This window comes from Pseudophryne corroboree, chromosome 6, assembly GCF_028390025.1.
Source record: "Pseudophryne corroboree isolate aPseCor3 chromosome 6, aPseCor3.hap2, whole genome shotgun sequence".
Lineage (NCBI taxonomy): Eukaryota > Metazoa > Chordata > Amphibia > Anura > Myobatrachidae > Pseudophryne > Pseudophryne corroboree.
Window position 1 is genome coordinate 346142341 of NC_086449.1, and position 144179 is coordinate 346286519.

General features: G+C 46.5%; 1 protein-coding gene across 3 annotated transcripts; it reads right to left on the reverse strand.

Moving 5' to 3' along the window:
- Positions 1 to 11600: 11600 nt before the first annotated feature.
- On the reverse strand, positions 11601 to 95544 carry CA12 (carbonic anhydrase 12). 3 transcript variants are annotated; one of them, XM_063926534.1, is made up of 11 exons: positions 95519 to 95544; positions 94879 to 94899; positions 72282 to 72325; positions 63118 to 63297; positions 62878 to 63020; positions 59194 to 59286; positions 52325 to 52388; positions 18134 to 18291; positions 17414 to 17540; positions 17248 to 17335; positions 11601 to 13120 (listed from the first exon to the last, which is right to left on the reverse strand). In XM_063926534.1, exons 1-11 carry the CDS (start codon positions 95527 to 95529, stop codon positions 13051 to 13053), a joined length of 999 nt encoding a protein of 332 aa, XP_063782604.1. In that variant the 5' UTR covers positions 95530 to 95544; the 3' UTR covers positions 11601 to 13050. The 3 variants fall into 3 exon arrangements, with proteins under 3 accessions (XP_063782604.1, XP_063782603.1, XP_063782605.1); XM_063926533.1 differs by lacking the exons at positions 72282 to 72325; positions 95519 to 95544 and adding an exon at positions 95273 to 95508; XM_063926535.1 differs by lacking the exons at positions 59194 to 59286; positions 72282 to 72325; positions 95519 to 95544 and adding an exon at positions 95273 to 95508.
- Between the last annotated feature and the right edge of the window lie 48635 nt (positions 95545 to 144179).

Genomic DNA, 144179 nt, shown 5'->3' on the forward strand with positions numbered 1-144179 from the left:
TTATTAATCCAGGTGTGAGGCGAGTGTGGAGAGGCCTTCAAAGTAATAGGTGTAAGAGGAGAGGAGACAGGTCTTATACAGACCTTGATTCCCAAACCTCCCCGGGTGATTCAGACCAACCCTCCACCAGCAGGCAGCCTTTTTTAAGGGATCGAGTGTACACCAGAAGTCGGTACAAGGGAGACAGAGGCCTTGCAGGAGAGGGGGGACAAAGCATCGAAAGAGGCCAAGAAAGAGTTTTTACAAAGGGCAACAGGAGGTAGTTGTATTTAATTTGTCGAGTCATATTCTTGAACCAGCAGAAATGGCAGTGTTGTCTAAGGGGTTGTCATTTGTACCCACATTTAAACACACAGCATTTGAATGGGAGACAGAATTATACCTTTTCTATAGGCAACTGCATTTAAGTGATTTCTTTGGTAAACAGGGCACTGATGTTTTACAGGAACGATCATTTAGATCAAAAAGTACCTTTGATCCTCAGAGTAATAATTGATACGTTTATCAGATTGGTCAAAAGAGATACATTACCTATTATTACTTCTATGAAAAAGAAACATCAAAATTTGAGTTCGCAGGAGGTTAAAGCGGTACAGGATTTACGTAATAATGACCAGATCATCATATGCCCTGCTGATAAGGATGGGGGGGTATTGTTCTCCTTGACCGAACTGATTACATTGAAGAAGTGATGTCACAGCTTAATGACACCATGTGTTACACGAAACTTACTTTTGATCCAACAAGAGCATATAAACGTGAGATTGATTCTATTATCTCCATGGGTGCCCTTAATGGTTGGATTGATGAGTCCATGGTTGGTTTTTTGACTCAAGACTTGCCGATAGTGCCTGTTCTGTAAATACTGCCTAAAGTGCATAAATTGTTGTGTAAACCCCCTGGTAGGCCCATCATTTCATCGAGGGGCTCGTTAAGTCTACCGTTATCACAATACATTGATGTGTACTTACAACCTGCTGTTCAGAGTACTCCCTTTTATTTAAGGGATTCAACAGATTTCATTAATAAACTGGAATCAATTGGGGCACCACCCGAAGGCTGTGTGCTGGTGACACTCGATGTATGTAGCCTCTACACCAATATAGGCCATAAGGAAGGTATGGATGCAATAAGAGCAAATATTTCCTCCAATACCAGCTACAGTGGCCCACCGAATGAATTTCTTATGCTTCTCACGGAGATTGTACTACATAAAAATTATTTTTTTGTTTAATAACGCATTTTATTTGCAATTACGCAGGACCGTGATGGGGTCAAATATGGCCCCATTATATGCAAATTTGTTTATGTACAACTATGAGGTAGCATATATTCACGGTGACCCTGTGTTTTCCAAATATGTGAAGTGTTACTGTTGTTTCATAGATGATCTCTTTTTAATTTGGACAGGAGTGAGAGGCTGCAATTATTTGTTACCAAGCTTAACAATATCGTAGGGTCCATCAGATTTACCAATACCAGCAGTCCTATCGCTATTTAATTTTTAGATGTAAATGCGAGCATCTTTGAGGGGAGGTTTGCCACAGAAATTTACCGCAAAGTGACAGACAAAAACACACTGTTAAAGTTCAACAGTTTCCACCCACAACCGTTGAAGAGGTGTTTGACCTATTCTCATCTGGTTAGGGCGGTTAGGACGACCTCTGATCCAGATAGACTGCCTGAAGCGTTGCATCTTATGCTAGAGAAATTCCTGCAGGGGGGTTATGGAAAAAATGAGGTAGATGATGCAATACACAGATGCCTCCAATTGGATAGAAAGGAACTTCTGGTCCCTAAAGAAAAATTAGGGGCAGCCGGAAGATTACTGCTATCTAGTACCTTGACTTCTTTTTTGTGATCTATGATATGAAATTCTGTTAATTAGGCTGGTTTATCTGATGGGCCCATTTTTCAATATTGTTTTAGTGTAGGTTTACGTATGATTTGTATATACTCCTGTATCCATTATGCAGATTCATGGTTAGCTTAGCCTTAATGAGACAGGATACTTGGCTGCACTATTCTGCTTATGAATTTGTTTATATTTATATGTATTAACACTGTAGTCTTAGTGGGTTTAGATTAGGTGATTGTGTTGTCCGCTTGCCGAATGGGGATTGTTGCATTCATATACTTGTGGATTGTTTACATTGGGATATGGTCCACCCTCCTGGTTGCGCCATTGGACAATTGTGAATAGTGGGCGTTGCTCAGTGACAACTATGAGGCGGAGACCGCTGGACCACGTTGCTGTCGACGTCAACAGCAGGATCGCCTCACTTCCGGGTGGCGCATCCTGCTGTATCGTCCCCTGTTGCATGGGTCTGCTATGTAAGTTCCGTTGACCGGAAGTGGCCACTTGTAAAGTCATGCACACCTGACTTGTTATTGTGTTACCTTGGCGCCAGGGGTAGCGTGGTGAATCCCTCTTTGGCATTGGACCAGATGATTCGGCATGGACCAGAGGGGGTTAATCAAAGCAGAATGTACAGGTGTTTGTAATTGTTTGCGCTCATTGTTTGTGTTTATATGTATGGTGTTTGGTTATGGTCAGTTACACTGCTGGCTTTTCCCTGGCAAAGGTGCTGCTGCACCGAAACAGCTGTTAGAGCTGCCGCTTGTCACTATGCATTGAGCTGCTAAATATCTTTTATTCCACCATTGCTGTGTACATCAATGCTTGCACAATGCACTTTTTTGAAAAATGAAAATTAAGTAAATTCAACTTTTTGCTGCCACTTTAGGTGTGCTGGTATATGTGGATTATTTTCACAGTTTTTATGCATGATTTTTTTTTTTCATCAATAGTTTTTATTGAAAACAAGTTTTCTTTTTGCAAGGGGAAGGGGTACAGAAAGAAAGAAGGAAGGGGGGGTTACAAAGCAGTGACGTGCGGTGAGGTCCGGGCCTGGGGAGGCACTGCAGCTAAACCCCCCCCGGAAAAAAAAGTGCAGTCCCCCCACACCACTAAAACCAGCACCAGGCAGAACCAGCCAGGGGGGATAATGCCATAGCAGGGGAGACACTCAGTGTGGGGTCCCCCTGCCATGCCATTAAACACCCCCCAAACCAGTCAGCCCAGGGCTGGAATTCCTCGGAAAGTGGGGCCCCAAAAAAATCTAAATGGGGTCCCCCCTCCCGAGCAACAACCAGCACTGGGCTGATAGCCCAGTGCTATGCCCCGCACCCCTGGTGGCGGTGGGTGCGGGGTTCATTGTATGCTAATACTGTTCTTTACAGGTGGCCTACAGATCCCAGCAAGCCTGCTCCAGCATGCTGGCACCTGGAGAACCACAAGTGCCAGCATGCCTGGACATAAAGGGCCCACTGGCACCTGTAGTCCACCTGCAAAGAATAGTAATATTGTTCTTTACAGGTGGCCTACAGGTCCCAGCAAGCCTGCCCCAGCATGCTGGCACTTGGAGAACCACAAGTGCCAGCATGCCCGGACATAAAGGGCCCGCTGGCACCTGTAGTCCACCTGTAAAGAAAATATTGGAAAAAAAACAAGACACATTCTTTAAAAAATCCTTTATTAAACTGGGTCTTCACCTGGGGGCGGCGGCCTTTAAGCTCTTTTGCATGGCCGCCGCCTTCCCAGGGCTTCCGGCGTCTTCACCTGGGGGGGCGCCACCTCCCAAGGGCTTCTGGGGTCTTCCTCCGGCGTCTTCACCTGGTGTGCGGCGGCTGCTAAGCTCTTTTGCATAGCCGCCGCACATCCAGGACTTCCACGACTTCTTCACCTGGGAGGCGGCGGCCTTTAAGCTCTTTTGCATGGCCGCCGCCTTCCAAGGACTTCCAGCATCTTCACCTGGTGGGCGGCGGCTGCTAAACTCTTTTGCATAGCCGCCGCCCATCCGGGACTTCCACGGCGTCTTCAGGAGCTCTTCTCCGCTCCTCCTCCGCAGTCGGACTGACAGCCGCTGCCTCGCGCTGACTTATATAAGTCAGCGGGAGGGGGCGGGGCGATGACGCGGCGAGCCATGATTGGCTCGCGGCGGCCATCTTGAATTTCAAAAATGACGCTGAGGCGCCATTTTTGAAATGGGTACCGCTTCCGCTGCCAAACTCTGCACAAGGGGTCTGGATGCCGCGTCCCACCGCCGCTCGCCTCTCTTCCGCCAGCACCTCCGCCGCCCGGCCCGCCGCATCTCCGCCGCCCGCACCTCCGCTGGTACCGACGCCCACACAGTGATTGACAGCGGATCCAGTGACGGATCCGCTGGCCAATCACTGTGCCTTCACTCACAGGGACGTGCTTTCATAGGTTGAAAGCACGTCCCTGTAGGAAAGCGGCACCACTAATGGTGCCGCTTTCCCATGTTATTTCAATGGGCTTTTCCTGCCCATTGCTAGGCCCCGCCCGCGCCCGCCCCCCGCTCCCCATACCTTTCCTAATCACTACGGGAGGCACCACGATCGGTGCCTCCTAAACTGATTTTCACATAGGTAAAATAATAAAGAAGATACTTATGTGTCATAAGTATCTTCTTTGTATTATTTTACTCATTAATGACAGGGGAGGCACTGCCTCCCCTGCCTCCACGTCCCTGGTACAAAGAACCAAGGGAACGGGATGTAAACATGCAAATATCAAAATTGTCAGAAGTCAAATATAACAATCCAATATAGATACAATAGGAAAAATACAAAGTCATCTTGGAAAACGATACAGATAAAGAAAAACATGGGTCAAACATGAAAACATATCAATAAACAGATAATCAATAATAGACACAGGGCTAGTAAGGCACAGCCGGTGCACAGAGCGGAAGTATAAGCCGAGTCAGTTAGGGGGAAGGCGAAACACCCCCTCCAGCAGTGACGTAGCCATTATGCATAATTTTTTGGAGGTATGTGTGTGTGTGCGTATATATATATATATATATATATATATAAGCATGAGGCTAGCAGCACTTACTTTCATTATTTCCAATGTACGGAATTTGCACAGCTCCAAAATGTTAAGACAAGAAAAAATTACAGCCAGCAACATTCCTTTTCAATAATTCATCATTTATCACCATCTGGTAAAAAGGATCCAAGTCAAAAGTACCATGAAGTGCAAAAAATAGTGCATAATATACAGGATACCATTATACTGTAGGAATATAGTAGCATGTTAATACTCATCCATGATGTATCAAATGGAGAAACAGACTGGGCATCCTGTCCAGGTGTCCGGTTCTATCTATATCTATATATATATAAAATATATGTTGGCACATTTCGATATAAATCTTGCAGATATATATACTAAAGTTCATGAAGGGAGTTTGTCAGCGCCAGAGACCACAGCATACTACCGGCACATGTTGTAACCTCAGAGTGCTCAAGTTACTGGAACCAGTGCTTCTGGGAGCATTCTACAAAATATGCCCTACTTGTTAAACTTTATAATGTGGTCGATAAGCCAGCAACGAAACAAAAGCTGATCAGTTTATTTAGTAACACAAATCCAAGGCTGTCTTTTTGAATGGACTTAATGGGTAGTTGCCCAATGACTCTAGGCTGATAAGCTAGGGGTACCAGATTTTTTAAAATCGGCCCTGTTGAACCGGAAATATCCAACTTCAAAGCAGTCGCCCCCATCCGAGTCTTTTAATTGCTCTTCCCAGCAAGATATTTTGGGTTCTATCCGACTTAGAGTTTTTCTCAGGTAATACTTCAAATGCTGGAACTCTTCCCTTTTGGTGGACACTGGCCACTTTTCTCTACTATGCCCAGAGTCAGAGATATCAGCCTTCCAGCTGCTGGTCCCTGCTCCAGCTCCACACGCATGGTATTCAGTTTTAGATTATCATTGGTGGATAGCTCTGACTCCTGAACTCTGATTCCCAAGTTCCCATTACCGCCTGAAATATTGGACTCTCTAGATTTTTATCCCATTGAAAGCCAATAAATCTATTTCCAGAAACTGGAGATATCTGAAGTCAGGCAAGCTGCCCTTCCACTGGAAAATGATGATTAAACCCACTCCACTATCCACCACTTCCCTGCGTATTAAACACCACCCTAGAAGTCATGTTCCCGGGGCCCATTCATTCAGCCTCAATGCCTCCTTCTACAGTTTTGTGTTCTCCCTCCCACCATCTGTGTAGTAAAGGAGAAATTACTGCTCCAGCTCCTACACGCTGAGCAGAAGGATAGAACACACCCTACTGCCTGTGGGACATCAAAGCTGCCGCTGATAGCACCCCCACCCCTGGAGGATGGGTAGGGGTTCCCAGTGCATTGTTTTGCCCAGGGGCCTACACTAATGTTAAGACGTCCCTGCACAAATCAATAATATGTATACAGATTAGCGATTTGGTTAAAACCACATGTAGAATTATTATTATGTTGAGGCATTTTCCCTATTTATTGGGCTTCAGACCTGTTAATTAGAATTTCTTAATCACTGCTATTTGCAACAATAGGAATTCACATTTGCTGGAATTTAGTACAAATCTCATGCAGGGAGAGGGAATCCGAAAGGAGCTCAACCCTGCAATGTATAAATAAGAGAAACTTCCCTTCCTCCTATATCGGGAGCTGGGGAATGCGTGGCTGCTATTGCTAGGGAGGGTTCCGGAGGAACCAGCTCGCTAATTTTTGCAAAATGGTAGCCCATAGACTACTATAGGGTAAAGGGTTCCGGTATGAATGGTCGACCATGTTATGGTCGACAGTCATTAGGTCGACATTGACATGGTCGACATGGACACATGCTCGACACATGAAAGGTCGACACATGAAAGGTCGACATGCTTTTTTTTTGTGTCTTTTTTGCGTAAAGTGACCGGGGACCCCAATTAGTGCACCGCGTCCCCTCGCATGGCTCGCTTCGCTCGCCATGCTTCGGGCATGGTGCCTTCGCTCCGCTACCGCTTCGCTCGGCACAGATTACAGTTCCAATCGTAGTCCACGTGGATCGTTAAGTATGGAAAAGTTCCCCAAAAGAAAAAGAAAAGTAAAAAAAACTCATGTCAACCTTTTCATGTGTCGACATTTCATGTGTCGACCATGTGTCCATGTCGACCATGTCCATGTCGACCAATAGTGGTCGACCTAATGACTGTCGACCATAACATGGTCGACCATCTGAACGGATACCAGGATAAAGCCATCTGGAAATGGTGTTAGCCATTCCTGAGCATGGTCCTGATAGGATAAGTAAATCTAACATCTTCTTAGCCCCTATAGAAAACTGGCTGTGGCTTCTGTTGGAAATTTAGGGACATTTGTGAGATCCTTAATATTTGCAAGTAACAGCCATTACAGAACGACTACTTGATAGATAAGCATAGGCCCCTTTATAGATTTTCTCAGACACCTGAATGTACCAGCCCAAACATTGGGGCAGATGTTTTAAGCCTGAAGAAGTGATAAAGCAGTGATAAGTGGAAGGTGATAACCCACCAGCCAAATCAGCTCCTAACGGTCATTTTTCAAACCCATAATGATTGGCTGGTGGGTTATCACCTTGCACTTATCACTGCTTTATCACTTCTCCAGGCTTAATACATCTTCCCCAGTGCCTCTAATTTTCAGATGATTTTACTAATTGATGCGGACAATCGACCTGTTACAAATGCTTCTTAACATAGAAATAAACTCTCTCAAACCTATGTTGACATAGATTAACTTTATTTTATAACCCAGTAACCTGCAGTCATGTAAATACATCCCAACATGTGGAGCGCGTGACCAAAAAGGGGGCATGCCCTATGGAAAAGGGTGTGTGGCTTTGTAGGAGAGCCAGGATCACAAGCCACCACCCCCCGTTTTCATCACTGAGGTGCCCCCAGTCCTTCTGCGTCCTGAGAATAGACACTGCTAAGCAGAGCAGCAAGTAACAGGAGCCTCCCAACTGCCCCCCCCCCCCCCCCCACTGCAGGCGGGTCGGTAAAAAAACAAAACACAACGGGACTGTCCCGTCAGAATTAAATTAAAGCACAGTTGTAGCCACTGACCACCAGGAACAGAGCATTATGGCAGTCCCTGCAGGCACAGAGCACAGGACCTCCAATGCCAATTGATGAAAAACAGGAAACTGTGCCCACTAGTGCAGAAACAAAAGGTTTATTAAATGTCATTAAGTGTTTGTTAAGTGGACTATAGACTATACTTAAGATTGCTGTCTGGCAGATATCCCACTAAGCTGGTCTACGCAATAAGAAACTCCCTATTCATTTAAACATTTGTATTTTCAGGACTTTTATTTTTACATTCCATAAATCTTTCACAACAAACAAGTCTTTGTAACTTGTGACAGAAAGGGATTTCTTAAATCCTTTTGTTTAGAATCAGCCATGCACAATAAAGGATTAAGTGGGAGCCTATATTATATATGAGACAGAAGTGGGAACCTTTCGTCAGGGGTCACAGTCCTAGTGGAAGACTTTCCACACCTCCCACTGCAAAAGGAACAGGTGGAGACAAGTCTATGGTGACTTTTCTATAATTAATCACTGACATCAGAATGTTCATGTGAAAGGTGGACATGGTCAGAATGTCACCATTAGGGTTAGGCTGTGGAACTGGAGGGTTAGGTTAGGCACTAGGGAAAGTTATGGCTGTCAGTTGGGACTGTTAGGTGCCTTAAGGACTGAGGAGTCTATTTACTAAGCCTTGGATGGAGATAAAGTAGACGGAGATAAAGTACCAGCCAATTGGCTCCTAACGGTCATTTTTCAAACATAGCCTGTGGCATGGCAGTTAGGAGCTAATTGGCTGGTACTTTATTTCCATCGACTTTATCTCCATCCAAGGTTTAGTAAATAGACCCTTGAGTTTGGAAACCACTGATGTACAGCATTGCTCACTGGTACCTCACATTTATTTTCTATTTTTTTACCTCTTTGAGAACTACAAAAAGCTGCTTGGAATGTGCCAAATGTCAGTCCTGAGAAAACCACCTTCTGTTTATAACTCTAATAAAACAGAGCAGCTATTCTGTATACAGTTACTGGTAAACTGTAAAATATTCTTAACTCAAGGTATGCATTTTTATTCATATAAAAGGAATCCAAAACAGGATACCTAGAGAGGGAGATGCATACCTACTCCCCGATTAGGGAGGCCAATCCCGGGCCTTTTTCCAATCACAGGTATCGGAATTGAACTGTCCTTCAAATTATGTATGTGGGGGAGGGTCTCATGGGGGTTCCAAGTTCAAAATAAAAATAAGAAACCTACTCACTAATGAGTAGAGGGGTCCACAAGGTCCAGAGGTAGCAGAAGGTGTCAGGCAGTGGGAGTCCCTTACTGCTCAGCTTGAGAAGGCAGCGTCTGAGCCAAACGCTCAGCACTGCCCAGGGGAGAGAGGCTGCCAGGGGGAGGGAGGCAAGTCTGCCAGGCTTCAGAAGGCAGCATCTGAGCCAAGTGCAAAGCGCTGCCGGGGGAAGGGAGGAGAGTCTGCGAGCTGACTGCTTAGCGCTGCCTGGAGGAAGGGAGGAGAGTCTGCCAGGCTTCAGAAGGCAGTGTCTGAGCCAAGTGCTCGGCGCTGCCCAGGGGAGAGGGGCTGCCAGGGGGAGGGAGGCTGGGAACTGCACATGCGCAATGTAATCATGTGGATCCCGAAATTTGAACCGCCAATCCTGGGATTCAAAACCCTGCGTTTTTTGGGCTATAATCCTGGGATCCCGCCGATCCCAGGAATGGCCCCCCTATCCCTGATTCTAGATGTGAAATTGTATTCAGATGTCACTAATTACTCACTTATTCATTTGACAATTTCTGGAAGCCTGACAGAAATTTAAACCATAGATAAAAGTGACCAGCCACAGAGCAGGAGCTCTATGGAGGACCAACAAAGAAACTGCCTAGAAGACACAGGTAGTAATTTGCTAACATAGACTGTGTACACACTAGTAAAATGTGCGCCCTATGCAATATTGTATACAATTTCCCGACATACAGATGGGGCCACACTAACTGTGGCTCAGTCTGTGCCGGTGCGCACCTGTCACAGTGGCTGGGCCAGTCGCGTGTCCGTGACGTGCACACGCCCCATTTGCTGTAATAGTATAGGCTCAGTGCACACCCGTAGCACGGCTAGGCGCCGGATCGTCTAGTCACGCCGGGAGTGCACGTCTGCGATGGAGCTGCTATAGATGAACGCGACTCCATCTGTACGATGTTGGGCATACACACTATACAAGGAAACAATAAGATAAGATGAAATGATCTCTTAAAGGGGCTGGAGTTTTTCAAAAGGGTGTGTACTTCTTTATAGGCTATATAAAACCCACCATTTTGCTCACTGCAGTTTTGCTCTGTGATTTGTTCAACACTCCACATATATAGTACTGTTTTTATTGATTAATTTATAGTTTTAATCTGTGGCTCTCCAGCTGCTGTGTAACTACACATTTCAGCATGCCATGCTACACTTTGACCATTCAATAATAGCAAAACGGACATGACATGCTGGGACTTGTAGTTTCACATCAGCACAGCAGCAGAGGCCAGGCCGGGCAGTACCATGTCAGTGCACAAATATACTGACACATATACATTGGTGGTCAGCAGAAAACACTTTCTAAAAACATTGTAAACACACCTGAGCAGGCGTTCAACTTGTGCCGATATGCTGCTGTTTGTGAAGATGCTGCTGCTCCAGAGCCATCCAGCTGCACAATATGGAGGAGGAGGGGCACGGTAAATTACAACACAGTAAAATCTTATGATTGGATGTACACACTAGTAAAAAACCACACAATATTGCATGATCAAGGCTGCATGCAGGTCAGATGTTGGATGTCCACGGGTGCATGCATCATATGACAAATTGTGTGAACACACTATGCGATATTGTATGCAATCATACAATTTCAGCAATATTGTATCCAATACCCGCAAATACTAAGGAACCCCTGAATGAATGAATGAATGAATGAATGAATGAATGAATGAATGAATGTATGTATGTATGTATGTATATATAGGGGACCACAGTAGATAGTGGAGCCCCGTCTCTGGATGTGAAAACTGGTAAATGCCAATAAAAAACACCAGACATTTTACAGCACAATTATAACTACAACTATAAGGTATTACAACTACGGGACTTGTATTTGTTGATACTAGGGAGTAATCTACAGCAGAAGAGTTCTTATTTTGACAAGTTTACCTATATATTAATGGCTTCAAACCTCTCCAATACAGTGTTAACTATACAGTATGCTGCTAATTTGATGTTGATGTAATTTGCACTTTGTGATACAATTTAAGCACTTGTATGTAGCATCTCCGTTTCCTAGTAGCAACATTACACAAGACATTTTGATACTTAGGAATTTTGTATTGTTTTGAACTATGCTTAAATAAATATAATTATTCTATTGAAAAGTACAGTATCTCCCTAACAATTCATTATGTGACCAACAGGTTTTATATCTTATGCTGAAGCCATGTGAGCGAGTAGTGGGATATCCTTTATTTTTTCTTAGAATTTGGTAAACAAAATAAACCTGCTACAAAACAGATTGCTTCAACTCCTAACTGTGCTCCCACCTAAAGTTTAAGTCATGTTAGAATATGTTTTGTATGGAAAAAAATGCATTACAATAATGAATATCCCTGATCATATGAAAATTAAATAGTCCAGTCCATTTTGGTTTTACAAGAAAAATATTTATTATAACACTTCATGTACATTTATAAAATCACTTTCAAACCATCAAGATTATATTAAAAACAGAACTACACACATATATAAGACAGAGGTAATTTCATGCAATACTGCTCTGTATGGTAAGTGATTGACATGTCCTGTTCACGATTGGAAAATTCAAGCCAGGAAAGCCTGGTGGCTCAGTACACAAGTAGGACACTTGTGGTTCAGGAACAGAAATACCCAGGGAATGAGCTGTATGAAGCTCTGTTCTAAATGTAAAATAGGTCGTGTTTTACGTGTAGGCCAAATCAGCACTGGAAAAAAAGCTGAAAAGTGGAAAAATCGGCGCAAGATGTTTAACTGTTGCACACGCCAAAGTTCAGTGTCAGGGATTGAAGTTATGGTCATCTACCATTACACAATTCTCCATAGCAGAAAAATCTATGTTACGTGAAATTTTTTTAAATTGCAACATTTTCCTTACAAAATATTGTTGCAATTGCTGACTATTCATATTTTGCTCCAGTAGTGTAAATCTGAATAGAGTCACAGCATTGGAATCCGTAGCTCTGAGAAATCAATAACTGATGCATGTTCCCTTAAGGGCTGATCTGACATAAACGGGGCAACTTGTCGGTTCAGTAATTCTCATTCATCGGAAAAATCTATACCTTTCAGGTTTTAAAAAGACACACACTTGGGTTTATTTAAAATTGAGTACTATCAACACAACTCTTACTAGAAATCGGTAGGAAACGACACAGACTTCACATTAAAAGGGTGATTTTCTATAATCAACTATAACATTCTGTAAAATACGACTTCGTAAGAGGCGCATTGGTCATTCCGTTGTCAATTATGAGATCTTGTAAGAATGACCTACAGTCTAACCCATGCTTGTTCAAGTAGGTGTCCACACGTGATAACATGCTAAACTGGGGGCAATCATGGAGCTTTCTGAAGAATGGATATAAAAAGGTAAAAATGGCGATAACCTTATCTTAGGCATCATGTTGACAAATCACCCATGAATGATTTGTAGATTAACAGTTAGGTAATCTATCCAGACATTGTTTAACGCAACCACATTAGCCAAGAACTCTGGGTGCTGTAGATTGGCATCATACTGTATGAGGGGATCTACACCCAGTGATAAATTACACAGAAGAATTTAGCAAGAACATTACAGTATAAAATGACTATTCAAGTAAAAATTTTTGTTGTTTTACATATGTAAAGGTCTCAAACATTTTCTGCATTGCAACACTAACCGCATATGGGGTACCAAATGTTCTTGTTCCTGCTCGGTTACCACCCTAAGGGTTCAGGAGCTCAAATTATGTATTGCAGGGGGGATTTGCTTAAATTGATTTAAAAACAAAATAATCTTGCAATGTGCAGAGCAAAATGTGTGCTCATATAAATCTTGTTAGAAGCTGGGGATATCATACTTTAGATGCGTTTTCCTCCATGGGCACAGCAGCAGTGTACAGAATGGCCTTGGTGGTCTTGCCCCTGCAGAAGAAGCAATGTTACAATTTAAAAACAAAGCAAAACCAACATAGTTCTCAGGCAGCATTGATGAAAAGTATTCAGCTACTCGCCTGCATTTACTTTATTACATCACTGAATCACAGGATTTTTAGACTTTACCACTCATCAACACAAAATACTGTCAAACAGTACTTGTACATGTAGAGTAATCTCACACTAATGATATTAGTAAGTATTTATCTCTTCTGCCAAGATTCACTGCAATAAACCCTGAAGCAATTGGTCTTCAGGTGACAACTGACTGAAGTCCACCTGCATACAATAAACTTTATTTTTTAAATAACAAAACAGAGATCTGTGAGAGGTCTCGAAAATGTAAAAATTGATGATATCTGTCAAATTCATAATCATTTCCAAAAAATGGTCTCAATTTATTTTTGGAAATACTTCCCTCCAAAACTGAGCCAATGTAGGAGAAAGACAATATGAAGGTTTATGTAGTAACGTCTTTCATAGCAGACATATAAGATACGGTCCATATGAGAAGAGGCCAGGCTTTAGGAGAGAGTAGAAAAAAAGAAAAACTATTCTATAGGAAGACAACACAAAATCGGAAACACATGGAATCTTGCTTAATGTTTTCCAACAAACATAGCAAGTGGAGGAAGATTTTATGGTATGGGGAGAGCAAGATGAAACTTTTTGCCTCAAAGCTAGGTGTCATATGGTGCAAGCTGAGCATTGCACATCATTTCAAGAACATTGGGGGTAATTCCAAGTTGATCGCAGAAGGAAATTTTTTAGCAGTTGGGCAAAACCATGTGCACTGCAGGGGAGGCAGATATAACATGTGCAGAGAGAGTCAGATTTGGGTGTGGTGTATTCAAACTGAAATTTAAATTGCAGTGTAAAAATAAAGCAGCCAGTATTTACCCTGCACAGAAACAAAATAACCCACCCAAATCTAACTCTCTCTGCAAATGTTATATCTGCCCCCTGCAGTGCACATGGTTTTGCCCAACTGCTAACTAACTTGCTGCTGCGATCAACTCAGAATTACCCCCATTATCCCTACTGTGAAATACGGTAGTGAAAACATACTGATGTGGGAATGCTAGTCTGATTTAGGAACTGAAAAAACTTGTCAAAACAGATGACATAAGACTCGGGATGATATTTATAGTACAGCAGAACAAAAAAAACAAACAAACAAACCATATATGACTTAAACATAAAAATTAATTTAAAATATATATTATATAGATATATAAAAACACCATTGTCCTTGGGCCAGTCTAAGTCCAGACCTCAATGGATGTCAGCGATGTACAGTGAGGTCAGTGGCTGGGGAGGCACACATTGGGGTGGTCTGAGTGTTTGGAGCCAGTCTCCCCCTCCTACATCCCTGTACTACACCCATGCAAACACAGATCATTTGCCACAATAGAAAAATGCTTAGGGAACCCCACAGATACATTACCACAAGCACCCCCCGAAACACACAGGACACTCACCCAGGTCACCACTGGGTTATATCCATGCTGGGGGTTAGTTGTGCTACAATAGGGAAGAGATCTTATACACTGTAAAAACACATTTTGTCAAACTTACATTTATTGGACCAACCAAAATAGTAAATCAACAAATATACATGGCCACCATCTTCATACACCCATCTTTCCAACCCTATGCCCAATATGAGAGTCTAATGTAATTTGCATATAGATCATTTCCACCAGAAGCAGTGCACCCTTAACCTAATGCTCATGCCCACAACATTCACATAGTCCTGGCTATAAAAACCTGCATCCTTTCCCTTACATACAGAATTCAGACTGGTGCCAGCCTCTTTTCCCCTTCTCTATATTTCACCATTCTTGCCATTGGTAGTCCATATTAGCAGGGATAAAACCATGATGGGAGTTGCAACAGAGAAACATTAGGTGCTTCTTTCTAATGAAATTAAAACTGGCTTCAGATGATGCAAGCACCATTCTTTCATGATGTGAAACTCAAACAGAGGGCAGACAGAGCACACACTTTCCTCCTCACTCTCCCTGTGCCAGTCCTGGCAGTCAGACCCCTTGCAGTGGATGAAGAGTCACACAGTGTACTGAAGCCCTAGACACCCACTGCTCCTACACCAGAGGGTGCAGTGCTCCCTGTACCTGTCTGAGCCCCTGGGTGGCTGCTGACCTGTCTGAGCCCCCTGGGTGGCTGCTGCTACTAGAGACTGAGGGATGCTGACACCTGCACTGGACCCTGGCCAGAAATGGCTGCTCACACTAGTAATGCTCTCACCTATGTATGTGACTGCAACTTGTTCCTCTTCCTCTGTGTCAGGTTCCCATCTCTGCCCACCCCTGCCACCACCAATGCCCGCAGCGCTGCTAAGCTCTGGAGTTCGGTCTCTTCATAGACTTCCAGTATTGGCCATCATACCTCATGTCACGCCCCGCCACTGTGAGGCATGCTTCCCATGGCTCTTTACTGTATTATTGGCCTATATATAGCCCCACCTGTCACAATTCTGGCATGATGATTCTCCAGATACGCCAATCTAAGAATCGCTGCCCGTGACACCTTACTGATTACCTTAGTGCCTGTGAAAAATCAATGTGGTTACTGCCACCAGCAGAAGCACCAGTCACTGCACCTGTCAGGCCAAGCGACTTTGAGGGACTATGCCCAGGGCAAGCTTCTGCTCTCAACCGCACACACAATAATTAATACTTAAAAAATTAGGCAACATGAGCCTCTCGCAGTTTTGGTGTGAACACACAGAATCCAGAACAAAAATTAAGATTTGTAATTCAAGTAAAAACATCAAAGCTTATAGTTACAGAAAAAGAACAGTTCCAAGAATATAATAGTGTAAATAGTCACATCAGTAAACACAATTTCAAGAAATAAAAATTAGGGGGGGGGGGGGGGGGGGGAGACAACGTTCCGTTCACCTGTAGAGTCAAATGCTGGTGGAGTGAGTTCTCTCTTCATATCCTGGACATTATAGGCCCCAGTCTCTCCCTGGATGCCACCTCAATGATAATGACAACTTTTGGTCTGTGCTTCTCATATTTAAACCTCCACGCTGCAGCTTCCCCTCCAGCCCCCACCTCCTTGGGATTCCTTTAACCCTCCCAAAATCAGAGTGGATTGAGTCTTAGCTTACACTCTGGGGTTTCTCAGCCAGTCTAGCAGGGCTGTTACTTTAATTTTTATGGCTTGCTTTAAAGCCCTGGACCTGCTTCTTGGACAAACAAATGGTTGTTATGGTACACCAGGCCATGAAGACCATTTCACACCTGGGTAGACAGTGTCTCTTCCCTGAACTGCAGGCTTGACCCCTGCTGTGTTTATTCACAGATTCCTGTCCCATACTCAAGATTCTAGGGCTGATTAGCATCTGTCTCTGGACTTCTGGTGGATATGAGCACATTCCCGCAGATCAATTAACTTTCTACTATTTGACATGCAAATACATTTAACTTGTACAATACATTAATACATCAGGCAATGTGAATAATACAATTGTTTAATCATGCCCAGTCCGATAAAAGCTTGGGCACTACACCGCCCCGCCCTACAGTCTGGCTGGCAGTGTCTGACTCTACAGGTGGTGAGGCTAAGCCGTTTCTGCCTCAACTCTCGTCTCTCTCTGCAATTCCTGGGAAAAGCTGCAGAGTTGTAACTATAAAAACCATCAGAATAATTACAAACAAAATGCTTATTAGTTATAATTATCGTCTTCGTTTTATTTTTAGCATTTTTATAGTCAAAATTCTACAGCCTATCAGGGAGTCTGACAGGAAAGGCAGAGACTGCACGTCCCTGACTCCTGAGATATCTTCCAAACCAATGCCTCTTCTTCAAGATGTTGCTATTGTCCAGATGTGTCAAAGTAGACTCACAGCTATAATTGCAGCTAAAGATGGTTCTAGAATCAAATCCAGGGGGTGAATAGCCTTCGAGTCTATTATGGTCTTAACTTATTTTCTTTACATTAGCTTGTGCTGATCAATGGCAAGAAATCCATGATGTAAGAAAGTAAATACGTAAATATGGCAAATGAGGTATATTATTATTTTATGAAAAAAAATAATAATTTGCCTTGATAACATTTTGACAGACCATTAAAAACCTCCTACCGTTTTCTCTTGCGAAGGAACCAACAGGTCACTGCAGTGAGGACTAGAACCCCGAGAAGAGAAGCCAATACAACTGTAAGAACGATGCCTACAAAAGACAGATAGTTACAGGAGCACACCAGAGTTTGCTACAGCTATTATTTACATTATTTTATTATGTACTTACCTTCTCTGAAAGAGACAGAAACCAGCCTGCCTCCTTCCTTCTGCAGGTGCCTGTAGTTGTCAGTCATCTCTAAGGGCGCAGAACTGTTCCATTCCGTGCAATACAGGGCTGTCTCTAAGAAAGACAGCTACAAGACATACCATTTGTCAAACAGAGACAGGCTAATAGCTAAAAACAACAAAATTAACCGGCTATATAGTAGAGTGTTCAATAAAATTCTCAGACCTAAAGCAGCTTCTAAATATAGAATACACTCAAAAAGTACAGTAAACCCACTTACGGGACTAAATGTGTGCAGACCGAGGAAGATACAGATATGTAGATTAGGACTGTGTGGGCTGATTCAGACTGCAACTTTTTGCTGATGCCGCTAAAAATCCCTTCCCTGGTGTACATGTGTGTCTCTGAATGGGCAAGGACTGAGACGCCCACTTTCAGCATGCTTATACATGGACACACAGGCTGTGTATGTGTATGCAGTGGCGAATGAGTTTGTGATGGCTCCAGTGGGCATCTCATCTTTTCTATGTGGCAGCTTCACTTGATAAGATTAGCACTTCCGAATCCTTAAAAATCGCAATTGCGAAATGAAATTACGTACAAACATAAATTAGGCACAAAATTTGTCAGCATCAGTTACCCAGATGTTTAGGGCTAAATACAATCTTACAATACTTGTGTATATGATGGAAACTTAATCCTATGGTTGAATCACATTACCTGCTCCTCTGAAATGAAAACAGGATTCCTGAACACAGACCATAAGACGCTGGGATAGCATGGTGGGGTGGTAAGAGAACCTTCATAGCGATAATATGAATCCAGGCTCTTAGGAACAAGATCTTGGACATTAAACCCTGGAATCTGAGTCTGCTGACCTGTATGGTAATCAACAAAATGTCAAATGGTGCCATCAAGCATACCAGCGGTATCTAATGAACATGGTGAAAGGCAGTTCATTTTGATATTTGGTTCACTATTTCTTACTGAGTGCTCTGTATCTGGCAATTCATTACTTCTCTTTCTTATATTGGACTACCTGTTCTACCCGTTCTTCGCACAACAGTTTCTGATTTTCACGGTTGTAAATATAAATGGAGTGTTAAAAATTTTGTAAATCCATAGAGCTGTAAATTTGAGATTTCTTAACGTATGTAAATATTAATCCATGGTTCTTGGCGTTACCTGAGGAGCACCCGTAGCAGTGACAGGACCATTTTTTTAGTTTATTAAATTCTACACACTGGAGGTGCAATCCAAATTTTGATCCGATTGTCCGTTTGGTAGTTATTGTTCACGCAACGCAAGCCACGCATCGGTAATGACATAATTATGTCAACCCCCTTTTCATCCCCTTAGGGGAGGTTTTTTAAAGTCTAATTATCTAGTTTTCCTATTTCCCACATGCAGAATACCTATGTTAAATTTTATCTTTCTAACGTATCGGAAAGTAAGAGAATTAGTGATGAGTAAGTCAGTGAGCGAGTAAGGGCTTTCACAAAAAAATATTATATATAGAGCTTTTCAACTGTGACTTTTTATAATTGTCATGCTAAGTTGCCAAGTGGACAGCAAGGAGGAATCAAATTACACACAGCTCGCCACTCATCCCCTAATTATAGGTAATGGGACTTGTTGCTCCACCTCTTTTGCTGTGAATTATTCTATGTATCAGTAAACTTGTCTATGGGTTAGCAGGACCCTTAGCAATGCCACTAGAGGGTTTGAGTGCAATGTTCAGCTAAGATGGTTCAATGGCCTACTTCAGATATTTATGCAAACCCAATGATTTGTGTCCATCTCCTCACAGGACCCATTTGGGAGCAAGGTGGGGGGCGCCAAGATCAGGATGTGCATCGTAGCTAAGGTCAGGAAGTCTGCCTTGGAAGGAGCTGCAACCAGAGTAATGGTCGATTATCTCGCAAATGATCCAATGCTATGAGTAAGGATGCAGAACTCACACCTGGAATGCCGGCAAGAGGCGTCTTTTCCCCTCAGATGCCTCCTGTGGCATTAGCATACTTTCACATCACTTCTATTCTTCTGCTCCAGGGGCCCCCTCCTCTCTGACTGTGCACAGGATTTAATACTTGCCTCTCCGGAGTCCCCCGCGCTGCCGTCCTTCTCCGCGGCAGCGGCAATAGAGTCTGAGAACAGACTCTATTGTGCATGCGCAAACCTCCGGGAACATGGCGCGGCGGCCATTTTCCCTAAGAATTTGCTAATGCACAAAACTCTGGAAAAATGGCCACCATGCCGTCTTTCTGGAGTTTTCAGCAGACGCAATAGAGTTTGTTCCCCCCAGTGTTCAAACTCTATTGCGCTGCCGAAAAGGGATGGATCCGACGGGGGACTTCAGAGAGGTAAGTATTAAGCAAATGGGTGCAGTGTGTGCGGGGTGGGCCCCCCTGGACCTGGGGGCCCGTGTGCCTCGCACACACGCACCCATTATAGAAACACCAATGGCAGTTTAACAGGTACTATACACCCAGGACAGCAACGAGTCAGCCAATATGCTGTTTTAGGAGAATAAAAGGCAGTTTCTTTCCTTCCCTTCTCTACAATTAGAAGAATTGTTCTGCGAGGAGTGAACCAAACTTAAGTGCAAGTTTCAGATTACACAGAGGTTACAAAGCCTTTTGTACTTCAGTGCCAGTTTTAGGGTCTGCGGTCTCTGCTTGAAGCAAAGCTTCCGATTAATGGGGGTGATTCAGAGTCGATCTCAGCAGAAAATTTGTTAGCAGTTGGGCAAAACCATGAGCACTGCAGGTGGGGCAAATGTAACATTTGCAGAGAGAGTTAGATTTGGGTGGGTTATTTTGTCTCTGTGCAGGGTAAATACTGGCTGCTTTATTTTTACACTGCAATTTGGATTTCAGTTTGAACACACCCCACCCAAATCTAACTCTTTCTGCACATGTTACATCTGCCCCCCCCCCCCTGCAGTGCACATGGTTTTGCCCAACTGCTAACAAATTTGCTGCTGCTATCAACTCTAAGGTGGTCATTCAGAGTTGTTCGCTCGCTAGCTGCTTTTAGCAGCATTGCAAACGCTAGGCCGCCGCCCTCTGGGATTGTATCTTAGCTTAGCAGAATAGCGAACGAAAGATTAGCAGAATTGCTACTAAGATATTTTCTTGCAGTTTCTGAGTAGCTACAGACCTACTCCTAGATTGCGATCAGCTGGGTCCGTTTAGTTCCTGGTTTGACGTCACAAACACACCCTGCGTTCGGCCAGCCACTCCCCCATTTCTCCAGACACTCCCGCGTTTTTCCCTGACACGCCTGCGTTTTTTAGCACACTCCCGGAAAACACTCAGTTACCACCCAGAAACGCCCCTTTCCTGTCAATCACTCACCAATCAGCAGTGCGACTGAACAGCGCCGCACAAACAGCAAAACTGCTAAGTTTTTAGTAAAATGCGTACCATGCGCATTTAGCAACAAATTGCAGCATAGCGAAAATCGGCAACGAGCGAACAACTCGGAAAAACCACCTAAATTAGGCCCAATGTTTACAAACCAACAGTGGTTCAGAGTCACCTTCTGTAACTGTTGCAGAGAAACCGATTAAGATTCAGTCAGGGAATGCAATCACTGTGGTATTTATCAACCATTCATTGGGTACAGGATCAGAATAGAATTCAATTATTCTCTGCAACTCCAGCTAGCTTCAGAGAACTGCACTGCTCTTTCCCGTTATCAGTCCTTATTCTCAGATACCATGTTACTGTGAAAAGTTTTCTGTTTACCATGTATGGCGCTACATACACTTTCTTGCTCCTTATAAATACAAAATAAATAAATACAAGGTGGAGCAATTCTGTGCAAGATTTTTTTGCCATCATAGAATTGTCCAGTGATTTATCGGTTCCCCCCAGTGGTGATGCTATCATGCATCCTATAAAAGTAAAACAGGAAGATGTCCTGTTGAAGTTAGTACTACTGTACTAGCCTGACCAAGATGGTACAAGGGCTTTCTTAAGTTATCTATACAGTAGGTTTGTTTTGGCGTTTTTTTTTTTTACGTTAAGAAAGAATTTGTTGATTTAGGAACGGTTTTACCATAAAAAATTAGAAGTCTACTTTGGTGAACAATCACTATAGGGCATAGTTGCCTGCCCTCCCTCATTCTGCAGGAGACTCCCTGAAGTAGCAGCAATCTCCCTGTCTCCCTGAATAGTCCAGCAATCTCCCTGATTGCACCTTACCCACAATATGTAGCTGTTACATTCTTGGGGGGGAAGGGGGTAACAATAAATCAGTGATATATCCATTCAAATGGGCTCATCAGTGCCATTTCCCTGTATTGGGTATAAGGCACAATGATCCCTATGGCTACATGCATTTTCAATAAGGTTTTTCATGGCCACTTGCAGTATATGTGTATACAGTATACTAACTTTGGGGCTCATTTATGTTTGGATGTAAGCAATTTTTATGACACGCCTCTCAGATGTAGCAGTACATGTCCGCGCTGATAGGTGTTACTTTCACAATCTCCCTGAAATTTTTTTTTCAAAAGTAGACAAGTATGCTATAGGGTGTGGAAGACTTATGTCACTTTGGGGTCAATGTACTAAGCTTTAGAGAAAGATGAAGTGGACAAAGATAAAAGTACCAATCAGATTTTAACTGCCATGTTACAGGCTGTGTTTAAAAGAAATTACAGTTAGGTGCTGTTTGGTACTTTATCTCCATTCACTTTTTCTCACTCTAAAGGGGGGTACTCACGGAGCGATCGCTGCTTAAAATTTAAGCAATCTGACTAGATTGCTTAGATTTTAAGCAGCGATCTCTCCGTGTGTACCCCTCACAGCGATAGCGATGCGCAGCCCCGCGCATCGCTATCGCTGGTGCTAGATTGGCCTGCATGCAGGCCAGTCTAGCAGGTCGCTCACTTCACCCGCTGGGTGAAATGAGCTCTGCTCCCCCCACTCGCTCAGCACACATTGCGCTGTGCTGAGCGGGGGGAGAGATGTGTGCTGAGCGGTTCACTCAGCACACATCTCTCCCTAGATCTGCCCGTGAATACGGGCCTTAAGGCTTAGTACATAGACCCCTTTGTGTTAAGGGGAGTACCCTTGGAGAGACCCGTGCTTAAATTCTAAGCAATCTGACTAGATTGCTTAAAAATTAAGCACGGCTCTTTCCGTGTGTATGCCCATGCATGCCAAATCTAGTTAGATCGCTCATTTCATCGCTCTGTGTGCTGAGCGGTCTGTGCTAGATCGCTCAGCACACATCTCCCCCGTGTGTACAGGGCTTTAGAGGAGGACCTTTCCAACTATTTCTTTCCAGTTAGCTCACTTTCAGTACTACTGTTTTATTTGCAGGATTGCTTAGATAACAGATTAAAATGAAGTTCCATAAAGTTTCAGTATCCTGTTTTCTTACAGAAGAGGGCACTTATTCTGGTAGTGAAGATTTTCCATCCTGAGCTGGCCTTGCCCCCTGAGCATATGTCATCATGTCAATGTGGCAGGAGCACCAGCACCAGAAAGGAGAGCACTGTCCAGAAAGTTCCAAGGATGCTTCAGGAGCCTGTTTAGGCTGCAGGGTTTGTGCCCAGAACATTCTCTACTGATTGCAAGGTGCCATTCCAGGTGCTCTACAAGCCAAATGCCTCCTTGTTATGCCACCGACACCAATTGGTTTACTGCCGATTGCAAAGATCCAATTGGTCTCCCCTATCGAATGCACAGATAGCAATTTTTTTCCCCTGGAGCAGCAGGCAAGCTTTTCCCCATCACCATTGTTCCCCCTTCTCCGACTGGCTCACTATGTCATAGAGTAGAGACCTCCATCAAAGGGGCAAATCAGTTCTTTCCTGCCATTGAGCCTCAGCACAAATGGCACCATCAAGGGAGACAACAAATGGTTAACCCTCTGATAGCCATCCAGGGGCAGATTAACACTTGTGGGTGTCATGGGGATACTTGCCACCCTATTCTCACCAAATTTAGGGTCAAACTGACTGTCGGGGGGGACGGGGGGGGGACCCGGGGCAAAAGCCCCCTTTCTTAATCTGGCCCTATAGCCATCCCTAATGTGTAAAGGTCTCTATCTTCCACACAATCAGCACACTTCTCTCCAGTACAGTATCTCAATTATCTGATTGGTCAAGAGGATCCTTTCAGTGGCAGCTGGCGCTGTCAGATCATCAGCTGCTGCATCATCTTCACCAATACCCAAGTCCAGCTTGATCTTTCTGTAGACGCTGTTAGCATGCGTCTCAGGGTTCTCCAGGCTGAAGCCAGATGACAACAGGGCAGTTTCAAACTGCAGAATCACCAGTTCCTTAACAGACTTATAGTTTGTAAGCATCGGCTTTTTGCCGCAGTTTTTCAATGATGGAATGATCGGTATTGATTTCTAGATGCTTCTTTGCAGCCATGTAGCCAGGGGCGGATTGGTATGCCGGGACTCCAGGCCACTTCCTGTTTGATCGGCCCCGTTGTGCCCACCCTGGCCTGCACCGGGTTTTCGCCGCGAAGGGGATCGCCATCTCAACCGCCGCCGAACGCCACACCAGACCTCCCCCATTCCCGGGGTCCAGGTGCCGCTCCTCGATCCCCAGCCATTTCTGCTTCTGGCTGCAGGGGGGAGAAGGAGGAGCCCAGGGACTCCCATCAAACGTCACTTCCTGGGGCTGGGAGGTGACCGACCCCACAGAGACCCCCCGCAATCCTTCTCACAGTTATCGCACGGGGTCTCTGTCACCGTATTACGATGTTAATCGCATATGTTAGTACATATGTGATTAGCATCGCTGCGCTGGGCGGCAATGTATTTTAATACATCCCGCCCTGATGCAGCAGCTCTGTGGCTAGCTGGGGCTGGGCAGCACAACACTTCCTCATACTCTGCAAGCCCCGCGGTGCTATCATGATGTGAGAGGCAGGAAAAGCCCATGTGAGAAACAGAACAGAGGAGATGCATTAAAGCAAGGAGAGAGAGAGAGAGAGAGAGAGAGAGAGAGAGAGAGAGAGAGAGAGAGAGAGAGAGAGAAAGAAAGAAAGAAAGAAAGAAAGAAAGAAAGAGTGAGGAGAGAGTGAACATGGAATCTGGGCATGAGAGGATGTAAAAGAGTAAGGCACCTGAGACAGTAAGGCATCGCTGTCTGTGAGGCGGGAACCTGCCGCCGTCAGGGAGGCGGGAACCTGCCGCCGTCAGGGAGGCGGGAACCTGCCACCGTCAGTGAGGCGGTAATGGCTCTGTGAATAATGCTGGTGTTTAGTTAAAGATGGTCATGTGGCAGTTGGAAGCAGTAAAAGTGTACAGTTATGCTGGAATCTTTGCGGTCATAAGGAAATAATGCAATCATGTGATCTATGGTGCCCAATCATGTTAGTGAGTTTTATGTTATATTATTACTATTATACTATACCTTTTGGATTTTGTGCGTATGGACAGGCCCGGCGCTACCCTCTCAGCAAAGGGATGCAGTGCAGGTAGGTGCCAGGGAGGAGGACAGGCAGCGGCGCCGGCAGCTTAAAGCCTCTTCTCCCCCTGATGCAACAGTGACTAACTGATCGGATGAAGGTGGGTGGAGCTACATGGGTGAAAGGGGTGGGGCTACACAGGGCCAGAAAACTGCAGTACCACAGAGGACAGGCTGCTCCAGATCCTGCCAGTCTGATAAGGAGGGAGGGGGAGAGGGAGAGGGAGAAAGGGGGAGAGGGAGAGGGAGGGAGGGGGACAGGAAGGGGGAGGGGGAGAGACAGAGACAGAGAATTTATGTATGCGTGTGTGGGGGGCGGCAAAATGTGAATAAACTGCACTTCAGGGGGCGTTATTTGTAAGCTGCGCTACTACTGTGGGTGTTACGTGTAAGCTGCGCCACTACTGGGGGTGTTACGTGTAAGCTGCGCCACTACTGGGGCAATATGTGGAAGCTGTGATACAACTGGAGCGCTATGTGTAGGCACCGCCACTACCGGGGGTGTTTTAAATGGGAGTACTATTATGTGGCCATGTCCCTTCCTTGTGAGAACACATCCTTTTATGGACAAGCGCTGTCCCTTTGTAAAGTATGGAAGGGCGCAAATTTATAGTTTGCAGGGGGACGCCGAACACCCTAGCACTGGCCCTGTGTATGGATATAGAGATAGATAGATATCTGTTTGTTCACTCATGACCCTGCACCCAATTGTATATAAGAAACCGAGGGGGTCATTCCGAGACATGCGGGGGAACACTTTTGTACTTGAAGAGTAACTCCCGGCCAGCACAGCTCCTGCGGCTGGCCGAGAGCTACTCGTCGCTGCCCTGGGTTGCAGCGGCTGTGTGAGACATCACACAGCCACTGCGGCCCATGCCTGCGTTGGCTGGACCGTGCCCCGAAAATGGTGCCGTGCCACGCCCTCCCGCCTCTGCGCTGGCGCAGTTTCCGACCTGATCGCTGCGAACAACTGCAGCGTGCAATCGGGTCCGAATGATCCCCTGAGTGTGACTAATAATAATAATAATATAAATATATATATATATATATATATATATATAGTCAAAGTCAGAAAAATATCATGATGCACACTGCCATATTTGCACCTCATATGTGTCCCCGCTGCGCGTGCGTGCGCATACTCGCTGTTATGTGCACCCGCAGGTGCACGGTATGCGCATTTACGGTAGAGTTTATGTGCGCCTAGCGTGCGACTCAATCGTTACATATTTTCACCATATAATGTATTTTGTAGATTATGGTCCCTTTGATAGAATCTGAAAGTTTAGTTAATGTAGCATGTTCATAGACAAAGAGATCCCTCTTTGTTTGATACGAAGGGTCAGACAAGGGTTATACAGTGGTGTTTAGTATCCATCGGAAGAGTATTTAATTAGCAATATTCCGGTGTTGGTTTGAAGCGGATTACTCGCTCGTGCGAATAGTTATGGACATAAGAAGTTTATGGACTTTTACTATTATTTGCACTTTATTATCCATGCGGCGGGAAACCTAGTTTCCCACCCACCTGAGCAGTTGGAAATAGTCACAGTATGAATCAACCTATGACCTTTTGTTATAATGCGAAGACGAATTCCTGTGTCCAATGAACAATAAGAATATAGGGACCATTGTACAGTATTATGTGTAGGGTATAAAAGGACAAGCCGACCTGATCCAGCTCTCTATTCTCTTCAACGGTTCTCATTGCTGATAAATCGGGAGCTGGATATCCAGAGGCGCATGCGATTGTTTCCCTTGAGGGTAAGTTTTCTCCGCAATCATATTGTCTTTCTTGTTATTGTGAGCCATATCTCTCTCTCTCTCTCTCTTCTCCCTTTTCTCTCTCGTTTCTCTTATATTGTTATTGTACTGCTATTGTATTTCATGTGTAGTTATCTGGTTAGGTAGTCTATGTTATATTGGTAGTGTATGACTTGTATTGTATTATTCTTTTTGAACGTTCATTCATTTCCTTAAAAGGCGTTAGACCCTTAGACTGGTATTGTGTGTGTGTTCATTACATTGCAGTGGGTAATAGGAGTGTCTCTATCGCTCAAACAGCTTTAGTGTAAACCATCTTACACTGTGTTGCATTTTCACCTTATCATTGCACAAGGGTTTACAGTATAAGTACATTGTTTATGGTATAGTTATAAAGGTTTAACATTGTGAGCGTCTGCGCCGCTGGTGATCTCTTCGTGGTCCCGAGCGTCCGCTACGCTAATAGCGTATCATTACGTTAGTCGGCAGCCTATAGCGTGCCTGCCTGTGATCTCTTGGCCGTAAGCGAACGTGACGCTCGAGCGTCTCGACTACGGCTAAGCGATTGTTACGCAACGCGCGTACCCTTAAGGTATACCATACGCCAATAGCGTACTGTGTTCTTCCACCTTTTAGAGGGTTTTATGTAAGATAAATATTTAGCTTTATCAATTGGCGGCTCGTCCGTCCTTCACATATCTGCACTAGGTAATTTCAGCAGACATTATCCATCAACAAAGGGCGGGAGGTCATATTCCTCGTAGTGCTGTCTGGATAAGCGTCTGCTTCGCTTAGTAAAGGGTGCTGAAGGAATCCGGAACCGGAGGTAAGAACAACACGCTAGTGTCTTTTAAAACTGTTTATTTCTGTCTTGCGTACGCACGCACGCATGCACGCACGCATATATCTGCATTTCTTTTCATTCGTGTATTTTCATATCACTCTCCTGTTTGCCATTTCACAATTGTTAACGGGCTAAGAAAGATTTGTTGCTATCAGTAGTTAAAGAGTAAAAGTAATACATTAAGGGGTAATTTGTAAAGCACGCACACAGCTTTGCCTAAGATACAAGGAGAGACTTGTGTGGTGCTCGGTAGATGATCGAGGATCACCTACATTGATAAACGTGTTAATTGTGTTACGGGTGGATATCTGCTTTGCGTACACGTGTCTCTAACAAAAGGCTGAGACTCGCGCACGCAACCCAAAGGCCGACGCACGCAGCGTATATTACGCAACGGAGCGTCTGGGTACGCCCACGTAACTCAAATCACACGATAGTGTTATTTTAACAGGCGAAAAGGTGGCAACGCGATAAATAGCGCAAGTCAATTTTAGTGTCTGAAATTTAAATAGATCCTTCTCTAATTTACGACTCATCTGAAAAAAATTTCTGCGCAGAAATAGAAATAGAAACAAAAGTAAAGTGTACATGTGGTGAGTGAGTGTTTGCATATATAAGTTTCTACAATTTTTTGAGGTTGAACCACAAGAAGTCGAGTTCTCGTGAGGTACATACATGTAAGTGACGTGCATGGTGGCTAGGGAGGCATCCCTTGTTAAACATAAAATCTGAGCATTAGAGTATAGCAGACCAGGAGGTCTACTGTAGCACAGACCAGGAGGTCCAGAATTGACCAGGAGGTCCAGGTACAGCAGACAAGGAAGTCCGCTATAAATTAAAGAGCACAACCCAGGGGGTTGGTGCAGAACCCATATAGGCCATTAAAGCTCATGCTGAAGGAATTCGCAGCCGCAATTTTCGATTCCACTGGTCGCTCCGCACATAAGATTAGTTGCTTATGTGCAGACTGATTGTACCGCATGTAATTGTGTGCATTAGTTAGTAATTTGACCCAGTACCATTTGCGTACAAAAGGGGTCATAAACGCTATTTGTACATTCTAACGTGATTTGTGTAATTTTTTTATTTTAAGGGAAGTTCGCTGGTCACTCAGGAACTATCCAGCAACCAATAGTTACTGGAAAGAGTAAGTGCTCTGCGGATCACCCTCACATGTTCCAGTAAATAGAGGTTCAGGTCGCAGGGGCCCTGGGTCGAGTACGCCAGCACTAGGGCAGTGTGTACGTCATATTGGTCGGCGTGGGCGAGTGAGTGGGGTACTCGGTAAACCGCCACCGTTGGCCTATCTTGAACATTTTGGTTTTTGTAAGGGTTCGCTGAAAAAAGCAACACCTGCAAGTTATGGGGGCCAGCTGTTCAGGTAGGGGGCGATCAACCTCGGTTCGGGTTGATTCAGTAAACCGACCAATCGGGTCGACAAGGTATGTAATGTGTGAAAAATACGGTTCACACACAGAGGTTTTATGTGATGAATGGGAAAGAATGACTGTACATGACGGGGAGAAGTTCCCAAGAGTAGGCAGCTTTAGCCCAGATGTGTTACTAAATCTAAGGAGAAGGATATGTCTCATTAAATCAACAAAGAGACGGATCAAACATTATGATTATTTACAGTTATAGCAACAGGAGGGTGAAATACAGAGAGGATTGGCTCAGGCGGCGGGATCTAACCCTATCAAGAAACTGATAGCCACGGCACCGCCGCCACCATATATATCAGGAGAGAAATTGGTTGCGGAGAATGACGCATTAGGGTGTAACAAACAAACACTCAGCAACTGTATAAATGTTAAAGATAATGTTAATAAGTTAACTAATGCAAATATTAACCCGTGCAAGTTGTACCCTGTTTTAAACTTTCCCCAGGAGTGTGATCAAGAGGATGAATCGTCAACAATATCGGCACTCTCTCTAGCAGCCACCATATCAGAAACAGCAGTGGGCACGGCCCAACCCGTAAGATTAGTATCAAAGGCCCCTAGCGGAGGGACAGGTGAGGTTGTATCAACGGGTAAGTACGGCACCATACACTATGCTGAAACCATTTCACCACAAGCTGTAGAATCTATTCAGAAGGATGTTAGTAGACTTAATCCCGTTAGGGTAATAGCAGTGCCAAATGGGAAAACTGACACTACAGGAATCACTCCTGTCAGGAACATTGCCATGTACAGCCCGTTTTCCCGAATGGAATTAAGAACCATAGTGTCTGAATTCCCTGATCCTAGAAAAGATCTAGTTGCTAGTCAGAAATACATCAGAGATCTAGGGAACACTGTAGAGCCCAATAACAAAGACTGGCAGATATTGCTGAGGGCATGTTTACCCTCCAATGTCGACTCAGCTCAATTTTTAGCTGACTGTGGATTGGATCAGGATGTACCCCTTACGGATGTGTACAACCAAGACAATGTAAAAAGAATAAATTTACAATTAAAAGAGTATTTTCCAGCTGTAGTTAAATGGAACAAAATTTTCTCCATTAAACAAAAAGAGTCAGAGGCAGCTTCAGAATATTTTCACAGGGCATTACTAGAAATGGCTAAATACACAGGCATAGAAGACATTAAAACAAACATAAATCATAGAGAAGTAGCAGTATCTGTGCTAATGGATGGTTTAAAAGAAGCATTAAAGACAAGGGTACAGACCACGCAACCATGTTGGCGAGGTCTGTCGGTGGCTACTTTGAGAGAGGCAGCTGTTGATCACGATCGGAATATCACAAGACACAGGGAATTACAAGGTGATAAGTTAATGGCCGTAAGTATACAGGCCCTGACCACAAGGCAGCCTTTGTATAGATCACCAAACCCTGTGGGTAAGTCAAATGTGGTAACCTGTTATTCCTGTCATAGAGAGGGACACTTTGCATGAGACTGTAAATCGAGAAACACACAAAAGTCTTATCAACCCCCTAGACAACGACACGACACACGACATTGGGATCAGGGTCCGCAGAAACGGAGTTATGAGCCACATGCAGGGGAAACAAAAAGATACCCCCCGAACAGAGACTGGCAAGCCTCTGGTAGTTCCCAGTTAACTCCCTCTCAAGTAGTCGCTGCCAGCGGGATTCAGGGAGGTCACCATACCCAATAGGGGTGTGGCCACACCTGTAATCTGCAGCCAGTAAAATTGATTGCAAGTCTTGGAAGTGAACCCGAAATTGCAATTAATGTAGCTGGTAAATCATTAAACTTTCTTGTAGCTACGGGGGCGGCCAAATCAGTGATAAATTCGACAGTGGGCATGAGAACCACTGGTAAGACAATTCCAGCCATGGGAGTAACGGGAGTAGTCCAGCACTACCCTGTTAGCAAACCAGCCGAGGTTACAGTAGGGCCTTTGCACACCAAGCATTCCTTTTTGCTGGCTGTATCGGCACCGACTAATCTCCTGGGAAGAGATTTATTGTGTAAAATGGGGTGCGTCATTTATTGTACTCCTGAAGGTGTATTCTTAGACATACCTGAGAATAACGCTCAGGAAGTACGAGACATGTTAGACTCCCCATCAAAATTAATGTCACATACCGTTATGACAAATAGAACTCCATCCCAAGTAGAAGAAATGACATCCCAAATACCAGAGTCACTGTGGACTAAAGATGGACAAGACACTGGATTAATGGCAAACGTAGCTCCGGTAGTTGTGCAAGTAAAAGATGGTAGGATAGCTCCAAAAATCCCACAATACCCTCTGAAGCCAGAGGTGGAGTTAGGAGTATATCCCGTAATAGAGCGCTTGCTACAACAGGGCATTTTGGTAAGAACATCCAGCACTGCCAATAGTCCCATCTTCCCTGTGAAAAAGAGTGGGGGGAGGGGTTACAGGCTAGTGCAGGATCTAAGGGGGATTAACAAAATAGTTGAGAGTCAATTCCCCGTAGTGCCAAATCCAGCTGTCATCCTTATGCAGATCCCTCCCACTGCGAAATTTTTCACTGTTATTGACCTCTGCTCCGCCTTCTTTTCGGTACCCCTGCATCCTGACAGCCAATATTTGTTTGCATTTACATACAGAGGAGTCCAATACACATGGACTCGATTACCACAAGGTTTCATAGACAGTCCAAGCATATTTTCCCAGGCTTTGCATGATTGTTTACAGTCTTTCCAACCAGAGAGTGGATCAATATTGATACAGTACGTGGATGATTTACTACTGTGTTCAGATTCATTGGAAGCGTCCCTGAAGGATACGAAACAGCTCCTGTTTTATCTTTCAGACACAGGACACAAGGTTTCCAAAGACAAGTTGCAATTATGCCAGACTAAAGTAAAATATTTAAGACACTGTCTAACACAAGGACTGAGACACCTGACCGCTGATAGAATTCAAGCAATTAGAGACATGACTCTGCCACAAACCCAGCAACAGATCAGAACGTTTTTAGGAATGTGTGGGTATTGCCGTAACTGGATCCCAGGGTTTTCCATTCTAGCATTACCTTTGCAGGAGATGGTCTCGTCAAACAAACCTGATCGGATTTCGCATACAGACGAATCCGAGATGGCATTTGAGAGACTTAAACAGTGCCTAACGCAGGCGCCAGCATTAGGTATGCCAGACTATGGGAAACCCTTTGAGCTGTACGGAACAGAAAGTGCTGGTTGCGTGGCAGGCGTCCTAACCCAAAAGCACGGTGATGCCAGCAGGCCGGTAGCATACTACAGCGCTCAGCTAGATACGGTAGCGCGATCCCTCCCCACATGCTTGCGAAGCGTTGCTGCGATAGCATTGCTAGTAACGAAAAGCGAAGATGTAGTGCTAGGTCACAACCTCACAATTCATACACCACATGCAGTGTCAGCCTTGCTAAATTCGGCCCAAACCAGGCACGTCTCATCAGCGTGGTTTACAAGATGGGAATTGGCACTAATGGCCCCCGTAAACATCACCATAAGGAGATGCAGTGCATTAAATCCTGCAACATATCTCCCAGGTGTGCCTGGACAGGCACAAAGGGTGGAGGATGAGAGTGGTGGGGAAGGAGGATTTAATACAAAGGATGACACACATGATTGTATGGAATATTTGACCCAAAATTTCACGGCAAGGCCTGACATCAGTGACAACCCACTGGAAGATGTAGATCTTACTTTCTACACTGACGGTAGTTGTCACAGACAGTCAGACTCGGGAGACTTGTGTACTGGATACGCAGTCGTAGATGACCAAGGCACCATAGAAGCAGAACCGCTAGGCCCACCTCACTCAGCCCAGGTTGCTGAACTGGTTGCCCTAACCAGAGCATGTGAATTGGCTAAGGGAAAGTCAGCCAATATCTACACCGATTCTAGATACGCCTTCGGGGTAGTCCATGATTTCGGAGCCCTATGGCGCCTCAGAAATTTCATGACGGCAGCTGGTACACCGATACCGCATGCAGCTCACATCAAAAGGCTTCTAACAGCGATACAGGAACCCGACAGAGTGGCTGTTATCAAGTGTAATGCACACACATATAGCCAGGACCCAGTATCACTTGGTAACAGCCGAGCAGACGAAGCTGCTAAGTTAGCAGCTGGTACCCCCAGACAGACAGACACCACACAACTGATGGTATTTAATACCATCAACACACAGAAGTTGTGTGAAATGCAAAATTTGTGTTCCACACAGGAAAAGGCAGTCTGGAAGGCAAAAGGATATGGCCAGGAGTCCTCAGGACTCTGGACGGATGGACAAGGTAAACCAGTGGCCCCTAGAGCATATCTTCCATGTTTAGCTGAGGCAGCACACGGGCTGACTCATCTGGGCAAGGAGGGAATGTGTAAGTTGGTAAAGAGCATATTGGTGCGCCCCAGGATTTTCATCTCATGCAGGTAAGAGAGCAATGTCATGCCTTACCTGTTTGAGGAAGAATATCGGAAAGGCAATACCAACAGAACCATCTCATATCCCACCTACAGGCGGCCCTTTTCAGGTAATACAGATTGACTTTATTCAATTACCCCCTTGTCGAAATTTGAAATATGTACTTGTTTGTATAGATGTGTTCTCAAATTGGGTCGAAGCATTTCCGGCGGCCACAAATACCGCTATGTTTACTGCTAAGAAAATTGTGCAGGAATTTGTGTGTAGATATGGTATCCCTAGAATAATTGAAAGTGATAGGGGTACCCATTTTACAGGTGATGTCTTTCAAGGAATGTGTAAGTTGATGGGAATTGATAGTAAGCTGCACACTCCATATCGCCCCCAGGCGAGTGCGAAGGTGGAAAGAGTGAACAGCACTATTAAAAATAAATTAAGCAAAGTTATGGCAGAAACAGGATTGACATGGCCAGAAGCTTTACCCATTGTACTATACAGCATCAGAACCACTCCCAGGTCCCCTCTTAATCTGTCCCCCTTTGAAATCTTGTTTGGTCGACAACCACATGTTATGATTAACCCTCAGGATGATTTGAAGTGTAACAATGAAGTGACTGTAAAATACCTGGTTAACATGAGTAGACAGCTAAGGAATCAAAATGACAATCTGAAGTTAGTGATTCCTGATTTGCCAGATAGTAATTGTCATGACATTGAACCTGGGGATTATGTAATGATACGGAATTTTCTACGCTCAGGTTGCCTTATTGACAGATGGGAAGGACCATACCAAGTCTTATTGATTAGCACGACAGCATTGAAGGTTGCCGAGAGAGAGACTTGGGTTCATTCGTCCCATTGTAAGAAGGTTGCTGATCCAGAGAGGTCCCGTGATAAAGAACAGACGGTAGAGGAAGTGGTATCACTGGAGTGTCTGTTTCAGGAGGACTGAGGCGGCACCTGAGCTTTGAAAATCATAAGATCGGAAGCAGTTGTCGATCCCCTGTTCCCTTTTATTGTTTTTCTCCAACTTCCCATCCCACCTCCTTCAAGTATTTCTTTCCCCCTTCTCATTTTTCTCCATTTCCTCCTCTAAGATGGACTTGCCCCAAGAGACTGTGATCCGGATTTTCCCGTTGACCATGATGTTGACCAGAGCAGTCTGTTCCGGCGAGAGTACCATGGAGGTCGAGAGAGGTTCTGGAATGGGTTCTGATGACAAAGATGGAGGCGTAATTTTCCAAGAACAACATAATCAACAAGCAAAGGCGAGTATCAGAAAACGATCCGATAGCATTGACCATAGAAGGAATTGTGAAGGATTGTTAGCTGAAGAAAACTGTATCTGTAGGCATTGTGACAATATAATTGAGGATGGATGCATCAAGAGATGCCAATCCAGTTTTAATATCCATATGGACAGGCATCCATTGAGTGACTATCACTCCTTAGTGGGTAAAGTACTAAATCAGACAGACTGTTAGGTATGCTCTCAAGTACCTCAAGGCCATAGCAAATCAGGGCTAGTACCACTTCCTTTAACGATAGGGGAGGTACTTGAGTTAAGTGGTGGGAGGCCGGTGGACAAGAGGTTTAGTATCTCTAGTCCTCCTAGTTTAAAGCTCCACCAATACCATGTGGATAGGTCTTTAGTGTGCTATAACATTTCCAATCCCCGAAAGCCGGGAAATTGGGAAGTGTCATGGAATAACAAGACCATGACATTCTCACATAGAGCAGACGAATTGCCAACAGATACAGAGCTTATACGCCACATAGCCGGTAGTGGAAAATCTTTCCGATATAGGTATACCCTAGGAAGTAAGACCATGAAAGTTGGAGAGGTATCACCAGGATACTGTGCACATATCGTACAAACTGATACGTGTATTAAACAGATGGGAGAATTAGGGCTAGGAAATTTCATATGGAAAATGTGTAATATGGTTATGTCCTACTCCGTCCCATATGTTCTCCCCGATGATACATATTTCATATGTGGGAGGAAGGCGTATAAGTGGCTTACCCCAAACTCAGAAGGATTATGTTATATTGGAAAAGTACTGCCTGAGGTAATGACTGTACAGCATACAAAAATGAAAGATATTCACCGTGTTGCCCAAGCTCCTTATACTCATACTCATTACGAACACATCGTTAAACGTCATCTAATAGAAAGAACAGAGCATCCGGCCTCTGACATGATCCATGAATCCACCGGGATTCAGGTTCTACTCGCGTTAGACATCACTCGCACCGCCAGAGGAGTGTTGAATTATAAATACATATCAGCGCTTGCACATTTATTAGACAATATCACTGAAATGTATGACGACACTTTTAGGTATACCGGAAGGGAGCTTCAAGCTTATAAAACAGAACTGGTTCAGCATAGGATGGTTCTTAATTACCTCACAGCAGTAACAGGCGGATATTGTGTCACACTGGCAACGCAGTACGGCGTAAAATGCTGCACTTATATTACGAATAGCACAGAGGATCCGGTCGAGGTCATAGACCAAAAGATGGACGACATTCTCCAATTAAAATGGGAATTTCGCAGGAGACATAATCTCACCCTTGCTGCTGTGGGTAATGAGCTGACCGGTTGGGTGTCATGGTTGAACCCGCGAAATTGGTTCTCTGGTTTAGGAGAATGGGCTCAAGGAGTCATAATGGATGTAGGGAAGTTTCTTCTATGTATCCTAGATGTTGTCATATCGATTGGCTTGATATTTAGATGCGTTCAGGCTTTAACGAAGTGTAAACGAAGTACTAAGGTGATGAGTTTAAGGAGTGAGGACATTATAATTCCAATGGATTTGATTTATGACCCAACGATAGAGACAATGATGTGATGAAAATGCGATTCTGCGGTCCGTTTCTTTCACCTGTTTCTCGTTTATCTCCAAGGTAAAAAGACCCACTTGGAAGAGGAATTTGGCGATCCTGTATACAGACAACAGATGGATTAAAGAAGAAGTTTTGACAACCTTGTACACAGATAATTGATGAACTATGCCATAGACCCCCAGTTTCCCTAGAAATTTTAAATTTACGCTAGCCCAACACTTTTGTAAGTCTATGGACATTGACAAAGCTTTTTGCCCGCACTTTTTTGGCAAAAACCCAAAGAAGACTGCATTCAACAGACACCAGACAAGACTTCAACCGACAAATGTTCATTAACCTGACATAGAATACCACTGCATTTACCATAATTGTTTCTTATCTTCATCTCTACAACCTTCAGGTAAAGCACACACATAGTCGATAGGCAGTACCGGCGCAGATATCAGCATTCACATATTCCCCCATTCATGTATCATCAACTAAAATGTGCTCCCCCATTTTGTTGCAATCAAAAGCCGAAGAGAGCTCGGTAAAGTTTGACAGCCCATCCACAGACCCGTACCACGGGATAAGAAGGAATTCAAATGTATACTTCGCAATACCTCGAAGCTTGATTTAAAACACGTACGGCACGATGATACATGACCCCTCCAAACATGGATTCATACACACATGCTTCTGCTATCTCACTAGGTCATACCCGTTTCCTACCTTCTCCTCTCCTCCCCTACCCAACCATAGAAATATTAACACATGACATATATTTTTCTCGTTTTGAAATGTTTTAGAAAGTGGCAGTTATTGGTGACTGCCAAAGGGTGGACTGTTAAAGTCAGAAAAATATCATGATGCACACTGCCATATTTGCACCTCATATGTGTCCCCGCTGCGCGTGCGTACGCTCTCCCGTGCGTGCGCATACTCGCTGTTATGTGCACCCGCAGGCGCACGGTATGCGCATTTACGGTAGAGTTTATGTGCGCCTAGCGTGCGACTCAATCGTTACATATTTTCACCATATAATGTATTTTGTAGATTATGGTCCCTTTGATAGAATCTGAAAGTTTAGTTAATGTAGCATGTTCATAGACAAAGAGATCCCTCTTTGTTTGATACGAAGGGTCAGACAAGGGTTATACAGTGGTGTTTAGTATCCATCGGAAGAGTATTTAATTAGCAATATTCCGGTGTTGGTTTGAAGCGGATTACTCGCTCGTGCGAATAGTTATGGACATAAGAAGTTTATGGACTTTTACTATTATTTGCACTTTATTATCCATGCGGCGGGAAATCTAGTTTCCCACCCACCTGAGCAGTTGGAAATAGTCACAGCCCACCTGTATGAATCAACCTATGACCTTTTGTTATAATGCGAAGACGAATTCCTGTGTCCAATGAACAATAAGAATATAGGGACCATTGTACAGTATTATGTGTAGGGTATAAAAGGACAAGCGACCTGATCCAGCTCTCTATTCTCTTCAACGGTTCTCATTGCTGATAATCGGGAGCTGGATATCCAGAGGCGCATGCGATTGTTTCCCTTGAGCGTAAGTTTTCTCCGCAATCATATTGTCTTTCTTGTTATTGTGAGCCATATCTCTCTCTCTCTCTCTTCTCCCTTTTCTCTCTCGTTTCTCTTATATTGTTATTGTACTGCTATTGTATTTCATGTGTAGTTATCTGGTTAGGTAGTCTGTTATATTGGTAGTGTATGACTTGTATTGTATTATTCTTTTTGAACGTTCATTCATTTCCTTAAAAGGCGTTAGACCCTTAGACCGGTAATGTGTGTGTGTTCATTATATTGCAGTGGGTAATTGGAGCGTCTCTATCGCTCAAACAGCTTTAGTGTAAACCATCTTACACTGTGTTGCATTTTCACCTGATCATTGCACAAGGGTTTACAGTATAAGTACATTGTTTATGGTATAGTTATAAAGGTTTAACATTGTGAGCGTCTGCGCCGCTGGTGATCTCTTCGTGGTCCCGAGCGTCCGCTACGCTAATAGCGTATCATTACGTTAGTCGGCAGCCTATAGCGTGCCTGCCTGTGATCTCTTGGCCGTAAGCGAACGAGATGCTCGAGCGTCTCGACTACGGCTAAGCGATTGTTACGCAACGTGCGTACCCTTACGGTATACCATACGCCAATAGCGTACTGTGTTCCTCCACCTTTTAGAGGGTTTTATGTAAGATAAATATATTTAGCTTTATCAATATATATATATATATATATATTTATTTTAGAGATGAGCGGGTTCGGTTCTCCGAGATCTATTCTACTCAGTCTATTCTGAACACCTCACAATATTAGTTTTAGTCCTAAAATTTGCACCGAGGTCGCTGGATGACTAAGCTAAGCGACCCAAGTGGCCGACACAAACACCTGGCCCATCTAGGAGTGGCACTGCAGTGTCAGACAGGATGGCAGATTTAAAAAATAGTCCCCAAACAGCACATGATGCAATGAAAAAAAGAGGCGCAATGAGGTAGCCGTGTGACTAAGCTAAGCGACCCAAGTGGCCGACACAAACACCTGGCCCATCTAGGAGTGGCACTGCAGTTTTCTAGCGAGAGGATGAGTGCTTCCATCCTCATGTGAAGCTGAACCACTAGCCATGAACATAGGCCAGGGCCTCAGCCGTTCCTTGCCACTCCGTGTCGTAAATGGCATATTGGCAAGTTTACGCTTCTCCTCAGACGCTTTTAATTTAGATTTTTGGGTCATTTTACTGAACTTTAGTTTTTTGGATTTTACATGCTCTCTACTATGACATTGGGCATCGGCCTTGGCAGACGACGTTGATGGCATTTCATCGTCTCGGCCATGACTAGTGGCAGCAGCTTCAGCACGAGGTGGAAGTGAATCTTGATCTTACCCTATTTTACCCTCCACATTTTTGTTCTCCATTTTTTAATGTGTGGAATTATATGCCAGTATCAATAGCAATGGCCTACTACTATATATACTGCGCACAACTGAAATGTACCACAGGTATGGATGGATAGTATACTTGACGACACAGAGGTAGGTAGAGCAGTGGCCTACTGTACCGTACTGCTATATATTATATACTGGTGGTCAGCAAAATTATGCACTGTACTCCTACTATATACTACAATGCAGCACAGATATGGAGCGTTTTTCAGGCAGATAACATATAATACTGGTGGTCACTGGTCAGCAAAACTCTGCACTGTACTCCTCCTATATAATACTGCTGGTCCCCAGTCCCCACAATAAAGCAGTGTGAGCACAGATATATGCAGCACACTGAGCACAGATATGGAGCGTTTTTCAGGCAGAGAACGTATAATACTGGTGGTCACTGGTCAGCAAAACTCTGCACTGTACTCCTCCTATATAATACTGCTGGTCCCCAGTCCCACAATAAAGCAGTGTGAGCACAGATATATGCAGCACACCGAGAACAAATATGGAGCGTTTTTCAGGCAGAGAACGTATAATACTGGTGGTCACTGGTCAGCAAAACTCTGCACTGTACTCCTCCTATATAATACTGCTGGTCCCCAGTCCCCACAAAGCAGTGAGCACAGATATTTGCAGCCACCTGAATAAAACGGAGAGGACGCCAGCCACGTTCTCTCACTATCATTTCCAATGCACGAGTGAAAAATGGCGGCGACGCGCGGCTCCTTATATAGAATCCGGATCTCACGAGAATCCGACAGCGGGATGATGACGTTCGGGCGCGCTCGGGTTAACCGAGCAAGGCGGGAAGATTCGAATCTGCCTCGGAACCGTGTAAAATGGGTGACGTTCTGGGGGGTTCGGATTCCGACGAACCGAACCCGCTCATCACTAATATACACTATATAGTATTACAGTGCAGCATTTTGGTGACCAACAGTAAACATATATAGTACAGTACAGTAGGCCATTGCTATTGATATATTACTGGCATATAATTCCACACATTAAAAAATGGAGAACAAAAATGTGGAGGGTAAAATAGGGAAAGATCAAGATCCACTTCCACCTCGTGCTGAAGCTGCTGCCACTAGTCACAGGGCCGTCTTAACACAGCAATGCACTGGGCCCCCTGCCCATCATCCAGGGGTGGGGGGGGAGGGGGGGTGCTATCAGCGGTAGCTTTGATGTCCTGCGGGCGGTAGGGGGTGTTCTATCTTCCACTCAGCATGTAGGACCTGGAGCAGTAGTTTATGCTAATTACTCTTTTACTGCACAGATGGGGCTAAACTGTAGAAGGGGGCATTGGGCTGAATGAAGAAGCCCTGGTACATGACTTCCAGGGTAGTAGGGGGTGTTTAATACGTAGGAGAGGGGTGGACAGTGGAATAGGCTTAATATTTATCATTTTCCGGTGGGAGGGCAGCTTACTTAACTGCAGATATCTCAAGTTCCTAAAAATATATTTCTTAGCTTTGAATAGGATACAAAAAACTAGAAAGTCCCACCTTTCAGAAGGTTCTGGGGACTTGGGGGTCAGAATTCAGGAGCCAGAGCAATCCACCAACGAAAATCTAAAACTGCATACCAGGATTGTGGAGCTGGAGCAAGGGCCAGCTGCTTGAAGGCTGATATCTCTGGATCTGGGCATAGTAGTGACAAGCTGCCAGTGTCCACCAAAAGGGGAGAGTCGCAGCTTTCGGATTATACCCTCAGAAAAACGCTAAATCAGACAGAACTCGAGATATCTGACTGGGAAGAGCAATTAACAGGCTTGGATGGGGACCACTGCTTTCAAGTCGGCTATCTCCGGTTCCCCAAGGTCGATTTAAAAAAATCTGGTACCCCTGGAAAGAGGGGACCCTCAGCTATCAGCCCTTATACTCCTGGGGCCCTTGGGAAAGAGCCCATTGAACCCATATGAAAAGACGGCCCTGACTAGTCATGGCCGAGACGATGAAATGCCATCAACATCGTCTGCCAAGGCCGATGCCCAATGTCATAGTAGAGAGCATGTAAAATCCAAAAAACTAAAGTTCAGTAAAATGACCCAAAAAACTAAATTAAAAGCGTCTGAGGAGAAGCGTAAACTTGCCAATATGCCATTTAGGACACGGAGTGGCAAGGAACGGCTGAGGCCCTGGCCTATGTTCATGGCTAGTGGTTCAGCTTCACATGAGGATGGAAGCACTCATCCTCCCGCTAGAAAACTGAAAAAAAAGAGTTAAGATAACAAAAGCACAGCAAAGAACTGTGCGTTCTTCTAAATCACAAATCCCCAAGGAGAGTCCAATTGTGTCGGTTGCGATGCCTGACCTTCCCAACACTGGACGGGAAGAGGTGGTGCCTTCCACCATTTGCACGCCCCCTGCAAGTGCTGTAAGGAGCACCCGCAGTCCAGTTCCTGATAGTCAAATTGAAGATGTCACTGTTGAAGTACACCAGGATGAGGATATGGGTGCTGCTGGCGCTGAGGAGGAAATTGACAAGGAGGATTCTGATGGTGAGGTGGTTTGTTTAAGTCAGGCACCCAGGGAGACACCTGTAGTCCGTGGGATGAATATGGCCATTGACATGCCTGGTCAAATTAAAAAAAAAAAAAATCACCTCTTCAGTGTGGAATTATGTTAACAGAAATGCGGACAACAGGTGTCAAGCTGTGTGTTGCCTTTGTCAAGCTGTAATAAGTAGGGGTAAGGACGTTAACCACCTAGGAACATCCTCCCTTATACGTCACCTGGAGCGCATTCATCAGAAGTCATTGACAAGTTCAAAAACTTTGGGTGACAGCGGAAGCAGTCCACTGACAACTAAATCCCTTCCTCTTGTACCCAAGCTCCTGCAAACCACACCACCAACTCCCTCAGTGTCGATTTCCTCCTACTTAGACAGGAACGCCAATATTACTGCAGGCCACGTCACTGGCAGGTCTGACGAGTCCTCTCCTAACTGGGATTCCTCCGATGGATCCTTGAGTGTAACGCCTACTTCTGCTGGCGCTGCTGTTGTTGCTGCTGGGAGTCGATCGTCATCCCAGAGGGGAAGTCGGAAGACCACTTGTACAACTTCCAGTAAGCAATTGACTGTCCAACAGTCCTTTGCGAGGAAGATGAAATATCACAGCAGTCATCCTGCTGCAAAGCGGATTACTCAGGTCTTGGCAGCTGTGTTGGTGTTAAACGTGTGTCCGGTATCCACCGTTAATTCACAGGGAATTAGAGAATTGCTTCAGGTACTGTGTCCCCGGTACCAAATACCATCTAGGTTCCACTTCTCTAGGCAGGCGATACCGAGAATGTACACAGTCGTCAGAAAAAGAGTCACCAGTGTCCTAAAAAATGCAGTTGTACCCAATGTCCATTTAACCACGGACATGTGGACAAGAGGAGCAGGGCAGACTCAGGACTATATGACTGTGACAGCCCACTGGGTAGATGTATTGCCTTCCGCAGCAAGAACAGCAGCGGCGGCACCAGTAGCAGCATCTTGCAAACGCCAACTCGTTCCTAGGCAGGCTACGCTTTGTATCACCGCTTTCCAGAAGAGGCACACAGCTGACAACCTCTTACGGAAACTGAGGAACATCATCGCAGAATGGCTTACCCCAATTGGACTCTCCTGGGGATTTGTGACATCGGACAACGCCACCAATATTGTGCGTGCATTACATGTGGGCAAATCCCAGCATGTCCCATGTTTTGCACATACATTGAATTTGGTGGTGCAGAATTTTTAAAAAAACGACAGGGGCGTGCAAGAGATGCTGTCGGTGGCCCGAAGAATTGCGGGCCACTTTCGGCATTCAGCCACCGCGTGCCGAAGACTGGAGCACCAGCAAACACACCTGAACCTGCCCCGCCATCATCTGAAGCAAGAGGTGGTAACGAGGTGGAATTCAACCCTCTATATGCTTCAGAGGATGGAGGAGCAGCAAAAGGCCATTCAAGCCTATACATCTGCCTACGATATAGGCAAAGGAGGGGGAATACACCTGACTCAAGCGCAGTGGAGAATGATTTCAACGTTGTGCAAGGTTCTGCAACCCTTTGAACTTGCCACACGTGAAGTCAGTTCAGACACTGCCAGCCTGAGTCAGGTCATTCCCCTCATCAGGCTTTTGCAGAAGCAGCTGGAGAGATTGAAGGAGGAGCTAAAATGGAGCGATTCCGCTAGGCATGTGGGACTTGTGGATGGAGCCCTTAATTCGCTTAACCAGGATTCACGGGTGGTCAATCTGTTGAAATCAGAGCACTACATTTTGGCCACCGTGCTCGATCCTAGGTTTAAAGCCTACGTTGTATCTCTCTTTCCGGCAGACACAAGTCTGCACATGTTCAAAGACCTGCTGGTGAGACACTTGTCAAGTTAAGCGGAACGTGACCCGTCAACAGCTCCTCCTTCACATTCTCCCACAACTGGGGCTGCGAAGAAAAGGCTAAGAATTCCGAGCCCACTCGCTCCAGACTGTCAGGGCAGTCTGGAGTGAGTGCTGACATCTGGTCCGGACTGAAGGACCTGCCAACGATTACTGACATGTCGTCTACTGTCACTGCATATGATTCTGTCACCATTGAAAGAATGGTGGAGGATTATATGAGTGACCGCATCCAAGTAGGCACGTCAGACAGTCCGTACGTATACTGGCAGGAAAAAGGCAATTTGGAGGCCCTTGCACAAACTTGCTTTATTTTACCTAAGTTGCCCCCCCTCCAGTGTGTACTCCGAAAGAGTGTTTAGTGCAGCCCGTCACCTTGTCAGCAATTGGCGTACGAGGTTACTTCCAGAAAATGTGGAGAAGATGATGTTCATCAAAATGAATTATAATCAATTCCTCCGTGGAGACATTCACCAGCAATTGCCTCCAGAAAGTACACAGGGACCTGAGATGGTGGATTCCAGTGGGGATGAATTAATACTCTGAGGAGGGGGATGTACACAGTGAAAGGGGTGATGAATCGGACGATGAGGAGGAGGTGGACATCTTGCCTATGTAGAGCCAGTTTGTGCAAGGAGAGATTGATTGCTTCTTTTTTGGTGGGGGCCCAAACCAACCAGTCATTTCAGCCACAGTCGTGTGGCAGACCCTGTGGCTGAATTGATGGGTTTGTTAAAGTGTGCATGTCCTGTTTATACAACATAAGGGTGGGTCGGAGGGCCCAAGGACAATTCCATCTTGCACCTCTTTTTTTAAATTTATTAATCTCTGCATCATGTGATGTTTGGGGCTAAATTTTTTTTAAGTGCCATCCTGTCTGACACTGCAGTGCCAGTCCTAGATGGGCCAGGTGTTTGTGCCGCCCACTTGGGTCGCTTAGCTTAGTCATCCAACGACCTCGGTGCAAATTTTAGGACTAAAAATAATATTGTGAGGTGTGAGGTGTGAGGTGTTCAGAATAGACTGGAAATGAGTGTAAATTATGGTTATTGAGGTTAATAATACTATGGGATCAAAATGACCCCCAAATTATATAATTTAAGCTGTTTGTGAGTGGTTTTTTTGTTTTGTTTTTAAACACCCGAATCCAACAAAAAAATTTCAGGGAGGCTTTGCCAAAACCCGTCCGAATCCAAAACACGGCCGCGGAACCGAATCCAAAAATTTTCCGGTGCACATTATTATATATATATATATATATATATATATATATATATATATATATATATATATATATATATATATATATATATATATATATAAGAATTTACTTACCGATAATTCTATTTCTCATAGTCCGTAGTGGATGCTGGGGACTCCGTAAGGACCATGGGGAATAGCGGCTCCGCAGGAGACTGGGCACATCTAAAGAAAGCTTTAGGACTAACTGGTGTGCACTGGCTCCTCCCCCTATGACCCTCCTCCAAGCCTCAGTTAGGATACTGTGCCCGGACGAGCGTACACAATAAGGAAGGATTTTGAATCCCGGGTAAGACTCATACCAGCCACACCAATCACACCGTATAACTTGTGATCTGAACCCAGTTAACAGTATGATAACAGAGGAGCCTCTGAAAAGATGGCTCCCAACAATAATAACCCGATTTTTGTAACAATAACTATGTACAAGTATTGCAGACAATCCGCACTTGGGATGGGCGCCCAGCATCCACTACGGACTATGAGAAATAGAATTATCGGTAAGTAAATTCTTATTTTCTCTAACGTCCTAAGTGGATGCTGGGGACTCCGTCAGGACCATGGGGATTATACCAAAGCTCCCAAACGGGCGGGAGAGTGCGGATGACTCTGCAGCACCGAATGAGAGAACTCCAGGTCCTCCTCAGCCAGGGTATCAAATTTGTAGAATTTAGCAAACGTGTTTGCCCCTGACCAAGTAGCTGCTCGGCAAAGTTGTAAAGCCGAGACCCCTCGGGCAGTCGCCCAAGATGAGCCCACTTTCCTTGTGGAACGGGCTTTTACAGATTTAGCTGTGGAATGTGCAAGCTGAATTGTACTACAAATCCAACGAGCAATAGTCTGCTTAGAAGCAGGAGCACCCAGCTTGTTGGGTGCATACAGGATAAACAGCGAGTCAGATTTCCTGACTCCAGCCGTCCTGGAATATTTTCAGGGCCCTGACAACATCCAGCAACTTGGATTCCTCCAAGTCCCTAGTAGCCGCAGGCACCACAATAGGTTGGTTCAGGTGAAAACGCTGGAACCACCTTAGGGAGAAACTGAGGACGAGTCCTCAATTCCGCCCTGTCCGAATGGAAAATCAGATAAGGGCTTTTACAGGATAAAGCCGCCAATTCTGACACGCGCCTGGCCCAGGCCAGGGCCAACAGCATGACCACTTTCCATGTGAGATATTTTAACTCCACAGATTTAAGTGGTTCAAACCAATGTGACTTTTGGAACCCAAACTACATTGAGATCCCAAATTGCCACTGGAGGCACAAAAGGAGGCTGTATATGCAGTACCCCTTTTACAAACGTCTAAACTTCAGGGACTGAAGCTAGTTCTTTTTGGAAGAAAATTGACAGGGCCGAAATTTGAACCTTAATGGACCCCAATTTCAGGCCCATAGACACTCCTGTTTGCAGGAAATGTAGGAATCGACCCAGTTGAATTTCCTCCGTCGGGCCTTACTGGCCTCGCACTACGCAACATATTTTCGCCAATTGCGGTGATAATGTTTTTGCGGTTACATCCTTCCTGGCTTTAGATCAGGATATGGATGACTTCATCCGGAATGCCTTTTTTCCTTCAGGATCCGGTGTTCAACCAGCATGCCGTCAAACGCAGCCGCGGTAAGTCTTGGAACAGACAGGGTCCTTGCTGGAGCAGGTCCCTTCTTAGAGGTAGAGGCCACGGATCCTCCGTGAGCATCTCTTGAAGTTCCGGTCACCAAGTCCTTCTTGGCCAATCCGGAGCCACGAATATAGTGCTTTCTCATCTCCATCTTATCAATCTCAGTACCTTGGGTATGAGAGGCAGAGGAGGGAACACATACACTGACTGGTACACCCACGGTGTTACCAGAGCGTCTACAACTATTGCCTGAGGGTCTCTTGACCTGGCGCAATACCTGTCGAGTTTTTTAATCATGTGGACGACTTCTGGGTGAAGTCCCCACTCTCCCGGGTGGAGGTCGTGCTGAGGAAGTCTGCTTCCCAGTTGTCCACTCCCGGAATGAATACTGTTGACAGTGCTATCACATGATTTTCCGCCCAGCGAAGAATCCCTGCAGCTTCTGCCATTGCCCTCCTGCTTCTTGTGCCACCCTGTCTGTTTACGTGGGTGACTGCCATGATGTTGTCCGACTGGATCAACACCGGCTGACCTTGAAGCAGAGGTCTTGCTAAGCTTAGAGCATTGTAAATGGCCCTTAGCTTCAGGATATTTATGTGAAGTGATGTATCCAGGCTTGACCCTAAGCCCTGGATATTCCTTCCCTGTGTGACTGCTCCCCAGCCCCGCAGGCTGGCATCCGTGGTCACCAGGACCCAGTCCTGAATGCCGAATCTGCGGCCCTCTAGAAGATGAGCACTCTGCAACCACCACAGGATGGATACCCTTGTCCTTGGTGACAGGGGTTATCCGCTGATGCATCTGAAAATGCGACCCGGACCATTTGTCCAGTAGGTTCCACTGGAAAGTTCTTGCGTGGAATCTAACGAATGGGATTGCTTCGTAGGAAGCCACCATTTTTACCCAGAACCCTTGTGCATTGATGCACTGAGACTTGGTTCGGTTTTAGGAGGTTCCTGACTAGCTCGGATAACTCCCTGGCTTTCTCTTCCGGGAGAAACACCTTTTTTCTGGACTGTGTCCAGGAACATCCCTAGGAACAGAAGACAAGTCGTCGGAACCAGCTGCGATTTTGGAATATTGAGAATCCAATCGTGCTGCCGCAACACTACCTGAGATAGTGCTACACCGACTTCCAACTGTTCCCTGGATCTTACCCTTATCAGGGAATCGTCCAAGTAAGGGATAACTAAAATTTCCTTCCTTCGAAGGGATATCATTTCGGCCATTACCTTGGTAAAGACCCGGGGTGCCGTGGACCATCCCTACGGCAGCGTCTGAACTGATAGTGACAGTTCTGTACCATAACCTGAGGTACCCTTGGTGAGAAGGGTAAATTTTGACATGAAGGTAAGCATCCTTGATGTCCCGAGACATCATGTAGTCCCCTTCTTCCAGGTTCGCAATCACTGCTCTGAGTGACTCAATCTTGAATTTGAACCTCTGTATGTAAGTGTTCAAAGATTTTAGATTTTAGATTTAGATTTAGAATCGGTCTCACCGAGCCGTCTGGCTTCGGTACCACAATAGTGTGGAATAATACCCCGTTCCCTGTTGCAGGAGGGGTACCTTGATTATCACCTGCTGGGAATACAGCTTGTGAATGGCTTCCAAAACTGCCTCCCTGTCAGAGGGAGACGTCGGTAAAGCCGACTTTTGGAAACGGCGAGGGGGAGACGTCTCGAATTCCAATATGTACCCTTGAGATATTACCTGAAGGATCCAGGGGTCTACTTGCGAGTGAGCCCACTGCGCACTGAAATTCATTGAGAACGGGCCCCCACCGTGCCCGAGCTTGTAAGGCCCTAGCGTCATACTGAGGGCTTGGCAGAGGCGGGAAAGGGTTTCTGTTCCTGGGAACTGGCTAATCTCTTCAGCCTTTTTCCTCTCCCTCTGTCACGAGCAGAAAAGAGGAACCTTTTGTCCGCTTGCCAACAAAGGACTGCGCCTGATAATACGGCGTCTTATTTTGAGAGGCGACCTGGGGTACAAACGTGGATTTCCCAGTTGTTGCCGTGGCCACCAGGTCTAAAAGACCGACCCCAAATGTCCCTTTTCAAAGGCAATACTTCCAAATGCCGTTTGGAATCCGCATCACCTGACCATTTTACTGGTAGAATTGGACAACGCACTTATACTTGATGCCAGTCGGCAAATATTCCGCTGTGCATCATGCATATATAGAAATGCATCTTTTAAATGCTCTATAGGCAATAATATACTATCCTTATCTAGGATATCAATATTTCCAGTCAGGGAATCCGACCATGCCAACCCAGCACTGCACCTCCAGGCTGAGGCGATTGCTGGTCGCAGTATAACACCAGTATGTGTGTGAATACATTTTTGGATACCCTCCTGTTTTCTATCAGCAGGATCCTTAAGGGCGGCCATCTCATGAGAGGGTAGAGCCCTTGTTCTTACAAGCGTGTGAGCGCCTTATCCCCCCTAGGGGGTGTTTCCCAACGCACCCTAACCTCTGGCGGGAAAGGGTATACACCAATACTTTTTAAGAAATTATCAATTGTTATCGGGGGGAAACCCACGCATCATCACACACCTCATTTTATTTCTCAGATTCAGGAAAACTACAGGTAGTTTTTCCCTCACCGAACATAATACCCCTTTTTGGTGGTACTCGTATTATCAGAAATGTATAAAACATTTTCCATTGTCTCAATCATGTAACGTGTGGCCCTACTGGAAATCACGGTTGTCTCTTCACCGTCGACACAGGAGTCAGTATCCGTGTCGGCGTCTGTATCTGCCATCTGAGGTAACGGGCGCTTTAGAGCCCCTGACGGCCTATGAGACGTCTGGACAGGCACAAGCTGAGTAGCTGGCTGTCTCATGTCAACCACTGGTTTTTTTTTTTTTATACAGAGCTGACACTGTCACGTAATTTTCAACAGTACATCCACTCAGGTGTCGACCCCCTAGGTGGTGACATCACTGTTACAGACACTCTGCTTCGTCTCCACATCATTTTTCTCCTCATACATGTCGACACAAACGTACCGACACAGCACACACACAGGGAATGCTCTGATAGAGGACAGGACCCCACTAGCCCTTTGGGGAGACAGAGGGAGAGTATGCCAGCACACACCAGAGCGCTATATATATATATATATATATATATATATATATATATATATATATATATACAGGGATAACCTTATATAAGTGTTTTTCCCCTTATAGCTGCTGTATGTTTTAATACTGCGCCTAATTAGTGCCCCCCTCTCTTTTTTTTAACCCTTTCTGTAGTGTAGTGACTGCAGGGAAGAGCCAGGGAGCTTCCCTCCAACTGAGCTGTGAGGGAAAATGGCGCCAGTGTGCTGAGGAGATAGGCTCCGCCCCCTTTTCGGTGGCCTTATCTCCCGTTTTTCTGTATATTCTGGCAGGGGTTAAATGCATCCATATAGCCCAGGAGCTATATGTGATGTATTTTTTGCCATGTAAGGTATTTTTATCATGTTTTATTGCGTCTCAGGGCGCCCCCCCCAGCGCCCTGCACCCTCAGTGACCGGAGTATGAAGTGTGCTGAGAGCAATGGCGCACAGCTGCAGTGCTGTGCGCTACCTTATTGAAGACAGGAACGTCTTCTGCCGCCGATTTTTCCAGACCTCTTCGCTCTTCTGGCTCTGTAAGGGGGCCGGCGGCGCGTCTCCGGGACCCATCCAGGCTGGGCCTGTGATCGTCCCTCTGGAGCTAATGTCCAGTAGCCAAGAAGCCCAATCCACTCTGCACGCAGGTGAGTTCGCTTCTTCTCCCCTTAGTCCCTCGATGCAGTGAGCCTGTTGCCAGCAGGTCTCACTGAAAATAACAAACCTAAACTAAAACTTTCACTAAGAAGCTCAGGAGAGCCCCTAGTGTGCACCCTTCTCGTCGGGCACAGAAATCTAACTGAGGCTTGGAGGAGGGTCATAGGGGGAGGAGCCAGTGCACACCAGTTAGTCCTAAAGCTTTCTTTAGATGTGCCCAGTCTCCTGCGGAGCCGCTATTCCCCATGGTCCTTACGGAGTCCCCAGCATCCACTTAGGACGTTAGAGAAATATATATATATATATATATATATATATATATATATATATATATATATATATATATATATATATATATATATATATATATATATATATATACACACACATATACATACATACATATACACACACACACACAGATTATATAGATATGCATGTCCCTTACGTAGTACAGGGTAATTCAAAAGTCGCAGTACACCCTTTTGTTTCAAAAACTGTGCAGGAAATGGGAAAACGGAATACTCCAGTAAGGTATGAGTGAGGTGGGCTATCTTTTAGGGTATATACCGAACATGGGCGCCATCTTAAATCTAAGACCATTTTCTGCACAGTTTTTGAAACAAAAGGGTGTACTGCGACTTTTGAATTACCCTGAATATTTAAATAGCAAGCACCACTATGGCATGGTATACAGCATTATGGGCCTGATTCTGAGTCTGACCAGTGGCGATGTTGGATGCAGTAGAGAGATGTTTTCTGTTGGAGTTGCGCGGCAGATACTGTATATCTGATGGTGTTTGTACAGAGGTAACAGCCACAAAGAAGTGCCTAGAAAATGTGTTGGGCATTCCTGTGTTGTTACAGGGTGTTTGCTAATCAGATGCAGGTGTAGTGCAGTATGGAATTTTGCGGGCTTGTTGCTGAAAGTGGCTCAGTGCAGAGAGTCTGAATCGCTAACATTGGAGGCCACACTCAAATGGATGATTTGCACCTAGCAGAAGGTGCAACCGAAGGTGACAGGTTTGTAGTAGCATTAGCATGAAGTGGCAGACCCAACTGCAGCGAAGGATGAAAAGAAGGCCACGTCCGTTCCACCTCGACAGACCCCACCCTCCTCAACAAACCCCTGCCTTCATAAAGGCTGCTTCCAGAGTTTTCCCGGGCTAGTTTTCCATCCCAATCCACCCCTGCATGTAGCCCATTGTGGAGTTGTCCCGGGGAACTTGAGCTTTCATTTTCCTTTCAATGTTTGCAGTGCTGCTTGTTACAATGCAGCACAAGACATTAATAGTCTGTTAGACACCACAGCCTTATGACACCATTGCCAAATTTCTGAAGAAAGCATCTAGAACATGATGCAGACACCCACAAGGTAAGTAAATTCAATGGGTGCAGGGCATGCAGTGTGGGGCCTCTTGACTCAGGGCTATTTGCTCTGCACACCCATTACAGATACACCAGTTAAAACAACGTTAAGTCTGTTACACACTATGGGGTAAATTTACTATGGGGTTCGTTACACACTAAGGGGTAAGGTGGGAGCTTTTTAATTTTTTTAATTTTAATAACTTTGGATGTTGCCCATAGCAAACAATCAGATTCTAGCTATCTTCTAGAACAGGGATGGGGAACATTCGGCCCTCCAGCTGTTGTTGAACTACACATCCCAGCATGCCCTGCAACAGTTTTAGCATGGCCAAATAGCAAAACTGTTGCAAAGCATGCTGGAATGTGTAGTTCAATAACAGCTGCAAGGCCGAAGGTTCTCCATCCCTGTTCTAGAAGCAGCTAGATAGATAGCAACCAATCAGATTCTACTTGGTATCACCAGTTCTAAAAAAAAAAAAAAAAAACTTCCCGCCTTAGTAAATGTATCTCTATGTATATTTAAAGTTTAAACATGCTGTATAATTTGGGGGGGGGGGCTGCAATATGTACTGAATAGCTACTTTCAATATATGTATACAGCATGTTAACAATGGGGCATTTCAAATACTAATACACCTTGTGTTAGCTACAGGAGTTTTCCCACCCAGAATAGATTTGGATTGAACAAGAGTGAGAAGCACTAGCTACAGTAACTGCAATCATCATGAGGCATAACACCAGTATATAATGTTCAGCCCCCAGAATGTGGCAATCACATTGGTGAGTAATCCATGCTAAAGAGACATACCCACATACTGACACACACATTTACTTACCTTTGTATTTGATATTTGTCAGCTGAGAAAAGATTTTGTCATATGTAGGATTGAAAGAGCCAATCTGCATCAAAAAACAAGTAAAAAAGATTTTAGACCCATAGTATGAATTAGGATGGTGTTGAGTCATTGATGGTAAGAGCGAGCCCATCATTGTTATCCCATAAAACTTTAGCCATACAGCACTTGCCTATTCCCCATGAGTCTCCCAGTAGAAGCAGGGAAGAAGGAGTCTCTGATCACATGTACACGCAACTCACATGGACACCTCTCAGTGGGGTCTAAGACTTGGAGAGAGATAAAGTGGATGGAGATAAAGTAACAGCCAATCAGCACCTGTAATTTTTCAAAAACAGCCTGTAACATGAAAGGAGCTGATTGGCTGTTACTTTATATCCATCCACTCTCTCTCCAAGGCTTAGTACTAACCCGTCCCCAAATACAGATTATGTATTACACCAAACACACAGAAAAATTACTTCTTATTTAACATTTTGATTTAGAGAAAGTCACGCCTTGCCCATACAGGATTACATTGCTAAACAAAATATGGTATCATCTAGGATTCTTATTTGTAATATTATAATGATGCAATATTGACCAATAAAAACATTTCTTGAAGAGAAAGAAAAGTCCTGAGTTTTTATCATGTGTCTACATATGAGATATTCAGATAGAACTGACCCAAAATCCAAGGTTTCTTTTGTGAGACTCCAATGACCATCAGTGATAAGCGAGAACAAGTTATATTTCTCTGTATTTATTCTACCTGCCCATTGACTCACCATTACCACAGGTGTAGTATGTGTTGCCGGCGGTCGGGCTCCCTGCGGCCAGCATACCGGCGCTGGAATCCCGTCCGCCGGCATACCGACAGCTGGGCGAGCGCAAATTAGCCCCTTGCGGGCTCGCTGCGCTCGCCACGCTATCTAGTCTCCCTCCAGGGGGGTCGTGGACCCCCAAGAGGGAGAAAAGTTGTCGGTATGCCGGTGTGGAGATGTGCCCTGTGTCCCAGGGCACATCACTACAACAGTGTGCAGGGGATCTGTGTTCCCTGCAGAGCGCGAGGGTGGACAGCACTGGGGCAGTTTGTCTGTCCCCAGTGCTGGGTGTGCGGTGACGGGTGTCTGGTGCAGGGATCGGATGTTTCCCTGCACCAGGCTGTCGGCGGTGGCGAGTAGCGACGCGGCGGCGCTTTAAACTTGGTGCCGTTCTGGCCGCCAATCAGAAGCGCCGCCCGCGGCTTTTCGAATCCGGCGCAGTCCGCGAGCCAATCGCAAGGCGCCGGCCAATCAGAAGCAGGCGCGGCGAGCCAGTCGGCGCTCGCCGCGTCACAGGCCCCGCCCCCGGCATCTGACGTCAGACGCCTGGCGGGAGCCTAAGAGGTCGAGAAGCGCGCAGAGGAGCGCAAAAGAAGACGCCGGGCGGGAGCCGAGGAGAGAGAGGAGGCCGCGCCGAAGAGCGGCTAAGATCCCGGCGGCGCGAGGAAGAAGACGTCGCGGTGGAAGGTCCTGAGGCCGCGGAAGAGGCGAGGAGACGACCGGCTGCGGGAAGAAGATGTCCAGCGGCGGCTGGACGCGTCGAGGCGACGGCGGCGCCGCTGGCCAGGATGGGCCAGTGGCCGAAGATTGAAGAAGAGAGCACCGGAGAGGTCACCAGGGGTGGAAAGTAAGAGAGCTGACGAAGCTCCCCCCTGGTGCCTCTCCCAGCGGGTCAGGTAGGCCCTTCTCAGGTGCCCCTGTACCCGCTCCTCCCTAGACCACCGGGTGTTCGGGCATTAGGCCCGTGGGCAGAGTCAGGCCCTCCCGGTCTGCGGGCAATCAGTCGGGCCCTCCCGGCCCATGGGCACAGTCAGGCCCTTCCGGCCTGTGGGCACCTTTAGTCGGGCCCTCCAGGCCCATGGCCACGCGCAGTCGGGGTCCCCCCCCCCCCCGGCCCGTGGCCCTGCTAAAGATTTGGGGGTCACCATTTGGGTGGTTTGGGTATTAGGCCCAAGCTACCCCTCCAGCGCCAGTTAGGCGGGCATTAGGCCCGAGGGCAAGTACAGGCAATAGGCCTGCGGGGACAGTAGGGGGCATTAGGCCCTACTTCAGTTGGCGGTCGCTAGAGATATATAAAGGTGACGCTGGGTACTAGGCCCAGGTCACCCGAGTGACGAGTTAGGCGGGCGCTAGGCCCGTGGGTGAAGTCAGGCCTACGGCCTGTGCGCAGTCAAGGGGCTCTAGGCCCAGTGAATAAGTGTTCCCCCGAGGCGAAGAAAGGTGGCACTGGGCACTAGGCCCAGGCCACCCTGAGGTGTTTAGGTAGGCAGGTCCGCTTGACCCGAGCCCCATAGAAGGAAGTATACAGGAGGTGGGCAGGCTGTGTGGCGCCCACCCCCTTCCAGCGGTAGGTAGGGATTTAAAGGGACAGCACCGTGGGATCTTGTAATCCGATATTGTGATGTATGTTGTTACCGTGCAGGGCAAAGTGTCTGTTTGTTTTAAGTTTGTGCATAGTTGTGTTGCACCACCCACACGAGCTAGTTTGAGGGCTCTGTTTATGTAGCTAGTGTAGCGGACGCACACTAGGGTAGTTCTTGGCCCTGCACGGCTGTTTTCTCTTTACCTCCTTACAGGGACCTGTAAGTGGAGAAGATCGGAGTCCAAGACTTGTAACGGTGAGTAGCATCTGTGTGCGTTTGTCCCTTGTCTGTCCCCGAGCGCCGGAATCGGGATTGCTCACGGACGTGAGAATCCCCTTTATCACACTACGTGCGAGAGCGCAAGTGTGTGAAATCTGGGTGGCTGAGGCTTTGTGCCAGTGATGACCTTTCACCCAACCGGTGAAGGTCGCTGTCACCCCTGGGGTATCCCCTCTTCTGGTGGAAGAAGGGTTGATACCCCCCTTAAGGTAGACTATTTTCTCCTCCGCTCGTTCGTCTGTCAGCTCCGAGAGGGAATCGCCGTGTCCGGATCCGACTGAAGATTGCCAGGTCCGTTGAAGGTTCCGGTACCTGAAGGTGAGAGAGAGCGGCGCCTGGTGAGTACCGAAACTACACCTGCACGGCAGCAGGCACCACCACACGCACCGCCGCACCTCTTACACCGGCAGTCAGGGTTTCTGGCACTGGTATGGTGGTCGTCGGGAGCCCGGCCGCTGTCATCCTGAAGACCACCCCATTACCACACACCAAGACATACCAAGAGTACTGCCTTTGGAGGGGTGTGTTCAGTGTAGGACATTTCTGAATCCAATTAGTAAACAATTTTTTCATGTCTCAATGAAGCACCAGTTTTTTGTGCACGCTGTACATGCAATAATTATTTCTCCTTCATCTATGTATTGACATTGGAGCTTTGCTTACCTTCCGAAAGTTGAAGCTCCTTCACCTCTATACCCCGTTCGTGTTCTTTTTATTGCTGCCATTGGCAGTCCATTTTTTTTTCTAAACGTATTTTTGTAGACCTTTATTTTCACCAAAATCACAGTAGCTGGCAGCTGCGGGATTTATTATTTATTTATTACCAGTTAGTTATATAGCGCACACATATTCCGCAGCGCTTTACAGAGAATATTTGCCCATTCACATCAGTCCCTGCCCCAGTGGAACTAACAATATATATTCCCTACCATATGTACACACATTCACGCTAGGGTTCATTTTTGTTGAGAGCCAATTAACCTACCAGTATATTTGTGGGAGGAAACCAGAGTACCCGGAGGAAACCCACGCAAGTATGGGGAGAATATACAAACTCCGCACAGTTACGGCCATGGTGGAAATCAAACCCATGACCTCGGCCAGTACGGATGGTGTAATGGTTAGCATTACTGCCTCACAGCACTAAGTATCCCGCGTACTGCGGGATACTTACAACATTCTGAGGAGGTATCACAGACGGTATTGCCTCCTGCATACTCCCACTGTTTCAGCGGGAGCATGTCTCCCCCTCTCTCTATGGAGAATAAGTCTTTATGTCACAGTCAGCGCCCAGCACGATCACAGGAGCATCCGGTATCTGGTGCCAGGGTAGAGGGTTAAGAGTATACTGCCTGTAATATTAGTCCTGCACTAGACACATGGAGACAGTTGGCCATTCTTAATGACATCAGCCATCCCTTTATGTTTGGTCCAGATGGGAGGTGCTTAGGGATGGACATTGATATTTAGCAATGGTCAATTGTTTGCCACCAATGGAGGATGTCTGATGGTTCTCCTCCATCGATGGCAGACTTACTCTGATTGCCAGCCATGTCCCACTGCAGAGATGCAAGGCATTTGATGTTCATCGATATTCCTGACAATGATTTCATGCAGTTGATGTAAAGCAGTGGTTCTCAAGTACCCCCAACAGTTTATGTTTTCCAGGTCTCCTCACAGGATTGCAAGTGAAATAATTTGCTCCACCTGTGGGTCTTTTATAATGTGTCAGTAAGTAATAAATAAACCTGTTCAACTGCTAGGTGACCTGGAAAACATGAACTGTTGGGGGTACTTGAGGACAGAGGTTGAGAACCACTGATGTAAAGCACCAATAGCACCATCAATGGGGAAACCTTCGTTGTCAATCCCTAGAGGTACTATATATCAATCCAGCACTGCCTCCCTAGAAGCCATCCCAAATTGCAAGCCCGGCAAGAGAGAGAGCAGTTTCTTGCTTTCTAATCTCTCCATCTGAAAAGAGGATGAGGCAATTGGGTAGAGTGTCTGGGTAGTTCTTCCTGTGAATTATGCACAACAGCAGTCTTCTTTCTTCCTGCATTCTTTGATTATATCTGGAAACGCGAGAGCATCCAGGATTAAGATTGGAGGAGGGACATGGCAAAAGGTTTGTTTCTATCTCAAATGTCAAACCAAATTGCTCTAAGACCAATGGAATTTGAGGCAGTGGACTGATTGCTGCAATTTGCAGGCAAAACACTCCTCTGCTATTCCCACCGGAGGTAAATGTTCTCTCTCCCCAATACCAATTTTAGATCTCTTCCAATAGGGAACTGCTATAGGACTATGGGGGTCATTCCGACCCGATCGCTCGCTGCAGTTTGTCGCAGCGATCGGGTCGGGACTGCACATGCGCCGGCGTGCGGCAGCTGTCGGTGCCTAGCGATCGCCTCTGAGACAGAGGCGGTAGCTGGATGGGAGGGCGCTGAACGGCAGTGTTAAGCCGCCGTTCAGGGGGAGCGGTCCGGACAACGCAGGCATGGCCGGACAGTTGGGGGGTGGTCCGCAATGGCTGCGTGATGTCTAACGCAGCCGCTGCAGGCCGGGGAGCGACTAGTAGCTACTCTTGAAGTGCAAAGGCATCACCGCTGTGCGATGCCTTTGCACTTCTGCAGGGGGGGGGGGCGGCGCACTGACATGTGGGGCGGACTAGACCTGTGCTAGGCGTCCCCCCACGTCTGTGTGAATGATCGTAGCTGTGCTAAATTTAGCACAGCTATGATCAACTCGGAATGACCCCCTATGTCTGAAATCATCATAATATGTGCACGGAGGTAATGTTCCTATTTAATGACTGGGATCGCTGTGTAAAGCTGCCAATACATGTTAAGATTATCCGTACAACTAGCTAACCAATTGGTTGGTTGGAATGAAAATCTGCAAACGATAATCCAACATTTGATCCCAGAAGCCAGAAAACTGTCAAAAAAACGGTTAGTTAAAGCAAATGGATTCTGCTTCGAATAGTAAATGCAAAAATAAAGTAGAAGCAGACTGAAACGTGGGTGCTCTGAGGCAATACTAATGGGGGAGGAGATAGCAATTACTGTGAAGAGAGGCAATGGAGTCTGATGGCAAAGCAGAGAGGTATTCGGTACAGGTGACAAATGAGGGGCCATTAGTGAAACATAACGATCAGGTAATATGAATTATTTCCATGTTGCAATGTTGGATGGAACTGGATCGGCATGTGACTGGAAGGTGCAGATGTCTTGCAAGGGCAGAGAACTGCTGAGTGACATGAGTTATGTCTGGAGGTAGCAGGACTTACTTGGGGGAGAGTCAGAGCAATGTGAGCGTCAGCTGCCAGCATCTATGTAAGATTTGGTGTACATGTGTTTGGAGGTGGCATATGTCCATTGGAAATGTGAAATTATGATCTACTTGTGTTTATGGGATACAACACAGACAGCATTCAGGGGTCTAATAAAAGTATTTTGCAGAACATTTTTACTTGAAGTACAAATAGTGTATGATAATATCATGAAATGGAACACTGAATTTATAGAATGTAAGCTCTCACGAGCAGGGCCCTCTTCCCTCATGTGCTTATCCTTTTCTTACGTTAACCATCTTCAACTGCACCAAATCCTGTGGTTTTCTGCCACCCTGAAACTTATTTCAGTGTCATCTGCTGTGGTAGCTATGTTTATTGACCCTGTCCTGGTCCTTTATTGTCGTCATCTGTATAGGTGCATAGTGCATACACGGCGAGATTCGGGCTAACCCCGATTCTCACTATGCGTCAGGGGCTAGGTCGGCATCGCAAGCACATAATGAGTGTGCTTGCGATACGGACTATGTGCGATTTTGGCTAAGTGTCAATTTTGACTTTTATACTAGATAGTCAAAATTGACTTGCCTGCAGAGTCACAGTCACACTTTCACCTTGCGAATCGATCTGCACTAACTTTTTACGATTTTGACTATATAGGCAAAATGAAATATCTCACCGTGTGTACACACCATTAGTCGCTGTTTTCCTAGTTTAGTTATTTGTTTATGTACTCTGTAATTAGGTGCTGCGGACCCTTTGTTGCACCATATAAAATTAATAATAATACTAATAATAATGTAACTACAGTAGTTCTAACTCTTTAGGAACAGCTTACCCATAAAAATCAATGTATTCAGATCACTACAACAAGCGTGCACTGTGTCTCACCTCTATGAGAATTCCCAGCACAGCCAGACCGTCTGCAGTCTCCATTGCTACATTAATGTCTGCGTATTTCGAGTTATAATGCACAATATGCAGCTGGAAGAAATGGTATACGTTAGCGTACACTTGATCTCTGTCTGGGTAAATGTTTGCTTAATATAATTCAGTGGTAAAGTCATGAAAAAAAATTATGTTTTGATAACTTAGAAGATTTAGGAGGAATGATGCAGAGGAGTAATTAATATGTAATATACATATGACCTTACTTCAACTTGGATTTTTAAAACCACAGTATTAAAAAAACCCAACCCCACACACAGGCACTAAACACGTACAGTGGGTTCAGGAAATACCCCAACTGGAGCTCGCCTGATCAGCTAACCCTGTACTTTTGTAGTCTCTCCAGGCAGCGAGCATGGATACTCATTGGTGCTACTGGTCTATCAAATGAACCAGACATTTGAGAGTTCACATGTGGTCTGATGTTTTCAGAACCCCCTTTACTTTGTGTGATCAGGGGGGCATAGCAACCATTGAGTGTAATGTTATAAATATGAGCAAGAATAGGTTGATTCATGAACAGGACCACTTGAATCACAAATACTTTTTATCAGTATAACAGATCTTTTAAGAGTAATTATAAGTAAGTAACAAATACTACTTTTCCTTAAAATCATGGCTTAATCCTGTAAGCCACCTATACCTACTGAATACCAGAGATCTACAGATAAGGGTCAATCCTCTGATCCATCACTGGCTGTACTGTGCTGAATTACACAACTCAAGCCAAAACTTGTGCCGAATGCCCAGTTGTAGCTATTTTGCCTATTTAAACAACTGACTACCCACATAAAAATACACAGACATGAAGTAGACTCCTGCCATTTCCTCAATTTGGGCCTAATTACATTGATCCTCTGCTATATCAGAATACCCAAGTTTCTCATGCGACAGACTACATGTTCTAACTCTCTGACTGTGGCTCATCAGACGCTTTTCTGATGAACCTTTTGCTCCCCTGCCTGGTGCCCTGCAATGCATGTATTTTTACTAGGGATGAGCGGGTTCGGTTCCCTGAGAACCAAAGTTCCACCCCCCACCCCGAACTTCATGCTACGAGTTTGGATCCGAGCCAGGCTCTGGTTTTTCCGTCAGACTCAGAAACGAGAACGAGGCAAAACGTCATCATCCCGCTGTTGGATTCTCGCGGGTTTTGGATTCCATATAAGGACCATGCGTCGCCGCCATTCTCCAGTCCTGGAGAGTGTAGCGTGAGGATGTGTCTCATCAGTGTCTGTGCGGGAAAGTGATGTGGCGCGTGGGGTGGCGACCTGCTCTTTTGTGTCATTCCAGTTCTGTCTTGTGCTGCATCAGTCCAGTGGTGGTGTCTTGTGCTGCATCAGTCCAGTCACAGTGGTGGTGTTCTGTGCTACCATAAGTCCAGTGCTACTGTATAAGTCCAGTCCAGTGCAGTGGTGCTGTGTTGTGCTGCATCAGTCCAGTGGTGGTGTCCTGTGCTGCCATAAGTCCAGTGGTGCTGCTGTATAAGTCCAGTCCAGTGGTGGTGTCCCATGCTGCCATAAGTCCAGTGGTGCTGCCATATCAGTCCAGTCCAGGGGTACTGCCATATCAGTCCAGGGGTGCTGATGTATAAGTCCAAGGGTGCTGCCGCATAAGTCCAGTCCACTGTTTCTGCAGCATAAGTCCAGGGGCACTGCCGTATAAGTTCTTTGTGAGGAAGATGAAATATGACAGCAGTCATCCTGTTGCAAAGCGAATAACCGAGGCCTTGACAGCTATGTTGCTGTTAGACGTGCATCCGGTATCCACCATTAGTGCAATGGGATTTAGACAATTGATGGAGGTAGTGTGTCCCTGGTACCAAATCCCATCTAGATTCCACTTCACTAGGAAAGCGATTCCCTGACTGTACAGGGACATTAAGTAAAGGGTCCTCAGTGTCCTGAAAAATGCGGTTGTACCCAGTGTCCACTTAACCACGGACACGTGGACAAGTGGAGCAGGGCAAACTAAGGACTACATGACTGACAGCCCACTGGGTAGATGTATTGCCTTCCGCAGCAACAGCAGCGGGACCAGTAGCAGCATCTCACAAACGCCAGCTTGTTCCTAGGCAGGCTACGCTGTGTATCACCGGTTTCCGTAAGAGGCACACCGCTGACAACCTCTTACGGAGGGTGTGGATCATTAGATCGACACTGTCTAGGTCAACAATGTTTAGGTCGACCACTATAGGTCGACAGTCACTAGGTCGACAGGGTTGGAAGGTCGACAGGGTTGGAAGGTCGACAGGGTTTCTAGGTAGACATGCTAGGTCGACAGGTCAAAAGGTCGACGTGAGGTTTTTTTCATTTTGGTGTCGTTTTCTGCGTACAGTAACCAGAAAGCCGAATTAGTGCACAGTGTCCCCTTGCATGGCTCGCTTCGCTCTGTTCCGATTACCGTTCCTATCGTAGTCCACGTGGATCGTTAAGTATGAAAAAGTTAAAAAATATTTTTATTTTTTTTAAAAAGCCATGTCGACCTTTTCACCTGTCGACCTAGAAACCCTATCGACCTTACAACCCTGTCGACCTAGTGACTGTCGACCTAAACATTGTTGACTTAGACAGTGTCGATCTTCAGACCGGATCCCCTTACGGAAACTGAGGGACATCATTGCACAATGGCTTACCCCACTTAGACGCTCCTGGGGATTTGTGATATCGGACAACACCACCAATATTGTGCTGGGCAAATTCCAGCACGTCCTATGTTTTGCACATACATTTCATTTGGCGATGCAGAATTTTTTTTCTAAATGACAGGGGCATGCAGGAGATCCTGTCGGTGGCCCGAAAAATTAGGTGTTCAGAATAGACTGGAAATGAGCGTAAATTAATGTTATTGAGGTTAATAATCCCCTTTAGAATGTAAGCTCTCACGAGCAGGGCCCTCTTCCCTCGTGCTTATCCTTTCTTACTTTAATAATCTTCAACTGCACCAATTCCATCAGTCTTCTGCCACCTGATACTTATTCCAGTGTCATCTGCTGATGTAACGGTTTATTTACCCTGTACTTGTCCTATATTGTCATCAACTGTAAGTTGCTGTTTTCCTGTTCGATTATTTGTTTATGTATTCTGTAATTGGGCGCTGCGGAACTCTTGTGGCGCCATATAAATAAAAGGATAATAATAATAATAATAATAATAATAATAATAATAATAGTAGTAATAAAGTAGGATCAAAATTACCCCCAAAACCTGAGATTTTAGCCGTTTTTATGTTTTTTTCAAAAATCAACCAGATCCAAAACATGAAAAATGCCTGCCGCACATCTCTAATTCTTACTAGTATATCTGACTATACTCCATTACTGTTGGTGCTTGCAGATTTACAATAGTCTAGTGCTACCTGTGAGCGTTACTAGTGTGCACCATTCAATAGCACAGATTGTTTTTGTACAACTTCAGAAAACCAGCAACCTCATGCTTTGAGCACTAAATGTGTGGATGCATGTATGTATTTACTGAACTTGCTAAACCTATAAATACACTACAATTAAATGTATTCTCAAGGCGCGCACACCACACACACACACACACACACACACACACACACACACACACACACACACACACACACACACACTAAGGGTTAAGACCTATTTGGGGTATAGATTACCTCAGCTGCAAACCTCTTGCCCCCAATGCAGTGTTCTGACCCAGTGGGGCTGGCCAGGTTGCCCCAGTGAAAGTGTAGTTCTGAAGCTATATAGCGGAAAGGTGGGATCTCCATATACATACTCAGAAGTAGATTCACAGACACTAAGAAAGAAATAAAAAGCACACATATAGACACGTTTATTCCTGTACAGTCATTACTGACCACAGAGGAGGTGGGCAGAGTTCTTCATTTGTGTACCTGTATGGCCATTGTTGATTATAGTGAAGGAATCTGTGCTGGAAGCATTATATCCATACAGTCTGATGGGCTCCAGGGTGGAATCATACTGCAGTATGCTACGGTGGAAATCAAGTGGTGACTGGTATACACCGCCACAGAAGCTGTATTTTATTGGCCAGTTGCTCTCACCCTCATTACCTAGGAGAGAAGATTCAGAAGTTGAATTACTATTTTAAATGGCAATTAACAGTAACCTTGTACTTTCGGTATTCCCCCAATAATAATCAAGGTGGACAGGAATGTATTTATTCAGTGCAGTAATACAATGCATTCTCTAACCAAAACAAAGTTCTCCTTTGCACTTGGACAATTGTATATAAAATTGTTTTTGGGGTGTTTCACTGGACACTTGTAGAATCCTCTGCAGACCTAACTAAAATACTCTGTGTAGGTCTCTTTCCTGGTTAGTAATTGAAAAGAGTACTGTATTTGTAATTTCCAGATAGTGAAGGAGTAAGCTCTTTGTAACGACAATGACAAAGGCCTCAGTGTCCTATTGCAAGGTTCATTGTCAGTAACAGCAGAGCTAAACAAGCAATTCCTCTTTGTAACCGTAACTGCAGATGTGTAATTAATGGCAGGTTTCTGCTTTATCATCCTACCACACTGGTGCCAGATTAAGATCTAGTATCACTTCTAAAATACCAAACAAGTTACATTTTAAGGCAAGTGTAAAAACATACATGTGCATGGCTTGTTCACAAATTATTTATAGTGAATCAGATAAGAAGCAATGTAAAGTCAGCAGGCTTGTGTCCTGTACTAGGAAACGTCTTCAGACTTTTGGGGCCGGATGTAATGACGCCCAATCTGTGACATTTTTTTTTAAAGGGGCAATCACTTACAGGGCAAAACCCATGCCTTGTAAGCACTGCCGGATTAAGGGTGGTGGGGGCCCATAGGCAACAAAGTTGTGGGGCCCCCCCACTATGATACCCCTGAGCACCCCCCCCCCCACACTTCTGCATAATGGACCCTGTAGACGTGTCCAGCTCATCTTCAGTGTGTCAGACATGAGTGGCTGGGTTGAAGAAGAGATAGTGGAGGCAGCAGCACAGGGTGTCCGGCTGGTGGGCGGCTGTGGACTAGAGGCAGTGCCTTGGTATGTGACTGGCGCTGCTCCTCGCTCTGCAGCTACCAGAGTCTATGTGTATGGTGTAAGAGGCTGACAGTCCCCGCAGGAAGGATTCCCGGGAGCTGCCAGCAGGTAATTCAGGGGTAGCATAGAGGTGGTGAGCTGTGGGCACTCTCTACTTAGTCAGTGATAGCAAGAGCATGGAGAGGGTCTCTCAGGAAGTCACTGCAATATTCTTTGCTGTTAATGAACAGCTCAGCCGCCGAACAGAGACTCTTCCAATTCAAAGAGTAATGTGTGGGGGCCCCAGGACGAACTTCCCCTGTCGCTCCTGCTTTAATCTGGCCCTGCTTGTAAGTGATTACCCCTTTAAAAAAAAAAAAAAGTGAGATCAGCCGGCATCTCGCACCTCCGGCGATCTTGGGCATCATTACATCCGGCCCTTGATTACAAAACATTTTCTACAAATCAGTTAGGGCCAGATGTGCGAATTCTTGAAAAGTGATACATTGCACAGTGATAAAAGTATCAAACAACCAGCTCCTGTTATTTTTCAAACCCAGCCTGTAACATGGCAGTTAGGAGCTGATTAGCTTGTACTTTATCCCTATGCAATTTATCATTTTTCACGGCTTAGTACATCTCCGCAGGTCCGGATTAAGCCTTGGGGGTGCCCAGGGCGCTTAAGACAGGGGAGCCCCGATGGAAGGCGAGGGGATGTATATTAAATTGTGCATACAACCCAACATGTCCCATTCCTGGAGGGAAAAATGCTCTCTACCTGGACTTCCCACTTAATATATGATTGGCGTCACCTGTGTTGAACTATTTAATTGATAAGAAAGGTACTTCAACACAGGTAATTGCAATCATAAATTAAGAAGGAAGTCCAGATGGAGAACAATCTGGAATGGGTCATGGTGGGAGGTATAGATTGTGCATATTAAATTTAAACCAATTGTGTATATTAGTTTTAACTCATAGTTTAATAATGCCTGGGTACTGTTTATAGCTCCACCTAATTGAAAGAAGACTATTTTATAAACTTTTCTTGTAGTGGAACAAAGACAACTTAACCTTAAAATACATATAGAAAAATAAATGTTTTTCTTGTCGCAAGAATAGCAGCAGCAGCAGCCTCTGTACTACTTACACACTGGGACAGGACTCAGGAGTGCTCTCTGTGTGGGTCTCTCTCTAGACCCAAATGGTTTAGTTGCATAACAGTTTAAACAGGACTCAGACACCCAGGCAGGGAGAAGGAGAAGCTGGGATCCCTGTGTCACTTACAGCTCTCTCCATCGTCCTCTCTCCCCTCTGGTCAGAAATCTTTGTCGGTAGCTCAAGAAACATGATATTCCTGTGTCTCCGCCTGCATGCTGCTGGTTCTGCTGCTGCTGCTTAAGAGGGAAAGCTAGTGATGTCAGTGTGCTCTGGCCGGGGGGACCCCTGACAAAGGAGGCCCGGGGTACAGTATACCCTGCATCCCCCCCTTAATTTGGCTATGCATCCCCCTACCCCTAGATCCAATTGGTAACTGAAACAAGGTCCTGTAATCTGGATCTCTAAAAAACAACCATCATCCAATTTCTTGCAACATACCCTATAACAGGAACTACTCCTGATGAGCACCATACAACTATGCATCGGTTAGCACAGAAATTGTGTCCTAGTGAGTTCAATACTACTTGTGTTTCACCGGAACTTGCTCAATCCCAAGCATTTTTATTCAATAAGTCGGGGAATTCGACTTGTCGAATAGTACGTGAATCGGCGGTATAGCTGCCGATTCAAGTACTTTTGAGGGAAACGGGGCCAAATTAGACAGGATTTGGCCCCGTTTACGACCATCTCAGTCCGACATAACAAAATGTCGGATTGAGATGAGGGACTGTTGAGGAGAGGAGGAAGAGCAGCGCGGGAGGAGACGGTGGGGGCACAGGGGGGAGAGCAGCGCCGGAGGAGACGGGGAGAGCCAAGAGTGCAGGGCTACAGCAGCTGGCAGCGTAGCCGGAGGATGTCAGAGCCACTGCTCACTGCAGCGTCCACCCGGCTCCAGCAAGCAAGGTCCCGCTTGCTGGAGCCGGGTGGACGCTACAGTGAGCGGCGGCTGTGATATCCTCCGGCTACACTGCCAGCTGCTGTAGCGCTGCACTCCCGGTTCTCCCCAGTCTCTGCTCTCACCCTGTACCCGTGGCTCTCCAGTCTCCTCCGGCGCTGCTCTCACCCTGTGCCCCCACCGTCTCCTCAGGCGCTGCTCTCCCCCTCTGCCCCCACCGTCTCCTCCGGCGCTGCTCTCCCCCTCTGCCCGCATCTTAATTCGTCTTTTTTTAAAGTCGAATTGAGATTGCTTTGAATAGCCCAGGTCGGATCCATTCTGACAAATGGATCCAACTTCAATTGAATATACCCCTAAGTATCAATGATCACCCAACATATTCTTAAAGTCAGTTCCAATAATAGAGATACAGTATGGTCATTGTCACTCCAACCCCACCATTTCTTTCATACAATTGTCAATCAGTAAGAAAGAAAGGGGAGGAGACCCCAATAGTATGTTAACCAAGAAACAATTACACCCAGTGATTGATTACATAAATATAAACCTCGGAAACCAGATCTCCTTGCAAAAGATGCGAGTTACTGTGTATAACAAGTGATCTATAACAGAATTTCCGTTGTGTCCTTAACTGCGCAAGAGGCTGCCTGGCTACACCAACTCCCCGAACAAGTGTCTCCCCAAAACACTTCAATTTAACTAGAACACAATATGGATGGGCAGTGGTTGAGGCTAGGCGCCCCTGTACAACATGTCAGTCACTTAAAAATGGATTTATACATTCCTTTGCGGAGGACGTTCCTCAAGATTCTCTTTTGGTCAGTACGTTTTCACTCTCAGTACATGAAATAGAATGAGAACATATCATGTGTAGTAAAGTTAAGATTTAATACAACACATATACATAAACCGAAATGTTTCTAAAATAAAAATTCCATGAGTCCAGGTATAAGGTGCTACAGATGAAACAATTACCAGAGCAATTGGAGAACTGGGTCGAAACAGTCCTCAAACAAGCGTGTAATTAGATAGTCACCACAACGATCCTCCCGGGTAGGTAGTCAGGTGTACTTCTCTGGTAAAAGCAAGGCAGTCCACCCTTCACCGGAACACAGGATCCACAAGAACAGCCAACGCGTTTCAACCCAAACTGCTATGGGTCTTTACTACACATGATATGTTCTCATTCTATTTCATGTACTGAGAGTGAAAACGTACTGACCAAAAGAGAATCTTGAGGAACGTCCTCCGCAAAGGAATGTATAAATCCATTTTTAAGTGACTGACATGTTGTACAGGGGCGCCTAGCCTCAACCACTGCCCATCCATATTGTGTTCTACTGTGTATAACAAGGCAGTAGCTATGTACATATTGCACTTGCCTACTGTAATAATTCTAGAGTTTACAAAACAAACTTTTACAGGGAAGAAAAGTTACTTTTCTTGTAGATACTGTAAAATGTTTAGACTTCAACCGTTGCATTTATATATGATCAATACAGCATAGTATATAAAGAAAAAGAGCTCTACCTCGCCGCCCACTTCAGACTGTTGTGTATGCGCCTGGGTTACACCGGGAGAGAACAGTAGTATATGCACCTGGGTTACACCAAGAGAGAACAGTAGTATACGCAGGGCCGGATTAACAATGGGGCAGGTGGAGCTGCAGCTCCAGGCCCCCCATTGAAAATAGGCCCACAGGAGGAGACAGACAGCCCAGACAGGATACATGGAGGTGTGAGGTGTGTGTGTGGGGGTGTGAGGTGTGTATGTAGGGGTGTGAGGTGTGTGTGTGTGTGTGTATATATATGGGGGTGTGAGGTGTGTGTGTGCATCTGTATGGGGGTGAATGTGTTAATGGGCATTGGGATGTAGAAATTGTTGGGTTACAGAGTGCTAGGTGGGGGTGAAGTTAATGGGGGCTGTGTGAGCATAGTATGGGTGCCGCTGTGTGAGCGTAGCATGGGCGCTGCTCACAATCGGCTCTAGCTTTAGTATCTTCTTTGCGTAGCTATTAATAAGGTTAGGGCTCTCTTTTTATATGCAGTACTGTATATAGAGATGTCACATTTATGATATCGCTTATACCCCTTTCAGACCACCAGCTATGAACACGGGATATTGGCACATGAGCGCACATAACCCATGTTCAGGTGCAGTCAAGGGAAAAATAGAGGGTCGAGTATTTCAACCCTGGTAGCGAGCAGGATTGAACTTGTGTTCAACCCAGCTTGGTGTGTACGGGCAGCGCTTGGAGATCATATGATCTCCGAGTGCAGTCACCGCTCATGTCACCAACCTGGCAATATGCCAGGTTGCAGACAGCGGCAGCGGGGCGCCTGAGGCGGGTCGACTCAAGTTGTGTGAAAGGGGTATTCATGACCCATAATCTCTTTAGTAGAGAAGTTTCAAATTAATATAATCACTAAGCGCCATTTTTCCTATTTTGTTAGGTTAAAAAGTATGGTTTCTTTTTGTAGACTTTCATATTACACTGTTGATACAGATGTAGCCACGCTCATCCATACTGTAGCTCGGCCGCACGGGCACACAGGCCGCTCTGTGCTGTGGCTTAATACGCTGCTCATGTATTCCTATGGGCGCTTGTACTTAGACGCACACATGCGTCCTAGTCTTGGGCACACTTGATTGCCACAAATGTGCCAAGCTGCAGGATGGATGAGCGTGGCTACAGCTGTATAAGTAAAGTGTTAAGAAAGGCTCTTGATACAACCCATGATGCAGGCCACACCCCCACACCACTGGTCATGCCCCCCACATCACTAGTCACATCCCCTGTGGCAGCACACAATAGTCCTTTCAGAAATTTCAGCTCCAGGCCCATGTGAGCCTTAATCTGGCACTGAGTATACGCACCTGGGTTACACCAGAAGAGAACAGTAGATACAAATAATGACCCCAGTAGAGTGCAGTGCCAGATACACCGATAATGCCCCCACAGTGCTGCTTACCGCCACCGCTCCTGTGTCTGAGGCCTCTGCCTCTTACAGTCACCGCCGACGCCCAGGCTCTGCCGCCGCTCCCGCTGATACTGCTTCATCCGAGGGCCAGGGAGAAGAGCGCAGCGCACACGTGTCTCCTCCCCTCAGTCCAATCCTGTGTCACCGCCACCCGGAATCACCTGTTCCCGTGGCTGGGGAGGAGAGCACAGAGCACCTCTCCTCCATCAGTCTCTTGTAAGCCCCGCCCTCACGCAAGAGGGCGTGGCTAATACTCAGCAGGGCCTATCGGTGAGTTCACCGGCTCCCCGGTGGCCCAGTCCGAGCCTGAATAAAGGTGAAGGTTGCAATGTGCCTTAAATAGGCCATCTCTGCTCAAGCAGCTTACTAGAGCAGTCTAGCTGCATTAGACATTCCCTTTACTGTAGCCACTGACACAAATTATTCTCTGGATTATGGGGTATAATTATTGAACAGTGGATATTCAATGCCACAGATTCTCGGATACTTTGACCTTTGAATTTAAAATAATAGTTGCAAAAATCAGACTTGTTTTACATTCATTGTTATTGCAGTTTTAAATCTAGCAATTAAAATTGATGACAATTGGCAGCTTAGAAAACCCAGTATTTAGTAAATATATCCCTAGTGTGCTTGTCAAAGTTTCTTCTATCACGGATTGTGAACAATTCAGAAATGTTTACGTTTTGAGGAAAAAACAAACACACACACACACACACACACACACACACACACGGCATTCACTTAGCCCTAAAAAAACATTCTGGGAGGAAAAAACCTTGTGGTTTTCTTTGTTTTTTTGCTCCTGAAAACACACAGAATCCGTGGTAATGTTTCGTTACTGCCTCATCTAGTTTAAAAGCCCTCTTGCCGTTTCTGTTACAGCTGACAATATGACCATCTCCTTGGTCTCTCAACCCTGCTGCCTCTGCATCATTGTCGCTGCCCTTGACTGTCACTCCTAGTCCATTGCTCAGCTCAAACGCCTTCGAAACACTACCATAATTATGCCCACTTTTATTTCTATGGGGTGTACTCAGTTAGTGTCAGATCCTCTCCGACGGAGAGGATCCGACACTTCATTATTCAATTTGCAAGCATTTCCGTTTTTTTAAAGTTGAATCGGCATTGTTGAAACGGGACAAAAACCTGTCGGAAACGCCCGCAAATTCGATAAAATACATAGATCTGTGGCTAATCCACCGATCCACGCGTTTTCTGACAAGTTGGAAAAAAATGGCACTGGACTTGAATAGGTCGAATCCAAACTCAACCTAAAAAAGTCGGAAAGTGCAGTTTTTCCGACTGGTCTGAAATTGACAATAATTGAATAGCCCACAATATGTTACAAACCTCATTATTCATTTCTGTCATTATTGCCCGCCTTGACCATTGCAAATTACTACCTCGCCTCCCCCTCACCTGTCTTTCACCTCTACCATCCATGCTGAATGCTGCAGTAATCGTCTGATGGACCTTCCTCTCTCTCCACTTCTGCTGTGCCACTCTGAAAATATCTTTACTGGTTCCAGTATTCAAGCTTCTCAACCTTAAAGCTCTTACTAAAGGCAGCCATATACTGTGCAATTATTTACCTTGATCAGCTGAATATGATCAGGCCGACTGTACAATGTACAGTAAGGCTAGTACTAAGCTTTCACTCTGTTGGGCATGAGAAACCTTTCAGCATACCCGAAATATGCAATAATTGCCGTTTGGATCTGGCAGCAGATATATTCAGCGTCGGACACATAGACCAATTATCTGACAGTGTATGGAAATTGGGGTTTCTGCCTGAGGGCGAGTTTCATATATCACATTCCTCACCAGATACACTCCCTCTCACCCTGGCTCTGACCCACAACTCTCCTCCTCCTCCATGGTAACCACTTTATGGGGTGACTTTCAAAAGCCAACACTTCTCGTCGTGCTTAAGTAGGGAATATTAAATGGAAATATGACGTAAAGTAAAACACGCCATGGTTTCCTGCATAAACACGTAGAGAAGCAGTGGCTTGCTTAGTAAAATTTACCTCTAACTGACCGCGGCACCTCCTTTAAGCCACGCCGCCCATTCTGTAATGCCGCGATCACCGGCATTTAAACTGCAAGGAGTGTGGCTATGACAATGCAATTCAGCAATAATCGTGTCATCAACTGCCTGGACCACCCAATTTACTCACTAAGTGGGTGGCTGGGCAGGGAGACCTGAAGAATCAGGAGACTTGCCTGCTCTTCCGGGGGGGGGCGGGAGGGTCATCCGACTTTCGGGAGCCTCCTGGCCATGCCGGGAGAGTAGGCAACTATGATCTGCAGATATAATCTGACATTGGCTGTGCTACAGAGCCGACGCAATAGGTCTGTAAATGATGTCATTCAGACATATCGTTTGTATACGCCCACTAACACACTAGCGGTATATCGGCCGCTTGCTCAAATATATTGTCTAGTGTGTACCCAGCTTTAGGGGAGAATTCAATTCCAGGAGCATGCAAGAAACAGTACTGTTGCTGGCATTTAAAACACTGTGGCAACGGCAATGTGCACCCTTCGTCGGCAATTGAATCCCCCCCTTAGTCTACTTTGCTGGGTCAGTAATTATCCTACCCGTTTCCAAAGAAAAGAATTCAACACATGTATGCTTTGCCATTCTGACTGTCCAACATTGCTGTTTTTGTAACATCTTACAAATAAAACATAAGAAATGGGTTAAATTTTACCATTGAGATCTAATATTAGAACACTGTATTTAACATTTGAACTGCACTAGTATGAAATATTATAGATTGCATTGTGCACATTGTATGGTACACCCTTCACTAAAATGTATCTAAATTTTTGACCATTTTCTCAGCATATAGGTAGAAAATAACCCCCAAGGACGGGTAACCGGGTAATTGTTTATGGTGTTGGTCTAGCTGGGGAATTTCTCTGCAGACTTCCATTAATGCTACTCCAGAGTAAAATGTGTTTTTTTTTATTGCTATGTAGTCAATATTATGCTTACCACTTTCTTCAAAAAATACATCCTGCAACATCAGTATGGGTAACCTGCATGGAGGATGTTATTAAAGTTGGTAAACACAGGCAGACAGAATTTGTTTTTTTTTAAGACTTAATCTAAGTATACACCTGCTACAGCTATACATTTATTTTTCTTCCTTATGTCACATACATGCTAGCGTTTTCGCAGGAGTATAAAGTAAAAAACAAAAACACAGATGCATTTTTAGTATTTTGAGCTAGCTGCAGATTTTTTCGGGGTAAACATATGTGTATAGAAACAAAACCTGTTCTGAATACTGTAAAGGTAGTGCAGGATCAGTTATGGTTATTGAAGTCAGGCATTGTTTTTAAAAAAAAGTCGCTTCCCCTTCAAGATAACAGTCTGTGTAAATTATAACAGTCAATTCAAGGTTCTTTGTGTAGAATACATAAAAGTTTGCCATCATATGCTGGAGCATTTAATACATAACATGTTAGTGAATTTTATGACTCATGTCAAGTTCTTTATATAGTACAGTATGTGGGAGGGTCAGTTTATTACAGCAACTATTCGCTCAAAGTTAGATATATGAACACACTCTTGTTTTAAAACTAAACAAAGAAAACAGTATAGGCTACTTTAAAGTATATGGTGCTAGAATATGCACTTTTTTTTTTTTTTTAAAGCAACATTTTTATTGAAAAGAAGTCGAATATGCTGATACAAGTCAAACAGGAGATGATGACTCCAAATGAAATATCCAAAATCACATACAAGCCATCCCGTGGGGAATAACCAAATGTAACAACAACATGGGAGCACATCATCAATACATTGTATGTATGTAGATATATATATATATATATATATATATATATATATATATATATATATATATATATATATATATATATATCTGTCGACAACAATTTTTTACGTTTAGACAAAAAATAAGAGAAAAATAGGGGAGAAGAGACAAAGAAGAAGAGGAGAAGAGAGGAAGAAAGAAAGGGAAAGGGTGGATGGGAGAGAGGGAGATCATCATAGGAGAATACAAGGTAGAGGCAGGGCGCAGGAGGGGAGGCCTCCCAACTGTAAACTTTACCTCCTGGTAGAAGAGGGCATAGTATAGGTGAACCAAGGATCCCAGATCCTCCTAAATTTCTCTGACCTATCCCGTAAGGAGGCCGTGATTTTCTCCATCATGGAGATATGCCATATTTTGGCTATTAACATGCTCCTAGGGGGGGGGGGGGGGGGGGGGGTTTTCCAATTTTTAGCTATCACACATCTGGCAGCGTGTAGGATCTGGAGTACCAGGTTGCTCTCCTGGGAGTCTAGATTGGACAAAGGTAGGCCCAGAAGGGCAGACCAGGGACATAGCGTTACTTGCGAGGAGAAAATGGAGCTAATGAGGGTTTCCACCTGAGACCAGAACGTGCAAATTTTGGGGCATGACCACCAGATGTGCAAAAAGTCTCCAATTTGACCGCACCCACGCCAACACAATGGTGATGACCTAGGAAAAAACTTATGTAGTGTAGCAGGGACCCAATACCATCTAGTATAGACTTTATAGGAATTTTCCTTCACTAAGGAGGAAATTGAGGACTGAGCTACCTTTTGCCTAATAATTTCCCATGAGTCCTCTGCTGGGGGTGGGCCAAGGTCCTGTTCCCATTTACGCTCATGGGGAAGTATGTTCGCTGCCTTCAGAGAACGTAGTAAGCCATAAAGTATAGAAATAATACCCTGCCGCATGGGAGAATAAATACACAAACGTTCTAAGGGAGTAAGTTGACGTATGACTTGGGATTTTGAAAGGGAGCTTAAGAAAGAACGAATTTGTAAATACTCATAAGATACAGGTTGAGGGATATTATATTTGTCACGTAGGGACTGAAGGGAGCGCCAGGAGGAGCCCTCTATGAAATCAAACACCAGTCCCGGACGTGGGCTCAAATGGAACCACAGGTGGGACCGTAAGGTGGAGCCAGGGGGGAAATCCTGATTGTCCCAAATGGAAGTGATGGGCGAAGGGAAAGTGGATAAACCATAATGCCGAATGCAGAAACACCATAGGGAGCAGGTAAATTTAGTGGGAGGGGTGCACGCTTGCATTGTCCGGGTTGGTCTGGTCGGTGCAAGTAGGGAAACCAAAGTGGAGACCCCGGCCGCCAGACGCTCGATACGGATCCAGGGTAGATGGGGCGCTGGGGAAAACCAGGCGACAGCCTGGCTCAGGTGAGTTGCGTGGTAGTATTTACGAATGTCTGGCAGACCTCTGCCTCCAGATAGTGGATCACGTACCAAAGTGGAGGTCCTAATTCTAGGAGGCTTACCAGACCATATAAATTTTAGGAAGAGTTTCTGCATTCGGCCCAGGGCCTCAGCGGGGATGCGTACGGGAATTGTTTGAATCAGATATAAGAGCCTGGGTAGGATGTTCATCTTTACTGAGACTATCCGTCCGAACCAAGCTATAATCTGCTTGTCCCAGGCCCGAAGGTCCGACTCTATACACTTGAATAAAGCCGGGAAGTTCTCAGAGTATAGGGAGTCGTAGGAGTTCGTGATGAGCACGCCTAGGTATTTAATTTTCTTGGGGCGCCAAGCAAAATTAAAGTTAGCAGCTAGGAGAGATCTGGTGTCCTCACTGAGATGTAGAGGGAGGGCCTCCGATTTGGAATAGTTAATACGATATCCCGAATAATGAGAATATGATGATAGGGTTTTAAATAGATTGGGGATAGAAATATTAGGTGAAGACAGAGTTAACAGAACATCATCTGCAAATAATGACAATTTGAACTCCTCGTCGCCAACATTAATGCCCTTAATATCAGGGTTAGCCCTAATCATGCACGCCAATGGTTCGATGGTCATAGCAAAGATTAATGGAGACAGAGGGCACCCCTGTCGTGTACCGTTGTTGATGTGAAAGAGGGGAGAGTCCTTACCATTAACCCCAACTCTGGCAGAGGGGTTGGAGTAGAGTGCCTGAATACCCTGAAGTAGGCTTCCTCCCAGGCCGAACCTACGCAAAGTGGCGAACATGAATGGCCACAATATTTTATCAAAAGCCTTCTCCGCATCAAGCGAGAGAAGGACAGAGGGTAATTTAGCTTTATTGATAAGATGGACCAAATCAATGGTTCTACGGGTATTGTCTCTAGCTTGTCGGCCTGGGATGAAGCCCACCTGGTCAGCGTGTATCAAACGCGGAAGAACTGGGTTTAGTCTTAGGGCGAGAATTTTGGCAAAGAGTTTGATGTCATTATTTAGTAACGAGATGGGGCGGTAGCTAGCACAGGAATTGGGGTCTTTCCCAGGTTTATGAATTAAAACTATCCTTGCCTCTAGTGCCCGGGGTGACAGAGGATTACCTCTGAGGAAACCATTGAAGAGTCTACAGAGATGGGGTAATAGGATCCCTTTAAATTTCTTGTAATACATAATTGACATCCCGTCGGGGCCAGGGGCTTTACCAGATTTCTGAGTTTTAAGCGCATTATCTAACTCTTCCAAAGTTATCTCTGAGCTTAACTGAGAGACTGTCGTGCTACTCAGTGATGGTAGGTCACACTTATCTAAAAGGGATTCGATCCCCTCATGGAATCTCAGTGAAGACGACGAAGGGCCCGCCTCCGCGTTATACAATAGTTTATAGAATTCCTCGAATTCACCCAGGATGCGGTCAGGGTCATGTGTTAGTGTTCCCTGTTTGGTGTGAATAGATAAGATATTTTTTGAAGAGATCTGAGCCCTCAGTTTCCTGGCCAAAATTTTATCTGCTTTATCCCCTTTTTCGTAATAAATCTGGTTAAGGCGTCTAAGGCATTGTTCAGTCTTATGAGATAACAATATATTAAGTTCACCCCTGACTTTAAGTAGTTTATCTAAATCGGCCGGGTTTAGAGAAGATTTATGAACCTCCTCCAGATGGTGGAGTTGGTCAGAGAGTTCTGATATCTTTTGGGAGCGCTGTTTGGCGAGTCTGGCCGCAATTTGAATAAAATGGCCTCTAAGGACCGCTTTATGCGCCTCCCACAGGGTCATGTCTGATATATCAGGGGTTTGGTTTTCATTAAAGTAATCTTTCAAAGCCTGAGTGATTTGTTGCGGCACCTCGAACTGTTGAAGAAGGGCATCATTGGAGAAGGTGCGTGCCAGCCCAGACAAAGATAAGGATATTGGGGCATGGTCGGACCATGTGATTGGGTGGATACAGCATTTCTGGATTCGGGAGGTGAGGTCTCTACTTACCATGATCATATCAATTCTGGTGTATAGATTATGCACTGGGGAATAGAATGTGTAATCTTTAACTAAGGGGTCAACAACCCTCCAGGAATCGAATAGTAAGTGATTTTTAAGTAGGGACTGCAGGGCTCGGGAGTTGCGGGTATGTGTATGGGCCTGGGACGCTGGTAGGGAACTAGAGCGATCAAGGCTATGATGGAGTATAGTGTTGAAATCACCTGCCAATAAAATGTCGCCTTTCCTACACTGAGCGATTTTAGAGTCTAGAGAGGTGAAAAACGAGGCTTGATTAACATTGGGAGCGTAGATATTGACCAGGGTGATGGGGACATTATTAAGCTTGCCTACTATAATGAGGAACCTTCCGCGCTTGTCCCTAACAATTTTTTCTGATTGTAAGTGTAGATGGGCGGGGATCAATATGGCAACCCCTCTTTTCTTCTGGGAGTGGTCACAGGCATGTATGGCTACAGGATGGCGTCTAGAACGTAGTTCAGGGTGGGACGTTCCTTTGAAATGTGTCTCCTGGAGGAACACCAGATCTCCCCCTACTTGTTTCAAAAAGAGAAATAATTTGGTCCTCTTTTGGGGACTATTGAGACCCTTCACATTATAGGATATTACGTTAACAGACATAACCGTACAGGTAGAAGCAAAACTCTAATGGCCCTAAGGGCCCATTGATGATCTCCCTGGGGGTAGGGGGGGGAAGAAGAAAAGTGAGAGGTGGAGAAAGAGGAAGAACAAAGAAGGGTAGCAACATAAAGAACAATACAAAATGAAAAGCAATGAACATGTATAATATACCGAGCCAATGACCCATTGTACGCATTGTACGGGTCTAAATGTTTGAGCTCCCGTATGGGGTATTAAGGGAGAGGGGTTCTCCCCTATGCTCAATACTGACTATAATGGCTCGGTGGGGGGTATGGCTCCGAGTATCAAGGGGCCCACCGACCAATCAGATGGGGGGGGCGACCAGGGGGGTCACAACCTCAAATAAACTTAATAAACCATTTTTGAATCTTATGAACACAGAGAACATATGCTCAGTTATATGAACACAGTGGAACAAAGGAACCCGTAAACCTCTAAGCTAATATGCATAACAGTGGGAAATGACATGTAGTAACCCGAAATTGCAGCTGTGAAGAAATGTTCACGGAGGGTCGTGTCTCGCGGAAGTTTTTGTCGGGACTGTCAGCCACAGACGGCGGGGCGCCCGCTGTGGGAGAGGTGAGACTGGAGTGCGTTGAAGAGCTGGAGCTTCCCGCGGGGAGACAGGTTTATCCGACTCCGGGGGAGAGAGGTTAAGTCTCAAAAGAAGCCGGTGGGCCTCCTCCTTAGAACGTGCCAGCAGACTCTTCCCATCAAGTTGCACAATGAGAGCAAAGGGGAAACCCCATCTGTAACGGATTTGATTGTCCCTGAGGATTTGGGTGTACTCCCGCAAGTCGAAGCGCCTCTTAAGAGTGGTAGGGGATAAGTCCTGAAACACCATTAGCTTATGCGTGTCGAACAAACACAAGTCTCTATTCCGGGCCGCTGTTAGGATTTTTTCCTTGGTTTTAAAGTAGTGACACCGTAAGACTACGTCTCTTGGAGGGGACGAAGTCGGGGGTTTTTGGCGCAAGGCCCGGTGAGCCCTGTCCAGGAGGAACTGCTCGCGCGGGACGTCCGGGAGGAGGTGTTGGAAAAATCTGAGGAGGAAATCCTCCAATTGTGTTGGCTCCACCGACTCCGGTATGCATTTAATACGTAGGTTATTACGTCGTGCGCGATTATCTGCGTCTTCCTGTTGGTCGTGGAGCAGGTAAATATCTTCCTGCATAACGTGGACTGAATGTTCCAGTTCTTGTTGGAAGGAAATGACTTCATCAATTTTTTGTTCAGTATCGTTAGTACGGGCCCCGAGATCAGATATCTCCGCCTTGAGCCCCGAGATGGCGTTATGGATCTCCGAATGAAAAGCTTGTTTCAGTGATTTCATCTCCGCCAGGATAGAGGAAATGCCATCTTTCATGGAGGGGTCTGGGGCAGATGAGTCTTCCTCAGATTCCGAAACCGGGGCGGGAATAGGGACGGCCGGTACTTTAGTGGAACTGGATTTCATCTTAGAAATAAAGGAGGAGATTTCCGCAGAGGACGTATTTTTCTTGGACTTAGACTTAGACATGGTGTGTGACAGTCCCGGAGCTAGGAGAGGTCATAGGGCATAGCTGAGTAATAGCATAAATAGTTACTGATCCATCATGAGGTAGAAGTTGAGAATTCACAAGGAAAAGACCCCCGTGGTCGCACCCATAGGCATTCAGCAGCACATTTCTCTGCTAGATAGCAACATAGGAGACTGGAGTATAAAGTATAAAGCAGGTAGAGTTGCAGGGAGAGGTCAGGAGATGGCGCCCCCGGGCTTGTAAAAATGTAAAACAGAAAAATCCAGCACAGAAGGGAAGTATCAGGTAACTTCAGTAAATTATATGAAAATTTAATGCTGGGGGGGGGGGGGGGTGTTATAGCATATATAGGACCCCTATGTGGTGAGAGGATGGTACTCTTATTTGGCCTAGTTGCACCTTAAGGCAATGGGGGGGGGGGGCGAGAGAGCAGACGCCCCTATCCGTGCGGGTAGTCGAGCAGGGCTCCCCAGCGGCCGAGCGTGAATAATAATACCCCCGAGAAGGGTTATTTGAGCGCAGGCTTGGGGCTGAGGGCCAGACCCAGAGAGAGGTTGATGTGGGAGCTGTGGTGCTGCGGTGCTGTGTCTCCCTCCGGCACACAGCGCGGAGTGTCCAGCCGTGGGCGCCCGTTGGTGTCAGGCGCGGGCAACGGTGGGGGAGAGAGTGTGTTGGGGGATCAGCTCACCTCTGTGTACGGTGGAGGCCGCCGGGTCCCGAGTCCACAGCTCCGTCACCGGGACCGAGACCTAAAATGGCCGCCGCCTCCGGAGCGTCGTATCCCCGGCGTCTGCTCTCCGGCCTGTTCTCCGTTCCTCCGCAGCCTCCTCTGTCTCGCTGGTATGAGGGAGTGTGTGTCAGCTCCCAGGGGGTCCACGTCCGGGCACTTAATCGTACTTTGGGGACGGGGCTGAAGCTCCGTAAGGTCCGCCGCCAGAGGATCCGAAATTTAGGCCCCGGCTTTTGGGTGGAGGGTAGGCCGCAACCCGCAGGAGCCGGTAAACCGGCTCCCCGATTCCGCAGCACTACCCCACCACCGATGAGTGTTCCCTCTGTCAGGGGGAACACGTTTAGAAGGCTCTTCCCGGGCAGGGATTGGATTTTAGGGGCAAAAACTCCTTAATCTCAAGGGAGCTCACAGAATGTGCTGCCTATCAGTTCAGCCTCCAGGCCACGCCCCCTCAGAATATGCACTTTTTAGTGCATATTCTAGCAACCTGCACCTGTCACAACCACTGCAGTTCCTCTTTCTTGTCTGGGGTGTAATTTTTTGCTCTGGTGCTTCTTGCACACTCTGATCTGTATTTCAGCACCAGAGTGTGCTAGAAGCACGAGAGCAACGAGTGTCGTCCCAGGCAGGGAAAAGGAACTACACACGGTGTGACGGGCAGGGTGCTAGACTGAAGACTATTGGGCTGGATGTAATGCCGTCGAGTTGGCTGGAGGTGCGGGTTGCCTGCTGAACTTTGACATTTCTCTTACGTCCTAGAGGATGCTGGGGTCCACATTAGAACACATGGGGTATAGACAGTCCACCAGGGAGAAATTGGCACTTTAAGAGTTTGAGAGTGTGTGCTGCCTCCTCCCTCTATGCCCCACCTACCAGACTCAGTTTAGAAAATGTGCCCGGAGGAGCCGGTCACAGGTAGGGGAGCTCTACAGAGCTTTTCTAGTAATAAGTTATTTTAGAGTTTTTAATTTTACAGGGAGGCTGCTGGCAACAGCCTACATGCAGCATGGGACTAAGGAAAGGGGAAGGATGGAGAGAGGAGAGAGGAGAGAGGAGAGAGGAGAGAGGAGCAGGACGAGAGGAAGAGAGAGAGAGGAGAGAGGAGAGAGGAGAGAGGAGAGCGAGAGAGAGAGAGAGAGGAGAGAGGAGAGAGGACGAGAGGAGAGAGGAGAGAGGAGAGAGAGGAGAGAGAGAGAGGAGAGAGGAGGGAGAGAGGAGAGAGGAGAGAGGAGAGAGAGAGGAGAGAGGAGAGAGGAGAGAGGGAGGAGAGGAGAGAGGACGAGAGGAGAGAGGAGAGAGGAGAGAGAGGAGAGAGGAGAGAGGAGGAGAGAGAGAGAGAGAGGGTGAGAGGAGAGAGGAGAGAGAGGAGAGACGAGAGAGAGAGAGAGAGAGAGAGAGAGATGAGAGACGAGAGAGTCGAGAGAGAGGACAGACGAGAGAGAGAGAGATCGAGAGAGAGAGAGAGAGAGCGAGAGAGAGAGAGAGAGATGTCCACCCTGCGGGGTCTGAGCCACTTACTCTGCTGACAGGACACTGAGTCCTGAGGGGTTAGAACGCGTCCCTGCCACAGGTGGATCGCTCACACCCAGCCAGCATGCTGCCACCCCTTACAGAGCTGAAGATTGTGGCAAGTAAGACACCGACTCCTCTTGGTAGCGGGGGACGGGCTGAAGATGGGCGGCAGCAGGATAGGAGCGCAGTATTAACTGCGCTCCGGGATGGCTCAGCGGTAGGGCCTGCGCTTACACCCTACAACTAGTCACAAAGCCTGTCGGGGTCCCAGGACCTCAGCCAGCATCAATCCTCCGGCCAGTATAATCAGATGAAGAGCGGGAAGACAGCGCCATTTTGGAGGCAGAGCTTCTCCTCAGAGCAGACGCAGCAGCGTTCAGCACCATTTTCCCACCTGCACAACGCTGATAAGGAGAAAGAAGGTCCCTCCACAGCAACTCCAGATATCTCTCATGGTGCCAGGGGGTTGTAGAAGGGGGGGGAGGCTGCAATACAACTGTGTATCCTATTAAGGTGTACAGTCAGCGCTGGCAAGGGGTCTCCCTTTGGTTAAAAGCGCTGTGGGGGGGGGGGGGGGGGTGTGTGTGTCTCTGTGTGTGTGTGTGTGTGTGTGTGTGGGCGGGGGGGGGGGGGGGTATTTTGTGGTCTCCTTTAGCTATGTCCAGGGACACTGTGTCATATGCTGCAGAGGATGTCCTCCCAGGATGATCCCAATTCCATGTTATCAGGATAGCACTGGTTTAGCACAGATTCCAGCAAGGGAACCAGAGTAGTTTTCCTCCATCAAATCTTGGATTTCTCAGATTTCAGATAGGGTTGCAAGTAATGAATCTGCAAACCAGGTATTACAGAACTCTTTGGCAGTATGGCCCGATTCTGGTACCTCAGGACGCTCCACTATATACCCCCACAATCGTGCGCTTGTTCATGTCATGCAAGATGACACTGATACCGATTCTGATATCACAGACGGTACTGGGTGTGTTGTGAGGCTATCAAGGATGTATTGAATACTAATGAAACACCACCTGAGCAGATTGGGGAGGTTTTTTTCACTGAAAATAAGAAAGCCTCGCTAACCTTCCATGCGTCAAAGGAATTAAATGCTATATTTGAGGAAGCATGGGAAAACCCAGAGAAAAAATGTCCAGATCCCTAAAAGGGTCTAGGTGGCATTTCCTTTCCCTGAGGAGGATAGGAAAAAATGGGAAAGCCCGCCAATTGTTGACGCATCTGTGTCCAGACTCTCAAAAAAGGTGGGTTTTACCTGTTCCGGGATCTACCGCCTTAAAGGAGCCCGCTGGTCGAAAAATTGATAATACACTTAAATCAATGTACACTGCTTCGGGTGCCATATTACATCCCACTATTGCTAGTGCATAGATTGCAAAAGCTATAGTAAAATGGTCAGGCACCTTACTTGAGGATTTGGATACAATGGATAAGGGTGATGTTGAATTGTTTTTGCGTAACATTCACGATTCAGCAGGTTTTATGGTAGAATCCATGAAAGACCTGGGTTCCATGGGTGCGGGGATCTCTTCCATGCAGGGCCGGACTGGGACTAAAAATAGGCCCTGGCATTTTTGAAGCACACAGGCCCACCTTTGTGACTCCTCCCCTTACTATTCCTGACTCCTCCCACTTATTAGTCTATGCTCTTACAAATATAATTAATATTCTAACAACATACAAGCGTACATCATTTTCTATTAAAATACATACAACCTGTGGTTGAAGTGGAAATTTTTAAGTGGGGGTATGTAAATGTGAAGTTTGTAAATCCCGCGCTCCGGAAAAGGGGGTGTGGCCACTCAAAAGGGGGCGTGGGTGTGGCCACTCAAAAGGGGGCGTGTCCTTCAGTGTAGTTTATCACACCATACACCCCTTATACGCATTATGCACCACAATAGTAGGACCCCTTATACTATCTAGTACTGGTGCCTCTTTCACATTATACCACACAGTATGAGCCAAAATTTACATTATATGCCCCCAATAGTGCAGTGCCAGATCCACAATTGCCCCCACAGTGCCAGGTATACAATTGCCCCCACAGTGCCAGGTAAACAATTGCCCCCACAGTGCCAGGTAAACAATTGCCCACACAGTGCCAGGTAAACAATTGCCCCCACAGTGCCAGGTAAACAATTGCCCCCACAGTGCCAGGTAAACAATTGCCCCCACAGTGCCAGGTAAACAATTGCCCCCACAGTGCCAGGTAAACAATTGCCCCCACAGTGCCAGGTAAACAATTGCCCCCACAGTGCCAGGTAAACAATTGCCCCCACAGTGCCAGGTAAACAAATGCCCCCACAGTGCCAGGTATACAAATGCCCCCACAGTGCCAGGTATACAAATGCCCCCACAGTGCCAGGTATACAAATGCCCCCACAGTGCCAGGTATACAAATGCCCCACAGTGCCAGCCAATTGCCCCCACAGTGCCAGATATACAATTGTCCCCACAGCAGCCAGTGCTGCAGCTACTTACCGCTGCTGCTGCTCCTCCGGGCTGTGAGGGACGGGGGTGAATCAGGAGAGCAGAGCGCCCGCCAGCGGGGCTGTGTTTGGTGCTGCGGCGGCTTCGTTCAAACCAGCCGCCGGTTCATGAGCCAATCAGAGCTCGCGGACCGGCGGCTTCTGATTGGCTCACGAACCGGCGGCTGGTTTGAACGAAGCCGCCGCAGCACCAGACACAGCCGCGCGCTGGCGGGAGCTCTGCTCTTCTCTCCTGACAGCTGAGACATGCTGCCGCCGGACTGAGCGGCAGCGTGTCTCAGTGACCGCTGGACCGGCCCAAGTGGCCATCGGCCCTTCTGGCATGTGCCAGAAGTGCCAGATGGCCAGTCCGGCCCTGCTTCCATGTCTGTTTCAGCTCGTCGGGGACTGTGGCTGTGCCAGTTGCCGGCCGACGCGGAATCCAGGAAAAGTGTGGAGTCCCTACCCTACACAGGTCAGGCTCTCTTTGGGGAAGCTTTGGATGCGTGGATATCCACGGCTACAGCGGGTAAGTCTCCGTTCCTTCCCTCAGCTGCACCTGCTCCGAAGAAATCCTTCTCTTCATCAGCATCACAGTCCTTTCTGTCTAACAAGCCTAGAAAGGCCAAACCGTCCAATACCTTCTTTAGGGTAGGTCGAGCTAAATACAAAAAACCTGCTGCGGCAGGTTCCCAGGAAACTAAGAACCACAAAATATATTTAAACAAGGGAGCGCTAAGAACAGGGTCAGTTTAAATCACACATTTATTACAATCCACATATAAACAGCAAATAAAATCAAGGATAATATCCGGATATTAAAACAATATAGTGCACTCTTTATTTAGTCCCATGCCCTGAGCTCAAATTAGTAATTGTTTATTCACACAGATAGATCCGTACAATCTCCACTAGTACGCATTAATTGTGTCCAATTGTAACCATGCTGTCTTGATAATAAAATTGGCTTTAAACAGGGCAACCTTCTTATTATTTGTATCCAGCAAAAATGTATCAGTCACTGGAAGGCTCCTTAATAGATAGCAGTAGGGGGAGAGCGCTGTGTAGTGAGTGGATGCACAGCGGTATGCTACGACCCCTACGTCCCAGCCGCAGCACGTCTTTTGAAAGGTTACTCACAGCCGCCTCTGCTTCCCTCGGGGTGCAGACCGTTTTGCACTCGGTCCTGCTGTTGCTTTATCCCCAGTCAGGTTTCCACTGCGCTGCGTGCGGTAATAGGATCCGTTCGTGAAAGAGCTCCGGGCACCGGAATCCAAGTAGTGAACGCCCCTCTCAGGAAACTAAGCCTGCTTCCAGTACGCCGAAGTCCTCCGAATGACGGTGGACCGTGTGGCCTGTAGGTGAGGCCAGTAGGAGCGAGGCTCAGACAGTTCAGTCATGTCTGGGTATCGTCCAGCCTGGATCCCTGGGTGATAGATATTGTGTCCCAGGGATACAGGTTGGAATTTCAAAATCTCCCTCCTCACCGATTTTTCAAATCAGGCTTGCCAGTTCTGCTGGCGGACAGGACTGTCCTACAAGCAGCGGTCCAGAAGTTGGTGGAGGCACAGGTCATTGTGCCAGTACCTCCTCATTTGCAAGCCACTGGTTACTATTCGAACCTTTTCGTGGTACCGAAACCAGATGGTTCGGCCAGGCCCATTCTGAACCTAAAATCACTGAACCCTTTTCTGAAGGAGTTCAAGTTCAAAATGGAGTCTCTCAGGGCGGTGATATCAGGTCTGGAAGAGGGGGAATTCCTAGTATCCCTGGATATCAAGGATGTGTACTTCCACATTCCTATTTGGCTACCGCATCAGGCTTATCTCCGTTTTGCATTACTGGACTGTCATTTCCAATTTCAGGCCCTGCTATTCGGCCTCTCTACAGCACCAAGGGTGTTCACCAAGGTGATGGCGGAGATGATGGTTCTACTCCGAAAACAGGGGGTAAACATCATTCCGTGTCTGGACGATCTACTGATAAAGGCATCGTTCAAGGAGGAGCTGTTGCAGTCCATTGTACTCACAACCCGCCTACTCAGAGTCCACGGTTGGATTCTGAACCTTCCAAAACCTCATTTGGAACCAGCCCGGAGGTTGTCTTTTCTGGGGGATGATCCTCGACACGGAAGTGCAGAGGGTGTTTCTTCCACAGGAAAAGGCGTTGGTGATACAAACAATGGTCCGGGATGTCCTGAAGCCAGCCCGGGTGTTGGTTCATCAATGCATTCGCCTTTTGGGGAAGATGGTGGCCTCTACGAGGCTCTCCAGTACAGAAGGTTCCATGCTCGGGCCTTCCAACTGGATCTCCGAGACAAGTGGTCAGGATCTCATCTACACATGCACCGGAGAATTTGTCTGTTGCCAAAGGCCAGGATTTCACTCCTCTGGTGGCTCCAATTAGCTCACCTTCTGGAGGGCCGCAGGTTTGGGATTCAGGACTAGGTCCTTCTAACCATGGATGTGAGCCGCTGGGGCGCAGTCACTCAAGGGGAAACCTTCCAAGGAAGGTGGTCAAGTCTGGAAGCCTGCCTGCCGATCAACATCCTGGAACTAAGAGCCGTCTACAACGGTCTTCTTCAGGCGGCCCATCTTCTAAGAAATCAGGCCATTCAAGTACAGTCGGACAATGTAAGAATGGTGGCTTACATATACCAACAGGGCAGAATGAAGAGCAGAGCTGCGATGTCAGAAGTGACAAGAATCATCCTCTGGACAGAGACACGCGTTGGCGCTCTCTGCAATCTTCATTCAGAGAGTGGACAACTGGGAAGCAGACACGATCTCCATCCGGGGGAGTTGGGTCTCCATCCGGAGGTGTTCAAGGAAATAACAGACCTTTGGGGGTTTCCCCAAATATACATGATGGCCTCTCATCTCAACAAGAAGCTTTGATGCTATTGTTCCAGGTCGAGGGACCCACAAGCAGTGGCAGTGGACGCCCTGGTGTCTCCGTGGGTGTTCCAGTCTGTGTACGTGTTTCCACCGCTCCCACTCATTCCAAGAGTTATAAAGCTTGTACGGAGAACAAGAGATCAAGCGATCCTCATTGCTCCAGACTGGCCAAGGTGGGCTTGGTACGCGGACCTTCTGAATCTCTTGCAGGAAGAGCCGAGGCCTCTACCTCTTCGGGAGGACCTGCTGCAGCAGGGGCCATTTGCCTATCAAGACTTACTGCGGCTACGTTTGACGGCATGGAAGTTGTACGCCTGATACTAGCTCGGAAGGGCATTCCCGAAAAAGGTCATGCCTACCCTGATACAGGCTAGGAAAGGGGTAACGTCTAAACATTACCATCGTATTTGGAAGAAATATGTCTCTTGGTGTGAGTCCAAGAAGTTTTCTGCGGTTGAGTTTCAACTGGGACGTTTTCTCCTCTTCCTGCAAGCAGGTGTGGAAATGGGCCTGAGGTTGGGATCTGTGAAGGTCCAGATTTCGGCCCTGTCCATTTTCTTCCAGAAACAATTGGCTGCCCTCCCTGAGGTTCAGACCTTTTTGAAGGGAGTTCTGCACATCCAACCTCCCTTTGTACCGCCTACGGCACCTTGGTATCTTAACGTGGTGTTGCAGTTTCTCCAGTCGGACTGGTTTGAGCCTCTACAGGAGGCGGAGGTCAAATTTCTTACATGGAAGGCTGTCACGTTGTTTGCCTTAGCTTCTGCTAGACCTGTGTCAGAATTGGGGACTTTGTCCTGTAAAAGCCCTTACTTGATATTCCACGAAGATAGAGCTGAGCTCCGGACATGTCAGCAGTTTCTTCCAAAGGTTGTGTCGGCATTTCATATCAACCAACCTATTGTCCTTGGATGTTGTGAGGGCTTTGAAAATCTATGTAAAGAGGACTGCTCATCACAGGAAATCGGAACTCTTTGTTTGTCCTGTATGATCCCGAAAAAATTGGGTGTCCTGCTTCAAAGCAGACTATATCTCACTGGATTAGGTTCACTATCCAGCATGCTTATTCTACGTCAAGATTGCAGTGTCCAAAATCTGTTAAGGCCCACTCTACTCGTAAGGTGGGGTCTTCCTGGGCGGCTGCCCAGGGTGTCTCGACGTTACAACTTTGCTGAGCGGCAACTTGGTCTGGGGCGAACACGTTTGCTAAGTTCTACAAGTTCGATACTTTGGCCTCTGATGATCTGAAGTTCAGTCAATCAGTTCTGCAGGAGCCTCCGCGCTCTCCCTCCTGTTCTGGGAGCTTTAGTACATCCCCATGGTACTAATGTGGACCCCAACATCCTCTAGGACCTAAGAGAAAATAGGATTTTGGTTACCTACCGGTAAATCCTTTTCTCGTAGTCCGTAGAGGATGCTGGGGTCCACATTAGTACCATGGGGTTATAGACAGGTCCACCAGGAGCCATTAGCACTTAAAGAGTTTGAGAGTGTGGGCTGGCTCCTCCTTCTATGCCCCTCCTACCAGACTCAGTTTAGAAACTGTGCCCGAGGAGACGGACATCTTCGAGAGAAGGATTTAACACAGATAGTGGCAAGATTAATACCAGCTCACACATACAAGGCACATCAAGCTAACTAGCTTGAAAAACTCAGCAACCGCTGAAACATTACTTACCAAGTAACAATGCAGTACATAACTAAACAAAGTTGTACTGAGCCAGATAACGGGCGCCCAGCATCCTCTACGGACTATTGTTTCTTTTAAAGCGGCATAAAAAAAAAAAAGAAAGAAAGAAAGGCTGAGTTTGTCCAGCAACCTGACCGCGGAGTGCCGCCTCTGCTTTATTCCGGATATCACCTAGTCATAGGTGGGGAATGATTGTTTGATGTATCACTACTAGGAAGGCACCCCGGCATATGCATTCATCACCCAGAGTGCCAGATTACGACACTATGTGTAATATATATATATATATATATATATATATATATATATATATATATATATATATATATATATATATATGTGTATATATATATATATATATATATATATATATATATGTGTGTATGTATATGTGTGTGGATCATTAGATCGACAGTGTCTAGGTCGACCACTATAGGTCGACAGTCACTAGGTCGACAGGTCAAAAGGTCAACACGAGTATGTTTTTTGGTGTCGTTTTCTTCGTAGAGTGACCAGGAACCCCAATTAGTGCACCGTGTCCGCTCACCATGCTTCGGGCAGATAACGATCCACGTGGACTACGATTGGAATGGTAAAGTATGAAAAAGTAAAGAGGAAAACATTTTTTTTGGTTAAAACTCATGTCGACCTCCTGACCCTGTCGATCTTCAGAGTGTGTGTGTGTGTGTGTGTGTGTGTGTGTGTGTGTGTGTGTGTGTGTGTGTGTGTGTGTGTGTGACACAGACATCTACATACGTGGTGACAAGTGGGATGATTGGGAGGTGTGCAATGTAGGTACATGGAGACATCCTTGTACATTTAGTATATCACAAACATGCACTGCACTACCATGGGGAGCACATATTGATCTACAAAAGCTTCATGCCACAATGTAGCTTTGTATATGAAAAGCACTTTAACAAGTTTCTATCTCAATATTTTGTACATGTCCATATATAGACCAGGCACCCTAATGGTTGGTGACTTACTAAGTACCTCAGTCAATTTGATTTAACCATCTTTGCTGAGCAATGGAATTCTTTAAAAACTGGACCATTAGGTGCCTTGAGGACAACATTTGGGAAACAGATATAGGGGTATATTCAATTGCGGTCGAATTCCCGAAAAATGTCAAAAATGGGACATTTTCGCCCCCAAAATTTTTTTTCCGACAATGCAATTCAGTACTTTTCGTCAAAAAAATGGACTTTCAAAATTCGACTTTTTGAAATTCGACATGTCAAATTCGACATTTCTGCAATGATACAAATGCGGCAATTCGACAAAAGTATATTCAATTGAAGATTGTAAATTCGACAACAGTGCTTTTAGACAGTAAATTCGTCATTTTCAATCCGCCACACTTTGCTGGCGGAATCTAATAAATTTTTTTAAAAACATGTTTTTTTTTTGTGTTTTTTTTAATTGGTAATAGCATATCTATTTATATTAGAAGGGATTAGGTACTTGGTTTGTCTATTTTGGAGGCACAAGTATTATTTATATATTTTAAAAAATATTATTTTATTTATTTTATTTTATTTATTTTATTTTTTAATGGAATGGTAAAAATCAGAAAAAAAAAATGCGTGCGGTCCCCCCTCCTAAGCATATCCAGCCCCGGGCTCTTGGAGCCGGTCCTGGTTCTAAAAATCCGGGGGGAAAACTGACATGGGATACCCCGTATTTTTAAAACCAGCACCGGGCTCTGCGCCTGGTGCAAAAAATACGGGGGACAAAAAGCGTAGGGGTCCCCCGTATTTTTAACACCAGCATCTGGCTCCAATAGCTGGGTAGATAATGCCACAGCCGGGGGTCACTTTTATACAGAGCCCTGCGGCCATGGCATTAAATACGCAACTAGTCACCCCTGGCCGGGGTACCCTGGAGGAGTGGGGACCCCTTCAATCAAGGGGTCCCCCCTCCAGCTACCCAAGGGCCAGGGGTGAAGCCTGAGGCTGTCCCCCCATCCAAGGGCTGCGGATGGGGGGCTGATAGCCTTTTGAAAAAATGAAAGAATATTGTTTTTTCCAGTAGTACTACAAGTCCCAGCAAGCCCCCCCCGCAAGCTGGTACTTGGAGAACCACAAGTACCAGCATGCGGGAGAAAAACGGGCCAGCTGGTACCAGTAGTCCTACTGGAAAAAAACACCCAAATAAAAACAGGACACGCACACCGTGAGAGTAAAACTTTATTTCACACATGTCGACACACACATACTTACCTATGTTCACACGCCGACCTCTGTCCACTTGTCCAAGTAGAATCCACGGTGTACCTGAAAATAAAATTATACTCACCTGATCCAGTGTCCTGTGGTCTTTTATTATAATCCACGTACTTGGCAAAAAAAAAAAAAAAAAAAACGAACACTCGGACCAGGCGGACTGAAAGGGGTCCCATGTTTACACATGGGACCCCTTTCCCCGAATGCAGAGACCCCCCCGTGACTGCTGTCACAGAGGGTCCCTTCAGCCAATCAGGAAGCGCCACTTCGTGGCACTCTCCTGATTGCTGTATGCGCGTCTGAGCTGGCAGACAGCGCATCGCACAGCTCCCTCCATTAGTTTCAATGGTGGGAACTTTGCGGTCAGCGGTGGGGTTACCCGCGGTCAGCGGCTGACCACGGGTGACCTCACCGCTGACCGCAAAGTTCCCACCATTGAAAGTACTGGAGGGAGCTGTGCAATGCGCGTCTGAGCTTAGACGCGCAGAGCCAATCAGGTGAGTGCCACGAAGTGGCGCTTCCAGATTGGCTGAAGAGACCTTTCTGTGACAGGAGTCACGGGGGTCTCTGCATTCGGAGAAAGGGGTCCCATGTGTAAACATGGGACCCCTTTCAGTCCGCCTGGTCCGGGTGTTCTTTTTGTTTTTTTTGCCAAGTACGTGGATTATAATCTGGACACTGGATCAGGCGAGTATAATTTTATTCACAGGTACCCCGGATCGTCGGAGACATTGGAGACGTGCCAGTCGGCGGGTCAACATAGGTAAGTATGTGTGTGTCGGCAGGTGTGAAATAAAGTTTTACTTTCACGGTGTGTGTCTCCTGTTTTTATTTGGGTATTTTTTTTCCAGTAGAACTACAGGTACCAGCGGGCCCATTTTTCTCCCGCATGCTGGTACTTGTGGTTCTCCAAGTACCAGCTTGTGGGGGAGGCTTGCTGGGACTTTTAGTACTACTGGAAAAAACAATATTCTTTAATTTTTTCAAAAGGCTATCAGCCCCCCATCCGCAGCCCTTGGATGGGGGGGGGGGGGGGGGGCAGCCTCGGGCTTCACCCCTGGCCCTTGGGTGGCTGGAAGGGGGGGACCCCTTGATTGAAGGGGTCCCCACTCCTCCAGGGTACCCCGGCCAGGGGTGACTAGTTGCGTATTTAATGCCACGGCCGCAGCGCGCTGTATAAAAGTGACCCCCGGCTGTGGCATTATCTACCCAGCTAGTGGAGCCCGATGCTGGTGTAAAAAATACGGGGGACCCCTACGCTTTTTGTCCCCCGTATTTTTTGCACCAGGTGCAGAGCCCGGTGCTGGTTTTAAAAATACGGGGGATCCCCTGTCAGTTTTTCCCCCGGATTTTTAGAACCAGGACCGGCTCGAAGAGCCCGAGGCTGCTTATGCTTTGGAGGGGGGACCCCACGCAATTTTTTTTTTGTTTTTTTACCAGTTTTTCCCGTTTTTTAAAAATCTAATCAAAATCCGTCAAATCGGCCGTTTTTCTACAGCGGGACTGTCGAATCCGTTTTTTATTGAATATGTTGAATTCCGGCACCCACTTGCCGGAATTCAACGGTCGAATTGCGTCGAATTAAAAAACGGGCGAAAAATTGCTGCGATTCGTCGGCAATTGCATATACCCCATAGACTATTAAATGCACATTTGCTACATTGCACAATACCAAATAATAGTTTGTTTGTTTTTCTTCCCTAAAACTACATTTCAGCACACAGTTGTGGAGGTTGCTGGTTAGAACTGTGGTAAACTATGCTAAAAGACTGGCAAGTTACCCTATATACCACCTGCCAGAACTATAGCAACCATTATGGGAATTATTTCAGCAACTCACAGAAGGAGATTCATTAAAGGTGGGTACACACTGATGGATATATCTGCCGATCAATTGATCGGCAGATATATCTATGGACGGATCGGCCAGTGTGTTGAGCATACACACTGGCCGATCCGTCGGGGACTGACGTCATGAACTGGGCGGGCGTGTACACACGCCCGCCCAGTTCAGCTGTCAATCACCGCCGGCCGCCGCAGCATGTGTACAGGCGGTCGGCTGACCGCCCCGTACACACACAGTGACGCGCCAATATATCGGTAGATATATTGGCCATCGGCTGTGCTGCGGGGCCGACGCGATACGTCTGTGAACGACGGAGTTCACAGACATATCGGCCGTACACACTGGCCGACGGACCCGCAATATATTAGCCATCAAGAGAACGACTGATATATCGGCCAGTGTGTACGGACATTAAGTCAAGCGCAGTAACCCACTGCAATAAGCATTGCTTTCATGGTCTAATGCTTTGGTCACTGCTACATGTAATGGCCACTACTCGCTTTTATTCTGCTGCATAGCACTGTCAGCCACTCATTTCTCACACAAAGCTGTCATTTCTAGATCTTAAGGACACCAGTCTTAGGTTTGTACTTCTCAAATTTTGCCGTGTTCCTTTCTTTAAATCCACATCCTCTACCAACAGAGTAACACAAGGCTCAGGCTAAGCACTCTGTATATGTACACCACTTTTCTTGTAAAACACATATACTCCTTAAGCTCGCAGTAATTACCTCTATGCAGATGACACCCATATTTATCTATTTTCTCAAAGGGCCTGATTCATGTTTGTAAGTAAAGCAAAAACGCAAGCATCTGTGTAAAAACCATGTTGCTCTGCAGTTGAATCAGATGTGACATGTGCAATGTAAAAAGTGCTGTTTGGGCATCCAAACAGCCAACTTCTCACACATTTCAGCTCACCACCTCAGGGGGCTGCAAGCTGAAATGTGTCCTCCAGCGGCTATTCACTCCCAAATTGAACAATTGAATTGCTCCATTGGGTGCCATCTAGTGGCAGCCATGGGGAATTAAAAAAAAAAAATGGATTTCTTCCCATAGAGAATTCTTGCCACAAAGTTTAATGAACCCTTATTTCTGAAGCACCTTAGCATGATGCAGTATCAATTCGTCATTGGAATCCTTAGACTGAGGGGACTGTTGGGTGCTTAAAACTTGCAAAGTGTACCCTATTAGAAGTATAGGTATGAGATTTTTCTTTGGGACTATATTTTACTCAAAAAAAAATTTGACAGACTCGCTTATTGTGGGCATACGACTAATTAACTGTTAATACATATGATACATACAGTGGGGGAGATTCAAATGTTTGAAAAGTCAGTTGCGAGTTTATTTTTTTCCTATCTAATAGATAGGAAAAAACAGACACCCAGCCGACTTTTCATATATTTGAATCTCCCTCATTATGTGTGACATTTTATTTGTTTTACATGCTAACAGCTGTGCTTATTTCATTTATGGGCCTCAGCACAGCTCATTTATGTACATGTACTGCCTCTCATTCTTTCAATAAAATTGGTAAACATTTAAATAATAATTATATATAGTTATGAGAACCAGTGTACAGTAGCAATAAATTCAAGTCATATTGTGGGGAAGAAAATAGAGTTACTGCATTCTGGATTGTAAAGCAGTGAATGCCCTTATAACTGCCCCTATCCACTTCTTTATCTTGCTTAAAAAAAATAAAAAAGACCACAACAACCCTTATTTCCATTTTCCACATTCCCTGCAGAATTATTGGTGTTTGTGCACTGAATTCCTACCTAGCCAGAAACATCTATATTACTGAAAATCTCCCATGATGCTGTGCACATAATCAGAGTTCTAGCCCACAAAGAACAAAAAAACCTATTTGAGCTGCACCTTCAGAGTTCATAAATAACCTTTTTTTAGGTTTACAAATCTTAATAATATTGTAGGGTATTAAAACAGGTCTCTCCCACCCCAACATTTTTCACTTATATGGAGGGCAATTATTATGTATCAGACAAGGAGGCAGATATTTGTTATTTATAATACTCTTATGTAAGAAATATTATTGTAGTAATATATTAGTGGAAACATTGTTTAATTTTAGTAAGTGCAATATTATTAATTATATTAAAAAGGGACAATATAAATTACATTGTTCATTGGCATTTAAAAATGCTTGTATGGTGGAGACATTTTAAGGCTATATTAAATGCCCACATAATAAAATGTTGCCACTGTATTTATAGTACAAATGCATTTCAATTAAAAAGTATTTAAAATTCAGTTTTCTGGTCTTTCAATTTGCATAAGGAACATCATACACCATCAGGTTGCATTCCAAATGTGCCGAACACATCCCATGTGCACTAAATATAATGACATTAATCTTCAATTAGATTATTTTGTACTAGCCAGAAACAGACATGTAAATAAGGGTCTGATTAGGCATGAGAGTAAAGGGGCACATACAACAGGCACCCCACCCAGACAACGCGTTGAACAATCTTGATTGGATTTTTAACATGCTAGATTTGCCAATCCACCAAGAAATCAGTGATCGGAGTCTGTTAATCAGCATCGGGGATTTGCCCCTTAGATGTATGGCTCCCATTAAAGTAATCAAAGTCGCCTCACCGTTGTCCAAGAATCTGGTATAAGGCTGGTGTCTAATTTGCACTGGGCTCATTTATATTATTATAAAGTGCCCACATCTTCATGTACACATACTATAATACACACACATATACTGTATACACACACTTTTCAACACATGCATTGCGTGGCACAGTGCCAGCCCTTACCAGAATATGCCCAACTGTGTCCTGCAAAGAGAGAGAAAAAATAAAAAAATATATATTACTTCTTAAACCATCCAGCACATTTTATAACTTCAGCTAATTATCAATTTGTCATATACTGTGATCCTTCCTACAAGTTCAATGTCTTTAAACTAGATAAGTAATTAAAAATAAAAAAGGGAAGTCATATCATGATACAAGTAAAATACATTTCTGGTGAATAAATAAAGAGAACAGTCTTTGAAATACCTGGAGTCTTACAAATGCTTGAAAGTGATGGTTGGTATAAAGCCAGGGAAAGGAAAGATGAAGAACATAAAAACTCTACCTGCACTGATAAAGTATTAAAAGGAAACTTTAACATACATTCATGGTAATAAATGGGGTAATATCTTACCATCAGAGGCTGCCTGTATTGTAGGCAAGGTCAGTAAGCAGAAGAGCAATCTGTACATCTGTGAGTTTCAGTAACAAGAATAGCACCACTGATTCCAACTCTCTCCTCATTCACACACTACCCCTGCACAATAACCTCTTAGTTACATACAAGTGACTGCTCTGTCAGGCTCAGCCCAAACCCTTCCGTCACCAATAACACATCTTAGCCGGTTACCTGGCAGAGTCTCTGACCCCTCCTCCCTACCTGCTATCCATCCCTGCAGAATGATCACACCTGAGATAGGAGCTGCTGAATGTTAATGAACAGCCTGAGATAGATAGAATGAGGGGGAAAATACCAGCACACAGATCACATTGCTGATATGCAGCTCTATATAAAATCTTAGAAGTCCACTAATACCTATTTCTCTGACGTCCTAGTGGATGCTGGGGACTCCGTAAGGACCATGGGGAATAGACGGCTCCGCAGGAGACTGGGCACATCTAAAAAAAGCTTTAGGACTATCTGGTGTGCACTGGCTCCTCCCCCTATGACCCTCCTCCAAGCCTCAGTTAGATTTCTGTGCCCGGCTGAGCTGGATGCACACTAGGGGCTCTCCTGAGCTCCTAGGAAGAAAGTATATGTTAGGTTTTTTATTTTCAGTGAGACCTGCTGGCAACAGGCTCACTGCACCGAGGGACTAAGGGGAGAAGAAGCGAACCTACCTAACTGGTGGTAGCTTGGGCTTCTTAGGCTACTGGACACCATTAGCTCCAGAGGGATCGAACACAGGACCCGACCTCGTCGTCCGCTCCCGGAGCCGCGCCGCCGTTCCCCTTACAGAGCCAGAAGCAAGAAGGTGGTCCGGAAAATCGGCGGCAGAAGACTTCTGTCTTCTCCAAGGTAGCGCACAGCACTGCAGCTGTGCGCCATTGCTCCTCATGCACACCACACACTGCGGTCACTGATGGGTGCAGGGCGCTGGGGGGGGGGCGCCCTGAGCAGCAATATTAACACCTTGGCTGGCGAACTGACACCATATATAGCCCCAGGGGCTATATAGGTGTTTATTAACCCCTGCCAGAACTTTTACAATAGCGGGAGAAAGCCCGCCGAAAAAGGGGCGGAGCCATCTCCCTCAGCACACTGGCGCCATTTTCCCTCACAGTTCTGCTGGAGTGATCGCTCCCTGGCTCTCCCCTGCAGTTCTGCACTACAGAAAAGGGTTAAAAAGAGAGGGGGGGGGCACAAATTAGGCGCAGTATATATATATATTATGCAGCTATAAGGGAAAACACTCTCTATAGGTGATATCCCTGTGATATATAGCGCTCTGGTGTGTGCTGGCATACTCTCCCTCTGTCTCCCCAAAGGGCTTTGTGGGGTCCTGTCCTCTGTCAGAGCATTCCCTGTGTGTGTGCTGTGTGTCGGTACTGCTGTGTCGACATGTATGATGAGGATAATGATGTGGAGGCGGAGCAAATGCCTGTGAATGGGATGTCACCCCCTGCGGGGTCGACACCGGTGTGGATGGACTTATGGAAGGAATTAAGTGACAGTGTCAACTCCTTACATAAAAGGTTTGACGACATAGGACAGCCGGCTGCTCAGCTTGTGCCTGTCCAAGCGTCTCACATGTCATCAGGGGCTCTAAAACGCCCGCTACCTCAGATGGCAGACACAGATGTTGACACGGATACCGACTCCAGTGTCGACAACGATGAGACTAGTGTACCTTCCAATAGGGCCACCCGTTACATGATTGAGGCAATGAAAAATGTATTACACATTTCTGATAATACCCCAGATACCACAAAAAAAGGGTATTATGTTTGGTGACAGAAAACTACCAGTAGTTTTCCTGCATCTGAGGAATTGATATGAGGTGTGTGAGGAAGCGTGGACTTCCCCCGATAAGAAATTGATAATTTCTAAGCAGCGTACCCTTTTCCGCCAGAGGATAGGTCACGTTGGGAAATAACCCCTAGGGTAGATAAAGCGGTTACACGCTTATTAGAAAAGGTGGCACTACCGTCACGGATACGGCCGCCCTGAAGGACCTGCTGATAGAAAGCAGAAAACTACCCTTAAAGCTATATACACACACACGGGCATTATATTGAGACCTGCTATTGCCTCGGTATGGATGTGCAGTGCAGCAGCTGCGTGGTCAGATTCCCTGTCGGATAATATTTATACTATAGATAGGGACAATATTTTGCTGAAAATAGAGCATATAAAAGACGCTGTCTTATACATGCGTGATGCACAGAGGGATATTTGCCGACTGGCATCACTAATAAGCGCTATGTAAAACCATTGCCGCCAGACGGGGGTTATGGACTCGGCAATGGTCGGGCGATGCCGATTCAAAACGGCACATGGAAGTTTGCCCTAGAAGGGGGTGGAACTGTTTGGGGATGGTCTTTCAGACCTCGTTTCCACAGCTACGGCTGGGAAATCAAAACTTTTGCCACAAGCTACCCCACAGCAAAAGTAAGCACTGTATTATCAGGTACAGTCCCTTCGGCCCCAGAAAAGTAGAGGGCTAGAGGCTCATCTTTTCTGCCAAGAGGAAAAGGTAGAGGGAAAAAGCTGCAGCACACAGCTAGTTCCCGGGAGCAGAAGTCCTCCCCTGCGTCCGGTAAGTCCACAGCATGACGCTGGGGCTGCTCAGGCGGACCCGGGTACGGTGGGGGCCCGTCTCAGAAATTTCAGCGCACAGTGGGCTCTCTCAAGGTGGATCCCTGGGTTCTTCAAACAGTATCTCAGAGGTACAGGCTGGAATTCGAGACGTCTCCCCCCCGCCGTTTCCTAAAATCTGCCTTACCGGCAACTCCCTCTGCCAGGGAGGCAGTGTTGGTGGCTATCCAAAAAACTGTATTCACGGCAAGTGATTATCAAGGTACTCCTCCTTCAACAGGAAAAGGGTTACTTTTCCACAATGTTGTGGTACCGAAACCGGACGGTTCGGTGAGACCCATCTTAAATTTAAAATCCTTGAACACATATAACAAAAGATTCAAGTTCAAGATGGAATCGCTCAGGGCGATTATTGCGATCCTGGACGAGGGGGATTACAGGGTCTCTCTGGACATCAAGGATACTTACCTGCATGTCCCCATTTACCCTCCTCACCAGGAGTACCTCAAGATTGTGGTACAGGACTGTCACTATCAGTTCCAGACGCTGCCGTTTGGATTATCCACGGCACCGAGGGTCTTTACCATGGGTAATGACCGAAATGATGATACTCCTTCGCAAGAAGGGAGTTTTAATTATCCCGTACTTGGACGATCTCCTGATAAAGGCGAGGTCCAAGGAACAGTTGATAAGTGGGTAGCACTTTCTCGGGAAGTGCTGCAACAGCAGGACTGGATTCTCAATTCCAAAGTCACAGCTGGTCCCGACGACACGTCTTCTGTTCCTGGGAATGATTCTGGAAACAGACCAGAAAAAAGTGTTTCTTCCAATGGAAAAAGCCGAGGAGTTGTCATCTCTAGTCAGAAACCTCCTAAGACCGGGACAGGTGTCGGTACATCAATGCACACGAGTCCTGGGAAAAATGGTAGCTTCGTACGAAGCAATTCCATTCGGAAAGTTCCACGCAAGGATTTTCCAGTGGGACCTGTTGGACAAATGGTCCGGGTCCCATCTCCAGATACAGCAGCGGATAACCCGGTCGGCAAGAACCAGGGTGTCGCTGCGGTGGTGGCTGCAGAGGGTTCATCTAGTAGAGGGCCGCAGATTCGGAATACAGGACTGGGTCCTGGGGACCACGGATGCCAGCCTTCGGGGCTGGGGTGCAGTCACACAGGGAATAAAATTCCAAGGACTATGGTCCAAACAGGAGTTTTCACTTAACATAAATTTTCTGGAGATAAGAGCCATTTACAAGGCCCTAAGCAAAACAAGGCCCCTGCTTCACCAGCCGTACTGATCCAATCAGACAACATCACGGCGCTCGCCCATGTAAACAGGCAGGGCGGCACAAGAAGCAGGAGGGCGATGGCAGAAGCCACAAGGATTCCCCGTTGGGTGGAAAAATCATGTGGTAGCACTGGCAGCAGTGTTCATTCCGGGAGTGGACAACTGGGAAGCAGACTTCCGCAGCAGACTCCACCCGGGAGAATAGGGACTTCATCCAGAAGTCTTCCAAATGCTGGTAAACCGTTGGGAAAGACCACAGGTGGACATGATGGCGTCCCGCCTCAATAAAAAAGATATTGCGCCAGGTCAAGGGAACCTCAGGCGATCGCTGTGGACGCTCTAGTGACACTGCGGGTGTACCAGTCGGTTTATGTGTTCCCTCCTTTCCCTCTCATACCCAAGGTACTGAGGATAATAAGGAAAAGAGGAGTAAGAACTATACTCATTGTTCCGGATTGGCCAAGAAGGGCTTGGTACCTGGAACTTCAGGAGTTGATCTCAGAGGACCCATGGCCTCTGCCACTCAGACAGGATCTGCTGCAGCAGGGGCCCTGTCTGTTCAAAGACTTACCGCGGCTGCATTGACGGCATGGCGGTTGAACACCGGATCCTGAGTGAAAAAGGCATTCCGGAGGAAGTCATTCTTATCCTGATCAAAGCCAGGAAGGATGTCAGCCTGAAGTTCAGACGATGTAAGGGAGTGCTGCATATTCAGCCCCTTTTTTGTGCCCCAGTGGCACCTTGGGATCTCAATGTGGTTTTGAAGTTCCTGGAATCACATTGGTTTGAGCCACTTAAAACCGTGGATTTGAAATATCTCACATGAAAAGTGGTCATGTGTTGGCTCTGGCTTCGGCCAGGCATGTGTCAGAATTGGCGGCTTTGTCATAAAAAAGCCCTTACCTGACTTTCCATATGGATAGGGCAGAGTTGAGGACTCGTCCTCACTTTCTCCCGAAGGTGGTATCAAGTTTTCACTTGTACCAACCTATTGTGGTGCCTGCGGCTACTAGGGACCTGGAGGATTCCAAGTTACTGGACGTAGTCAGGGCCCTGAAAAATTATATTTCCAGGACGGCTGGAGTCAGGAAAACTGACTCGCTGTTTATCCTAGATGCACCCAACATGCTGGGTGCTCCTGCTTCTAAGCAGACTATAGCGCGCTGGATTTGTAGCACTATTCAGCTTGCGCATTCTGCGGTGGGACTACCGCAGCCTAAATCTGTAAAAGCCCATTCCACATGGAAGGGGGCTCATCTTGGGCGGCTGCCCGAGGGGTCTCGGCTTTACAACTTGGCCGAGCTGCTACTTGGTCAGGGGCAAACACGTTGCAAAATTCTACAAATTTGATACTCTGGCTGAGAAGGACCTTGAGTTCTCTCATTCGGTGCTGCAGAGTCATCCGCACTCTCCCGCCCGTTTGGGAGCTTTGGTATAATCCCCATGGTCCTTACGGAGTCCCCAGCATCCACTAGGACGTCAGAGAAAATAAGATTTTACTCACCGGTAAATCTATTTCTCGTAGTCCGTAGTGGATGCTGGGCGCCCATCCCTAGTGCGGATTGTCTGCAATACTTGTAAATAGTTATTGTTACACAAATCGGGTTGTTATTGCGAACCATCTATTCAGAGGTTCCATTGTTATCATACTGTTAACCGGGGTTCCTATCACGAGTTATATGGTGTGATTGGTGTGGCTGGTATGAGTCTTACCCGGGATTCAAAATCCTTCCTTATTGTGTCAGCTCTTCCGGGCACAGTGTCCTAACTGAGGCTTGGAGGAGGGTCATAGGGGGAGGAGCCAGTGCACACCAGATAGTCCTAAAGCTTTCTTTAGATGTGCCCAGTCTCCTGCGGAGCCGTCTATTCCCAATGGTCCTTACGGAGTCCCCAGCATCCACTATGGACTACGAGAAATAGATTTACCGGTGAGTAAAATCTTATTTTTAGACTGAAATGCCGGATTGCATCTAGGATTTTGTACAAGGGTTCACAACCTGGGTGTGACCTGGCTGATACTGCAACTCGGGTCCTGCCCAGGACTAACCCTCCAAGCTAGCCGGGTTGGATTCCCAATTCAAAGGACCCGAGTTGACCCTTTTCCACTGAGCTGCTCTCAGGTTATCACTGCAATAATTCGGGTTTCCAGCGGCAGTGAAAAAGGGGTATAAATCACTATGATCTGTGCACGCTTCATTTTATTAAGAAACTTTGAAAGCTGCAAAATTAAAACAACAACAACAAATGGTGTGGTTCTCCCCTCCTGATCAATAACCAGTCCTGGGCTTCTGAGCATAGGCTGGTATTTGAAAAATGGGGGATGGCATGGGATCCCCCTATTTTTCAATAACCAGCACTAAGATGAAAATGGGGGAATGGCATCAAAATTACCCCCAAATTCTCTGATTTTAGCTATTTTTATGGGGGGGGGGGTTTCAAAAAAACATCCAGATCCACCCGAAAGGGTGGTTTTGGCAAAACCAATCCAGATCCAAAACACGAGTGTAGATCCAGATCCAAAATCAAAACACAAAACACAAAAAGTGTCCGCTACACATCTCTTTTTTTTTTCTAAGTGATATAGGTGAAGAAATTAATTTAACCTTGTCCAAAATGATTTAAGTTAAAGAAAAGGAAAAAAAACTTTTTTTGAATTTAAAAAAAAAAATAAGTAAATGTTCCCAAACATCGAAACATTGGTTGGGAAGATCGATAACATTGGAACATCGGTAACATCACAACTATCGCAAGATACACAGGGGGGGGGGGGTCTGGGTGGGTCTTGGGGGGGCGTGTTTTACCCTTTCCCAGCTGCTGCCATTTTCTGCAGCCACTGGGTGGGGATCCTGCTGTGCTGATCACTCAACAATGATTGGCAGCACGGCAACATTGAGGGGGAATGCAGGGAGGCAGGGGGACCTTCCGGTCCCTCTGAGAGCAGTAGCGGAGGGACGTTTTGCTTTCCTGTCGCTGCTAACACTCTCTATCTGACTGGCCGCATACTGTGCGACCAGGTCAGATAAAGCACTTGCTGGTATGGTCGCATCTGATGCGACCATTCCAGGTAAGTGGTTAAGTGCTAATTATGACCTCTTCATGGGTGGCCACATTTGCTCTCAAATAAAGCATTTGGAAAAACCCCTCTAGAAATCCTGTGTTTGCTCCGTGCAGTTCACAAAGACATGCGGGTCCAGGGGGGCCAACCCCTGCACCCACAGATGATACTTACCCATCCATCAATGCCGCAGAAATCACTGGGAAGATGGCAAGTTTACTTGTTGCATGTGTGGGCGAGAGAGGGGGACCTGCACGGATGCTGCATAGGGGCCCCATGAGGTTTAGCTGCAATGTAGTACATTATTACAGTTTATGGAGCATGATGATGACTGGTATAGCAATGCTTATTATGTTTTATAGGAACATACACATTTGCCCATACTGTATTCATGGCCGTAGAGAGATTGGCTGAGCCCTCAGTAAAGTCGGGGTGTGTGGCCTAACTACGGAGGTGTGGTCATGCCCCATTTAAAAAAAACAAACACATGGAGAGTGTACTGTTAATACGCAGCGGATCGGTGCTGGTCCGCACAGGGGGGCACTGTGCTCCGCTCAGCCAGGCATAGATCCAGGGGGGTCATCATCAATATAATTGCTAACCCCCGTAGCAGGCCTGCGGGGCCCCTTCAATAAGTCCGGGCTCGGTTACCTGCCCCTCCCCCCCCGACACCGCTGTCTGTATTTGCAGAGTTGCTTGGATGTAAATGATCTGCATATGGGTGCATGTATGCAGGCATGCACATGATTTTTTGCTGCAAATTGTGGTAAATGTTGTGGGCAACTTGGCATCATCCTGAGTTATAATCCTGTGTGCTTTGGTACAATGTGCTCTTTTGTCATTTACATTTTGCAGTTATAGGGGGTCATTCCGAGTTGTTCGCTCGCAAGCGGATTTTAGCAGATTTGCTCATGCTAAGCCGCCGCCTACTGGGAGTGAATCTTCGCATCTTAAAATTGCGAACGATGTATTCGCAATATTGCGATTACACACCTCGTAGCAGTTTCTGAGTAGCTCCAGACTTACTCGGCATCTGCGATCATTTCACTGCTTGTCGTTCCTGGTTTGACGTCACAAACACACCCAGCGTTCGCCCAGACACTCCTCCGTTTCTCCGGCCACTCCTGCGTTTTTTCCGGAAACGGTAGCGTTTTTTCCCACACGCCCATAAAACGGCCTGTTTCCACCCAGTAACACCCATTTCCTGTCAATCACATTACGATCGCCAGAACGATGAAAAAGCCGTGAGTAAAAATCCTAACTGCATAGCAAATTTGGAATCAAGGGGTTTGCGTGGAGCGCACAGTATGTGTATCTTGTTCAAGGGGGCTGCTGGTATCTGGAGAGTTGTCCAGACTCTAAGGCTAGTGTTATCGTACAGGTTTTGGATACCTGCGCTCACCCTCTCTTTGGTGTTTGTATGTGAGAAATGATGTATCTCTATGATCTGTAAATACCTTTATAAGTCACAATGCTTAGTATAACAGATGGTACAATAATTCACATATAATTGATGATATTGTGATTACACATAAATGCCCTTATAATAACATGCATGTTGTGTGAACATCCGATGTATAGGGAAATTAAACACAAGATGAAATAAAATATGGTATTGCCGCTTGATGAATATCCTAAAAAAAAAAAAAAAGAAAGAAAGGAGTCTTGTGAGAAAAGGAGTGTCTTTGTTCCAGATATATAGGAGTCAGTCTTTATCTGAAGGGATTTCCTTTCCCCTCAGTGTGAGTCTAAACAGTGTGCCCAGAGGCGGTTCTTTTGTCAATAATTGATCGTAGGTGGAGGTCGTGTTCTGGGAGGCCGGCGTCCCGGCCTGCCAGGTGCAATTTACCCTCACGATGTGATGTTTAGTTCTCTTTGTTCACTCTGTGGTGAGTGATGATATGGCCACTTGCGCTGTTTCCGCTGTATCCGTCCCCGGTGGTGTTCCTCAGCAGACAGGGCTGGAAACAGATCCATGCAGACACCTCAAGCTTGCCAGCACATCACCGCAAACTACATCCAAAAGACTCCTCGCCGGCCGGCGAGTGGAGCGGCCGTTGAGACCGCACAGGACATAGGAAGAAGCTGAGCGTTGCAGCAACGCAACTTCCGGTTGTTCAGTGCGGCTTCCGGCGGGACCCGGCAGCCTAGCAGCAGAGCCAGGAAGGCTTCCAGCCCTGTCTGCTGAGGAACACCACCGGGGACGGATACAGCGGAAACAGCGCAAGTGGCCATATCATCACTCACCACAGAGTGAACAAAGAGAACTAAACATCACATCGTGAGGGTAAGTTGCACCTGGCAGGCCGGGACGCCGGCCTCCCAGAGCACGACCTCCACCTACGATCAATTATTGACAAAAGAACCGCCTCTGGGCACACTGTTTAGACTCACACTGAGGGGAAAGGAAATCCCTTCAGATAAAGACTGACTCCTATATATCTGGAACAAAGACACTCCTTTTCTCACAAGACTCCTTTCTTTCTTTTTTTTTTTTTTTAGGATATTCATCAAGCGGCAATACCATATTTTATTTCATCTTGTGTTTAATTTCCCTATACATCGGATGTTCACACAACATGCATGTTATTATAAGGGCATTTATGTGTAATCACAATATCATCAATTATATGTGAATTATTGTACCATCTGTTATACTAAGCATTGTGACTTATAAAGGTATTTACAGATCATAGAGATACATCATTTCTCACATACAAACACCAAAGAGAGGGTGAGCGCAGGTATCCAAAACCTGTACGATAACAATGCATAGCAAATTTACTTGGCGCAGTCGCAGTGCGGACATTGCGCATACGAATTAAGCGGAAAATCGCTGCGATGCGAAGATTTTTACCGAGCGAACAACTCGGAATGACCCCCATAGTACATACATTACCTTTTTGTTCTGTCATTAAAAACTGTTGTTCCTCCTTATAATATACAATAAATCCACTTCAATGACCATAGATCTCACAGGCTTATAACAGTTTTAGCATTGGTCCTGTCACCCACCTTTTAGCTGAATAAAATATATCTGTTTGGCAACTCTTGTGGCGGTGGAACGTACAACATCATGAATCATGCAGTGTCAGACTGGTCACATTCCTTCTCATTCACATTAATACCAACACGTCCTGCTTTCAGGGTCCTTTTTGACATTGCCATAACCCCTAAGTCAAAGGGAAAATAACCTGTTTTACTAGGAAAGTTTCTTTACATTTTATTTATTATTATCCTTTATTTATATGCCGCCACAAGGGTTCCGTAGCGCCCAATTACAGAGTACATATGCACATAATCAAAACAGGAAAACAGTGACTTACAGTTGAAGACAATATAGGACAAGTACAGGGTAACTAAGCATAACTACACCAGTAAATGACAGAGATAAGTTCCAAGGTGGCCAAAAAACTGCGTGATTTGGGCAGTTGAGGATTATTAAAGTAAGAAAAGGATAAGCACATGAGGGAAGAGGGCCCAACTCATGAGAGCTTACATTTTACGACATATATTGTTCTACACCATCGATAATACATTGAACAACTGATGACAGCTGGAAATACCCAATAAATGTCTTGACCAAATCCATAATTATTACTGGAAACAGCATTGAAAGAAAAGAATTGTGGTACTACTACTAAAGTTCACTTTAAATTTATGTTTATTATGGAAACAACTCAGAATGTGTTGCGATATGGCATGCGCATTCTCCATGTTGCTCCTTCAGGGAGGCTTCAATACCTAATTAAGATGTCCACCGCTTGGTCTTCTGCGCATGAGCGGCTCCATCTTGTTACAGTGTTCCAAAAAGCTCCAGTGGGCTGTTGTGGAGATTTCTAAAGTCTGAAAGGGCCGCAGAGGTGTACACATAGAGGGGGCCTGGCCATGGACCATGCAATCTGCAGATTGTTGGAGAAGGCTTATGTTTGGAGGAGGGGTGTGGTTCATAACAGAAGGTGACACGTGCATAGTACGAGCATGCCCATGGGCGGAATGGTATGGAAACGGCAGTAGGGGGCTTTACTTTGTGTGGAGGGGCAGACACAGTGGCTCACAGAGTGAGGTGGCATATGCACAAATGGGGTGTGGCCATGGGTGGAGTTTTCAGCATATGGTTGAATGAGGATTTACTTCCAGTGGAAGAGGCATGGTTGGTGGACACTGTATGCTCCTGGCAGGCCCCTTTCGACAGCTGGACTGGCAAGTTCACTTTGTGTTTCTACTTACGTTGCAGAAGATGTGCAAACAATAGGGATGGACATTTTCTTTGGCAGTTGAAGACTATGGTGGTCATTCCGAGTTGTTCGCTAGCTGCTTTCGGTCACTGCGCAGTGATGAGGCAAAAAAAATGGCACTTCTGCGCATGCGTATGCAGCGCAATGCGCACGCGCGTCGCACTATTACAACGAACTATGTAGTTTCACACAAGGTCTATCGTAGCTTTTCAGGCACACTGTTGGCCGCAGAGTGATTGACAGGAAGAGGGCGTTTCTGGGTGTCAACTGACCGTTTTCAGGGAGTGTTCGGAAAAACGCAGGTGTGGCTGGGCGAATGCAGGGCGTGTTCGTGACGTCAAAACAGGAACTGAACAGTGATCGCAAGCGCTGAGTAGGTCTGAAGCTACTCTGAAACTGCACAAAATGTTTTTGTAGCAGCCCTGCGATCCTTTCGTTCGCACTTCTACTAAGCTAAAATACACTCCCAGTGGGCGGCAGCATAGCGTTTGCACGGCTGCTAAAAACTGCTAGCGAGCGAACAACTCGGAATGACCACCTATAGACCAAAATTGTAATTTCCATTTCCACCTTTGCGGCTATGTTTTCACAAATATGTTTGTGATGTTGAAGCTTGTTCATACCTGTTCTAGGGTTTAATTTAAACCTAGGATCAAGTATAGCAGCACCCCTGGAATTATATGGCAGCACCCCTGGATTTATACAGCACAGGCAGCACCCCTGGAGAATTACAAAGCACAGCAGACAGGTAACAGCACCCCTGGACTTAAATGGCAGTGGGGCAGCACCCCTGGACTGATAGGGCAGAGGTGCAGCACCCCTGGAATGATGTGGCAAAGAAAAGACGTGTAAGATGGAACTGTCCCTGGGCCCTCCCACCCACCTTTATGTTGTATAAACTGGACATGCACACTTTAACAAACCAATAATTTAAGTGACATGGTCTGCCACACGACTGTGGCTGAAATGATTGGTTTGTTTGGTCCCCCACCAAAAAAGAAGCAATTAATCTCTCCTTGCACAAACTGGCTCTACAGAGGCAAGATGTCGTCCTCATCCTCAGATTCCCCCAACTTCAGTGTTTACATCCGCATCGAGAAATAATATTCAAACAAACCACATAATTTAGGTGTCAGTGGACTGCTTACGCTATTACCCAAAGTTTCTGAACTTGATAATGACTTATGATGAATGTGCTGCAGGTGATGTATAAGGGAGGATGTTCCTGGGTGGTTAACGTCCTTACCCCTACTTATTATGGATTGACAAAGGCAACAGATGGCTTGATACATGTTGTCTGGATTTTTTAGAGAAATAATTCCACACTGAAGAGGTGGCTTTTTGGTATTTTACCCAGGCATGACAATGGGCTTTTTCATTCCATGGACAACAACTGTCTCCACTGGTGCCTTATTCAAACAAACCACATCACCATCAGAATCCTCATAGTCAATCTCCTCCTCAGCGCCAGCTACACCAATATCCTTCTCATTTTGGCGTACTTCTACAGTGACATCCTCAATCTCAATATCAGCAAATGGACTGGTGGTGCTCCTCCCATCACTTGCGGGGGGCGTGGAAATGGTGGTAGGAGCCTCCTCTTCCCATACAGTGTTGTGAAGTTCAGGCCTAGACATCGCAACCGCGGACAGTGCCAGCACCCCTGTATTTTAACAACAGCACCCCTGTATTTTTACAGCATACAGGGCCACTGTACATTTATTTTTACTGCACCCCTGAATTTTTACAGTATACAAGACAGGGCCAGTGTACATTTATTTTCACTGCACCCCTGAATTTTTACAGCATACAAGACAGGGCCACTGTACATTTATTTTCACTGCACCCCTAAATTTTTACAGCATTCAAGACAGAGCCAGTGTACATTTATTTTCACTGCACCCTTGAATTTTTACAGCATACAAGACAGGGCCAGTGTACATTTATTTTCACTGCACCCCTGAATTTTTACAGCATACAAGACAGAGCCAGTGTACATTTATTTTCACTGCACCCCTGACTTTTTACAGCATACAAGATAGGGCCAGTGTACATTTATTTTCACTGCACCCCTGAATTTTTACAGCATACAAGACAGGGCCAGTGTACATTTATTTTCACTGCACCCCTAAATTTTTACAGCATACAAGACAGGGCCAGTGTACATTTATTTTCACTGCACCCCTAAATTTTTACAGCATACAAGACAGGGCCAGTGTACATTTATTTTCACTGCACCCCTAAATTTTTACAGCATACAAGACAGGGCCAGTGTACTTTTATTTTCACTGCACCCCTAAATTTTTACAGCATACAAGACAGGGCCAGTGTACATTTATTTTCACTGCACCCCTAAATTTTTACAGCATACAAGACAGGGCCAGTGTACTTTTATTTTCACTGCACCCCTGAATTTTTACAGCATACAAGACAGGGCCAGTGTACTTTTATTTTCACTGCACCCCTACATTTTTACAGCATACAAGACAGGGCCAGTGTACTTTTATTTTCACTGCACCCCTACATTTTTACAGCATACAAGACAGGGCCAGTGTACTTTTATTTTATCAAAAGCACCCCTGAATTTTTACAGCATACAAAACAGGGCCAGCACCCCTGTATTTTCACTGCATACAGGAAGACAGTGCCCCTGCCCCTGTACAACACAGTGATAGCCAGGACAGCAACACCCATGTACAGCTGCAGCACCCCTAACAGCACATGAAACACCAGTGACAGCCAGGACAGCACCCCTAACATCACAGGGACACCACAGTGACAGGAACAGCACCCGTACAGAGCACACACTGACCCCACCTGACGTCACCACCCACAGAGAGAGACAGACTTCTGTCTTCCTCACTCACCAAGTCAGGAGTGAAAATGGCGGCGACGCACGGCTCCTTTTATGGAGTCCAAAACCAGCATGAATCCAACAGTGGGATGATGACGTTTTGCCTCGTTCTGAGATCCGAGTCTGGTGGGAAGTCCCGAGCCGGACTCGGGTTCTGGCTCGGAATGTGAAGTTCGGGGGTTCAGTTCACTGAGAACCAAACCTGCTCATCTGTAAATTAATACCCGACAATTTTGGAGCGTTTTTTTTTTTTTTTTTTGGGGGGGGGTCGTCAGTTAAGTGGTTAACCAGCTATTTTCGGCCTCATACAAAATGCAGTGTATGTAGTTCTTCAGACATATACAGGACCAATGATCACATAAACTGCAGCAATAGGGCCAGCCCATGTGAGATACTGTAAATGTAAGGGCCTTATTCAAGGTTGTTAGCAAACCCAAAAAGTTAGCAATTGGGCAAAACCATGTTGCACTGCAGGTGGGGCAGATGTAACATGTGCAGAGAGATTGAGATTTGGGTGGGTTATATTATTTCTGTGCATAGTAATGGCTGCTTAATTTCTACACTGCAATTAAGATTTTAGTTTGAACACATCCCACCTAAATTTAAATCTCTCTGCACATGTTACATCTGCCCCACCTGCAGTGCAACATGGTTTTGCAAAATTGCTAACTTTTGGGGTTTGCTAACAAACCTGAATAAGGCTCTAAGGATCTTATTCAGTAAGGAATGCAATTTCTGCTAAGTAGCAGTTTCTGATTAGATTGCTTAGAAGTGAAGCACAGATCTCTCCTTGTGTATGCCCCATAGCGATAGCGATGCGCGGCCCCGCAGGTTGCTATCAACGGTTCTAGACTAGCCTGCATGCAGGCACAATCTAGTTACATCGCTCACTTCACCGCTGGGTGAAGTGAGAGCGCCCCCTCGCTCAGCGGTCTGTGCTAGATCGCTTAGCACACATCTCCCCGTGTGTACGGGGCTTTATAGTTTTACTGAGGGTATATTCCAAAAGCTGGCACTCTACCCTTTCGGAGGACACTAGCAGCTTGTCTCCATTATGCCCAGGCCCAAAGATACCAGCCTTACAGCAGCTTGTCCCTGCTCCAGTCCCACACGCCAGGTATGCAGTTTTTATATTTTTGTCAGTGGATTGCTTTGGCTCCTGAACTCTGATCCCGAAGTCATCAGTACCTCCTGAAAGGGTGGACTATCTTATCCCATTGAAAGCTAAGAAATGTATTTCCAGAAACTGTAGATATCTGCAGTCAAGCAAGCTGCACTCTCACCAGAAAATTATAAATATTAAGCCCACTCCACTATCCACCCCTCCCCTGCTTATTAAACACCCCATAACACCTGGAAGCCATGTACCAGGGCCCCTACATTCAGCCCAATGTCCCTTTCTACAGTTTACTGTTCTCCCTCCCGACCCATCTACCACCATCTGTGCAGTAAAGGAGTAATTAGATGAAATTACTGCTCCAGTTCCTACATGCTGAGCGGAAGATAGAACACCTAGAACAGATCGCCACCTCAAACTTAATATTTCCAAAACAGAGTTAATTATATTTCTACCGGCCAATAGTAGTTTCCAACCTGATATCTCTATCCCTGTGAGAACTCGGCAATCATCCCTACCCCACAAGCTCGTTGCCTAGGTGTCATTCTTGACTCTGAACTGTCCTTTGTTCCCCACATTCAATCTGTCTCAATATCATGTTACATACATCTAAGAAACATATCCAAAATACGACCATATCTTACACAAGACACAGCAAAAACTCTAATCCATGCTCTCATTATCTCCCGCACTGATTATTGTAATAGTCTCCTGACCGGTCTTCCCAAACATAGGCTCTCACCACTACAATCCATTTTGAATGCAGCTGCTAGGCTAAACTTCCTCGCTAGACGTTCATCGTCTGCAGATCCGCTCTGTCAGTCCCTCCATTGGTTACCGGTATTCTACTGTATTAAATATAAAATACTTTTAATGACATACAAGGCTATTAACCAAACTGCACCAACATACAACTCTACACTCATCTGAAAATATCTCCCTACCCGACCTCTCCACTCTGCACAAGATCTACGTCTCTCATCCACACGTATTACTTGTTCACACTCAAAATTACAGGACTTTATCCAGGCTTCACCCACTCTGTGGAATGCCCTCCCACGCACAATAAGACTCTCCTCTAGTCTCCAAACCTTTAAACGTTCCCTGAAAACTCACCTCTTCAGACAAGCCTATCAAATTCCAGACCCACCTGTCACAACTGAGGGCCTGAGCTGACGGGAGGCAGCCTCAGTTGTAGGGGCTGAGATGTACCGGAACCTGGGAGGTTGTATCAGACCCCTGGACATGTAAGTAACATGAATAATAACTGCCCGAAGGCGTGACCACGACAACTTGGATAAAAGTCAATGATGTTTATTATGACAACTCCGCAACACAGCAGCAGTAAAAGAAAACGTAAAAGTCAGCAAATAATAAATACAGTTCCTGGGTACTACAGGATGGCAGGAGCCACAGGGCACTGGTAGTGTGAGATAGTTCTTATGATCTTCTAGATGGAAAGTCCTTACCAGGCCCGACTGTAGCAATGGAGATAACCCAGGATTGTGCCAGCTGGTGTTCCAGGAAAAGCTGGGTTGCTGAAGGTAAAACAGCTGCTGTGAATACTGGCTGGAACCAGACTGTTGTTAGCACGGAGTGGATACTGGCTGGAACCAGTTAAATAATAAATGAACTTGGGAGCGATGAAATATGAACTGAAATGTAGAACTTGAGAGCGGAGAAATAATAATACCGGTGGAGAGTGGTAAAGTGTAGAAAGGACACCGGCCCTTTAAGGGAAGCTGTACTCTGCTGGAAGCTGAGCTGGAAGCAGGTAATGTTGTAGCTGGAAACAGATGAATCCACAATGGATTGGAGAGTCAGGCTACACCGCAGGTGGAATGCTGGTGCGGGTCTCTATGGTTGAAGTCTTGAGACAGGAGCTGGAACCTGGAAGACAATCACAGGAGAGAGACAAACAGGAACTAGGTTTGACAACCAAAGCACTGACGCCTTCCTTGCTCAGGCACAGTGTATTTATACCTGCAGCAAGGAAGGGATTGGCTAGGCAATTATGCAGATTAACAATACTGACAACAGATTGGAGGAAATGATCAGCTGACAGAATCCAAGATGGCTGCGCCCATGCAGACACTTGGAGGGAAGTTTGGTTTGTAATCCATGTGGTAATGAAAACAGTAATGGCGGCGCCGGCCACTGGAGACAGGAGACGCCAGGCTGACAAGTGCACATCCAACCACGCGGACACAGCGGAGGCCGCGGCTGACGTAATCGCCACTCTGACACTCTGCATGCAGAAGCTCAGGGACGGCGGCGGAGGCCGCGGGAGACGCCATGCCAGATGTAATAAGGCGTTACTGTGACAGCGTCTCAGAGAGACAGGAGAGGATGCAGGAATGTGAACATTAGGATAACAGATGGGATCCGGTCCTGGAGCGCTGAGCCAGCCTTAGGAGGCATCTGATGGGTAAGAAATGGCGTCCAGATACCCGGATCGTGACAGCACCCCCCCCTTTAGGAGTGGCCCCAGGACACTTCTTTGGCTTTTGAGGAAACTTGGAATGGAATCTCCGGACCAAGGCAGGAGCATGGACATCAGAAGCATTGGTCCATGAACGTTCCTCAGGACCATAACCCTTCCAGTCAATAAGATATTGTAGTTGACCGTAACGGTGACGTGAGTCCAGGATCTTGGCCACTTCATACTCAACGCCTCGTTGAGTTTGGACTTTCGGAGTTGGAGGAAGTGAGGAATGAAACCGATTCAAGATCAGCGGTTTCAACAGGGAAACATGGAATGTCCTGGGTATTTTTAAGAAGGGAGGCAACTGGAGTCTGTAAGCAACAGGATTGATGACTTGTTCAATCTTGAAAGGACCGATATAGCGAGGTGCAAACTTCATACTGGGAACTCTTAACCTCAAATTCTTCGTGGATAACCATACCCGATCACCCACCTTGAGAGCAGGAACTGCTCGACGCTTCTTATCCGCAAACTTCTTGTACCTGAACGATGCCTTGAGCAGAGCTGATCGTACGCTCTTCCAGATATTGGCAAACTGATGCAAGGTGATATCCACTGCGGGAACAGAAGTTGCTGGAAGCGGTTGGAACTCAGGAACTTTAGGGTGGAATCCAAAGTTAGTGAAGAATGGTGTTGAAGCAGATGAAGAATGATACTGGTTGTTATGACAGAACTCGGCCCAGGGAAGTAATTGAACCCAGTCATCTTGAGAGGAGGACACATAGATGCGGAGGAAGGCCTCCAAGTCCTGATTCACCCTCTCGGTTTGACCATTGGTCTGAGGATGGTAAGCCGTGGAAAACTTTAGCTTGACTTGGAGGACTTGACATAAACTTCGCCAGAATTTGGCTGTGAATTGAACTCCTCGATCTGAGATAATTTCTTCAGGAAGACCGTGGAGTCGGAAGATCTCTTGTATGAATACTTGAGCCAACTTGGAAGCTGACGGAAGACCGGTGAGAGGAATGAAGTGTGCCATCTTGGTGAACCGGTCAACTACCACCCAGATGGTATTGAACTTGTTGCACATGGGTAAGTCTGTAATGAAATCCATCGACAAGTGGGTCCATGGTCGACGGGGAACGGATAGTGGAACCAGTTGCCCCGCAGGCGACTGGCGGGATACTTTATGTTGGGCACACTTTGGGCAAGATGCAATAAACTCCAAGATGTCCTTTTTCAGAGTTGGCCACCAATAGGACCTAGAGATAAACTCCAGGGTTTTTTGGATACCTGTATGTCCGGCAAAACGGGAAGCATGGGCCCAATGCATGAGCTTCTTCCTTAGCATCGGCTTCACAAAACTTTTCCCTGATGGGGGCGTAGAGTCCATCCCTACCGTGGAGAATGCCAACGGATTTATAATAGGATGCTTGTCTGAAGACTCTGACTCATTTTCTTGCTCCCATGAGCGGGAAAGGGCATCGGCTTTGCGATTCTGAGAGCCCGGACAGAACTGGAGTTTAAAGTCGAACCTGGAAAAGAAAAGTGCCCATCTGGCCTGACGAGGGTTGAGACATTGTGCGCCCTTCAGGTATAAAAGGTTCTTGTGGTCTGTAAGTATGGTGATTAAATGAGAAGCTCCCTCCAACAGATACCTCCACTCTTCTAGAGCGAGCTTGATGGCTAGCAACTCCTGGTCGCCAATGGCATAGTTGCGCTCAGCTGGGGAGAACTTCCGGGAGAAGAAACTGCAAGGATGTAAATGGCCATCTTTAGCCCTCTGAGATAACACCGCTCCTACTCCAACGGAGGAGGCATCCACCTCTAGGATGAAAGGAGAGTCGATGTCAGGCTGTTTCAGGACAGGCGCAGAGATGAACCTCTGTTTTAAAAGATGAAAAGCTTGCATGGCTTCTTCAGACCACTTGGACGGGTTAGCACCCTTCTTGGTGAAAGCAGTAATAGGCGCCACAATGGTGGAAAAGTCTCGTATAAACTTTCGGTAATAATTGGCGAACCCTAAGAACCTCTGGACCCCTTTGAGGGTTAAGGGTACCGGCCAATTCTGAATTGCTTGTAGTTTCTCAGGATCCATCTCTAGTCCGGAACCGGACACAATGTACCCTAGAAACGGAATGGACTTGACTTCAAAGACGCATTTTTCTAATTTGCAATAGAGATGATTGACACGGAGACGGGACAGAACCTCTTTAACCCAAAAACGATGTTCCTCTAAATCGTTGGCAAAAATGAGGATATCGTCTAGATAGACCACGACATGACGGTATAGAATGTCTCTGAAAATCTCATTGACAAAATGCTGGAAGACATCTGGAGCATTGCTCAATCCGAAGGGCATGACGAGGTACTCATAATGTCCGTCACGGGTGTTAAAGGCGGTCTTCCACTCGTCACCCTCACGGATCCGGATGAGATTGTATGCACCTCGCAAGTCCAGCTTTGTAAAGATGGTAGCTCCGCTAACTCTGTCAAAGAGCTCAGTAATCAGGGGTAAAGGATAACGGTTCTTGATGGTAATGTCGTTCAAACCTCTGTAGTCGATGCACGGCCGCAGACCACCATCTTTCTTTTTTACAAAAAAGAAGCCTGCGCCGGCTGGGGAAGAAGAAGGTCGAATGAACCCCTTTGCTAGGTTCTCTTTAATGTATTCCTCCATAGAATGCGTCTCAGGCAGAGACAACGGGCAGTCCCATTCTCTATGAGGAGGAAGGATATCAGCAGAAGCTTTACTGAACACATCCGTGAAATCTTGATATGGAGGAGGTGGAACATCAGACGACCTGGGGGAAGAAGAACAGACAGGCAATACTTTAAACAAACATGTCTCTGCACAGGAGGAACCCCATGCCAGGATTTGCGGAGTCGTCCAATCAATTGTAGGATTGTGAAGACGGAGCCATGGAAGGCCCAGGACCACAGGATGTGTGGCTCTTGGAATCACTAAAAGTGAAATAAGTTCGGAATGAAGAACTCCCACTCTCAGACGAACTGGTAGAGTCCTTAGAGCAATAACAGTATCAAAAATTTTACTGCCATCCACGGCAGTTAAGGAAAAGGAGGAAGGAAGTCTCTCGGTGGGTAGGGACCACCGTTTAACATAGGCTTCAGTAATAAAGTTCCCAGCTGCTCCGGAATCAAGGAGAGCAATGACGTTCCGATAACGTTGAGCAACTTGAAGCGAGACTGGGAGATTACAATCATGAGGAGATGGAGAGAAGATCATTACTCCTAGCCGGCCCTCTCCTGGGCGAGCTAGGGTTTGGAGTTTTCCCGGACGTTCGGGACAGGCATTGATGGTGTGAGACGGAGCTGCACAGTAAAGACAAAGAGACTCAGAGAGACGTCTTCGGCGCTCAGCAGGAGTTAAACGGGAACGGCCAATTTGCATGGGCTCATCTTTAGATGGTGACAGTTGACGAGGAGGAGGAGCAGAAGATTTTGGAGCAGATGATCTTCCACGCTCAGTTGCTCTCTCTCTGAAACGTAAATCAACTTTCGTGCAGAGTGAGATTAGCTCATCTAACTTAGAAGGTAAGTCTCTGGTAGCTAACTCATCTTTAATAAGCTCAGATAAGCCATGCCAGAATGCAGCATACAGGGCCTCGTCGTTCCATGCCAGTTCGGATGCCAGGATCTGGAACTGTATCAGATATTGTCCTACAGTACGTGACCCCTGGCGTAAACGGAGAATCTCGGATGAAGCTGAGGTTACCCGGCCTGGCTCGTCGAAGATGCGCCTGAATGTTGACACGAATGCAGTGTAAGAAGATAGCAGGGTGTCGGACCTCTCCCATAACGGTGATGCCCAGTCAAGGGCGGAGCCACTGAGAAGAGAGATGATGTAGGCAATTTTTGTACGGTCACTGGGAAAATTGCCAGGTTGTAGCTCAAACTGAATCTCACACTGGTTGAGAAATCCCCTGCAGAATCTTGGAGATCCGTCAAATTTTGCTGGCGTTGGAAGATGAAGACGTGGAGCAGAAATGGGTAAGGTGGGTGGGGTTATAGCTGGAGTCACTGTGGTTGACGCACCAGATGCGCCTGATCCACGGAGAGTTGTCTGAATCCCATCCAGCCGAGTAGAGAGATCCTGGAGACAGCGGATGATGTGGCCCTGTGCAGCCTCCTGATGTTCTAGTCGGGCTGCCAGTTCTTGCATCGGCCTGGCCGCTTGATCCTGGTCTCCGGCTGGATTCATTAGGTCAGTGCTTACTGTCACAACTGAGGGCCTGAGCTGACGGGAGGCAGCCTCAGTTGTAGGGGCTGAGATGTACCGGAACCTGGGAGGCTGTGTCACGATCCGGGTATCTGGACGCCATTACTTACCCTTCAGATGCCTCCTAAGGCTGGCTCAGCATTCCAGGACCGGATCCCGCTGTTTCTGAGTTTCCACATGCAGAATGTCAGAGTGGTGATTTCATCAGCCGCGGCCTCCGCTGTGCCCGCGTGGTTAAATGTGCGCTTGTCAGTCTGGCGTCTCCTGTCTCCTGTGGCCGGCGTCGCCATTACTGTTTCAATTCTCACATGGATTACAAACCAAACTTCCCTCCAAGTGTCTGCATGGGCGCAGCCATCTTGGTTTTTGTCATCTGATCATTTCCACCAATCTGCTGTCTGTATTGTTGATTTGCATAATTGCCTAGCCAACCCCTTCCTTGCTGCAGGTATAAGTAAGCTGTGCCTGAACAAGGAAGGCGTCAGTGCTTTGGTTGTCTAACCTAGTTCCAGTTTGTCTCTCTCCTGTGGTTGTCTTCCAGGTTCCAGCTCCTGTCTCCAGACTTCTGCTATAGAGATCCGCACCAGCATTCCATCTGCGGTGTAGCCTGACTCTCCGATCCATTCTGGACTCACCTGTTTCCAGCTACAGCAATCACCTGCTTCCAGCCGAGCTTCCAGCAGTGTACAACTTCTCTTAAAGGGCCGGTGTCCTTTCTGCAGTTTACCACTCTCCACCGGTATTATTATTTCATCGCTCTCAAGTCAATCACCTGCTTCCAGCCCAGCTTCCAGCAGTGTACAGCTTCCCTTAAAGGGCCGGTGTCCTTTCTGCAGTTTACCACTCTCCACCGGTATTATTATTTCATCGCTCTCAAGTTCGTTTATTATTTAACTGGTTCCAGCCAGTATCCACTCCGTACCAACAACAGTCTGGTTCCAGCCAGTATCCACAGCAGCCGTTTTACCTTCAGCAGCCCAGCCTTTCCTGGAACACCAGCTGGTACGATCCTGGGTTCTCTCCATTGCTACAGTCAGGCCTGGTAAGGACTTTCCAACTAGAAGATTATTAGAACTGTCTCACACTACCAGTGCCTGTGGCCCTTGCCACCCTGTAGTACCCAGGAACTGTATTATTGCCCTGCTGACTTTTATGTTTTCTTATTTTCTGCTGTGTTACGGAGTTTGTCATAATAAACATCATTGACTTTTATCCTGGTTGTCGTGGTCACGCCTTCGGGCAGTTATTCTACATGTTACTTACATGTCTAGGGGTCTGATACAACCTCCCAGGTTCCGTTACATCTCAGCCCCTACAACTGAGGTTGCCTCCCGTCAACTCAGGCCCTCAGTTGTGACAGTAAGCACTGACCTAATGAATCCAGCCGGAGACCAGGATCAAGCGGCCAGGCCGATGCAAGAACTGGCAGCCCGACTTGAACATCAGGAGGCTGCACAGGGCCACATCATCCGCTGTCTCCAGGATCTCTCCACACGGCTGGATGGGATTCAAACGACCCTCCGTGGACCTGGCACGTCCGGTGCGTCCACTACAGTGACACCAGCTGTAACCCCACCCACCTTACCCATTTCCAGTCCACATCTTCATCTTCCAACGCCAGCAAAATTTGATGGATCTCCAAGGTTCTGCAGGGGATTTCTCAATCAATGTGAAATCCACTTTGAGCTTCTACCTGGCAATTTCTTCAGTGACCGTACCAAAATTGCCTATATCATCTCCCTTCTCAGTGGCTCAGCCCTTGACTGGGCATCACCTTTATGGGAGAAGTCTGATCCCCTGCTATCCTCCTATACTGACTTTGTAGCTACATTCAGGCGCATCTTCGACGAGCCAGGCCGGATAACATCTGCTTCATCTGAGATTCTTCGTTTACGCCAGGGAACACGTACCGTGGGACAGTATCTTATACAGTTTAAAATCCTGGCATCCGAACTGGCATGGAACGACGAGGCCCTGTATGCTGCATTCTGGCATGGCTTATCAGAACGCATCAAGGATGAGTTAGCTACCAGAGACTTGCCCTCTAAGTTGGATGAGCTAATTTCTCTTTGCACGAAGGTTGATCTACGTTTTAGAGAGAGAGCAACCGAGCGAGGAAGATCATCTACTCCTAAATCTTCTGCTCCTCCTTCTCGTCAACCATCTCCATCCAAGGATGAGCCTATGCAAATTAGTCGTTCCCGTCTATCTCCTGCTGAGCGCCGAAAACGTCTCTCTGAGTCTCTCTGTCTCTACTGTGCAGCTCCGTCGCACACTATCAATGCCTGTCCCAAACGTCCGGGACTCCAGATCCTAGTTCGCCAAGGAGAGGGCCGGCTAGGAGTGATGATCTCCTCTCCATCTCCTCATGACTGTAACCTCCCAGTGTCGCTCCAAATTGCTCAACGTTACAGGAACGTCATTGCCCTCCTTGATTCCGGAGCAGCTGGGAATTTCATAACCGAAGCTTTTGTTAAACGGTGGTCCCTACCCACCGAGAGACTGTCCTCGTCCATCTCTTTGACTGCCGTGGATGGCAGCAAGATTTTTGACGCAGTCATTTCCTTAAGGACTCTTCCAGTTCGTCTGAGAGTGGGAGTTCTTCATTCTGAGTATATTTCTTTTTTAGTGATTCCAAGAGCCACACATCCAGTGGTTTTAGGCCTTCCATGGCTCCGTCTCCACAACCCATCAATTGACTGGACGACTACGCAAATACTGGCATGGGGTCCCTCCTGTGCTGGGACTTGTTTAGCCAAAGTTCTTCCTGTTTGTTCTTCCTTCCCCAGGTCAACTGATGTTCCGCCTCCTCCATATCAAGACTTCACGGATGTGTTCAGTAAAGCCTCTGCTGATATCCTTCCTCCTCATAGAGAATGGGACTGCCCAATCGACCTCATTCCAGGGAAGGTTCCACCGCGAGGCCGAACTTATCCGTTGTCTCTGCCCGAGACACACTCCATGGAAGAGTACATCAAAGAGAACCTGGCGAAGGGTTTCATCCGACCATCTTCTTCTCCAGCCGGCGCAGGCTTCTTCTTCGTTAAGAAGAAAGACGGTGGTCTGCGTCCGTGCATCGACTACAGGGGTCTGAACGACATTACCGTCAAGAACCGATACCCTTTACCCCTGATTACTGAGCTCTTTGATAGAGTTAGTGGTGCAACCATTTTCACAAAGCTGGACTTGAGGGGTGCCTACAATCTCATCCGAATCCGTGAGGGTGACGAGTGGAAGACCGCCTTTAACACCCGTGACGGACATTATGAGTACCTCGTCATGCCCTTCGGATTGAGCAACGCTCCAGCAGTCTTCCAGCACTTCGTGAATGAGATCTTCAGGGACATCTTGTACCGCCATGTCGTGGTTTATCTAGACGACATCCTCATCTTTGCTAATAATCTCGAAGATCATCGTTTCTGGGTAAAAGAGGTTCTTTCCCGTCTCCGTGTCAATCACCTCTATTGTAAATTGGAGAAGTGTGTGTTTGAAGTTAAAACCATTCCGTTTCTAGGTTACATTGTGTCCGGTTCCGGACTAGAGATGGATCCTGAGAAACTCCAAGCAATCCAGAATTGGCCTATACCCTTAAGCCTCAAAGGGGTCCAGAGGTTCTTAGGGTTCGCCAATTATTATAGAAAATTTATACGAGACTTTTCCACCATTGTGGCGCCTATCACTGCATTAACCAAGAAAGGTGCTAATCCGTCCAAGTGGTCCGAGGAAGCTACACAGGCCTTTCACCTTCTGAAGCAACGGTTCATCTCTGCACCAGTTCTGAAACAGCCTGACACCGACTCTCCTTTTATCTTAGAGGTAGATGCCTCCTCCGTTGGAGTAGGAGCAGTGTTATCCCAGAAGGCCAAAGATGGACATCTACATCCTTGCAGTTTCTTCTCCCGGAAGTTCTCCCCAGCTGAGCGCAACTATGCCATTGGCGATCAGGAGTTGCTAGCCATCAAGCTCGCTCTGGAGGAGTGGAGATACCTGTTGGAGGGAGCTTCCCACTCAATCACCATACTTACCGACCACAAAAATCTTTTATATCTCAAAGGCGCACAATGTCTCAACCCTCGTCAGGCCAGATGGGCACTTTTCTTTTCCAGATTTGACTTTAAACTCCAGTTCTGTCCGGGTTCTCAGAATCGTAAGGCCGATGCCCTTTCCCGCTCATGGGAGCAAGAAAATGAGTCCGAGTCTGCAGACAAGCATCCTATTATTAATCCGTTGGCATTCTCCACGGTAGGGATGGACTCTACGCCTCCACCAGGGAAAAGTTTTGTTAAGCCAGTTCTAAGGAAGAAGCTCATGCATTGGGCCCATGCTTCCCGTTTTGCTGGACATACAGGCATTCAGAAAACCCTTGAATTTATTTCTAGGTCCTACTGGTGGCCAACTCTGAAAAAGGACGTTATGGAATTTATTGCCTCCTGCCCAAAGTGTGCCCAACACAAAGTCTCCCGCCAGTCGCCTGCGGGGCAACTGGTTCCATTATCTGTTCCCCGTCGACCATGGACCCATTTGTCGATGGACTTTGTTTCCGATCTACCTATCTGCAACAAGTTTAATACCATCTGGGTGGTAGTTGACCGGTTCACCAAGATGGCACATTTCATCCCTCTCACCGGTCTTCCGTCAGCTTCCAAGTTGGCTCAAGTGTTTATACAAGAGATCTTCCGACTTCACGGTCTTCCTGAAGAGATCATCTCGGATCGTGGAGTACAATTTGTAGCCAAATTTTGGCGAAGTTTGTGTCAAGCCCTCCAAGTCAAGTTAAAGTTTTCCACGGCTTACCATCCTCAGACCAATGGTCAAACCGAGAGGGTGAATCAGGACTTGGAGGCCTTCCTCCGTATATATGTGTCTTCCTCTCAAGATGACTGGGTTCAACTCCTTCCTTGGGCCGAGTTCAGCCACAACAATCAATACCATTCCTCATCTTCTTCTACACCATTCTTCATTAATTATGGATTCCACCCTAAAGTCCCAGAATTCCAACCGCTTCCCGCAACTTCTGTTCCAGCAGTGGATGTCACCTTGCGTCAGTTTTCAAATAACTGGAAGAACGTCCGCGCAGCCCTGCTTAAAGCCTCATTCAGGTATAAAAAGTTTGCCGATAGGAAGCGTAGAGCGGTTCCTGCTCTCAAGGTGGGTGATCGTGTGTGGTTGTCCACGAAGAATTTGAGGTTGAGAGTTCCCAGCATGAAATTTGCACCTCGCTACATCGGACCCTTCAAGATTGAACAAGTCATCAATCCTGTTGCCTACAGGTTACAGTTACCATCCTTCTTGAAAATACCCAGGACATTTCATGTTTCTTTGTTGAAACCGCTGATCCTGAATCGGTTTCATTCCGCACTTCCTCCAGCTCCCAAAGTTCAGACTCAACGGGGAGTCGAGTACGAGGTGGCCAAGATTTTGGACTCACGTTTCCGCTACGGTCAGTTACAATACCTCATTGACTGGAAGGGCTATGGTCCTGAAGAACGCTCTTGGACCAATGCCTCAGACGTCCATGCTCCTGCCTTGGTCCGAAATTTCCACGCAAAGTTTCCTTTAAAGCCTAAGAAGTGTCCTGGGGCCACTCCTAAAGGGGGGGGTGCTGTCACGATCCGGGTATCTGGACGCCATTACTTACCCTTCAGATGCCTCCTAAGGCTGGCTCAGCATTCCAGGACCGGATCCCGCTGTTTCTGAGTTTCCACATGCAGAATGTCAGAGTGGTGATTTCATCAGCCGCGGCCTCCGCTGTGCCCGCGTGGTTAAATGTGCGCTTGTCAGTCTGGCGTCTCCTGTCTCCTGTGGCCGGCGTCGCCATTACTGTTTCAATTCTCACATGGATTACAAACCAAACTTCCCTCCAAGTGTCTGCATGGGCGCAGCCATCTTGGTTTTTGTCATCTGATCATTTCCACCAATCTGCTGTCTGTATTGTTGATTTGCATAATTGCCTAGCCAACCCCTTCCTTGCTGCAGGTATAAGTAAGCTGTGCCTGAACAAGGAAGGCGTCAGTGCTTTGGTTGTCTAACCTAGTTCCAGTTTGTCTCTCTCCTGTGGTTGTCTTCCAGGTTCCAGCTCCTGTCTCCAGACTTCTGCTATAGAGATCCGCACCAGCATTCCATCTGCGGTGTAGCCTGACTCTCCGATCCATTCTGGACTCACCTGTTTCCAGCTACAGCAATCACCTGCTTCCAGCCGAGCTTCCAGCAGTGTACAACTTCTCTTAAAGGGCCGGTGTCCTTTCTGCAGTTTACCACTCTCCACCGGTATTATTATTTCATCGCTCTCAAGTCAATCACCTGCTTCCAGCCCAGCTTCCAGCAGTGTACAGCTTCCCTTAAAGGGCCGGTGTCCTTTCTGCAGTTTACCACTCTCCACCGGTATTATTATTTCATCGCTCTCAAGTTCGTTTATTATTTAACTGGTTCCAGCCAGTATCCACTCCGTACCAACAACAGTCTGGTTCCAGCCAGTATCCACAGCAGCCGTTTTACCTTCAGCAGCCCAGCCTTTCCTGGAACACCAGCTGGTACGATCCTGGGTTCTCTCCATTGCTACAGTCAGGCCTGGTAAGGACTTTCCAACTAGAAGATTATTAGAACTGTCTCACACTACCAGTGCCTGTGGCCCTTGCCACCCTGTAGTACCCAGGAACTGTATTATTGCCCTGCTGACTTTTATGTTTTCTTATTTTCTGCTGTGTTACGGAGTTTGTCATAATAAACATCATTGACTTTTATCCTGGTTGTCGTGGTCACGCCTTCGGGCAGTTATTCTACATGTTACTTACATGTCTAGGGGTCTGATACAACCTCCCAGGTTCCGTTACATCTCAGCCCCTACAACTGAGGTTGCCTCCCGTCAACTCAGGCCCTCAGTTGTGACAGGCTGTATCAGACCCCTGGACATGTAAGTAACATGAATAATAACTGCCCGAAGGCGTGACCACGACAACTTGGATAAAAGTCAATGATGTTTATTATGACAACTCCGCAACACAGCAGCAGTAAAAGAAAACGTAAAAGTCAGCAAATAATAAATACAGTTCCTGGGTACTACAGGATGGCAGGAGCCACAGGGCACTGGTAGTGTGAGATAGTTCTTATAATCTTCTAGATGGAAAGTCCTTACCAGGCCCGACTGTAGCAATGGAGATAACCCAGGATTGTGCCAGCTGGTGTTCCAGGAAAAGCTGGGTTGCTGAAGGTAAAACAGCTGCTGTGAATACTGGCTGGAACCAGACTGTTGTTAGCACGGAGTGGATACTGGCTGGAACCAGTTAAATAATAAATGAACTTGGGAGCGATGAAATATGAACTGAAATGTAGAACTTGAGAGCGGAGAAATAATAATACCGGTGGAGAGTGGTAAAGTGTAGAAAGGACACCGGCCCTTTAAGGGAAGCTGTACTCTGCTGGAAGCTGAGCTGGAAGCAGGTAATGTTGTAGCTGGAAACAGATGAATCCACAATGGATTGGAGAGTCAGGCTACACCGCAGGTGGAATGCTGGTGCGGGTCTCTATGGTGGAAGTCTTGAGACAGGAGCTGGAACCTGGAAGACAATCACAGGAGAGAGACAAACAGGAACTAGGTTTGACAACCAAAGCACTGACGCCTTCCTTGCTCAGGCACAGTGTATTTATACCTGCAGCAAGGAAGGGATTGGCTAGGCAATTATGCAGATTAACAATACTGACAACAGATTGGAGGAAATGATCAGCTGACAGAATCCAAGATGGCTGCGCCCATGCAGACACTTGGAGGGAAGTTTGGTTTGTAATCCATGTGGTAATGAAAACAGTAATGGCGGCGCCGGCCACTGGAGACAGGAGACGCCAGGCTGACAAGTGCACATCCAACCACGCGGACACAGCGGAGGCCGCGGCTGACGTAATCGCCACTCTGACACTCTGCATGCAGAAGCTCAGGGACGGCGGCGGAGGCCGCGGGAGACGCCATGCCAGATGTAATAAGGCGTTACTGTGACAGCGTCTCAGAGAGACAGGAGAGGATGCAGGAATGTGAACATTAGGATAACAGATGGGATCCGGTCCTGGAGCGCTGAGCCAGCCTTAGGAGGCATCTGATGGGTAAGAAATGGCGTCCAGATACCCGGATCGTGACACCACCCACATAACCTTCAGTGCTTCCCTATCCAATTACATCCTCTCTGTACAGTACACATAACATCACATATTTTGTCTTTCTTTACTCTCACACCCTCCTGACACTTGCCCAACATTGCGGGGTATCATCATACAACCCATTAAGAACCTAGCAATCTGGTGGACCATTATGCAATAGATAGCATCTATCCTTGTGTATCTATGCCTATTTCCCTATAGATTGTAAGCTTGCGAGCAGGGTCTTCCTACCTCTATGTCTGTCTGTTTTTACCCAGTTTTGTTCTATTACTGTTGTTCTAATTGTAAAGTGCAACGGAATATGCTGTGCTATATAAGAAACTGCTAATAAATAAATAAAAATAAATAGAACACCCCCTACCGCCTGTGGGACATCAATGCTGCCGCTGATAGCACCCCCCACCCCTACTGCTGGAGGATGGGTAGGAGGCCCCAGTGCATTGCTTTGCCTAGGTGTCTACACTGCTGTTATGACCAGGGAAGGACTGGGGTCCGAATTCGGCCCTGGCACAGGGCGTGTCCCGAGTCAGGGGGCGTGGCATGCCCCGTTTCCATGAAGATGGGAGGGGGCGCGCGATCAGCACACGGGGGCGTGCTGCAAGTCATGGGGGCGTGGACTCGTGGCACGCCTCCATTTCTATGGAGAGGGGAGGGGAGGCGGGGGAGTGGCCAGAGCAGAGAGCCGGAGGCTGCGCTGCACGCAGCCTTCCCGACTCTCTGCCTTACAGGACCGGCCCACAAGCCCATCGGCCCTTTTGGTATTTGCCGGAAGTTCCAGATGGGCAGTCTGGCCCTGGTTAAGACTGTCCTGCGCATGCGCAGTTGTTCAATAATCAGAAAGATTGTAAACGGCAAATTTTCAAATCCTTACTGAATAAGGTCCTTAGTCCCCTGTTCTGAAGGTATGGAAGAATTCTGGAGCTGCGTCAAAAGATCTTGGGCATATGTGTACTCATTGGTCTATTATTTACTGGATATACAATATATAGTGTATTTTATACACTATTAATAATATTTATATTCTATATCAGTGTACCCCTAACAGTGCATGTTTTCCAGATCTTCTAGTTGGCGCATGGTGCATTCATTACTTGCTGACACATTTTCACAGATCCACAGGTGGTGCTAGATTATTTAAGTTTTGATACTGAAGAGATATGGAAAATATGCAGCTTTAGTGAAATTATAAATATGTTATTGCTATTGTGGTCATGGTGTGGGCTAAGTAGGGGGGTTTCCTCCAGGCAACCAGACCCCCACTACCTTTCCCTTTCCCCAGGTTTGCCTATGCTCATACCTCCCAACATGACCCTTTCCAGGAGGGACAAAATGTTCTGTTCCTGGACTTCCCTTTTATTTAGGCGTGCCCTCACCTGCTTTAAACAGGTTAATTTATAACAAGGTGTTTCAATACAGGTGAGGGCAATTTTAAAAGAGGAGGAAAAACCTGGAACAGAGTATTGTGTCCCTCCTGGAAAGGGTCATGTTGGGAGGTATGCTATGCTCACTACTGGCATCCGTTATAGATGGATGCACTTATAGTGGCATTATAAAAAAACACACAGAGGTCTGCTTAGGTTGTGGCTCTTCCCCCCACCGCCCCTCCCCCTCCCCACACACACTCTTTTGGATTCAGCTCTACTCTTACTTTTATTTTTGCTGTTTAGTTTATTTATTTACTGTGATTGTGATTTGTTGTATCTTGATTTATGTAGCCACATTATTCTGTTGCTTTAATTGTATACCTGTATTGTGAATATAATTGATGATTTCATGCTTTAATTAAGGAAAGAGTTATTTGGAAATAAAAACATACAGAGGTCTTTACTATTGAATGTGTCTACAGTATATTTCACTTTACCAGTACCAGGGCCTTAACTAGGTGTGTGCGAAGGGGGTACCGCACATAGGGGGTAATTCCAAGTTGATCGCAGCAGGAATTTTTTTAGCAGTTGGGCAAAACCATGTGCACTGCAGGGGAGGCAGATATAACATGTGCAGAAAGAGTTAGATTTGGGTGGGTTATTTTATTTCTGTGCAGGGTAAATACTGGCTGCTTTATTTTTACACTGCAAATTAGATTGCAGATTGAACACACCACACCCAAATTTAACTCTCTCTGCACATGTTAAATCTGCCTCCCCTGCAGTGCACATGGTTTTGCCCAACTGCAAAAAAATTTCCTGCTGCGATCAACCCATAGGGGGTAATTCTGAGTTGATCGCAGCAGCAAGTTTGTTAGCAATTGGGCAAAACCATGCGCACTGCAGGTGGGGCAGATATAACATTTGCAGAGAGAGTTAGATTTGGGTGGGTTATATAGTGTTTCTGTGCAGGGTAAATAGTGGCTGCTTTATTTTTTTTATTTTTTCCCCAAAAGTTTTTTATTGACAGGTGAACATCAAAAACATACAAATGATAGACAACAAGTTATACATGAGAACATTGAGAGACATGCCATACCGTAATAGTAATAGTAAAAGTAGTTGTGGTTGTAATAGTGCTCCACGTAGACCCCGAGCAATATCAAAACTATACACTAGAGGAGGCAAACAAGTATCGTATCAACAAAAGAGAGCAGTAACAATTGGGCCAGTTGAACATTTAGGAGCAATACGATCAGAAGGGGGCTGCGGAATCAAGAGTCTCCAAAAGATACCATTTAGTATCCTTAAAACATTTTCGTAGAGCCTCTTTTATGATCGGGGGACGAGTCACCAAATATGAAAATATTGTGCCGTCAGTTTTTCCTTCTGTAAAGTGGTGTTAGTCCAGTCAAGGTGGAAAAGATGAGAGATCCTAGGGTGTACTAGTGAGATGGGTATAGGATCAGCAGAGATCCACTGGGAGAGGATTGTCTTCTTAGTGGCAGCTGCTAGTTTAATTAATAAAATACGTTGTCCTTTAGCCAGCCTGATAGGAGAGGATTTCGGATATATGCCCCAAAAAATGCCCATGTTTTAGTAATATCAAACTGTATCTGTAGGTTTATTGTAATATATGACTGGAGTGCTTGCCATAGTGCCTGTACCTTAGGGCAGGACCATAGACAATGAACCAGATCTGCGTCTGGAGCAGCGCATTTGAAGCAATGGGTTGAGGAGGCAGCTCCAATAAGGTGTCGCAACTTGGGGGTGACATATGCTCTATGTAGGATTTTCTGATGCATTTCTGAGTATGAAATGGAACCCAATGTTTTATCCAAGTAAGTGTTGGCCTCTAGTATCAACTTTAAAGAAAGATCTGGGAACTCCAGTCGCCATTTCATGAGTCCCACGGAGCCGGATTCTATGTTTAGTAAGGTGCGAGAGTGTGCGTGTATGAGGGCTGTAGAAAAGCTACTATTCACTGTCAGGCGTAGGGTTTTATCCAAATTGTGGGATTTGTCCTGTAGCGATAACAAGGACAGAACCTTCTGCACATAGCTACAGGCTTGGAGAAAGGGAAATAATGGTATCTGTAAATGTGGGAAACGTGCTATAACCTGTGAATGTGTTAGCAAGGTCAAAGTTTCAGCATCCAGAAAATGATGAATGTATTTCAGGCCTCCGTCGTACCAAGTCTGAAATATGTGGGAAATTGTGTGGGGTTGAAAGTCTGGGTTATCCCAGAGGGGTAAGGACAGTGACGTGTATCGCGATAGTTTAAGCCGTGAGCGGACCAACCGCCATGCTGCACAGGTAGAGGATATAAGTAAATTGTCCTTTACACTATTTGGCATGGAATTGGGAGTTGCGTGTAATAGGGCTACCAGATTCCAAGAAGGTGTAAAGGATTGTTCTAAATATGTGTTAGCATATATGCTCTGTCCGCCGATCCAGTCCAAAGCAATCCTGTAATTGGCTGCTAAAGCGTAAGTGTACAGGCACGGCAAATTCAAGCCCCCAAGGGACCGAGGTTGACGTAGTTTAAACAATGAGAATCTAGGGCGTTTACCCGCCCAAATAAATTTGGATAGTGCCTTGTCCAATTGTGCGAATATGTCCCTGGGCGGAATCAGCGGAAGCATCTGAAGCACATATAAGAAACGCGGGAAACTGATCATTTTGTACAGATGACTCCTGCCTGTGTATGTGAGGGGGAGGTGGGCCCACCTAGCAAAGTCAGCATATGTCCTAGTGAACAATGGGGGAAAGTTAAGGGAGTACAGTTCGGAAGGATGATTAGGGAACACAATACCTAAATAGGTAATACAGTTATTTGGGGCCCAGTGAAATGGGAAAGTATCGCCCCAACCCATTTTGGCCGAGGGAAAGAAGGCCAACGCCTCCGTTTTAGAATAATTGATTTTGAACCCAGAAACTTGTTCAAAGGAATCTAAAATGTTCAGTAGATGTGGTATGGCCACCCGGGGGTTGCTGAAGTAAAGTAAAATATCATCCGTGAATGCCGAGAATTTAAGTTCTCGATCCGCTAGTTTTATACCCTGCCATCTGGTTTCCTTTACAAAGTGGCGGAGAAGAGGATCTAAAGCTAAGTTAAAAAGTAGGGGAGATAGGGGGCAGCCCTGTCTGGTGCCACGGTGTAGGGAAAATAGTCTGGAGTTGTGACCATTAATCGTTAAGAAGGCTTGTGGAGTTTGGTAGAGGGTGCGAAACACCTGGAGAAAATCAAGGCTGAAATTCTGAAACCTAAGTATTCTATCAATATGGGCCCAAGAGACTCGGTCAAAGGCCTTGTCTGCATCGCAACTTAGAACTATGTTTCCCGTCTCCAGTAAGCTATGAGTTTTAATCATGGCCGCTAGTAAAGAGCGAATATTATGTACGGAGTGCCTATTGCGTAGAAATCCTGTCTGAGCAAGATGGAGCAGTTTAGGCAGAACCAACTGGAGGCAGGAAGCAAGCATCTTCGTGAATAATTTAAAATCTTGATTTAATAATGAAATTGGCCGGTAAGACGAGACCAAAGTGTGGTCTTTATTGGGTTTAGGGAGGACTATAACCCGTGCCGTATTAAAGTCAGGAGGGGCTGGATGGCCTGCCAAAATTGAATTATACAATGTTAAAAAGTGGTCGCTTATATGTGGGAGGAGTAGTTTGTAATAGGCTGGTGATAATCCGTCAGGACCCGGGGACTTCCCATTGGTTAAGGATTTAATGGCCTCTTCCAATTCCGCTGTGGTGATGGGGGTGGTGAGGAACTCTTTGTCCTCTTCCGATAAAGCGGGAAGGCCAGCTTGTGTTAAAAAGTCTGTGCCAATTTCTGGTTGGTCGGGAGGGGCGATATATAAAGTCTCAAAGAAAGTCAGAAAGGCGTCACTGATTTTTTCCTGTGTCAGTGTAGGTGACGTGTGAGTGTCTCGAATGGAGGAGATATGCCTAGGGGTCGTATGAGCCTTCACCATATTTGCCAATAACTTCCCGGGGCGGTTACCCCAACGAAAATATTTGTTGGACTGGAAGGAAAGAAACAGTTTGGCTTGTTCAGTACAGAGGGTATCATGAACTAATTTGGCATCTTTATATCGTGTTCTATTGGATTCAGACGGGTCAGCCAGTAGTTGGGAATAGACCGAGGCAACCTGGAGGGAGGCCTTAGCCATCCTCTCCCGAAATTGTTTCTTCCTGGCAGCAACATATGAGATTATTTGACCTCTAATAACAGGCTTAGAAGCCTGCCAGAAAAGGTTCATATCATCAATATGTGTTGCATTGTCACTTGTGTAATTGAGATATGACTGGGTCAAATAGAGTTTGAAGTCTTCTGAGTGGGCTAAATATTCTGGGAACCGCCAGATATGAGAATATGCGCGGGGTGTGGTCAAAGCAATTGATAGAGTGATTGGGGCGTGGTCTGATAGAAGAATATTAGCTATGGTGGTGTCTTCTACTCTATGGATCAAAGAGGCGGATACTAGCCAGTAATCTAATCTAGAAAATATTTTGTGTGGGTGTGAAAAAAAGGAGTATTCCCTAGAGTCAGGATAAAGAAATCGCCAGGGGTCCAAGAGCTGTAGGGAGTCCAGCATTAGGGACAATGGTGGGGGAGTGGATCTGTTCAAACTCGATTGTCTGGGACCACCTGACACGTCTAGCAGCGGATCTAAAACAACATTAAGATCTCCCCCTAAAATCAAAGAATCTTCTACCCAGTCCTGCAAATTAACAAAGATGTCTGAAAAAAAGGAAGCGTTTGGCCCTGTGGGGGCGTAGATACACGCCAGAGTAAACCGTTCCCCCTCAATATCAACCTTTAGAAACAAAAATCGGCCCTCTGGGTCTATCCATTCCTCCCTAATCTCGTAGTGCAATGATTTACGAAAAAAGAGCAATACTCCCCTTGTTTTGGTAGTATATGAGGCACTTCTAAAGTCTCCAACCCAGGTGTCCCTAAGTATGTTAGGATCAGTAATTCGCCAGTGTGTCTCTTGTAGAAACACCACATCGGGATGAAATTTTTTAAGGTGGTTCAGCACTTTTTTCCTCTTAATTGGTGTGTTCAAACCCTCTACGTTCCACGAGACAAACTTGAGAGACCTCCTTGAGCTATCAAGGGGGGGCTCTACATCTTTAGGGTCCGGCATTATCCAATGCCCAGTCCGATGGAACGCAGAAGGAGAAGCCACAATCGAAAGCCCAATCCCCCGTCCCAGCGAGCAAGGGAAGAGCTAAAAGAGCACGTCAGGAAGTCACGTGGAGTCACAATAAACATATAGCGAAACAATATGATACATGTAGAAAGTACTATCCGATATAACTTTGGCCACCTGTCAAAAACATTTTTGAATTTTTGAACCCAATATGATAGTAGTAATAACCATCCATATGTAACAGAAACCTTAGTATGAATAGAGAAAGAGAAAGAAAAAGGGGCTGACAGAGAAAATGGAAGAAGGGCCTCCCGCCATCCCCGCAACCTCAATGAGTAAGAAAAGCACTTATATAAAAAGGACTTAGGTGTCCTCATAGATAGCAAGCTAAGCAGTAGTACCCAAAGTAGGACTGCAGCAAAGAAGGCTAATAAGATATTAGCATGCATAAAACGGGGTATTGATGCTAGGGACGAGAGTATTATACTCCCGTTATATAAATCACTAGTGAGGCCACACCTTGAATACTGTGTACAATTCTGGGCACCGTACTACAAAAAGGATATCCTGGAGCTTGAAAAGGTACAGAGGAGGGCGACCAAACTAATTAAGGGCATGGAGACGATGGAATACAAGGAAAGGCTTGAAAGACTAGGCATGTTTACATTGGAAAAACGGAGACTAAGAGGGGATATGATCAACATCTACAAATATATAAGGGGACAATACACAGAGCTTGCGCGGGACCTGTTTTTGGTTAGATCAACACAGAGGACTCGTGGACACTCGCTCAGGTTAGAGGAGAGGAGATTCCGCACAATACGGCGTAAAGGCTTTTTCACGGTAAGGACAATACGTGTTTGGAATTCCCTGCCCGAGGGAGTTGCAATGGCGGAATCTGTCAACACCTTTAAGAATGGGTTAGATAAATTCCTAATGGATAAGGATATCCAGGGGTATGGTGCATAGTCATGCATTATAGTTACTATAAATAGGGATAAAATGCAACGGCTGACAGCAGCATCAGTCAGAAATTTTAGTCAAATCATCATGCATAGGAGACCACAAATAGGTTGAACTCGATGGACAATTGTCTTTTTTCAACCTCAGATACTATGTTACTATGTTACAGCAATGGCTGTAAGAGCCAAATGTAAATAATCAACAGTGTATTATCCATTGGAGCAGAAAGAAGACATAAAAGAAGAGAAAGGGGAAAAAATACTTGGTTTTAGAAAAGTCAATCAGCATCGTCCACCCGGGAATCAGGTTGTGATGCGGGTAAAGACTTGAGAAAGTTGGGGGCAGAGTCTGGGGTATCGAAGTAATGTGGTTTGCCGGCATGAAAGAGTCTTAGTTTTGCAGGGTAAAGAAGAGCGAATCTGATGCTTTTGGAAAACAGTTCTTTGCAGATAGGGGAGAATTCTCTTCGTTGTGTTGAAACTTGGAAAGAAAAGTCCTGAAAGAGCAGAAGTTTAGATCCTTCATAACGGAAGTCAGAGCATCTGCGATAGGCCTCCAGGATCTTCACCTTGTCAAGATAATTCAGCAGCTTGAAAATAACAGGTCTAGGACGTGACTGGGAAGATTGTGAAGATTGTCTATCGGGGCCGATGCGGTGCGCTCGTTCAACCAGATAAAAGGTGGGTGAGGGGGGCAAATCAAGAGTTGTGGGGAGCCAGCGGGTAACCAAGTCTAGCAGGTCTTTCTGTCTAACCGACTCTAGGAGGCCAATCAGGCGCAAGTTGTTCCGGCGGTTGCGATTTTCCAAATCATCAAGTTTATCGCTCATGGCCGCCAATGTGCTCAGTGATCGCGCTGAGACCAAAAAAAAGTGGGTCCCAGGGACCCCTCACTTTTAAAAATTGGGGTCCTACTTGTCCTTTTCTGGGTCCCATCGGAATGAAGGTTTTAATTAGTCTTATTAATGATTCAAACATAAAAACACAAACTTGGTTTGGACACTACAAAAGGGGTGCAAAGGGGAGGATGGGGTGACGATGCTGCTGGGCTGTGTAGCATACAGGACACCCCGCACTTTAGATGTAATTAGACATTTTGGTGACCTTGTGGCAGAAAGAGAATTGGTTCGCCCGCACTGAGACTGAAAACTGTGACAGTGCGCGCCGAAGGCGCGCTGGAATTTTTTAGGGGCGTAGCTTCGTGGGGAAGGGGCGTGGTCACATAATAGTACCAATTCACATTATTCCACACTGTAGTGCCGCTTATACACATTGCACCAGGTAGAACCTCCTATACACACTGAGCCAAGGGGAGCACGTTATTCACATTGCACCACACATTGCACCAGGTAGAGCACGTTATACACATTGCGCCACACATTGCACCAGGTAGAGCACGTTATACACATTGCGCCACACATTGCACCAGGTAGAGCACGTTATACACATTGCGCCACACATTGCACCAGGTAGAGCACGTTATACACATTGCGCCACACATTGCACCAGGTAGAGCACGTTATACACATTGCGCCACACATTGCACCAGGTAGAGCACGTTATACGTATTGCGCCAGGTATAGCACGTTATTCACATTGCACCAGGCAGAGCACGTTATTCACATTGCGCCAGGCAGAGCACGTTATTCACATTGCGCCAGGCAGAGCACTTAACAATTATATGATTAAAAAACAGGACAACATTATTAAATAATACATTTTCTATATGTAATGGCTTTATGGTGCCGCTATAATAGAGCCCCAGACTGGATTTAGACACTACAAAAGTGTTGTGGGGGAGGGAGGGTGACAATGCTGCTGGGCTGTTATCATATCGGAAGTATGCATTCAGGATCCTGGCTGTCGGGATCCCAGCAGCCGTAATACCGATGCCGGAATCCTGACAGCAGCCACAATACCAACACTGGCATCCAGAGGTGATCAGGATCCCGGCAACGATATCCTGACAGTCAGGATCCTGAAGGGAAGTATGCACTGCCGCCACTGGTTTAGCGTGCGGGTGGGAAGGGGGGGGGGGGGGTTAGGATATGGTGTTGGGGAGGGTTAGGCTGCAGAGGGGGGGGGGGTATAAGTGTTAGGCACTAAGGGGGTGGGTTAGGTTTAGGCTGCGGGAAACGGAGGGTTAGGGGTGGGAGGTTAGGGTACCCTCTGCACTCGTCACTCTTGTCGGCTTTGCTGCGATCGGGATGCTGGTGTCGGTGTACTAAATGCCAACATCCTGACGATGACTTCGGACACTTGGTACAACCACTGGATTTGAGTCATGCTGCCTGTAATTTATGTGCTGACTGATCAACTTCAGTGACACTCACTGTGCTGGCTGCCTTTACAGTAACCAGCGGCAACCAGCAGTAACCAACAGCAACCAGCAGTAACCAACAAAGGCAGCCAGCACAGTGAGTGTCACTGAAGTTGATCAGTCAGCACATAAATTACAGGCAGCATGACTCGAATCCAGTGGTTGTATCAAGGGTCCTGTATGCTGCAGAGACCAGCAGCACTGTCACCCTCTCGCCTCACCCCCACTCCATACCACAAAAATGTTGCGTTTAACACCTGTTTGCAGGCGCCATGCAGCCCCCATCTCCGCCATCCCACCGATATGAACAGCCCCCCTGCCGCCACCGTAAGTCCAGCTCACCCCTCCGCACAGCAAGCACAGTCCCCGGTCACCGGCGTTCAACATCCCCGCAGCACAGTGTGTAGCGCGCCGCAGAGCCGTCCTCACTGTCTGTCCGGCTCCCGTGAAGCTCCAGCGGGTGATCGGCGGGGGGGGGCGTCCTCACTCTGTCCGGCTCCGTGAAGCTCCAGCGGGTGATCGGCCGTGGGGGGCGTCCTCACTCTGTCCGGCTCCGTGAAGCTCCTGCGGGTGATCGGCGGGGGGGGGCGTCCTCACTCTGTCCGGCTCCTTGAAGCTCCAGCGGGTGATCGGCGGGGGGGGGGGGGGGGGCGTCCTCACTCTGTCCGGCTCCCTTGAGGCTCCAGCGGGTGATCGGGGGGGGGGGGGGGGAGGCGGGCCGCACCGCCACAAGAGGACTTATAGAAAACCAGCTTCAGCGGAGCATCTTGCCCCCGGTGTGATGTGTGTGCGCGGTGTAGGGGGCGGGGCCTTCTGGGTGCATGCGGATAGAGAGATGCGGCGGCGATTGGATGAGGAGGCGCGGCGGTGATTGGATGGGAAGACAGAGTCTCCTATTGGTGCAGTGATACACAGCGCGTCCTATGGGACCCGCTCATTTTTTAAAACCGGGTACGTCTCTTCCTGTAGCGCGTAAAAACGCGCTATAGCGCGTATTTTGCGATCACTGGTGCTGTCATGTGATTGCTGTTGGGATTGGATCGCATGATGATCATCCTCCAATGTGGAGATCCGGTCCTCGGCCTCTGCCAAACGTTGTGTGTGTTGGGTCAATTGAGCTGCCGCTGACGTAATGGCCTCCATCAATGGCGCCAGCTTTGCGTCTAAGAGTGGTGAGATGATCTCTGAAATTTCTCTGGCCTTTTGTATTGAGGATGGGCTAGCTCGGACCTCAGCAAGCGACAGGTCATCTGCGTCTCTCCTGCCAGGAGAGGACGGATACCCCTGATGAATAGGGCTTTGCTCTTTATCTTTAGCTGTCGGTTTGTTTTTATTTTGAGAATTCTTATTTGCCCTGAGTGTTTTGGCCACATACTTTTCCATAGTGGAGAATATGATTCAATCAACCACGTTTAGGAGGGTCGAGGCAGAATACGCTTCATCCAGGCACAAGTTGTGATAGGGGGAGTTGAGGCAGGGAGGCAAGGCAGCCCACGTGTAACCGCAGCAAGGGCAGAGCTCAGGCAGCTACCAGCGTGGTACCTGAGAAGCCCTAGATGTGTAGTGTGGACTCTCCTCTGATAGGCACAAGCAGGGGCCAGCAGGACGTACACGTTGCCACGAGTGTCAGCCAGCCGATGGAGTAAGCCGGCGGTGCGGTGCAGAGATGGCAGGGGTCCGCGTCTCCTCAATAAGGGCAGGGGGGCACAGGGCGCACCAGGTTCCCAAACAGAGGGTCAGGGGGGACACAGCCGCTGTGGCGGCAGGACGAGTCTCAGCCGCACGCACCTGAGAAAGCGGAGGTGCCAGTCAGCAGTGTGGGGTCCGGCGGGCCGCCGGGGGGCACAGCGGAGTGCTGCAAGCGGACCTGGATCCCTCAGGCAGCCTTGTCTCAGCCCTGCACGAGGTCCAAGATGGCCGCCGTCATTCACTGCACACAGCGTGTGCGGACTCCGGCGGGCGAAACGGGGGGGGGGGGGGGGGAGCGAGCCGGGACACTCACCACTTCGCTCCTTATTATCTCCAGGACCCGCGGGTGTAATTGCGGGGTCACCGGTCCAGGTTGAGCTGCTGGAGTAGGCTATTTAGTGAGCCTGGAGGGAGAGCTCGGGAGAGAGGCAGCCGGATCGTTCGGCCCGCCCACCAGAAGTCGGCTGCTTTATTTTTACACTGCAATTTAGATTTCAGTTTGAATACACCCCACCCAAATCTAACTCTCTCTGCACATGTTATATCTGTCCCCCCTGCAGTGCACATGGTTTTGCCCAACTGCTAACAAATTTGATGCTGCCATCAACTCAGAATTAGGCCCATAGCGCTGCAGGCTAGAGGGCGCTGTTGGCGGCACTTGTCAATTATCTGTTTTAATTACTTTCACTTGCAGCTTCCCCCCTTTTTGAAGCCCAGCATCTCCTGACCGACCCTGTCTCCTATCCTGACCCCTTCTGTCACTAATACCTATACAACATTCATGAACTCAACTTGAGATTTCTTTGTTATTCAGTCACACTGTCCTTTATTACATTTACAAATGCTGACAAACCCGGAATTACCCATTACCTGTGGCATTGCAGTCAGACAGTCTATTCATTGAGCTATCTGCCCTTGCATAGAAAGGTAGATAATTCTAAGATAGAGAATTATAACTATTTGAAGCTTACCTTGTACTTTGTGAAAAAATAATCAGCATTGCGGCTGAACAGATCTATGTACTGTGTGGCTGCAAGAGATTGGAGGTGTGGCTGCACACTACCTAGATCTGCTCAATTACAATGCTGATTATGTTTATATAAACTACCAGTAGCTTCGCATAGTGTACACAGTTTTTATGCAGGATCAAATAGCTCAATGAGTATGGTGTTTGATTAGAATTCAACAGGTAATAGGTTTGAATCCTGGGTATGGCAGTATATTGAAACGTGGTAATTAATAAAGGGTATTGTAACTGAATAACAACAAGCTTTCTCTCTCTTTTATATATATAATGTGGAAAGGATATCATAGCATTGTCATGCCCCTTTCCAACGAGTCATGCGCCTTATGTCCCTATTGGAAAAATGTAGGGGGGGGGGGGGGGGCACTAATTCTCTCTCTGGCACAGGGCACCAAAAAGTCTATCTACAGCTTTGACCAGTACTATTCCAAGATAGCAATGACGGTTCATGGATTTTCCCTTTGGTTGTTGCTGAGATGACAGAATCTTATAGGTTACCTCCCTTTTAGCTTCAGATTCCCATACAGGCAGGGCCGGATTAACAATGGGGCGGGTGGAGCTGCAGCTCCAGGCCCTCCCATGAAAATAGGCCCACAGAACCATGGAGAATCCGCCGGAGACAGGAAAAAATATTTTCCTGTCTCACCACCAGCGGCCGTCCGAGGCTCCACTCTGCCCATTCAAACCCGACTGTAAACAACAATCTCCACACCCCAGACATACTTTCAAAGTGCGGCGCAGTGGAAGGCTTCAAATGCCCTCCCTGCGCTGCATAGTGTGCCTCCCCCTTCTCTGCGCCATGTGATGTCGCGCCGCATGACATCACATAGGCGCCACCACGCAGTGCTCTGAGCGCGGGTGCCGCCGATGACAATGGGGGTGAGCTCAGGAAGTGAGCCGCCAGTGGATCCTCCTGACTGCCGGATGCTGCCTGTTGCTATACGCTGGCAGCACCTGACCTTCCTCCTGTCAGCACCTGGAAGAGGAGCCGAGTCAGGGGAACAGAGAGGAGAGAAGGTACGTAATCGTCAAGGTAGAGACCAAAACACAATCTGTGGGGGGTGGGGGTCATAATAATGGACAGAGGGGAACAATTATATAATAATGGACAGGGGGGGGGGGTGAGGAGGCACAATAATGGACTGCGGGGGAACTAATAGCAATGGACACAGGAGGGGATGACATAATAATGGACGGGGGGGCCAAATATTAATGTACATGGAGGGGAGGGTGGGACATAATAATGGACAGAGGGGAACAATGATATAATAGTGGACACGGGGGGGGGGGGGAGAGGGGGCATTATAATGGACAGAGGGGGAACAAATAGCAATGGACACAGGATGGGGTGACATAATAATGGACATGGGGGGCATAATAATGGACAGAGGGGGACACTCTGCAAGATATATTTGGTATATATTTGTCTATTGATAAAATTGATAGGCAACTTCTCTTTATATAAATAAAACAATATTTATTATCCAAAACACATATAAAACCTACACAAAATTCACATAGACATATAAAAAAACACAAACATCAAACCCCTTTTTAGCTAAATTAGCTTATTCATATAGAGTGTAAATGGTTTCATCCGTTGTAGAAAAAATATATTGTAATAACCGTTCATACAAAAAATCCACTTATATATATTGCCGATGAATAATATAGAACAAGTTACCAAACCACGTTTAGTTCATTAGTAGGAGACTCTTAGATGGAAATCGTCTCTTAAAGTTTGCATGTTCAGGTACCGGCCAGCCGCATCAGCACCCGACATGCTTGTGGATTGTTCCCCCGCCAAGCAAATTGGTACTGTAAGTTAATGAGCCAGAGAGGATGAAGATATCCCCACAAATACGTATCTGTTGGAGATCACGAATTCTACTTAAGCTTCCGGAGCACTACCAAACCTGCTTGAAGTGGGGCGCTACTACGGCCGAGGTGTGCGCAAGACAACAATATATATATCCTCATCCTGCACTATCCGTCTCATTAACCGATTTGCTTGACGGGGCAGCAATCCACCAGCGTGCCGGGTGCTGATGCGGCTGGCCAGAACCTGAACTTGCTAACTTAAGAGACGATTTCCATTTAAGAGTCTCCTACTAATGAACTAAACGTGGTCTGGTAACTTATTCTATATTATTCATCTGCAATATATATAAGTGGATTTTTTTGTATGAACTGGTACTATAAGAAATTTTTCCTACAGCGGGTGAAACCATTTACACCCAATATAAATAAGCCAACTTAGCTAAAAAGGGGTTTGATATTTGTATTTTTCTCTGACGTCCTAAGTGGATGCTGGGGACTCCGTCAGGACCATGGGGAATAGCGGCTCCGCAGGAGACAGGGCACAAAATTAAAAGTTTGACCACTAGGTGGTGTGCACTGGCTCCTCCCCCTATGACCCTCCTCCAAGCCTCAGTTAGGTTTTTGTGCCCGGCCGAGAAGGGTGCAATCTAGGTGGCTCTCCTAAAGAGCTGCTTAGAATAAAAGTTTGTTAGGTTTTTTATTTTCAGTGAGTCCTGCTGGCAACAGGCTCACTGCAACGCGGGACTAAGGGGAGAAGAAGCGAACTCACCTGCGTGCAGGATGGATTGGCTTCTTAGGCTACTGGACACTAGCTCCAGAGGGACGATCACAGGTACAGCCTGGATGGGTCACCGGAGCCGCGCCGCCGGCCCCCTTACAGATGCTGAAGAGAGAAGAGGTCCAGAAATCGGCGGCTGAAGACTTCCCAGTCTTCTTAAGGTAGCGCACAGCACTGCAGCTGTGCGCCATTGCTCTCAGCATACTTCACACCGCGGTCACTGAGGGTGCAGGGCGCTGGGGGGGGGCGCCCTGGGCAGCAATGTAATTACCTTTACTGGCTAAAAATACATCACATATAGCCCCTGGGCTATATGGATGTATTTAACCCCTGCCAGGATTACAGAAAAAACCGTGAGAAGAGCCCGCCGTGAAGGGGGCGGGGCCTATCTCCTCAGCACACAGCGCCATTTTTCCCACACAGACCCGCTGGTGGGAAGGCTCCCAGGCTCTCCCCTGCACTGCACTACAGAAACAGGGTTAAAACAGAGAGGGGGGGCATTTTTTTGGCGATATTATTATATATTAAGCTGCTATAAGGGAAAACACTTACTATAAGGTGGTCCCTGTATAATTATAGCGCTTTGGTGTGTGCTGGCAAACTCTCCCTCTGTCTCCCCAAAGGGCTAGTGGGGTCCTGTCCTCTATCAGAGCATTCCCTGTGTGTGTGCTGTGTGTCGGTACGTGTGTGTCGACAGGTATGAGGACGATGTTGGTGTGGAGGCGGAGCAATTGCCTGTAATGGGATGTCACCCCCTAGGGAGTCGACACCGGAATGGATGGCTTTATTTATGGAATTACGTGATAGTGTCAACACGCTACAAGGTCGGTTGACGATATGAGACGGCCGGCAAACCAATTAGTACCTGTCCAGGCGTCTCAAACACCGTCAGGGGCTTTAAAACGCCCATTACCTCAGTCGGTCGACAGACACAGACACGGACACTGACTCCAGTGTCGACGGTGAAGAAACAAACGTATTTTCCAGTAGGGCCACACGTTACATAATCACGGCAATGAAGGAGGCGTTACATATTTCTGATACTACAAGTACCACAAAAATGGGTATTATGTGGGGTGTGAAAAAACTACCTGTAGTTTTTCCTGAAATCAAATGAATTGATTGAAGTGTGTGATGAAGCGTGGGTTACCCCCGATAGGAAGTTGCTAATTTCAGAGAAGTTATTGGCATTATACCCTTTCCCGCCAGAGGTTAGGGCGCGCTGGGAAACACCCTCTAGGGTAGATAAGGCGCTCACACGCTTATCAAAACAAGTGGCGTTACCGTCTCCTGATACGGCCGCCCTCAAAATCCAGCTGATAGGAGGCTGGAAAATACTCTAAAAAGTATATACACACATACTGATGTTATACTGCGACCAGCAATCGCCCCAGCATGGATGTGCAGTGCTGGGGGGGTTTGGTCGGAATCTCTGACTGGAAATATTGATACCCTGAATAGCGACAATATTTTATTGACTATAGAGCATTTAAAGGATGCATTTTCTTTATATGCGAGATGCACAGAGGGATATTTGCACTCTGGCATCAAGGGTAAGTGCGCTGTCCATTTCTGCCAGAAGAAGTTTATGGACGCGACAGTGGTCAGGTGATGCGGATTCCAAGCGGCATATGGAAGTTTGCCGTATAAAGGGGAGGAATTATTTGGGGTCGGTCTATCGGACTTGGTGGCCACGGCAACAGCCGGAAAATCCACCTTTTTTTACCTCAGGTCACCTCCCAACAGAAAAAGACACCGTCTTTTCAGCCTCAGTCCTTTCGTTCTCATAAGAACAAGCGGGCAAAAGGCCATTCATATCTGCCCGAGGCAAAGGAAAGGGTAAGAGACTGCAGCAAGCAGCTCCTTCCCAGGAGCAGAAGCACTCCCCCGCTTCTGAAAAGTCCTCAGCATGTCGCTGGGGCCTTACAAGCGGACTCAGGTCCGGTGGGGGGGGTCGTCTCAAGAATTTCAGCGCGCAGTGGGCTCACTCGCAAGTCGACCCCTGGATCCTGCAGGTAGTATCACAGGGGTACAGATTGGAATTCGAGACGTCTCTTCCTCGCAGATTCCTGAAGTCTGCTTTACCAACATCTCCCTCCGACAGGGAGACGGTGTTGGAAGCTATTCACAAGCTGTATTCCCAGCAAGTAATAGTCAAGGTACCCCTACTACAACAAGGAAAGGGGTATTATTCCACGCTGTTTGTGGTACCGAAGCCGGACGGCTCGGTGAGACCTATTCTAAGTCTGAAATCTTTTGAACACTTACATACAAAGGTTCAAGTTCAAGATGAAATCACTCAGAGCAGTGATAGCGAATCTGGAAGAAGGGGACTTTATGGTGTCCTTGGACATCAAGGATGCTTACCTCCATGTCCCAATTTGCCCTTCAAACCAAGGGTACCTCAGGTTCGTGGTACAAAACTGTCACTATCAGTTGCAGACGTTGCCGTTTGGATTGTCCACGGCACCCCGGGTCTTTACCAAGGTAATGGCCGAAATGATGATTCTTCTTCGAAGAAAAGGCGTATTAATTATCCCTTACTTGGACGATCTCCTGATAAGGGCAAGATCCAGAGAACAGTTAGAGGCCGGTGTAGCACTAACCCAAGTAGTGCTGCAACAGCACGGGTGGATTCTAAATTTTCCAAAATCCCAGCTGAGCCCGACGACACGTCTGCTGTTCCTAGGGATGATTCTGGACACAGTTCAGAAAAAGGTTTTTCTCCCGGAGGAGAAAGCCAGGGAGTTATCCGAGCTAGTCAGGAACCTCCTAAAACCAGGAAAAGTGTCAGTGCATCAATGCACAAGAGTCCTGGGTAAATGATGGCTTCTTACGAAGCGATTCCATTCGGCAGATTCCACGCAAGAACTTTTCAGTGGAATCTGCTGGACGAATGGTCCGGATCGCATCTTCAGATGCATCAGCGGATAGCCCCGTCTCCAAGGACAAGGGGGTCTCTTCTGTGGTGGTTGCAGAGTGCTCACCTTTTAGGAGGGCCGCAGATTCGGCATTCAGGACTGGGTCCTGGTGACCACGAATGCCAGCCTGAGAGGCTGGGGAGCAGTCACACAGGGAAGAAATTTCCAGGGAGTGTGGTCAAGCCTGGAGACTTCACTTCACATAAATATACTGGAGCTAAGGGCAATTTACAATGCTCTAAGCCTGGCAAGGCCTCTGCTTCAGGGTCAGCCGGTGTTGAACCAGTAGGGCAACACCACGGCAGTCGCCCACGTAAACAGACAGGGCGACACAAGAAGCAGGAGGGCAATGGCAGAAGCTGCAAGGATTTTTCACTGGGCAGAAAATCATGTGATAGCACTGTCAGCAGTGTTCATTCCGGGAGTGGACAACTGGGAAGCAGACTTCCTCAGCAGACACGATCACCACCCGGGAGAGTGGGGACTTCATCCAGAAGTCTTCCACATGATTGTGAACCGTTGGGAAAAACCAAAGGTGGACATGATGGCGTCCCGCCTCAACAAAAAACTGGACAGGTATTGCGCCAGGTCAAGAGACCCTCAGGCAATAGCTGTGGATGCGTTGGTAACACCATGGGTGTACCAGCCAATGTATGTGTTCCCCCCTCTGCCTCTCATACCCAAGGTACTGAGAATTATAAGGCGAAGGGGAGTAAGAACGATACTCGTGGTTCCGGATTTGCCAAGAAAGACTTGGTACCCGGAACTTCAAGAGATGCGCACGGAGGATCCGTGCACTCTACCTCTAGACTTACCGCGGCTGCGTTTGACGGCATGGCGGTTGAACGCCGGATCCTGAAGGAGAGGGCTCCGA

What these genes read in the sequence shown, in the direction of transcription:
- CA12 (XM_063926533.1), bottom strand. Translation starts at nt 95,330, where the DNA reads ATGTACAGATTGCTCTTCTGCTTACTGACCTTGCCTACAATACAGGCA. An exon ending in AATCAACAATGGCCATACAG is followed by an intron (nt 63,021 to 63,117) that starts GTACACAAATGA and finishes TTTCTTTCTTAG; the next exon opens with TGTCTGTGAATCTACTTCTG. An exon ending in GCAAGAGGTTTGCAGCTGAG is followed by an intron (nt 59,287 to 62,877) that starts GTAATCTATACC and finishes CATTTCTTCCAG; the next exon opens with CTGCATATTGTGCATTATAA.